The 137,352-nt window shown below is 35.9% G+C and overlaps 2 protein-coding genes across 6 annotated transcripts; one reads left to right on the top strand and one right to left on the bottom strand.

The window, feature by feature from the left end:
• Positions 1 to 13,759: 13,759 nt before the first annotated feature.
• Positions 13,760 to 75,799, bottom strand: LOC134535947 (inhibitor of nuclear factor kappa-B kinase subunit alpha-like). 3 transcript variants are annotated; one of them, XM_063375366.1, is made up of 19 exons: positions 75,712 to 75,799; positions 70,928 to 71,051; positions 66,806 to 67,008; positions 63,468 to 63,626; positions 58,907 to 59,022; positions 57,742 to 57,840; positions 53,245 to 53,352; positions 48,194 to 48,332; positions 46,318 to 46,530; positions 44,819 to 45,030; positions 41,534 to 41,676; positions 37,030 to 37,198; positions 33,638 to 33,787; positions 28,397 to 28,532; positions 27,636 to 27,793; positions 26,725 to 26,848; positions 26,275 to 26,384; positions 25,669 to 25,748; positions 13,760 to 22,260 (listed from the first exon to the last, which is right to left on the bottom strand). In XM_063375366.1, the coding sequence occupies exons 2-19, from the start codon at positions 71,037 to 71,039 to the stop codon at positions 22,244 to 22,246; spliced, it is 2,448 nt and encodes an 815-aa protein (XP_063231436.1). In that variant the 5' UTR covers positions 71,040 to 71,051; positions 75,712 to 75,799; the 3' UTR covers positions 13,760 to 22,243. The 3 variants fall into 3 exon arrangements, with proteins under 3 accessions (XP_063231436.1, XP_063231437.1, XP_063231435.1); XM_063375367.1 differs by lacking the exon at positions 75,712 to 75,799 and adding an exon at positions 75,537 to 75,619; XM_063375365.1 differs by lacking the exon at positions 75,712 to 75,799 and adding an exon at positions 75,209 to 75,525.
• Positions 75,800 to 83,454: 7,655 nt separating this feature from the next.
• On the top strand, positions 83,455 to 134,412 carry LOC134535948 (GTP-binding protein 2). Of its 3 annotated transcripts, none has more exons than XM_063375368.1 (9): positions 83,455 to 83,683; positions 94,654 to 94,823; positions 98,695 to 98,919; positions 106,257 to 106,466; positions 107,700 to 108,023; positions 110,609 to 110,791; positions 111,979 to 112,090; positions 123,743 to 123,930; positions 125,930 to 134,412. In XM_063375368.1, exons 2-9 carry the CDS (start codon positions 94,659 to 94,661, stop codon positions 126,191 to 126,193), a joined length of 1,671 nt encoding a protein of 556 aa, XP_063231438.1. In that variant the 5' UTR covers positions 83,455 to 83,683; positions 94,654 to 94,658; the 3' UTR covers positions 126,194 to 134,412. The 3 variants fall into 3 exon arrangements, with proteins under 3 accessions (XP_063231438.1, XP_063231440.1, XP_063231439.1); XM_063375370.1 differs by lacking the exon at positions 83,455 to 83,683 and adding an exon at positions 87,171 to 87,708; XM_063375369.1 differs by lacking the exon at positions 83,455 to 83,683 and adding an exon at positions 91,402 to 91,898.
• The last annotated feature ends 2,940 nt before the right edge of the window (positions 134,413 to 137,352 follow it).

Genomic DNA, 137,352 nt, shown 5'->3' on the forward strand with positions numbered 1-137,352 from the left:
GCGAATAATGATCACCAACTGCAATGTCGACCGAAACGTCGGTGCATTATTCGCCAATGACGCGGCTACAACCCAGAAGCCAAGCTACTTACTATAAATAACGTTGGTAAGGTATAAATTCATTGAAACGAAATTTTAAATAAATATTCAATATTAATATAAAGACATGAACAAAATTATTTAATTTATAACAGTATTCGAGAGATTTTAATTACCTACTAAAGAAATTCAATAAAAATGCTCAATGTTTATTCTCATTGATTAATTATAATTATTTATTATAAATAACAATATAATTTATAATGCAAAACAATTATACATACGGGGACATAACCTCACTTATTTAAATAAATTTAAGAAATTAAATTCAAGTAAAATCACTAATATTGACAGTAAATAAATGTTATTAATTATATGGAACAGTTTTCAAAATCAATCACAAAAGTATATGATTTAAAAACGCATATGTATGTAGGCTTTTTTTCAGCCTGTCTATTTTTGTTGCATTCTGCGCGCGCAACGTGAACATTTATTCTGATGTTTGTTTTTCATACCGCGCCTAAAGAAAAAATATCCCTTAAATAAAAGTGAAGACGAATTTTTTTTTTAAAGGCGTTTGAGACGTAGCCTTAAGTCACTCTTACGTGCGACGATACGTTCGCCGCTGAGCGCCTCAGTCAAGTTGCAATATACAGGGTTGCCAACAGCGAAGTGAACTATGCCTTTGAATGCGATGCTTTGATTACCTATAGATCGGTTCCGTGTACAACGTTTCATTAAGGCCGGGGCGAAATGTCTTTGAAGTGTCTCGCATTGGTATTCCTGGAACCTCTACGTGTAGGCTTCCGGCTGCAGAAAGACTTCTTGCGTCGATGGCTGTGCTGCATGCGCCTGGCATTTGCTCGTACGTGCGTCAGAAATCTAACACAGGTAGCATCTCTGCCAAACATAGTTGTTCACAGAAGAAGAAGAAGAAATATATAGCCTCGGTAACGAGCAAATTCTTGTTTTCTGGTGTTGCAAATACACTTATAATACGAAACTCACGCGAAATTTAAAGTAAAATTCTTTAAAAACATGCTGAGCGTGATAAATATACGAAAATTGTGTTTTCAACTACATTTCTGGACGCGAATCTCACGTAGTTTCCGCACCCGCCACTAGAATGCGCTGCCGGAGCAGCTACTTCGACTATAGAATCATTCGATTTGCAGAGAGAAATTTTAAACTTTATAATAAAAACTCTTCCGATGAAAGTGAAAAAACACCTGAAAAAAATAATAAACCCCTGCTTTGGACCTAATTTTCAACAAGGATTTTTTTTTTATACTGCCCATTCACTAAACAGTAGTTCAACTGTAACAGTTTACCTTTAGCTTTGTGAACTTTGGCTCTTGCCATCCGCCATGTAGAAGGCAAACACCGTGGTAACACCATTTCCGTTCCATGCGACTTCTGTTCCATTCACGAAATTAGCCCTACCAATTGCCGTATACCGAGAGCTAAGATGTTACACACATTTAAAAAAATTGGTTGTCTGTAAAGTCGGTTTACGGACGATAGTTTAAACGTGACGTCATAACAAAACATTGATGAAATGATTGCATACTTTTATGAATAAAATTGAATAATTTTTATTTTAATAATAAAAGAATAAATACTTGAAATTATACAAGTAATCAGATTTTTAAAATGCAAGAATAATTAACATTTATTGCCGAAATTATTGTTGTAATAAGCAATGAAACCCACATTAATTTTTCACTTCACTTTATAAATAGTCGACGAAACAGTTCACGTGTAGATGACTTGTAATTAATTTTAGAAACTGGCGTTTAGCTATAAAGTTTAAATATAATTATGAACAAGTTTTCATATAAATAAACTGTAATCAAATATCTATCATCAATTATATGAATCACCATAATTTTTTAGTCAATTGTAACATAACCTATTATTACTGCACTCACCTACAGCGTAACGGAACACAGCGCAACGGGACAATGAGCGTAACGGGACACAGCGTAACTGAACAATGTGCGTAACGGGACACTTTTTCGTGCGTGCAGCCGGCGTTCATCGATTTATTAGACGTTGTCACGTCAAAAAAAAGTTGGAGAAAAATGTTGCGAACACGGGAGGTAAGGCCGTGACACGTGCCAGGTATGTACCTAGCCTACCAGCCCCGCACGGCCACTGACGTCATTCACGCATACCTTTGGGGATCACTAGGTAGTGAATAATATTCTTATGTGCCAAACCGTTGAATATTCTCCTATATTAATGAGGATGGTAACCATATTCGTAATAAATTTTCAAACGTAGCGTACTTCAATTAAAAAATTTTATAGAGGCCTCTCGCAAATATTTTGAAACTGTAAAAAGGGACGTATTTTATAAAGTAGACTCAAGCGTTTTCTACGATATCGTCCCTTTTATTTAAAAAAAAAAGTTGGTAAAAGGGGGTTGTCTGTAAAGTCGGTTTACCGACGATAATTTTACGTGATGTCATAAGAAAATATTGATGAAAAATTGAATCTTTTTAATTTTCAAATAATATTTACAGTTTTTGCTAATTTAATTTAAATAATTTGTTTAAATATAATCACGAACAATTAGTTATAGAAATAAACTGAAATCAAAATCCATGTCAATAAATATTGTTAATTTGAAATGACGAAATTGGACAAATAAATCAATTTTTTTAATTTGCTGCTTTTAAAAAGCCCGCCTTAACCTTTATGATATTATAGAAGATTTTCTCGCACTGTGGTTGGCCGGTTCTTGCACGCTCGGCTCAGGCAGAACGTGACAATGAGTCATGCTTTTTCGTGCGTGTAGCCGGCGTTCATCGATTTATAAGACGTTTTCACGTCAAAAAAAAACTATAACAGACAATAGTGATGTAACTATGCCACATGGCCAAAAAAAAATGTATCTTTTATTCAGGGCAATATTAACGTAAATAACATGGCAGTGATATGGAAATTCACATTCGGCAATTTTTTCAGCATCGAGTTTGACAAAAAAAACCAATGCAAATAACAATAATACGCCATTCGCGTTCATCAATCTAATCTGTATTTTGCGATTTTTTTTTTCATACGCGCAAATAAATTAATAGCTTAATGAGAAAATCTTTGAGTAAAAAAAAAAATAATGACGATAATAGATTGTTCTCCTTAGAAGTGAGATGAGGCCGTCACAGATTTACGCGACCGAAAGAAAGGATTTCATCATCGCAATCCCCTTAAAACAAAAACAAAAAATAATTTTCGAATGTTTTGCGTTTCATCCTACCCACTTCCACCCCCCCTTTCATCCTTTATTTTCCCAGCATCCCGTAGTTTGAAGCTTCACCAACTTGGAAGGATTTTTGGCCGCGATTCAATCCGCCCTCCTTGGAGATTTGTGTCACGAGATGACAAATGACAGTGAAGCGGCGTTCCTGTTGGTCTCTCCTCTACTTCCCCCCCCCCTCCCTCCTGCTCATTCGCCTTCCCCTCACCCAGTAAACGCTTTAAACAGGATTTCCCTTCCCACGTGCACTAGGCGCTTAAGGTTGTTTCACGGTGAAAATCTGAGAGCGGCAGAGTTGGAGAAAGAGAGAGAGAGAAATCACTTTTCGCGTATATTTCTAGATTATATTTCTGTACGTTGTAACAAAAAGGGCCAAAGTGCAGTTTTAACCAAATGTCAGCTTAAGGTTTTTCATGTTCTCAAATCTTACTAGCGGTTCACGTATCATTAGGTTTCGAAGTTTTACTTTTCAATCTAGTCACGGTTTCAGACTACATCGTGGTGTTAAATTTATTTAGATTGGTTTATATTTTTCCGGCCGAAATTTTCATTGACGTTGGTCCCCTTGAAATTTCAGGAGAAGTGTGTATTGAAACTGATTTTCTCTGAAATTGTTATGAATGACTTTGGTCATTTTTTTTGTTCCAACTTATAGATATACGAACTCCAAAATCTAAATACGGCAATAGGTAGTCTTTCTTCGAAATCTACTTGAAGTGGGGGAAATGCTATAACATTTCGCAGTATATTTCACCCCTCAACCTACCTTACAACCCTGATAGCATATTAAGCTTACAACATACTTGCCTGCAAGCAGAAACAAGCTGATTCATTCTAAAAAAAAAAGTTTGAATTTATATATACCTGGTGAGAAAATCTCAGGATTTTTTTCAGGACAGTTTCTTACAACAATTTATATCACAGGGAAATGTTGATAAATAATAAGCAAGAATATGTGGCTCCTGGGGCTTTCAAGGTGAAAGGGCAAAATTCACACCTAAATTAAAATTATGCTGAAAGGTTGCAAAAAAAAATCAGCCCTAGTAGCTGGGTGGAAAACCTTTTCATGACAAAGATTCTCCCAAACACTCGGGGCTTAAGCTTGGGCCAGTAAAAATGCAGACTGCTTAGACTGAAAATGGCAATGCAAATAAGTTGCGTATATAAAAGGTTATTTAGGGAGCACACACGCGCAAATAGCAAAATAAGTAAACTGCTTTATCGTAGGTGAATACAAAATCCCAAATGTTGCATATGTTTACCTAATCCATTGAGCATACACATCTGCATATAAAAGCAGGAAAACTGGAAGTTAGCGAAACGGCTGCTCGTAATTATACTTTCATGACTCACAGCACCGTTACAGTTTTATTTCGGGACTTTTACGTTACTTTCTTGACCAGACCTTCAGATTCGTTACTTTTTTCAGAGATTTTCGTTGACACTATAGACCCTCCGGATTAAGGGTACGACAACAAGTTAACCTGGCCAGTCTCATATAAGCTCATTGCCAGCCTGAAGATGCAAGGTTGCTTCATGATCATCGAAGTTGAGCTCGAAAGAAGCTCGAAAAATTGGTTGTCTGTAAAATCGGTTTACGGATGATAGTTTAACGTGACGACGTCATAACAAAACATTGATGAAATGATTGCATACTTTTATGAATAAAATTGAATCATTTTTATTGAATTATCACTATTTTGTATGGATACAAAGAAGGAGTGAAATTAAATCTACAATTTAATTGATAAATTTACTTTTACTTGCACTCATTAATTCGAATGTGTTTATTACTTTAACGAACAGATTATTTTAACAATAACTTTTATACATGTTTGCCATTTAACTTCTTCCAATCTGTGTTATTCTGTTAAGGATAGGACGATGATAGGAAAAGTGGGAAACGAATGGGAGTGTTTCAAGTTTAATGTGCCTCGAAAAAGTCAAATCAGTCAAATCGATGGTTGTTCCAATCGAGTGGAAGAGAGATATATTCAGCGCAAGCGTACAATGAGCGCAACGGGACACAGCGTAACGGTACAATGTGCGTTACGGGACACTTTTTCGTGCGTGCACCCGGCTTTCATCGATTTATTAGACGTTGTCACGTCAAAAAAAAAAGAAGAAAAAAAGAAGAAGCTCGATATGACAAAATTTGCACAGCAGAAATGATTCAAGTAACGTTTCGAGCTTGCCATGAGCCAAAATGCGATGTGGCTAAACATAATCAAACCTTAATGGCGTGCCCGTTAATCGTTCACACGGTCATATTCTTCGACGGGTTTGCATGTGATGGTAACCACTTCTTCTTGTTTATAACAAAAGCGCGGCTCCAATAGAGGTTGTTGCGTGCGATAGACCTGCCCGACCCCGGTTTTATTTTTTTATTTTATTTAGGAAGGTATATTTATGTTTACTTGAATACTTAAATTTGTATGTTTTTAATTTTTCTTCATAAAAAGCTGTAATAAACATTAAAAAGGACATTATTTGAGGCCATAGATATTGAACTATTTCAAGGTCTATCTGCGACTTATTTAACGTCAAGTTTTGCAACAGCATCATTTCTTTGTAATGTCTTTCTGGAGCCATCCTTGTAATAAATAGCTCAGTTTCGTCAAAGTCAAAAGTCAAGCTCTGTGGAGTCTGTACCAATGACAAGTTAGCAGAGAGAGAAAAAAAAAAATAAGACATATCACACCCTACTTAACGAGTGTTCATAAATTTTAGAGGTAGCAGATCATTCAATTTACTATGCAACGAGTATTTATGTGATTTAAAAATACAACTGTTTTAAAATGTAGCATGTTAACAAATTTCCATAATGCACTGTGATACATTATTTCTCATTTTAAAATAAAGTTCCAATTGAAAAGTTTGAACAAGCTCAGTCCAATAATAAACTTCGATAGCGTGACCGGGATTTAGGCCAGGCTTGTAAACTACGCAAGACACGTAGGACGCAAAAACAAAAAAGTTAAATAACGAAGTTTTCATATACCCGTTTGCAAATTACAATATATGAATAGAAAAAAAAAAAGCAACGCAAACAATGGCTAACTTTCGACTTATGGCTATTGCGTTTCCGCATTTTATTTTTTTAAAGTGAAGAGTTCCGCAAACTTTTAAAGATTCACATGTATTGTGTGCAGGAGATAATGATTTTATTTTACCACGCGCATCACGTTTTCGACTCATTAAACTACCGTGCAGTGAAAGCAAATTACGCTTTAAAATAACATCTGTTAAAAACTTCCAAGCGTTAGTTATGACAGGAAGCCCAAATTTTCTGTATAATATTAACAAGAACATGTTGCGTAGTTGGTGGTGTCTTGCGAGTTGCGTGTTCCATGAGCCAGGCACCGTAGTTTTCTTGCGTTTTGTTTACACGTGTTGCGTTTCTCGCCAAGTGTTTCCGAAGGGACGACGTAATTGTATCTCCTCGGAAAGGGTACCTTTCATTCTTTTGGTGGCGGTAGTGAAGCTGGGTAGAAACTTTCCGATTTCTTAAAATGTTTTGGTTTTAATGCAAACATGCACTGGAAAGGTATCACATGATTTCATAGTGTTTTTAATGTAGCTATACTAACCCAACCAACCGTCCACAATATTTTTAAGTTTTTTTTTTTAATATTCCTTATGATCTTAACCTATGAATCGTTAATTACGACATGATTCAAAACTACTTCAAATGAAATGTAAAAAAAATACTTTCCTCATTCTTAAGTTATTAAAGAGCAAAATTTTGAAAGGGTGCCTTTCCAGTTTATTTTCTGCTGTGTAATTGTACAGAAAATCCTGAAAAAATTCCCTTTCCGAGGGGATATACCTATCCAGTGCATATTTGCATTAAAACCGAAACATTTTAAGAAATCGGAAAAAGGGTACCTTTCCAGTTTCTACCCAGCTACACTACCGCCACCAAAAGAATGAAAGGTACCCTTTCCGAGGGGATACAATTCAGCCTCCTCCCTCCCCCCCTCCCTTTACAAAAACGGCCAATCCACTCACGTTCCCGAGACGGCGAACTGGGGCGAGTAATGATGTTCCGTTCGCTCTGCACATGTAATAGGTAGAGACCGGAAAAATTCGCGGGTTCAATGACCTCCAGGATATACTCCACTAACCTCTACACACTCGGGAAAATGCCAACTGTTCATTGGCCGTTGACTTGTGAGTCGTCTCGACTTATATGAGTGAGGGGTCTCTAATTGGCCCTCAGTCCTCCAGATTAACTGTGAACCAATGACAGAAGCAGCACTAAGGTATAATTATTTGAATTTTAGCATAACACGAAATGAACCCGCGAATTTTTCAGGTCTTTAGTAATAGGCCCTGTTGCTCTACTATCCAGTTTGCTCTGCCCGTGGAAGCGCTTCTTTGGATATGCGTGTGTCTCTCTCTCCCGCGCGCAAATGGGCGTGAAAGTAACCTTGGCCCGCGCTCTCTTTCAAGGGGGGGGGGGGGGGGAACATTTTTTTCTTTTCATTTTTTTAAATTCCTTATCTCAACATTGGTCTCCAGTAGTGCATACCCCGTCTGCTGACAGCCTTCCCCCACCTCTCCTTTTTTTTTATATTCCATTTCGGTCTCGAACGCCAGTAGCCTCTCTACCAACAGACCAGAATGTTCCCCTTTGAGCGGTCCCGCGAACGCTAGTCCGTCTGCCCTGCGTCGTTCGCGCTGAACACACTCACTCCGTGCGCCGAGCAGGCAAAATAAAATTAAAAAAATTAAAAAAAAAGACACGTCTCGTGCATATAAGGCACCCAATAAAAAAGAAACTCATCTACCACTTTCATATAAATTAAAAGATGCCGCCGAGATATGTCGGTTGTAACGGCGCGCCCAAATTAATTAACGACGATGACACAGGCCAGTGATTACCCAGAAGTGGTCTAAAAAAACTAAGAATTTTTTTTTCTCGTGATTATTTTTGTTTCAACTGGCAAACCTTGCAATAGGAAACCCTAAAAATAATAATAATAATAAACATTAATGCGACCCGATAGCAGAATTCAGCTCGCAGCAAGCCTGCACTAGCAAGACTGCACGGGTTGTCCAAACACAAATCTGTAGTAATAATTCCCCTCACTTACCCATAGCCAAAATTACAAATTTCCTTGGCGTATTTTCGATGTGTAAACGTCTTAGTTCTTGGCGGGAGTGATTTCGAGAATGGAACGGAAGTCGATTGGAACGCAAATGTGTTAACATTGACATTCGTATGCGACGCGTTCGATACTCATGTTGTTAGGATAGCCCTGAGAAATCAATAGTATCTACCATCTTGTTAAACAGAATTAAGTCAGTTGGGTTTTAAAAAGGGGGGAATTATTTTACCGTCTTTTTCCTCAACATTAAAATTTTTCGCATATTTGTCACACTCGGTATTATTTTTTTTAAAATTCGACGTTAATTTTCGTATCCAAGTTTCGTATTAAAAATTTATTTTCAACATGAAAACGCACGAATTTGCTCGTTACCGAAGTTAGATGTTACACATGACTGGCGAGTACTGAAAGACTAGCTCAATTTTTTTTAAAAATAATTTATCTATTTTGCAATTTTCTGAAAAACAAATAATATCTGTTCTCACATAACCTTGCATTATGCCATTTTATAACGTGAAAGAGTATGCACTAATTCACGATCTAAAAAATAAAACAAAAAAACATAAAAAAGTGTTCACGACCTAGGTGATGGCAGACAGGGGAATGTCATTTTCTCTTCGAATTACTTTCCATGATTTTTCTACGGTTTCAAGAAATTCCCCGACTTTACCTGACCATTTCGACTTCCTTATGGCATTCCAGAATGTGGACACCCTTGCTGCAAGCTTTCATCGAGCTTGAATCAAGCTTACTGGTCTCGCTGCAGGCTTGCCACACGCTTGAGTCGAGCTGGCATGAGCTTACATCAAGCTGGATTTAGATCGCCCAGACAAGTTAACCCGAACAGCCTAATACAAGCTTATAACGAACCTGCGAATGCAAGTCTGTGGCATAGTTATCAACGTTAAGTTTGAAACGTTCCCTTGATGATTCTTACAATGGAGAATATTGATTTAAATAATTATTTTGGACATACGTTGTAATAAATATGAAGTTCTCGGGTTGTTCAATAATCATATTTAATCCTTGCACGTGTTCACGTGCTGACTCTTTAAGCTGGCGAGGCGTTTGCTACGCCTCCATTAGTTTCACTTTTATAATTAATTTGTAGTTTTAACGTCTTTTGTATTATTAACGTCTTTTTAAATTGATTTGGTTTAGATTATATTATATGATATTATAGATAGTTTGGCGCTTGTCTCACACTCGCCCTGAAGTATGGTTAAAACAAAAAAAAAAACATTACGGACTTTTGCGGCTCTGCGTTTGTGTTTCCACGAGCCACCACCGCGCCGCGCGCGGAGCGGTGTGACGTCATGGGGAGGCGTGAACGAGCGGACTACTGCGGCTGGCGAGCGGGCAGACGGGGCTAGCGGCTGGGGGAGTGCACTTCGGCTTGCGGGAGCAAGCATGTTGGGCTGCAGCAAAATGGAAGCCAATATTCCATTCACCAACGCCTCGAGCAGTGCCCAGCCCGGGCCATCATCCACCACGCTGCATGAACTAAAAGTAAGCCTCGACGCACTTGGTATTAACAACCAGACATCGGGTTGAGTTTTCAATGGAACGAAAAGCAGAGCGACTATAGTGATCACAAACTGAGACCTTGATAGCATCAGAAATCGTTAACGCGGCGAACTAAACTCTATTCCTTTTTCCTGTTGGGCTGCGCGAGAAAACTACATTTACTGCAAGTGAGACCTAGACGTTTTTTATGCTGTGGTGCGGGATGTTAGGCACGGATTATAGCGTCACCACTAGAGACCGATTTGATGAAAAGAATTGGGGATGTGCTAAAACACATTTATAGACAACTACGTTATCCATGATTACTTTTAACGGAGTTGTTAGGGAAAATCTAAACTTTCTTAAATGTTTGTAAAATTAAGCGTAATATGTAGTTGTAATGATTGGTTATATTAGATGTCTTTTTTTTTTAATGCAAGATCGCGATCTGCAAATTTGTGTCAGTTGTCCTGTAGTCAATGTACCAAGCCAATACCAAGCCGTAAAATTAAATAGCAAACAGGCAGTGATGCACTTAATTATTTTCCATGCCGTCTTTTCCTGCTTAGGGGCTGTACTTTTCACTGCATTTATCCTATTTACCCAGCTGCGATTTCTGACTTTAAACCCGAGCGCCTCAAGTAAGGCCTCACTGGGTTTACGATTGATTTCCTTAAGAATTATAACTTAACATCGAGCACACGATTAAGTCAAAACTACATTTTCCAGTTTATGATTGACATAGAAGTCGTTAATTCTAACCAATCACAGCACAAAAAACACAGTCGGCCATTGTTCGAAACGGAGAAGCAGGTTTGAAATAGGTTATTGACAAATGGGATATCTATTTTTCGAAATGGATGATGATTACAAATGACAAATATACGAATTCTAACCCAAAATACTGCCTCGCTCGGTCCAATAATAAGACATAAACTTCCGGTTGAAAGGTTCCGGTTTGTTGTGATTGGTCGCTTCCCTTAAGTCTTAACAGAAATGGTTATATTTTATATTTTTCGTTAAGTCTTAAGTCATCATATGGTTCGCACACGACCCGTCAAAATTCACACACGACAATCATAAGTCTTAATTCTTAATTTTCAATCGTAAACCCATCTTTACGATATACCACTGATAACAAAATTCAACATGGCCGACCGGATGGTCGTTTACATGTCGCCAACATAACATCTGACATCTCCCTCACTATATATATGGCTCGACACGAAGTGATAGGTGGTTTTTTTTCCTTCCCAATTGAATGTTAAATTTAAATTTAACGTGTTTTCCTCAAACACGCTGATTAAAAAAAAAAAACCTGGAAGCGTTAAAGAGTAATGACTGTCTTATGTATTTATGTCACGTATGTAATGGCAATACACACGTTATATTTAATCGTTTGTGTGTGTTAGTCGAACGGGTGAGAACCACATGCCTCGCTATTGTCATTCCTGAATCACATTTGTAACCACAACGAGTTTTTGAAGAGGTGGATCCGGCAGACGAAGTTTTCAAAGACGTCCGGATATTATTTTGCGATCCAAGTCTCGTATGTCAGATTTTTTTGTGTGTGTGTGTGGGTAGGTGGGTGAACACTTTTGTTTTCTTCCCGTGCGCAATATCTGTATGCTAATGCGAAAGGAAGACGGAAGAGACAAAAGACGCTCGTAACAAGTTTTCCGAGGCGGACGCAAGTTCGCGTCGCTCTCGTGAGCTGCTCAGAATGGTTTGAAAGAAGGAGGGGGGGGGGGGGACTGACGGACTAGGAGGAACGGTAAACGGGGAAGGGGAGTTGAGCGTTCGAGTGTGAAATCGACGTTAACTTTCTTTGTCGCCAGAGTGCAGGCGGTTACACCCTCCCTTCCAACTCCGCTGTTTTTTTCTGTTTGTTTTTTCACTTACCAACACACAACTCGGAAACACGCTCCGACAATCGAACTCGCCCTCTGCCAAATTTTCTAAATATGACTGAGGTGGTCGCTAAACCATTTTTAATATGGTTCTGTCTCAGGATCCCCCCCCCCTTTTTTTTTCTCCTTTACACCAAATTCTCTCTTTCTATATATCTATATCTATACTAATAATAAAACTGTCAGATGCAAAATGTATGTACCTACATGGGATGAAATGAAGGGGGGGAAAAAAACTATGGGAAATTGCTATTTACATTATTTAGAACTCATATAGTTCTTAAAATTTTTATCAGTTTGTTTGAGCATAAATCAAAAACTACTTTAAGGATTTGGAACATTTTTTTTATTTGAAACTTAAAAACTAGGCTATATTTAATTACATAAAAAAGTGTTATTTTTGGTTTTGATATTTAATTATTTATCTGAAACTAATCAAGATAAAGAAAAAAAATATTCTGTAGGTGCCAATAATTAACATACAAACCCGTCCTACTAAAAAATTTTTAATTTTGCAAAAACTGACATGTTTGTGATTTGGGACCACGACCCCGCCATATTGGCGACTTTGTCTAATTATCGAACATCAATATAGTGTTAACGGAAATATTAAAGATGAGCTAACATAAATTATGCTGCGCACCACACATTTACAAGCTTGAGCGACACAACAAATAAATTTGTCTCCGCTGTCGAAAGTTTTCTTTCATGCTGGTGATGGAGTAGCAGCATCTCAAAGGCTTGCTTTCGCCCTCTGTCCGCCCTCCCATCCACGTGTGGTCCTGAATTCGGCAGTGACACAACCTTTCCTTGTGGCACTCAGACTCGCACATGTGTGGCGTGCAGTACACTAAGATAGGTGAAAGTTCAGTACTCACCAGAGAAGTGTAACATCTAACCTCTATAATGAGCAAATTCATGTGTTCCCATGTTGCAAATACACTTAAAAAACGAAACTCGGACACAAAAAATTAACATAGAATTCTTTATAATAATGCTGAGAGTGATAAATATAAGCAAATTGTGTTTTCAACTATATTTTTCTTGATGCTAATCACATGTAGAATTTGTTGCAGGAGCAGCTACGTCAACTATCCCATCATTTTGTTACCAGACCAAAAATTTAATCTATATAATGTAACGGCTCCAATAAAAGTGAAAAATACTTGGAAAAAAAATACTAAACCCCAGCTTTGGATCTGATTTTCGACAAAGAATTTTATTAAAATACTGCCTTCTTGTTTAAATTCACTAAACAGTTAATACTATAAAGTTTCTTTCTTTTTTTTGTGAACTTTGGTAAGAGCCACCCACCACAGATGGCAGCACCGTGGTGGTTGCACATTTCCGTTTGTTGACTTCCGTCGCACACTCAAGAAATTACTCCCATCAAATACCGAGTACCGGGCGCTAAGGTGTTACGCATCAATAAACTGCTCTATGGTGAGAAAAAATACAGTTTTTTACTGTTTGAAAAAAAAAATCACTGTGAGAACTAAATATTCTGGTCAGCGCAGTAACTGTAAAGGTAAAAAAAAAAAAGCCTGAATTAACTAAATTGGAGCCCATTTACAAGAATTTGCCAAACTGAAGAGTCAAAGAACAACAAATCTAATTACTTCCAGCTCGTGTTTGACGTGACTTCACTTAAATTATAGGGTGTACGAGTGTAACTGTTATAAAATCACAAACTATTTTCAACACCACTACTAATATTGCCATTTTACAAAGTAATGTAAATACATATGTTTTCTCTATTATTGTAACTACAACAAGAAAGCACATACAGGCTACATAGAATAATGTTTAATGGATAAAAGAGGTGGCAAATTTGCTTTACAAAAAAAATTGAGTTTTCGGTCACTATCACTAAAATGTTACTCCAGGAAGTATTGATTTAAATTACCAAACTAATAATGAAAACCATCATTAACATATATTCTTTATTTTGCCAGTAACACTAGATACATACACTGACAAATTAAACACTAAAAAAAATAATAATAACAAACAATACTTTAGAAAACACAGATATAAAACAGCAAAGCTTAGATAAAACAGGATCACCACATTTGAAATACTCTACATGGCAATGACTAGTAAGTCACTTTGGGAAAAAAACCTCTTTTGACATTACAATTATTCAAAATCTTTCATTATCACAATCAAAATTTTCACGCTTAAACCTACCAGAGCCTTATCACTGGGAGGTTAGCAACCGTGCTGTACTATGCTACTAAAGAACACTCCAAAATGAAGAAGGAACAATTTGAAAGTGTGTATGCATATACACAAATGGAACTCAAACTTCAAACAAATGCACATATTTTGAAAATACACGAGATGATGGTGATATGATAATCTTACCCTTGTTGCAATAGTAATTTAAAAACATAAAATCTGACACTGAAAAATGTATTTACATGCATGCAAAGAGTAATGTTATATAGCATTTTATAATATGTTTGAAAATGAAGAGCCCTTCATACCTACACTAACTACTACATATTTTCTTTCCTTCGATTTTGGTGAATACATGAAATACAAACTCAAAATACTGGCCAGTACATACTTCTATTAGATATATATAAAACACCAACAAATCTGCATGTAAAAATGTGCTACATTATTAACGTACCGTCCATCTACACATTATAGACACAGATGGAAGCAACTCATTTGTTTTTATTTAAGGGAAGCATAACCTTAAAATTAAAATAAATTCTATTAATATAAAATTAAAATCATTAAAACACACATATATTGATAGCAAATCCCTTGCTGGAATACATAATGCAAGTTGCATTTACTGCTTAACCTAAATAGTAGCAAACTACCCTTTTTCAAACAAAAAATGTAATGCTAATTATGTTTATTAACACTAAAATTGAAACCAATTTTTTTTTAAATTGTAACCAAAATAACTTAATAAAAAAGGTTAAAGCAAGAGTGGAAGTTAAAACAAAATTATTAAACTTATTGGCAGGAAAATTTATGCATACTTCTAGATGTAACTTATTAATGTATGCCTATGTTTATGTCAATACAGTCTACTTCTGATATATACTTTTTATGAATCTGAACTGCATTTTGGTGATACACAAATTACTTTCAGTTATAGAATATGTTTTGCAGAATTGCAATTATGTTTTTATTTTATTTTTAAGTTAACGAATACTACTAGCATTTGCTTTTCCGAGATAACACTTTAATTGAAACCCCCATAACAGTTAAAATACTACTGTTTCATTACTTAACATTTCTTTTGTATTTGAACAGTAATAACACAGCTAGTAAATGGCATCTCAGTTTTTTGCTAATTTCAACCAACAAGCTCAATGACATATCTGCAAAGTTGGTTTACTATTTCACTAAGAACACTTAATCCTATTTAATAAAATATTATTTAATTAACGAAAAACCTAACTGTTCACACTAGACACTTGTAAACATGACTATTGCACAATCCTAGTAGGTGAATCGAGCAACCTTTACAGAATTTCTTCAGTTTAATGGATCCGTATGTTTAAAAATTTTGTGATGTATTGCAAATATGCCACTTTTTGGGTCATGTCGAGCCAAGTTCAGTATTTCTACCTTCGAGTGGAGTTAATCAGTCCTGAAAAATAGAGTTAAACTCGGTAGTTACATTAATTTTTGAGAATTAATTTATGTCCTGGCATTAATGCTGATGTACTAATACAACATTAGCACCATATTAAATTTGATTTATGTCTCCAATGTGATAGTCATGTTAGAGGAGTATTATCCCAGAGTCACATGATTGTATTTGTTTTGAAGTTTTACTTTGTATTCACTTTATTTAGTGTGATTCAAAATTCTATCTCTATAAAAGTCTAATATTTTCTTCTGATTTGTCAAATTAATATCATGTTTATTTATTAGTTCTAATTATTTTCTTAAAGTTATTGATTACCAATGAAAGTCTCGTTTTAATATTTCTAAAATTATATTTTGCAGTATTTTTTTTATTTAATGGTTTACAAAGCCTGTGCAAAGCTTCGACTAAGCAAATCAATTGAAGCTCTTTTTAATTGGTTACCGACTCAGTGCTCATGAATATGAGGCATGCTGGGAAGTTGGGATCAAAACCACAACAACCCTGGCCGTATGAGCGTGAAGCATCAGTGATCGCAACTACCGAGGAAACTATTGAAATAATATGTAGTCGGCAGTGTTTGCAAAAGGCTACTGTCATCTCAGCTTAACAGTAAATAGTTTATGGTGCTTGATAAAAAATTGTTTATAAAATTTCATTCTTTTATGGAAAAAAAAATTGTAAATAATATTTTCTAAATTTTTTTGTAAGGAATAACCTGGTAAGCATTGTCAATACAGTTTGAACATAAACTCTATATACATGCATTATTTTATTTTTATTATTATTATTATTATTATTATTAAGTACACCAAAAAGTCTTTCAATGTAGCACAATTTTACAGGTATTCGAAACATACATGCAGATGGTTAAAAAAAAACACAATAAAGACCACACAAATCATGACTACAGGGTTTGTTCTTTAAGTAATGCAAGTGGTTTTCTTGTGAAGCGACTGTACTTTGCAGCGTGTTCGATCTACTGGGGGGCTGGATGAGGGGGTCGGGAAGGGGGGGGGGGAGGCGGGATACTTTTACTTCACAACGTGCCCAAGGTCAGTCCGCTCCGAGCAATCATTGTGTCAGTACCGTTGAATTGGTGGAACTTTCCTCAAAGCAAACAACATGTCACGACAGAACAAACGATCGAAAAAAGGTACATAATCGAGTTCTGCACCAAACTCTGTAACGGTTATCAGTGGCGTAGCCAGGATTTGTGTATGGGGGGTGTTAAAAAGCATGCCCCCTCCCCTCCCGGCCGTATTAAAGCGGGGGGGTCCGGCGGTCCACCCCCGGGAAAATTTGGATTTTAAGGTGTAAAATAGTGCTATTTTAGCAGTATTCGGTACTTAAATTTAAATAATGTAATGGTAAAAATTTTATTAATTTTAATATGAAATTTTTTTGAGTGATAAATAAGAAATTAATTAAAGATTTGGTGCCAAGGGGGGGGTTTGAACCCCTAACCCCCCCCCCTAGCTAAGCCCCTGACGGTTATACCAGGGACTCTGCTCTATCATCTTCACAAGTTTCAAGGTGGTTGAAGATGTCTGAGGAAGGACGGGAAGAGTTGACCAACAACCCCTGCCCTTGACGGCATCAAGCAGCCACACCACCGAAAATGTGACTCGTGTGCTTGAATTGTTGAACTCTGACCCGTTGAATGAGTGTTAGGATGATTGCACAGACACGGAACCTTCAAACAGCCACAGTGCACACTCGGGTGCTCCATCACACCACTCTGCGCGTCAGTGAATTCCTGGCGAAGCACAACGCAACAGTGCCCCAGCCCCCTTACATTCCCAACTTGGCTCGAGCAAACTTATTTTTGTTTTCGAGGATTAATAACGCCCTCAAAGGACACAGTTTTGACAGCAATGAGACAATCCAAACTGCCATGACGACCGCTCTGGATAGAGCCATAGAGGCCTGAGAAAATTGCTGGGAAAAATGTGTAGATACAAGAGGGGAGTACTTCAAAAATTTCTAAGCATTTGTAACTATATAGTGAAAATTTTTTTTTACAACACTTGCAATACATTATGAAAACATCCTGTACAGTAAAAACTTTTTTTCACTATAATCCTACAATGCAACAACAAAATAATGTCACAATGTAACATGATTACACAACATTATTTTGTTACTATAATACAATAACAATAAAAATATATAAACAATAACATGTATATACCTAGTAAATCACTCCACTTTCTCTTCTAAATAATTTTAAAATATTAATAAAAGAAAATAAACACAAAACATGGCTATAATTGCCAAAATATAAAGTAAAATTAAAAAAAAAAAGTCTAAAGAGCAGATTCAGCCTGATAAATTGTACAGTTTAATACATGCAAGCCATTTGCTGTTTGAGTAGGAACAATTTTAATTCAAAAATTTCACTATCGTATCTCTTATTCAGTACTAATTCACTCTGAATTCTGAAAGGATCACAATACAGCACTCTAAAATGTTTTTAAAAGTTTTCCAGGAAACTTAATGCAATATTTAAAAGATACAAAAAGTCCGATGAAGAAATCCCAAATAATGTAAAACAATGTAAAAAAACTTTATTACTGTTACTATCAATTAATATTATTTTTAATTGGTTAATAAACAAAAGCATTTGACCAAGGCTTTATTTTTTAATTGTAACATTGTTCACAAGTCCTTTTTGTATGTAGAGAATTTCGTATTAATTTTATCAATAACCTGTCAAAGTTAATGTGTATACAATTAACTTCTCATTTATCAAAGACTTCGAAACAAAAACCATTCATTCATTCATTCTTTCTTTCATTCATCAACAGTTGTTGGTCAGTTTGCTATCTTTTTTTCATTGCTAGTTTTACAGCTACTTAATGATTGTAGCTTTATAATTGGGTACCATTTTAATCATAAAAGGGGCTACGATGGTTAAGGGCCAACTGCTTATCTGTGCAGTACTTCAGAAAAAAACCACGTGATTTAAAAATTGCTTAAAATAAACAAGTGGTATCTGTTTACAAAAAACATTAAAGCATAGGCTGAGAGCGAATGAGTAGTTCTGTTTCCATATTTAGTTTTTAAAAAGTATTTTTAGAAGAATGACAATGGCTAAAATGCATGTTTCAGAATAATTTTTATAGCTGAAAATCCTGGTAGAGATTCCTTGAAAACACTTTTGGGACTCGCATTACACCTTATCTTAATATCTCCGCCATCTAATGTTATTGTTACCAATCAAATCTCAAAGTTGTCCTATGCACAACGACAAAACTGCGTGCCAGTCCACAGCCTTGCTCTTAGATGCAATAACGTGCTAGAAGCACCACGAGCATTGCATTTATCATCCCGCCTCACTAACATAAAGACACCCCTGATTAGACAGGCCAATTAAGAGCTCAGATCATTTTATTTATAGCAACCCGAAATAGTTTCGATTCAGAAGGAAGTAAAACATAAAAAAAAAATATTTTTCGCAGGTGGGTGAACATGGTGCATGCATGATGCCCCGAGTTGATGGGTTTTCTCAGGGTACTCCTGTTTTTTTTTCTAACAATGGATTCAATCGCTGCTGCCGTCATATCTTTTTACTCACTTATCTTCTCTAATGACATCGATGCTGACGATACATAAGCCTCAATTCATTCATTGGATCACTCATACTAAAAAAAATTGGTTTTCTGTAAATTTGGTTTACGGACGATAGTTTAACGTGACGTCATAACAAAACATTGATGAAATGATTGATCCAGAAGAAAATTAAATATCATATTCGGCCTGAGACTGTGCAGTAATAGGTTTTTGCAACCAAACCATTTAGGCATTAAAAATATTATATTCTTTGAGGAAGAAATTTTTTTTTTAATTTTTCAATCTTTGGTATGATAAAATCTACCTCTGCATACTTTTATGAATAAAATCGAATATTTTTTATTGAATCATCACTATTTTGTATGGATACAAAGGAGGAGTGAAATGAAATCTACAATTTAATTGATAAATTTACTTTTATTTGCATTCATTAATTCAAATATATTTATTACTTTTGTAGTGTCACGTGCACCGTATTTATTTTTACAAGTACAAAAATGAAAGAATTGCAGCGGCCGGGATTCGCTCCGTCAACTTTTGGATTGGTAATCAGCGATGCTAACCGCAAGGCCACGAGGCCATATTGGAAACAATTGTTTCAGATGTTATATATATATATTTATATTTAACATTTTGTTTTGTGTTGTGGAAGTTTTAAAAAAGTATGTAGTCCGCCATGTTTATTTCATATAGTGGTAGGCGGGAAATTAATAACCGTACCGATTGTGCTGAAAATCAGTGGACGATCGTTAAATTACATAATATTAATAATTCAAACAATGAAAATATGATTGAAAAGTCAAATCGATGGTTGTTCCAATCGAGTGGAAGAGAGATGCCACGCATGCGTACAATGAGCATAATAGGACACATCCGTAGTGGGACATCCGTAGTGGGACAATGTGTGCTACGGGACACTTTTTCGTGCATGCAGCCGGCGTTCATAGATTTATTAGACGTCACGTCAAAAAACTTAGGTTGTCAAATATTGCATTTACAAAATGTAAAATCTCATCGCAAGGGACACGTAAATATGACGTGTGTACCCAAGTGGTGGAATGAATATGTAGTTTTAACACAATTTTTGCTTTTGGGAGGGTCCAAACGTTTCACAATTTTGCTGCACTGGTTCATACAGAAAATTTAGTCGTACAGAAAATTTCTGACAAAATGTTATATCAGTAAACTATAACTCTCTACAAAACTGAAGGAACTTTTTTTTGTATAATTTTCACAGGGGGCAACTCTATAAGAGATACAATCAAAGACTGCAGCTATCTCGAATTTTTGCGAACGCAGGGTTCGAAACGAGGTTGTCTAATATTTGAGCTCACTTTACATTAGAGGTGTAAAAGTAACGAAAAAAGTGTACCCGTATGTATTCGTTACTATAACAATCAGTACTCGTTACTATTTTATCGTTACTCGTTACTTCTGATACCGCATAACATGCAACGAATCGAGTCGTATTGCGTACGCGTACAATATGACGTCGCGTAAATAATAATAAATAGAATATATACAATTAACAATATTTGATAATTAACAGTTTTTCTTAACCAAGAAACAATTAAATCTCATTAGAGCGGCCTTATTATATTATCTCTTTTAAGATAATAATAAAAACGTCAAAATTCGCTATAATAAAAAACAAAAACATACATATTTCTAATTTGTAAAAAATACTTTCTTACGTTGTTTCTGTTCCAATCTCAAACTTTGTCTACACACACAATACCTTTAATAAACAGTAAAAAAAAACTTGGATGACGAATTTCCAAATTATACTTTACTTAATAAACAAACATCGTTCTTTGTAACGTAAATTCATCGAATATGCGCGCGCATGCGTGAAACATACGAAACATGCGAGTAACGAAATGCAGCCGTGTGTAAAGTTTCGTTACTCGTATATAGACGGCGCACCCGTTACTCAGTAACGAATACATACGATTTGCTACAGTTCTACTTTACATATGAGATCACCTTTAACTTGAAGTTGTCTTATTTTTGAGATCATACTTAGCTCATTTCATTTAGGATATTTAGCACACTTGAATTAATCAGATTCACACTTTTAATACAGTTTAGTTTTATCTGCCTCAATGTACAAATGTCTGCTGTACAAAGATATACTAGTTAGAAAACAAGCAGTACTTCAACATTTGGTTCCCTCCATTTTTTTAATTATCATCATAGCCTCCACGGGTACCTTTGACAGCATCCAAAGAAAACATTAACTTTGAGATTTCCTCATGTTATTAAGAACCGTTAACTTAAAATTCATTGTCACTAACGTGCCTAGTAGATAACGTTAAGAGAGAAAAAAAAATTAAAATCTTGAAAACGCCAATTGTGCACCAAAGGAATTGATGTTTCTACCAATGCACGCATTAGATGGATAATCACGTACAATATATAACTTTTTTTTCAGGCTTCATACTATTTGTTCATAATTATGGTATCTACATTGACATACCATTCAAAGAAAACGAAATCAATACTTCATGTAGGTATGATAAACAATACAAAAAAATAAACTTATAGTTTAAAAAACTAAAAAAAAAACTGTTTTTATAGTTAATTGAACTAAATATTAAAAAATAAAATTTTTATTTAAGTTTTTTGTTCAACAGCCAAATAATGCACCACAACTCTGTATTAAATTGATTAATTAATTCATCCATTCATTAATACATACATACAAGTGAAGCTAACAATAAGCGTTGTAAAAAACACAACCATTACCAAGTAGACACCTTGCATATTTTTTTACCTTTTAAAATACTTGATACATAACTGCAAATTATGGTTCCTAGCACGGACTTACTTGTATTCACAAGATTTAAATCTGATTATAAAACATTTCTATACATACTATTTTTAAAAAAATGGGTGCGTGTACTTATGTACGCGCGTGAGAAGTTATACTTCTTTGGCATCATTAAAAAATAGTTTTTAAGTGTGCCAACATGCACGAATAATAGAGGTTTTATTTCTATTTTGTTGGTAGCTTTCTTTCGAGACTTAATGAGCGGTTTAGCAGGCAGCTTCAACCTGTTAATTTTGTGTTACAGTGATGTGTGCACATCTTAAAATTTCACTCATCATTTTTTCATAATGCGCCTAAATAAGTATAACTTCAAAAAAAATTAAGTCTTTAACACATCCATAAGTCTTCTTTACCAACTTCTTCCATAACAGGCACCAATCATATGCTACTTTGTGTCGGATTCTGCAAAAAAAAATAAAATTTTCAAAACAATAACTATTAAAAATACAACTGAATTGGCTTCTTAATCATTTTTGTTTTAAAATATTTGTGCAACTATGTACTTTTTCATAGTAAACAATATGTTATAAATGCAATAAACTGCAAATTCCTATTAGTTATTGTCAATACTTTCTTTCCTCCAATATTGTCACATTACCTAAATAAATTATTAGATATAGTAGAGCAACATTTTTTTTGCATTTGTAAATTTATAGTTGCTTACTTGCATAGCATGTTTCGGTAGTCACATAAATACATGACTCCCACTCTCAACTAATAAAATTTAAATTGTTCACTTTTCACAATTTTTTTTCTCTTTTTTTTTTTGACCTTTGGGAAGTTTAAAAATGAAACATCACTATTAATTATATGGATTTTTTTTTATTCAAGATCATTCATAGGTAAGACATTGCCACTGTTACTTTTAAAATTTAAGTTTTTTAAAACTGATTTTGATATATACTTAGGAGTAGTTGAATAATTTAGGTAACACAACAATAAAGTTTTGACTAGGTATTACTTACTTAATTATCAATAACTAAAAGAAGTTTATATTTAGTATAATTGCTTTGTCCAAAGTGTACTCAATTTCCCATAATACCAACTATGTATATCAGTGTGGCCAAAAAATATTTAAAATTTCCTGACAATTTTCTTTTTTATTAATTTACTGAAATATATAAAGGAAAGCCAGTATCCAACATCCTCATAACTGGCCTAATTATCTTCACATTCATAGTTCTACTTATATTTAACTTTTTATTTCTGAAATCAAAACTAATATATACACACCACCAAAACACCACCAAAACACCACCAAAACACCACCAACACACCACCAACACACCACCAACACACCACCAACACACCACCAACACACCACCAACACACCACCAACACACCACCAACACACCACCAACACACCACCAACACACCACCAACACACAGAAGTAAGAATAATCAAAACTAATTGCAAAATCTTATATATAAAATTCTCGTGTCAGTGTTAGTTACCATACTCCTCCGAAACGGCTTGATTTCATATACCCCTAGTGATAAGGGTTGTCCACCCCGAACTTTTTTTTTAATATTTGGACAAAAAAAATTTTTTTTTTTTATAATGTGGTACTAAAAATAAATACAACCCTAAATTTTCACTCTTCTATCACCAACCCCTAATTTTTAATAGAATTTTATATTTTTCAACCCCGGTCGAAAGCTGATAAATTAACACTTCATCGACCTTCCCCACCTACAGCGAGCTCATTACTTGGATTAACACATAGACCACATATTAATATGAAATTCCATCCCTAAGGGAGTGAAAAAGTGATAATTTAATTTTATAACAGAAAAAATTATAGGTCATAGACATACAAATAGTGAGTGAGTGTCATTTCTCTATGTCTGCCACACGATCATACACATAGTAAGGTCTGGCAAATTCATATTTTTCTCCTTGGTGAGACCAGCCCGCTTAGTGGAGCTCGCAGCAGCTAGCAAAATAAAGGCGCTCATAACAGTTTTGTTCTTAACTTCGTCAATAGATAGAGTTAGTTGCCTTGAATTTTAAACGCACCATCATTTGATGCGTTTGTCATGTCTTTAATTATATACAGGTAAATAACTATACACTGGCAGAACGTCTGTCGGGATCTGTTAAATGTTTTATTAAAAAGGTACATCAAAAAAACTAATTCATTCCATTTTTCGGCACCCAAGTTTTATTACTCTTTCTGTAATCTTCTTGTTTACACATTTTGCCAACTTAACAAAAACAAACTTTCAATGAATTTTATTGTCTCTAACAGGATCTGAAAGTGATATAAATTATTTTGCACACTTGACATTCAAATTAAGAAGATAATTACTAACTACATACATATGATTTCGAAAAAGATCCCCTTTACCCTGTGTTCAGCCCGGGCAATGCCGGGTACTGCAGCTAGTTATATATATAAAAACAAAAAAGTAAGAATTCTAGTAAAGAATCTTGCATGGAAAAATAAAAAAGATTTATGAGGATATTAAGTCATTGTTTTCTTTAGTCTTTCAAAACACAAACTTCAAAAACATAATATTTATAACACACCTTCTAGCACCTTTTCATACTTCCAGAATCTCTCTCTCCTGCCCCCCCCCCCCCCCCAGGCCCCCGGACCCATTTCTATTATCATAGAGAAAATTCCATGACTGTTCCAGGATTTCAAGTAAATTACCCAACTTTCCCTAACCAATTCCAACTTTCTTAACGTATCCCTAATTTTATAAAATTAAACACATTATAACACATTATAAATACATTTAAAAAAATACAAAAAAATCATATATATATATATGGTAAACTAATTTTCTTGGACCTTTTTATATCACATAATCATTTTGATGTATAATATGTAGGTCTGTGCAAATATTTAAATTTTCAGTTATGATTACGAATAATAAACTATTTGTATTGAATTCAACCTCGAATACTAACACTTCGAAAATAAGAATATTTGTTTGCTTACGAATACTTGACATGGTATACTTCATGAGTTTGGCATATGCCAATGTTTGCTGGTTAGATTATCATTTGTGTGGTATAAATACCCTTTTTTTTATGTTTAATGGGACTTCATAATCAAAAACATGAACAAAATACAACATTTTAAACATGCTAAAAGTATCAAAACTTTTTTTTTTTGCTACTGTCTCGCTAAACAGTAAGTGAATAAATCACGTAAACAATTTAAAACACAGCATATTTTTACATTTCAAACTTGAAAACAAATTATTATTTGTATTCCTAACACTGACATTCCATTGAGATGGGCATTAAAAGATGTAATACAGTAGCAGCTTACTTGCTGTACATATCTATGACTAAACAGACGTTGCGACTCAAAAGTATGTAAAAAAGCATAAATTATTGTTTACGATTTCAGATGAAAATAGCAACAATTTGAATTGGCACACATTGCAATATTGGTATATAATAATAACTGAAAATTTCAGTAACTGGATTTCAAATAATAGGAATTAGTTACTGCAAAAAAAACTCAAGCTGATAAAACAACATTCAGAATTTTTACCTTGTGATAACTGCAGCTAAGAACTGAAGTACTGAAATAAGAACTTAACTTTCCCTTATACACACGTTCTTGCATCGTGAAAATATGATGTTTAATTAATACCATTTCACAGTTTCAGAACAAATTTTTTTTTTACATGCTCTCTATCACTCTTTACATTGTTTGATGATCATAAAAGATAATTAGTTACATTTTATTGATGTGAACCAACACACCAAGTCATAATGATGGCCAGTACCTTCCAACCTCTAACAGTACTTTAGTAGGAAGTTGTATCCTGGAACATCCAACTCACCGTCCAACTGCAGCAAACTGCTTGTTTCGTCCATCAGCACAGTTAAGCTCTTTGACGTTTCCTCCATCAGCTTCATTGTTCTGGAAGAAGCGATAAACATTCGTTTCATGAATGTTCAAACATTTTTCATGGTCTGGTTGAGCTTTACTTGTTATCAGAATGCGTTAAATTAAAACTGGCAAGTGTAAGATAAACAGACCAAAAGCATTACATATTTTATTCGGGCTATAAACCCCATTGCTGATTACCTGCAATTTCGGATTATCTGTGACTTCATACCACTCATAAAGTGCTGATAATTGCGACTATACTTTGCTGTGCTCTAAAGAAACTTCCCAATGTTTTTACTTTGATTTTATAAATTGCCTTTAGCAATCTAGATTTTCTCTATAGTATTTTGTGTCAACATAATTACAGTATGACATTGATCTTTTGAGGCCCTGCCAAACTTTTCAGGCTGATAGTCTATTATTTATTTACATCCCAGTGTTAAATGTAGCAAGTAAAAATAATTTCAGAATGAATAAATGGAGTAATGAATTAATCATTTAACAAATGATTGTATGAATGAAAAAATAATAATTATCGCTCTATGATAGTACTTACTCGTGCCTAAGAGAGATGTTATTTATAACCACAGACTTGTAGTTCACGTCTTGTGGTTGCCATCCCAACAAAAATGTGGCTGAAGTTTCGGGTGCCAACTCAGATGCTACCTGTAATACCAAAAATCATCTAAATGTTTCACAACCAACATATTTTAAAAACATTCTTGATTCCTTCACAATTTATGTACGAAGTATAAAAAGATTTAATTCTGTGGAATTATTAGTAGTTTTTCTTGTTTGTTTCCACCAAAGATTATAAATTATGCTATCCTGATAAGATGATAATTTTTTCTGCTTTTCTTTTTAATTTTGCTGACACCACAAATAATTCCTGATAAGTTAATGCCACCTCACTAACGCAATAATATCAATAAAATGAACATTTTAAATAACTTGTATTCACTTACATGTTTTGTGCATGCAACCACGAATTCCACCAACTTCTTACCAGTAATGGCGTGTCAATCGGCTGAGATTCCGAAGTCTGCGTTATCCCCACTGTCAGCTCGTTCTCAGTCGGCACGGTAGATATGTCGCGTTCCAAACCAGAGGAATGCGACTCTATTGCCAACCTGCTGGACAAACATTCTCTGCTACTTTAACGCATGCCAATAAACTGTACAAAATCTTTTAAAAAGGCCATCTTAAAATGCTTTAGTTCCGGCTCGCATTCGGGACATTGTTTTTGTTTTTTCCGTTAATTTGAACAAAATGTGTTTAAGTTGTATGGCGTGCTTTTGTATACTCTACATACACCTAATTTAATTTGTTTGATCAAAATATCTCGGCAGTAGTGTGAAGCTCCGTGAGCAACGCACACCTGCTGTGTCTGCCACCCGGAAGGTTGGCGCCAACAGTGTCATGAGTGACGTGTCTGCTACGCTGTGCAGGTAAGGCGAGGAGGGGAAAATCTAAAAATAAACCAATCAGAGAGAGAGAGAGAGCAAGTGTGTGTGCACGTGTGTGTGCACATGTGTGTGTGCATGCATGAGGCCATGTCCCTCCCTCTCATCGTTGTAAGGGATGGGTAAAAAAATAAAATACATTAAAAGAAAGGGAAACAAATGCCTGTGGTAGTGTGAGGAGGGGGGGGGGGGAGAGAGAGAGAGGGGAGAAGTGGATCACTTCACACCCTCTCAAAAAAATATGCTGTATTTAAGGCTCGAAACAAACAAACTCCACTTGTATTTATGGAACTGTAGTGAAGACAGATTTATGATGCGATTCTTATTCAAAGGCGACCCTTATAGTGAAAAAGTTAAGATTTTTTTTTGTCCAAAATTATAGGTGCGAACCATGATATGACCCATACGACCCACATGCAGGGGCGACCCTTCTGCGTGCAAATACGGTACTTGCCTTGACAAGTGCTCGGGAGCGGCAGAGTTGGTCTCTTCTGGGTTGCTCGAGCTCGTGGCACTGTCCTTTCGTGGCAAGGCACCGACAGGACCTCGAAGTTCAGACGACCCAGAACCCAGCGGCTGGTGGTTTCCCCTTCTAGAGTCGTTTTGGAACTTCTGCGGGAAAAACGAATTACCGACTCGTTTAAGCACACTGCCAACTTTCATAATAAAAACAAAAATTTTTTGCAAGGAGTTGCAAAGAAAAGCGATCACAATACACGAGCAATCACGTCATCGTAGATTAGAAGTGAATCCTGCAAAAATATTTCTTTAAAAAAATAATAATGGAATTAAATAGTACATACAACTCTGCACCAGTGAAAATTTGACTACAGCATAGCCAGGAACTTTTGCAGGCAGAATCCTTTGTAAAAGGCAATAGTGATTTTTTTTTCCCAATCATTATTTGACAATTTTGAAAGTTTGGAAATCTAAGCAATGAAAATAATCCTAAACTTAGGTATTTATTATACATAAAAATCATAAAATCTTTTAAATATTCATTTAATTTTTCTTATCTCAGTCAAAAAATTCTAGATGTTAACAAATATCTTTGAAAATTAGAGGAAAACATTATTTATGACAATTGTATTGTTATTTTCCACACGTGGTTATAAAAACAAGCATAATGGCAGTAGACCCTCCAAGTGTAGCGAGGGATACTTTTTAAACAACTATGTCACAAACTTGATTACCTATATAAAAATCGTAACTCACCATGAAAGACCAAATGCTTTGTTGCCGCATGAGCTGTGTACTTTTAAATTCTTCCATAAGATCCAAAATATTCTCTTGGGTTAAAGAAAGACAGGAAATCACTTTTTCCATCTCCATCTGCGTGCCGGCGATAGCACTGTGAACGGAAAAAAATCTTAATGATCTTTTTGTCATAGATAAATGGCTATACTCTTGAATTTTTTTCATATTTAAACACAACTTTATGTTCAATATGTAGAGCTTCTGACTGGTGAGCTAAGGATCCCAGGTTCAATTCCTGGCTGAGCTGGAATTTTAATCAAAATTGTAAAATTTTAATGTAGATTGCGGACTTTCGCAGCCATTGTATAATAAACTCTCTTGGTTGTCAAAGTTGAGCTGCGTTAAATGGTTGATTGTAACAATGTTTCAATCTGCATCGCAGTAAGCATTTTCAAATGCCCTGAAGATGCCTGCTGCAATGCAGGGCAAAACATTGGTACAATCTACCACTTCGAAGCGGCTCAACTTCGAAAGCCAAGAGAGTTTATTGATGGAAAATTTCCTACCCAGGTTCAGGGCTGGGTGGTTAATTATACATACCTTAAACTTCAATGGCAATGGGAGACCATTACAGAGTCATCTCGTCTCACCTAATCTGCCCTGGCAGAGGATACCTGCCAACGTCCAGGCTGTTCGCCTAACTATCAACTTTCAAAACATATTTTTGAAGAGAAACTTCTTTAGCCACTAAAATGTAGACTTGCCCAGGCAAGAAATAAAAATGTGAATTGCTTCCGCAAGCGAGAAGCCAAGAGCAAAGGTCCATCAGTTCACACCGCGTCCTAACTTCTGAAAAATCACGGTACAGCCCTGCTGGAGATCAAAAACCAGATGACTTTGGTGGGATGCTTGGGATTCCAAAGAAGCATAAAGTAGCAGTAGCATGGTATTAGATGACAAAGTGACTGTTGTAAAACATGAGATGAGCAGACTGTGGTTCATTCTGCATTACGACTGCTTGAAAGGTGCAGAGGTAAATAATACTGTTTTGGAATTGCACGGTCAGGTGCGGAAATTCTCAAGGCTATTGAATCTCCAAGATTAAAATAAACTTAAAACGTTAAAACAAATCACTCGCATACCAACCGGGTTCTCAATAACAGTCTGCAAGTATTTAAAAATTCTGAATTCAAATTAATATTGTTTCCACTTCTAAATTTCAAATCTAATAATTATTTTATTATATTTTACCAACAGATACTAAAATAGTCTAACAAAGTTTAGATTTATTATTTGTCATTTCATATAAACCTAACCTATAAAGCTAAAATTTCCTATAAATTCTCACTACAGTAAAACCTTTTAGTTGCAACCCCATTTATTGCGACCACCTCTCTATTACAACCCGATTTCAAGGAACCGTGAAAAAATTGCCGAAAATCCTAAGAAAATCGGACAGAAAATAAGTTTCTTGTGGTGAGTAGCGTGTTACTGCGTTTCTCTTGCCGAGTGCCGACTTGTTTTAACTGCCACAGCGATGTTTATTTTGACAGCTCAAGCAATTATCTTTTCCCGTGGGTTGATAGAAAAAGGTCGCTTCTCCCAGCAAAAAAAAAAAAAAAAAAAAAAAAGACTACGCCACTTATTTCCAACGCAGGAAACACACAGGCTGCCCTCTGTCTCCCCCGCATTTATCTTTATTCTAACATTCCACTTCTCGCCTCTCGCGCGAGCAATAACGCAGCGACCACGCATTGGGCCGTTTTATGCTTTGTTTGGTGACAGCAGCTTGATTTTATTCGGTACAGTAGAATCCCGCCAATACGACCCCCCTCTGATGCGTCCATTCCGTTTATACGACTGTTTTTTGAGATACCGTGAAAAATTTGAGCAGAGAAAGTCGAAAATTTGAGTAAAATCAGCTGAAAAACAAGTCTGTTACACTTTGTTGGGCGCTATGTGTTCACGTTTATCTTGGCGAGAGCTGGACTGTCAACGCGGCAGTGTCTAGCCAAGCTCGGCGCGTCCACTATCGCACGAAAAGCCGTCTCAGCTGTCATGTTATCTTACCCGCACGCACGAAAAGCCGCTGTGGTAGCTTCTGCGAGAGCGTAAGAAACTCGTCCGGCCAGCATCCTCCTCCCCTCCCACACCGCGTGTGACAAAAGACAGGTTGTATAGTCCATTCTCAGTAAAATAAATATTTTTATGGGCTTATACGACTGTCCTACGCCGTTAATAAATACTTTATAAGTTTAAGTTATTATGATACAATTTGTTTATTAGTCACACAGCAGTTTTCTGCTGAAAAATCACTAATACCTCGAATTTTATTGAATAGAAAAATTTAGCAGGGCCGTAAATATATTTATTTTACTGCATAGTTACTTTTCCATCTGCATTCCAAGGCAAGGGCGGGAGCGCATCCTTTCGGTCTGTCGCTGTGATTATCTACTCCAAAAACATGTCACAGCATTTCAGGATAGCATTGTTATTATATTGTTCGTTTATAGCCAAATGTTTTCTACCTGATCCACACAAGTTCCTTCGCCACGTTTTGAACGAAAATAACCACCAGCCGGATAGCATTGCCGAACTTGCGTGACGCGAATTCCTTTAGCGAGAGTATTTTATGTATTTGGATATATTTAGGGGTGGGGGGGGGGGGGGGGGAAGTTGGCCCGAATTCTCTATTGCGACCATTCCGTTTATAAGTCCGTTTTTCCGGAAACCGTGAGGGGTCGCATCAGTGGGATTCTACATTCCTTTTCATAGGACCCTTGCTATTAAAATACATTTATATTTAAGTTTGAAAGCTTGTAAATTCCTTGCCAGAGATGACTAAACTCGAACTTGGTGTGAAAAGTGACATATTTTGACATACTTTTTTTTGGGCGTGTTTTAGTGGGGAGGGAGGGGTTCGAAAATATTTACAACTGTCTTACCCCTCCCTCATAATAGCCCAATTTTACGGGAGAAGGGAGGGTGAAAAGAGCATTTTCTCACTGAAGGTTTTTAAAAAGTTGGGGTGTTATAAGGGAGGACACTAGATGGTTTGTGTGTCTGGGAGGGATGAGCTAGCCTTGAAGAATGTTACCGAGAGGAGGGAGGGGTGAGCTTATGCGTCATGAAGCCGCTGCCGCCAGCCAGCCGGGCGAGCTTCGTGTGCGCCCACTCGCGTTGCAGAACCTACCGCTACCATATTTTTAAAGGAAATGTCCCATTATTTTTTTGTTATTCTTACATGAACATTATTGGAAGTATTAAAGCCGACACAAAAATACACTGTGTGTTAAAATTAACAGATTTTAATGATCTTTCATTTCAATTGGTTTTTTTTTTTTTTTTAATTTTTTTCTGATTTTCACATTTTGGTCAAAATGTCCAATTTTTTGATGGTTCCCGAGAATGTATTCGTAAAATCACTGCTTCGTTGAATTCGGGGTTCGTGACATCGGGGTTCTAGTGTATTTAACTACGGCAAGCAGAAAACGTATATGCAAACTAACCAGTAAAAATAAACTGTCTTTTGACATCTTTTCTTTAGAGGTGGACTGTAGGGCGACGGACTTGTCAGGAAGGTTGAAGTGGGTTTAAAGCGAAGCCGTCTAGCATTGTGAGTGATAGCATCCTGCCATTGTATGGCTGGTTTCTTAGCGAGTAGCGGTATTGTGGGGGGAAGGGGGGGGGGGGTTGAAATGAACTGAAAATTTCTGAAAACATCTATTACGACCCCCCCTCTATTACGACCCTATTCCTGGAAACCGTGAGGGGTCATTTCAGAGAAGTTTGACTGTATTCATGTAATGTAAAGCCATAAAGTATTAAATCTTCAACATTTTCTATTTCAAAGTCGCAACACTGCGATCAATAATCAGTACATAGTAACTATTTGAGGTTAACATAATATTACAAATGTATGTCAGCCATCTTAAATAAGAAGTAAAATGCACAAAATCTAAATTTCACGCAAGAGTAAAAAGCATTTATTGAAATTTTGCTTCCATTTTTCTTGGACTCCACTGTAATGTAAATAAAATATTAAAAAATATCACTGTATGTATTTTAAAATTTGATTTGGAAAATATTAGATAATAGAGAATAACTTTACATTTGATTTACAAACTCAATTCAAATAAAATAAAATATTCACAGAAGCCTAGTTCTCATAAATATAAATCAAGCCTGCAGATGGTTAGGAGCAACAACCCTTGCCTCACAAAAAAAAAAAAATCTAAGAAATTACGACCACCAAAGGTCCACTTATAGAGAACTGTTTAATATTTCAGTGACATATGCAAAAGTACTGTGTATCATCACTCAACATCTATCTTTCAAAGTTCAAAGTGATGGTGTACTGTAGTGGTGTACTGTGTATGAGAAAACTCATCCCTGGCAATATGTTTTGTTTTGCTTTTGGTTTTGCATTAAATGAATGCCCCAAAAAGAGCTCTTGAGAATTCCTTACTAGTTCAAAGTCTGGGTGCGTACATTACATGCAGGTTGTCAATCACGTTGCAGAAAAGAACTAAAAGGTCAGCGTGATGGCGTAACTAAAATGTTGCAGGCTACATTCTGGAACTAAGTGCTGCACTTGTACTTAACGCTACGCACGAGATCATACAGTGCATTGCGATACAGCTGAAATAACACTAAAAAGCATTTCAATGCACCATGTAACACCAAAATGCCAGTTAATACACAACAAAGCACCAAAATACTTTAAATTAATCAGTTTATTTAAATAAAACTCAACTCAAAATACAAATATGATATATTTTAATAAATTAAATTCAATAAATGTAACTTATTTAGCATGAAGTTTGTAACATGTATGAACAAATAGAATTGTGGGGGGGAAAAGGGGGGGGGGAATAAAATCTTTCTTTTTTCCAAATGTTATTAGTAACTTATTTTTACATTTCGACATTGGAACATTTTACAAATACATACCTATATGCTGGCTGATTTATGTTTATTTTTCCAAGTAGTTGGGGCATTCATATTACAAACTATTACATTGTAAAACTCTTTATTATATTGTAAATGTGCATATTATATCATTCAAAATGACACTGTTTTTGGTGAAGTATGTAACATTAAACAAGTATGTATCGTATTTTTTTGAAAATTTAACACCGAAATCTCCTATTTAAAAAAAATTAAATTGGCTAAAAATAAAACTATAAAATCTTGTCCCCACTTACGGCGCCATTTCTCGTCTATAGTTTTGGAACAAATGAATAATTAGGTACTCACTCGACGTGAGCAATGAAGTCTTTGTCGTGCAGCATCTTGTGTCTGGACTGCAGTGTGTCGAACACCACTCGCACCATGCTCTTGTCTGCCTGCCTGTCGCTGGGATCCTTGCGTCGCAAGCTGTCGAAGCAATTCTCCGCCTTCTTCAACCTTGGAACAAGTATTGACACTTTGTAGATAAATAACTTGACATTAACACAACTTCAAAATACAGTTACTAACAATAAAATAATAGTGATGGGTCCACATCATCCACTTTTCCTTGAATCCAGATCTTGAAGTCAATTCTTAAAGGATTGCCTTCAATCAGAATCTAGACCACAACACAAAGTAAAGAAAAATTATATGCAAGCAAACACAAAGAAATTTAAATGTTTGAATAAACAGTCAACCCTTTAAACATTTTTTTAATTTAAAAAATATATATGTAGTTACATGTTTACTACATTAAGAGAAAGTACGTATTAAAGAAATGAAAATCCACAGAAAAATATTTGATAATTTTTTAAGATATTATAAACATTAGTTAGGTACTTATCACTACAAAATGTTTTTTACAAAATGATTTATTTTTTAAATGCTTTATGAAAATATTATTTTCAAACACAAATAAATTCTTGATTGAGTTTGTTCTAAAATGAAATAAGTTAGGTAAGTTTATTTGTATACATCCAGTTCAGCATAAAAATTTTTTCCTCAAATACTTTACGTATATTGTGTATATGACTATAACTAAATATCAGTAAGAATGCAGTTAAAATACTATTCTGAGAATGGTGTAATGATATTGAATGCACTGTAAAGATGTAATGAAAATTCCAATTTGTGATGAATCATATAAAAGGTAGAAATTACTCCTTTATAGTAATAATTATTTTCACGAAATCGACCAATTTGTTTAATACAAACATACGTGTGGATATCCATTTCACAACTTTTTCCCTATGTATTATTTATCATTAACACATACTATGAAAATTTTATCCATGGAATAAACAGTTGAATAGCTTATGTACTAATGAAATTAGTTTTTTATGTATAAAATTTATATTAAATAGCAGTATGAGGGTAGAGAAAATTGGTAAATTGCGACAATGACTAACGAGAATTTTGGTTGTTCCGACCACTCTTGGTTACCGACTATTTGACATAATCTCGCTGTTTAATAAACAGACAAATAACTTGAGACCCATGATGATAGGAAAAATGTTCTGGAATATTAAGAAGTATTCTTTGGTCATGATAACCGACATATGTTCATAAGAAGAACTCCGGAAATTAATATTTATCATTGAGCAAGAAACTAAGAAACGTTGTGACACAATCATTATTTATAAGAAGCTACCTGAAAACTATAAAGGCTGGAAAAATTTATAGAAAATTGTTATTGTATATGTGCCAGTTCGCGATTTCTACAACGACCACTAAGACGTGAGTCAACTCTTTTAAAATACTGACGAACTTCAAGAGACGATAGCTGTTGAAGAGAAGTAAGCCATTGATTCTACAACACTGTATCAACAAGTTCCGGAGAATTAGTTCTGAAAGTAATTTGAATAACCAGAACACAATCCTGTAGTGAATTCTAAATTGACGAGATGGAGCTTGCCGGCCGTCGACAGGGCCAGCAGAAGCAGACTACCAATGATGGATGACTTCGTTTTCCTGAGACAGAAGCTGTTTCCGAGTGGTCACCAGCATGACGCCCCACAGACGGAAGTGATGCCATCAAAACCATGGGAGTGCTGCCCAGGACCCAGGTGTATCAGCGCAGTGAATTGGGGTGTCTGTAGTTGCCGAGCACACCAGAGACTTCAAGTAGTAAGTTTTCCCAGACCCCTGACGATGCTTCGAGACCAGAGTCCTATTAATAAGTGAGAATTATTTTTGTTTGTTCTAGGTATGTGCGAATCCTTGATTTTCAGTTCGGTTCGAATCCGATTCGAATCCCTGGAAATATTTGAGATTTGAATCCGATTCCGAATATTAAGCACAGAATAATTCAAAATAACTGATTAATTTAAAAATAATGTGTGTTCTCTTTTTTCTAACTGTAACTACTGGCAATTATTTATTACACTGAGATTGAAATGTTTATAATTTTAAAAACTTAATTAATAATAAACACTTTAAAATACGAAAACCAAAACATATTCGATTCTCCAACTCAATCATAATAAACTACACGCCACAGGGAAATCTCAGTTTTATAAACGTTTCAGAAAACGAAACCATTTTTTCTCCAATAAATAGCCAAGACTTTTTTTCTTGTAGGTATGTAATTTTTTTTAGTTTAAAGTTTGCTATACGACGAAATTCGTAATTATAGTTTATGCTCTCGAAATCTCGAAATTCTTTTAATGTCACTGTGTTAGTTATTTAATTAACATATCTTTCTTTGTTACATCATATTATTAATAATTACATAATAGTAGCCTAATTTTATTTTTCACTGCTAGTATTTTTGAGCCGTATTAAATTAATTTATAACTTTTGTGTATATTCGTAATGCTGTTCGAATCCGTGTATGTACAACGATTCCGGGTTCGGGTAATTGTGGATTCGAACCTTACCTGAAAATATCGGGTACTCGCACATCCCTAGTTTGTTCATTACTAGAGAGGTATAAGCAAATTACACTTCAAACTGACTATTATTTCAATATAAAGCAAGGACCAAATTATGTTTGTCTAAAGTAGAAATTTCGCAACATTTTATATTGAATCCCATCTTTGCTGTAACTAAAATGTTGTCTGATTATGTCTAAATTACGGATGCACCTTAGTTTCTACCAATCTTAGATGTAACATAAACTTAATTTGAACTATTAGAAATACTTGCTAACAGTTCATGTATGTTATCCAGAGGTTTAGCTTTAGCTGAGCCCATGCCGCGGTATAACTTTTATACTGTAGAGAAGTGTTTTTAATTTCCCTTTAATATACTGTATTTGCGAATTAGAATCTTTCATTTGACTTGCTGTGAAACACCTCTGTATCTTGCTTGAGTACAAATGTTCAAACAATTCACCGAAATAAAATCTAAATAATAAGTATACTAAATATATTAGTGATACAAATTTTTCATATTTCACAGACAAAATAGTTTATTTAACACGCACGTTAATTTTTTAGTGGTTGCTGGCCCATTGACGTCACTGATTTATACCAAGGCTCACAAGTTTCGCAGAATATAACGAAACACACAACACATGTTGGTTCGTAATCACCAAATACAGTACGTGTTTCGGTGGAGCGTGAACACCGCAAGTCTCCACGAGTGTTCGTAATCAGCCCGCAGGTCCTCTGGGATGCAAATCCAGTGCCATACCACTGCATCAGCTTGCTCAAAGCCAAGCAGAACGGGGCATGTGTTTCGAAATGACGACTCACAAATTGTCCAGAATGACGCAGGACCGGGCCACGACCGGGATCACTTGAAACCGGTCCGACTTCCTCTCCACGTCCTCGCTCAAGGAAGCCAAGCGGTTCAGCGGCTCCTGAATCTTCTGCCTTTTCTCCTTAACCACAGCCATGGACTTGATCCAGCTCACCGGAGGCCCTAGGGGGGGGGGGGGGGGGGGGAAAGTCACACAAATTATTTCCAGCCAAATGCTTGGAAACTACTGTTGGGTAAAATCCCAATTTTCTCTAATCTGAATCTTGGATCCAAAAAAGTACCTCGAATCTACCTCTCAAATCTGAATCTTGGTCTCAACAGTCGAAAAATTAAAACATTAGACCATAAATAAAAATATTAACAATTGTGTTGAAACATTGAACCAGTTAAATGTTTGTTTCACGAGCCATCCCGAAATGATACATATCACAATTTTAATTAGATAGTTACATATCACAAGTACAAAGTCTTGTGGTATGGTAACAGAATATACAATATTATCCTATATTTGTAGAAAACGTTTTTCCCATGAATCTCAAATCTTTCAAGTCCGAGGATTCTAACAGCTCATCTACTAAAAATTAAATTAAAAAACGTTCCACATGCTTAAAATACTTGCAGAATTTGTTTACTTAAATAGGCAGTGTCTCAAACTTAAGAGGACATTGTAAGAACTCATTACACAAAATTTACCTAAATGCACTGATAGTGATAGATACAGTTTCATTACTCAACTGTATGGATTGTAGTTTATGTTTAGATCCAGTTTCAGTATATAAAAAAAAACCATAGTCGGACTACAGATTTCAGTGTTTTTTTTTGTGGGCGGCATGAGCAAAGAGATAGCTACGTATCTATTGTACTTTCAGAAAGAAAAGAGGAAAAAAATAATGAGGGTTGATATATAAATATACATAGTGAAATTAGAAATACTAGAAGCCACATAAGGCAGCGCCTAAGTTGCTGCAGTTTAGTTGATTCAAAAAAATTTTACAACAACAAAAAAAATTACAGCCATATTTGTTTCCATGGCAGCACTTTACCAGAACTGCTAGTCCTGCTTAAAACATAAAACATAGTGTAAAACTTTTATATATAATTGATTTCAAAAATAAAAATAAAAATAAAAATTCAGCAGGTTTTCTATTTTTTAAGCTACTATTTTTTTCCAAATTTTGACATTACAAATTGCTTTGATTCAGTTCTAATGAAGTTATGAAGATAACATTCTGCTGAATACTCAAAGCTAAAATAAGCTGTACATGTTCCTTAGCTTAAATACATACATCAAGCACATTATTTTAATAACTACTAATGATGGGCCAATGTAATCCTCAAATACTCCCAAATATATCATACATAGTATTCGGGTCATTCCGAAATCAAGGGACAAATTGTAGTTGTTAAATTATTAAAATTAAAAATTCAAGAAAAAGGGGAATTATGGTATTTCTATGATCAGCATTTATTGGTTGTCACAAAAGTACCATAGAATTAAATCAACTCTTTCTATTTAAGTAAAAAATACAAAAAAAAATTATTGTAAGACACGGAGGTGACACAAATTGCCATGGACGTGACAATACACTACATGGATTGACAAAATTTTAAATTGGGGTAATCATATACTCATAAATAATAGTATCCTGTAGTCCTATAGTATTAAGCAAAATAACATAATTTTAAACTGTTGTTTTAAGGCACTCAGTAATAAAAAATGATAATACTAAATCAACTGAAAACAAATCAAATCAATGTAGTAAGTACACTCTGAAGACTAATCCCATCAATATTCCATATCTAACAAAGATTTTTAACACCTGACAAATCATAAAATATGTATGCATCTCTTCTACCCAGTTTTGGCTCAGACAGTATGCCTTTAATGTCTCGAAAATCAACAACAGATATATCGTCATCCACAGGAAAAACAAATGTATTGTTTGTAACCAGTCTTAAAAACTTGACAGTGTATTCCTCTTTTTTTTTGCATTTTCTACAGAAGTTAGTATGCCAATGTAGTTTCGTACACTTTTTTTTCCATTGAAATTCTACAATGACATAACTATGAAGTGTGAGACTGTCCTTAGTAGGCTTAGCTGGTATTGCCTCAATATGAGTGTCACCAACTTCTGAAGTGCATGAATCTGAATCTGTATATATGACGCTGTAACTATCTAATGATGGAGTACCACAGTCTAAATCTCCGTGAGCTTCATTCGTCTGCTTCTTGTTTCTGTGCCGTCGCGTTCTCTCTGTCCAGTTTTTCCTTTGCTGTCTTTTACCTCTCTCACTTGAGTCTGAAATTTTTTTATTTTCCCTTCCTCCTTTCTTTTGTGATACCTTTCTCTTTCTTTTCATTTGAACTCTTTATAAAGTACTGGATTATCCCTAATTTTATTTATTCGTGCCATTTCTGCTTCTTTTTTTTTTTCTTAACCTCTGCTAAATCCTTCTCAGATAACTTTTTCTTCCGTGCAATGTTTTTTTCTGAAAATAATGTAAACATTAGCTTAGGAACTTTTTGTGCAGTATTTCAAAGTAATGTGTTGTATTCTGGACCAAAAAATTAAAAATACGTCATTTTATGTTGCTTAACTTCAATAATCTATGATTATTTGCACATTATGTAGACTACAAACATAGACACAAACTTTGTACCTGCATAAAGTTGCAACTTAACCATTTATTAAACAATTTTTAAATTTTGACACACAATAATAAAATATAAATAAACTAAAATTACAATTATTTACTTTGGTCAGCAAAATTGTATTATTTACATTACGAAAATTCAAAGTTTTATAGCAAAGCATATTTTTTTGGTATCTATTTCATAATATTCACATGCCAGTTAGTCATGTCACAAAGATATTGACTACTTGTTGAACCCTGTTGTAACTATACCTTGAAAGCACACAACTGATACTATTCTCCAAAATAACAATTTTCCTTCAAAGTGACTATCAAAATCAGGAAATTAATTAAGAGAACAGTGATTATAACAACTATGCCTATGCCTGTGTGTACTATAGTAAAGTTTGGAAATGAATACAGATAAAGTAAAATTCAAAGCCTATTATGTCACCTCCATGAATATTGTTTCACCTCCATGCTAGATTAAGAACATGGAGGTGACAGCCATGGAGGTGACATTTTTGAAGTTTTCTTTATATACAACCTAACCTAAAACTTACTCAACCACATTGTCATGGATTTCATTTAATAACATGTTATTCAACCTAACTGTAATGCAAACTTTTTTTTTTTTTTAAGAAAATAACAATATTTATTAAAGCCATGGAGGTGACCACAAATAAAAATACTCCTCAATAATCAAGTGGAATCTCTTAAATAAAACAATACAAACACATATCAGCCTGTCTTTACTGAAACACTATACAAGATGGCTACTCAAGGTTTTTTTTCACATGGCTTCTGATCATCCATACACAATCTAGTTGATTTTTAAGGAACTTCTATTTGTACCATGGAGGTGACATTGAAACAAGGAACAGTAAATGAAGTTAAAATTGCTTAGATAATAGTCTCAGTAAAATTATGACCTTTATAAAGCAGAACTTCTGGTTAATATCATATGCCATTTTATGTTATATACCATAGATTTGTACAGCCAGTTTTAAGTTATTATTCTCATATTCTAGATACTTAGGGGTAGTGACAGGCCATGGAGGTGACATTTCAGCCATAAATGCTTTGTTTAGTTAAAAATTTATTTTTATTTTAACTATTAAGTGAAGTATTCATTTTCATCTAGAGTCCTTTTTACTAAAACAATGAAGTGCAAATTAAAATAATCAGTACAAAATTAGTAAAGCATTGTTTACCTAATTTGTCCCTAGATTTCGGAATGACCCATTCAAACAATTTGATATTCAAGGAAAAATATTTGAAGAAAAATATATTCTTTTCTACAAAAACTATAAAAACAATTTTTTTTTAATCTGTCACCAGCTTCAGGGCTCTAAGAATGTTTCCTGAAACACTAAACATCAATATATTTTTAAACAAAACAAAAAATTGTTTTATATGTTACATCCTAAACATGTAAATACACTACATTTTAAAAATTAAAGTTAATGGGTTGAATTTTTCTTCAAAACTTTAATATCCGTGTTTGTGCTAATACATTCCTGACATTCAAAATTTAAATTCAGATTTGAAGGACTTTTTTAAAAAAAAATTTAAAAAAAATTTAATTTGAGAAAAAGTAATTTTGACCCATAACTGGTAATAATAGACTGTATTAAAATCCCTGTGGCAAATACTAATACATATACACATTTACCTGTTCGCCAAAATAGCCAAAGTCACACGTACTGCCACATATCTTAATGAAAAGGTGAAATGAACATTTTGTTGCAAATCACAATACCGTGGCAATCACTTAAGTCGGGATATGGTGCCCAAATGCAGCACACCAACTGTGTCTGCGGAGAAACAAATGAAGGTGTGCTACGCCTGTCGTGCACTCACCAAAACCGTTCTTCTTGCACTCGTCCACATCGATGTTCAGCAGCTCTTGACACAGCTTCTCTTGAGCTTCCAGCTGCAGCATCAGGCGAAACGTCTCCTCGTACAGCTGGTGCATCTTCTTTTTCAAAGATCCCAACAGCAAACTAAAACATAGAACAATTATATTGAAAAATTAGGAAAATTGGTAAGCAAGCTTTACAATTTATAAAAATTGTAAAGACAAATGTCCTAACCGAACTGCTTTAATACATGAGCATAGCTACTGCCGTAAAAATAATACAGGAAATTTAAATCTTCCAGTCATAAGTGCGATAATGAAATTTCATGCAACACTGAAATGATGAGTACGCAACAAAAACTGTTAATTTAAAACTAGAGGTGGGTGGGATCTCAAAACTCTGGATAAAATATGGGAAAGACAACATTCCTGAACTTCGGGAAAATAATTTTTCCTCTTGGGATAATACCTTGGGAAAACAAATTTTTTAATAGTGAAAACCTCTGGAAAACTGGTTATTTATATAATAAAAACATAATATGCAGCATTTTTGTCATAAATTCACGTCAAATAACAAACAGCTACTTCCCACGTGTATTGACCAGACAAAGCACAAAGATATCACAAAACGCACATAAGCCCTTTCTGTGAAACGTAAATTCAACACTCACTCATAAACTCTGTTAAAAATAAAAACTCAGACTATATATAAAGTACCTACCTAATCAATGTGATCAAAAATATTTGAAATTAAATTTTATTTTTGACAAACTTAAACTTTGTTACCATATTGTTAGTTTACGTTTGAAAATTATCTTCACAAGAGAGCAACAAAAAGAACAGTGTTGCCAAAAGCGTGACTTTCGAAACGATACCAAATACGATTTTAACAAAGAAATCAAAAGACACCATCCTGGTTTCAAATATTTAGGCCATAATTTTTTTGCCAGTTCAGAAACATCAGAGCAGTTTTAAGTTTTTGCAGTTGGTCATCATGTAGGATCAAAAGTAAATTACGTAAAATGAGAATGTGATTCAAAAGTGGACTTGATAAAGGTTTGCGGTAAATTTTATGAAATAAAAACCTGAAGTTTCTAAATTTGGCTTTCCAGGTGGTAGTGGAAAAGATGTCCATTGTTACTTAAGCACCTGTTCAGAAATTCTTCAGGAAATTGCCTGATAAAATGATGCAATACCCTATTTCCCTTCATCCTTAAAACCGAATGTGGTTCAACAACAGGAATGCACCGGCACATAATACAACATCCTAAAGCTAAAAATGAGTTATTCATTCTAAATTAGTGATTCTTTAAGAAAAAAACCAGCAACAGAGGTTGCAAGCAAACCTGTTTTCTCTAGTGTTGACAATCTTGTCAACAACAAAATAACAAGGGAACATGTTGAAAAATTAATATTTCTTCACGAAAATTTGAAGTAGAATAGGGCATAAGATTTCTGTTTTTTTTTTATTATGAATTACTTACTATTTTTCCTTATGTGTCAATATTTTTTTGTGAACTTGAAATTACTTTAACTATTAATGTAGATGGTTTATGAGAGACATATAAATATGCAGATTTATAAAACTCTTAATTTTTTTATTCTATGTATACGAAGTTAAAAGATATAATTTCAATGCTGTTGCTCCCGATCCCAATCCAGAAAATCTAATATCTATCGCGATCAAATCCCATCCCAAAGTAAAATTGCCATTTCCATCCACTTCTATTTGTAACAGTTTTATGGACATTGCTTGTTTTCAATGTATACAATAGAATAGAGAAACCTTAAGTATGAACAAGAAAGATGAACACAAAAACACACAGAAAAATAAGCCAAAATGAGCCACGGTCAAATGTGTGAATGCATAGATATGGCTGATTTTGGGTTGTTTCTCTGTGGGGTTGTGTGATGTTTTGCACTGTTTGTCAAGATAAAATTCAAAATTGCAAATTTAAGAAATAAAAATGAAAACATGAACTCACACAGAACAGATCTAAATCAGCTATGTCAAACAGATAAACCCAACAACGTACCTAACAGGTATTAAGTATGACACCACAACGATACCACAGATGAACACATTCAGACTTAAATATCAGACAGCACAATAATTCCATGAAAGGAATTTAATCATGAAAATAATGATAACAGCACTAACGAACGCAGTGTGCTAACAACGTCACAACAGTTTAAACAACAACAGTAAATGCAAGCACACAACAAAACCTGGACAATGCAGCAAATATACGGACACAACGATGAAGATAAACAGATATTATGGAAAACACAACGATGACAACGAACACAGTAGCTTCCTTATGACAAAACAGTTGCAGCATTTCTGGAACTGGCATCTGTTCCTGTCATCAACCACAAACAGACTGATACATTTCCATAATTTTTTTTTCCTATAGATCAGCTTATTAAAACTTGTTTTGAATACCATTACACTCTATATTGATATTATTCTTTGGTATTCTCATTAAAACTACACTGACTTTAAATAATCTGGCCAAATCGCTAATCCAGCAGAGGCTGAGGTTCCAAACTTCCCCTTATCAAGGACCTTGCAATGTGGTATTATTTTTAACCGAAAATGACTATGTAAACATTATTTGTAATTACTAGACCTGAAAAATTCGCGGATTCATCGACCTCTGGGATAGACTTCACAGTCCTTTAAATAAATACTCGCGGGAATGACACCCGGTTCATCGGCTACTGACGCGCGAGACGTCTCGACTAGGCTGTCCGTGATTCGGCACTTTCTTGGTTCGGTGTTTCCCCGTCTGCTCACAGTTCCCGGGATAAAATGTGGGGCCGATCGCAGAAGCGTGTACGAAGGTATAGTTGTTTTGATGCTAGCCTATCGCGAAATGAATCCGCAAATTTTGCATGTCTCTAGCAGTGACGTAGCCAGGATTGGTGTATGGGGGGGGGGGGTGTTAAGAAACATCCCCCCCCCCCCCCGTATTAAAGCGGGCGGTCCGGGGGTCCTCCCCCGGGAAAATTTGTATTTTAAGGTGTAAAATAGTGTTATTTTAGCAGTTTTCGATACTCAAATTTAAATATTGTAATAGTAAAAATTTTATTAATTTTTAATATGAAATTTGTTTGAGTGATGAATAAGAAATTTAAATAAAGATTTGGAGCTAAGGGGGGGGGGAGGGGGGGTTTGAACCCCTAAACCCCCCCCCCTAGCTACGCCCCTGGTTTCTAGTAATTACGTCTGTAAGATAACGAGCACGTGGTCTGGGAACGGAACGTGCGTCACGCGGACTCACGCCTTGATCTTGCAAGCGGCGCAGTAGAGCCGGAAGAGGTCGCGCTCCTGGCGCACGAAGTACGAGGCGTGCGCCCACGTCCTCCGGCGCTGCTGGGGGTCCAGCTGCTCCTCGGGGTACTCGAGCATGGCGACCACCGAGGCGGGGAACACGGGCTTCACCTCGGGCAGCCGCAGCGTTCCCTTGCGGTACGCGAACACCATCGCCTCGTCCTGCAGACACAGCCGACGCTAACCTACCCGGGCACACACACCCGGTGTGCAGAGCTTCAGGTAAAAAACAACGCGATTTCAAAACCACTAGAGCTATCCGAGTGGGGTCTGCTTACGAAAAGCATTTAAGAGTTCGCCGAGGGCCGAAAAGTACTTTTTCATTTCGGATTAAGTTTTTAAACCGTATATTTTTATAAGCGTTAAAATGGCTAAAAACGCATGTTTTCAAGAGTAATTTTTTTTAGGCGTAAAACAACCGGTACAGATTCTTCAAAGCACTTAAGGGACTTGCATCACACCGTTATCTTCCTTTCTCCGCCACATAGTGTTACGGTCACCGCATAAATTTCACAGTTATCCTGTGTCGACGAGAAGAATGCGCGCCAGTTCAGAGGCTATGCCGTGCTAGAATCACCAGCGAGCGTCGCACTTATTATCCCGCCTCACTAACACACATACACCCCTGATGAGGCGGGCCCCTTAAAACAGGCTACATGCGAAGACAAAAGCTACATGCATATAAAAATTATGTAGGTGCTTTTAAATCTTATACTTCAGTGACTGTTACTGAATACTGGTCCGTATCATTTAAAACATTTATTCACTGCAAATATAAGTAATAGTAATTTTGATGATAAACTTTCAACTGCTGGGCCACGCTGGCTTAGAGACGTCGAATGCAACTTTACAGGTGTATAAGACGTGCCTCCTTTTTCGATTAGCCATTTTTTGAGAACAATTGAGAGTTGCGTTTACTCCACTACAGAGTAGATTGCTATCGGGAAGGGGCATCAAAATCAGCGACCCGAAGTATGCACTCTCTCCTTGAAAGAATTAAACGAAACAAAAATGCAAAATGTGACCAAAGAAACATTTTGCAAAAAAACTGAAAATTAATTTCAAACAATTATACTGCATTCATAATGTCTTTATTAAACTAGATTTTGTAGTATCACCTAAAGTTTTAACAAATTTGAAAAATTTTTAATTGTTTTAGGTACTATAATACATATTTTTTTATTTTTCATGAAAAAAAAACTTAAAATATGTATAGGAATTAAATTTGTAAATATGACTTCCAACTACACAAAGCTTTTCATTACTGAATGTGAACCATCACACACAAATAAACAAAACACACAAAAGTTTTATTGTTTCTAATGATGACTTCACAAGAAAATTTACAAAAAAAGAATTAGTTAAAAAAATAAGGTAATGGCAAGACAAAAGCTGTACAACGTGGAAACACGGATTAAAAAAGGGAACACATAAAAGCTAAACTGTCACCTCATCATCGTAGAATGTTTCTGGGGGAACCCAGCACTGGACTGCTTCGCCGGCTACGTCAACAGGGTCGCCGGACGGGAGAACCAGTTCCTGATCTGCCACTGCTAGTTCCGCATCCCTTTCGATCCACTCCTGAACCGTCCTCACTGGAGTGCTGTCGTCGATCTCGTACGACAGCCAGGAATACGTGGCCACGCAGAAGACTGTCAAAACCTGCCACAAACATAAGAAAGCATTCTTTACCTTCCACCTATTAACCAGTTGGAAAAAATTCTAACTTAAAAATGAAAATATTATGGGGGGATAAAACCAATTAGAACATAAACCAACAAGAAATATTTGAAAAGGTTGTTTGCCACTTCTTTGAATTTAATTAATTTTGACTTAAAGTTAATAAAAAATAATAATACGTGATATGAATGTAATATATCAGATAAGAAAAATTTTTAAATTAGTAAAAAAAAATCCCTTAGGCTTAGGGCACAGCCTACAGGCGTAGGTAGATTCCGATGTACCTTTTTCTTCTGAAAATGTTCTGAAAAATTTATAAACGTCTTTAACATTTCAAGAACTTAATGTAAATGACATCCTTTATGTTCTCCAATATTCCAAAATGAATAAAAAAAATTCTCATGCTCCATGCAACATTGAATAGCTTACAACAAATTTTATATTATGCCTACTAAAGTAGTTATGAATTTTATTGACCAAACACTATTTTTCATCCCTTGCATTAATGTGTGGTCATATAAAATATTTCTTAGGACCAAGGTTTAAGATAACATTAAGATGGTTTAAAATAAATTTGTACAAATTTTATTGTAAGGAAGTTTTAGATTACTTTTATTTTTTTAACCCCTGTTTTTACAGTAATAGTTCATTTCATCAAAAATTGTTTCTGCTAAAGGTTTTAGATAATGATTAGAATGTTTGCAATAAATTATAACAGATCTGATGTTATTCCTAATAAAAAAGTAATGATTGATTTGTCTTTCTGTACAAGGTATGGAATTTTTATTTATTCATTTTATTCCCACCCCGGGTTTTTCCAACCCCTTGCAGTAATGGTTCGTCTTATCAAAAAATTTTCCAAGCCAAAGTTTTTGTTAAGATCTTTGAAGATATACAATTTAATGTTACAGATTTTATGGTTACAGTTTTATAGTTATGGAAGTTATGAATTTTTTAACATAAATCCATGTTTATTTCACCCTTAGCAGGAATGGTTGAATGTATCAAAAACTGTTTCTGACAAAGTTTAGCTAATATTTATAAGGTTTACAAACAATTTTAATGGATTTGATAGTGTCTTACTAAGGGATTAGTTAATTTTTTTTCATCCAACCCTGGATTTTTTGGCCCCTCGCATTTATGGTTGATATCAAAAATATTTATTTAGATAAGTGTTTTTGGTATTACTTCCACGAATTATGACACATTCAAACAAATAAGATGATTTTCATATTACAGGAGTTATAGAGATTTTTCTGTTTTTCAAAAAAACCTTTCCCATTTCTACCCTTTTGGTCAGATTTTGTCCATTAACAAACTCGACAGAGTTTTTCCATTACTATATTATATGTATCATTTTGAAAGTGGTTTGTGCAAAATTACGGCAGTTATCGTGTCTCTTGATTTGACGATGGTTTTGGGGTCTATAGATCATGAAACAAAAAAAAATATGATTTTTCGGAAGTCGCACCAAGGTAACTGCTATAATAAGTAGTCTTTCTCGAAATCTACCTAATTTATAAAATAAATAATATATGCAATTAGGATGAAAAATAATAAGAAGAAAATATTTCCACATAGTACAAACACACACATATATACACACACTTCAAATGAGCACGAAGAGAGAATAACAGAACCAAACCTTCTTCTTTAGTATTTCGTTGATGACGTTGAAAACTATTACTTGAGATTCTTTAGGCTTGCTCAGGTCCCGCCCACGTTTTCTTGGATCCCATTCCAGAAGTAATCGCAACCATTTCTCCACGTAGGATTTCAAAATTCTGAAGATAAGAGAAGCATTTGTCTTTTACTTCATGATTCATGTACACTATTCAGCATATTATTAGTACAGCCACAGGAAAAGTGAGATAAAATATCTCTTGAAAATTGCACAATTTTTGTAAATATTACTTTATTTATATGAAAAAAAGAACTACATTAACGGTATAATGTACATATATACACAAAAAAAATCCATTCCTATTTGTCCAAGCTTTTCGAAATAAGCAAATACTTCAATGGATACGCAGTACTTCAAACTGCAAGTTGGTCAGAACTTAAATAAAGTAATACCCAGTTGATAACATTTTGTGATGACAGGTATCATGTAACAGTATAAACTCAAATAATGACTCAAACTCAAATATTGATCAACAACTCGGGTTGGTCTATCTGACAAGCATTAACTCCTGATGCTACCAACATTGTCATCCTGGCAGCTAATAGTTCCGGATGTGCTGTGGATTGGGAGACTTTCACGAGCCAAGGGTTGCTAAAAACTTGGAATTCTGTAATTTTAAGACTTTCCACATATTTCAAGACATAAAGTGTCAATATTCTCTGACCCTTTGAACTATGTTAGTTATGCACGAATCTATTGCTGTTTTTCAATCCCCTCCTTAAAAGACTCTATTGTCTAAAGGATCCTTAAAAATTAATCTTAAGTTTTTTTATTTTATTTTTAATTTTAAATTAATAGTTTGAGGGTCCAAACAGAAATGCTGATGCAGCCTTTCGTGAAAAGACTAAACACTTGCATCCTTTCATGCATTGTTGTAGCCCAAGAGGAGTTTGCGATGCTATCTTTTGGTAAAAAAAAATTAACGATAGTTTTGTTGCTTAGCCAGCTGCCTACAGCCTTTTATGAGTGTGTGAACAAATTGTGAACTCAAACAAATGACTTCCAAAAAGTTATTTCTAAGTTAATACACCAGGCTGTGTTAGCTTCCAAATAATTTGGATTTCCTCACATGGCTAGTTTCTCACTGAGTGCAGCCTTGAAACTAAAAAATATCCTATGGTTATGTAAGTGTACTGATATAAGTGTACTGATGTATATAGGCAACTAATTTTATGATAAAACCATTGATTTTCCTGCACAAACACACTGGAATGGGCAATGCCAGCATAACTCCATCATCACTTTTCCATATGTTTCCTAAACAGTGGTAGCAAATGTAAAAATCTACTTTCTCCATCCCAAACCTGAAATTATTGCAAATTAATATGCAGTTTTCAATTAATGCATGCTCCTATTGCTTGGTGGTACTGGTTTCCCCCATGCCCTTCATCGTAACTCCTTCCAGAGAGTGATCATAGCTACAGTTTCAGGCTTGGCCCCAGACAACCCGGCTAACAGCAGTGATGCATGCTACCTTCTCACATGTACCTTAAATAACACACATGATTAGGGCCATGTACCGTATTTCTCGCGAAAAGATTCTGAGAGTAGCTGGAAGTTGAAACACTGTAGCATCGTCAGTGTTTCGTGATTGGGCGAGGTTCTTTCAGATACATGTCTACTGTTACAACACCAATCAGAGTAATTCAGTGCAGAAGCAAACACGTCCTGAGTGGCTCTCTCGCAGACAGTCGCCAATCAGAAGGAAGAAACCGCTGTTGCGGTCATAGCTAGTTGCAGTCTAATAGGCGTTCAGATTTTTACACGAAAAATGCCTGCCCCTACACATGATATATTTGACAGGTTAATTACCAATTTCAATAAATATGAGGAATTCCTTAAGGCAACAAATAATAGAATACTCATTAAAAAAGTTTTTTCTTCTGCTCAACATTAAAAATTTTTTATTCCTTATAAATGTTGTTTTTCATTTGACCTCTTATTCTGTCTTGCATTGTTTAATGTCTTAATGAAATTTATTTATTCACTTTTTTTTAATGTATTTTTTATGTATGATAATGTATGTTACTATCTAAGATGTTCTGTTATAGTAGCTGTTTGAAGTCTTGTAATATTATTTTTTATTTGATGTTTGTAGTTTTGCAATACTAGATGTGTAGTACATAGTTTTGTAATTGTAATGTGTAGTCTGTCTGTGTATATTGTCGTCATGTTGCTAACAATTGTTGTGCCTACTACTAAGGTTCTAAACTGTTCGTAGGCATGTCACAAGTGTTAAATAAATAATAAATAAACTATGACATAAGGTCATGAATTCAACCAACAAACATCGGCTGTAGGTTCATATCCCGACAAAATAAGTTGAAACATCTACAAGACTTGTGCTTCCGATGGCAGGTATACTCTCTGGAAGTTGGGAGCTGAACAATATTTTTATTGTAAATAATAGAGAAAGGATTTAAAATAGAACAGTGAGAGTCTGAATTATGTTTAACTGAACGAGATTCTACAACTAATGGAAATTTTGTTTCTACAGCAAAATTATGTCTTTGGGGATAACATCTTAAATTTTCCATACATTTTTGTTTCCCCTACGTAGCTATGTGACATATTCAACAATTTTTATGCCATTACAATTGTTTAGTTGTACAATTGTGTGTTAGGTAGTACCAACAATTATCTTTTGTTAAAGCAGATCACACATTAAGAGGTTTTCAATAACTATAGCAAAGCATCTATTGATAGTATTAATACAGTTGCAGCCAAAAACTTTACAGAGTAAACAATTTTTATCAGCTGGTCACTATAAACCTCAAGCATTCTACTAAGTTTTGAAATTAAATGCTGTACAATAAATTTTTATGGCATAAAAATTGTTTCAACCCAAGATTGCATATTTTGATTTCTATCTCTGTCCCTTAGAAATACTTTCTTAGTTACATTTGCTGCAAAATTTACAAGAAGTAAAACTGGCAATGCTTCCATTAAATTACCTATACACATTTATGGGCAGTGACCTGTTTTAAAGATTGATCGAGTTTTAACAAGTCTGAAAGTACTGTTTTAACATGGACACCAAACAGTCCATAAAACTGTCAAGGGCATGTCTTGTAAGAATAATAATTAATTAATTCGTTAATAAAAAAAAATCCCAAGACCTTTTAAACAGTTAACATAAAATAATTCTTCTAGCTTAGTTGAACAAAGTAGGCATAAGAGTTCATGCAAACAGTTGGTTTGAAAGTTAATCATGCTTGCAGTTCTCAGAAAGTTGTAACTTGAAATTAATTACAACAGCCTGCCCTCTTAGTGTAATTAAAACAAAATATGCTATACATATTCTCTGCAAACTATGGTGATAGCTCTGGTGAACATGATTTTAATCTTTTAGAATGTAATATGATACACATTGCGTTAACACGGAAGTGTTGGTATTACAGAAATGTTGTAACTGTAGTATTGTTTAAGTTCTATATTTGAATGATTGGTTCATGTCTGCAGATAATTTTTTAACTGTCTCCTGTTATTAAAGCTTTCATGCTTCTGTCAGAAATAACCCAACTAATATCACTGAAGTGAGCTATTTACTGTAGATTCATGCTGCATTTTATAACATTGATTTGTTTAATTACTTTGGCAATAACAGAATACTACTTCTACACTTTAAATTATTTTCATCATTTCAAATTCCAACACAAGATATCAAATACTTATAAATATTAGCACTCACCTCTGAATAAAATCCTAGCAGCATGAAACTCAGTAATTAACCAATTAAAATATGTTTCTCAGTTTCACAGAACATGATCCCTCTACACTTAAAAATATTTCATTAAAAATCACCAGGTAAATTAAAAAATATTAAATTAAATAAAAATTATTGTGTTTGTTACCATACAGAAAAAATTAGCTTCACAATAAAATTTTCCATGCAAACATATAATCAAAGTTGAAGACAAAGATTTAATTCTTCGCCGAAAAATGCCGGTAAGTCGAAAGCAAAGATCGCTTAAATATTTTGCTGTACTATAAACAATCCATAGATACAACTATTGAATGCTTGCGTCGGTGATTTGTGGGCACATGCTGCATATTGCACACTAAATAATACAATGTAGGAAACATTTAACACTAATTGCTACTACTTTAAATAAAAAGCAAAAAAAAAAAAGTTATATTCTTTAAATGATTCGTGCAATGTTTTGATTATAATTTTCTTTGGAAACACAAATCTTAAAAAGTAGGCTGTTGATTTCTGTAACACCAAGAAAGAATTGTTGTTGTTCCAATAAACATAAAAAGTTTTAAATTTTGATACAAAGAATCTTGGTGTGTCTCACTCTCAAATTGTATGTAGAGCTTAAATGAATTAAAACTATTTTTTTACAGTTACACACACTTAATAGAATTTTACTCTGCTATACATACATGTGCAACTCTAATTTAACAAACCCTTAATAAGATGACCAAAATAGTTGCTGAGCAAGGATTCCCGTTTGTTAATAGCCCTCTACCACCATCAGAAAAGGAATATGGTTTGAGGTCTGAGAGAGAAGGGAAAATATCTGTCTCACTGGTTAGAAAGAACAAAAATGTACACATCTAAAATAAAGGCTACAGTAACCATATTTTATTATAATTCTGTACAAACTTAATATGTGTAGGGCTGACCAACTGGCCTATTCATGTAATATTTATTGTAAGAAAAATCGAAACACCAATCAAAACATTTAATTAACAAAACCTAAGTGTTTCATGTAAAATTGTGAATATTCCTTTACATATACAATTTTAAAAAAGTAGCATGTAAAATATTTCATAAACAAGCAATTGCAACAAATTTTATGTTAAGTCATGTAGATACATCATGAGAGGGGGAAAAATTAAAATAGAATACAGAAAGGTATTAAATCAAATCAATAAGTGTAAAAAAAAAAGACAGTTATTATTATTTTTTTTAATGTATAGGTTTTGCTGTTTTAATTTTATGCAATAATATTTTGTTAATTACTTTATTTTTCAAATATGATATGTCAAACGGACTAACTCACGAAGAAATGTGGACTTCTGAAAACAGCGTAGGACTGAATATTATCTTCCCAGTCTTCTCTTTGTACACAGTAATGTGAGTGGGAGACTTCTTTCTCACAATGTCCATCCTAAGAACAAAAAACTAAACTACATTAAAAAGGTAAAGTTAAAAAACATCATCTTGTAATAATAGAGTAGGTTTAAAAAAATTTTTTAGAGTAACAAACAAGATGATAAAACAGTGACAGTACATGATTTAGGAACTTAATAATACATTTTTCAAAATAAACTTTGCTTTCTGTACCTATTACAGACAACACTTAGTTTTACATTTTAACATTATAATAACTAAGTAAAAGATATTATGTTATAAACAACCAAAATTCATCAAAAAAATTACAGGTATTGTTTTTATTATAAAAAATTAAAACATACCTAATAACATGATCAAGCAAAATTGCACTTATAGACTGATATTTAATTGTGATTAGGACATTTAAAATAAGTACAAAAAAATTATTTTTAACATTTTAAATGTTTAGAGTAAACAATTAACTACAACTAAAACATGCAATATTCTTGTGTATTGTATCTTAGTTCTGGATAAATTTAAAATGTGAAAAACATTTCTTCTTTTCATCAGATATCTGAAGCAGATGTTTTTATGGTTTTATATTTTGTTATCTTTTATAATTTTATGAATGTTTTACATAAATGAACCGACTCAAATTGTGGCATTTATCACATTTTATGCATCAAAACAAGAAATCGTGTTTTTCGAACTACTAAACCTAATGTAATAGCTTTTTAGCAGAAAAAATGTTTGATAGTTGCTTTAATTTCTTTCTGGTGCTGACACATGCAGAGAGTTTAAAAGTAAAATTTTAACCTTCAGTCACTTATCATTACAATAATATTAACATAAATCAATATGACATTACATTAGCCAAAATTTCTTAAACTGATACATATTCATGTGATGCTTCTCTATAGGTCTTTAGCCATGTCTGTATGGGTATCATACACTGGTTTTATTTACTTAAATATTAAGCCTTGACTAAATATCGGATTGATTCTGAAGAATGTTTTTAACATAATGTGAAAAGTCAGGTGAATTTTGTTGCATTTTGTGATTAGCCTTGCATTTTGGTGTTATGTGGTGTACGGAGTTTTATTACGGTTTCATCGCTATTCACCATGTTATAATATTAAATTACATATTTTCTACAATCAACAAATTAGAAAAAAAAAAAAATAGCAGGTGATAAAATTTGCAGTAAAAAATACATTTTTTAACTTATACACTGATAAAACCATAGTGGAAACTCGATATCATCTCAGTTCCTTAGGATTCCCTAATCCCTAGTACTATTCTTAAGATAGTGTAACGTTGCAAGACCCCAAGGTTAGTAGAGAGAGGTTGTCTCGATCCCATAAGAACAATGTAGACAGCCCGACACATATTTTTTCAGTGACAGTAAAAATTTCAAAATATCAATGATGAATCCATGAATTTTTAAAAATTAATATAATTAATATGTAACTAATAAACAAAATGGTTTATTTGTATTTATTTCTCAGCAAGATTATAATATTTAAAATAATTGCATATCAATTTCTTAGTGTTTAATAAAAGTAGCCATAGCTCATTAAAACGTTTTGGGAATGTTTGCAATATAAATAAACTGAAGTTAGATTTAAAAATAAATTTCTAACATGAATAGAGCAGTTTTTCTTGTAATCGTTTCATCCTCTTTTGCATCATACTCGAACGTTTTCTTCACTTTTACTTCGTCAAAGAACAACAATGCGTTCGAAGTCTAGCAACGAAGAACGTGCTACATTCAAAAGTTCAAACATGTTTTACTAGGATACCTTTTCTCATGTCAAATGAAGATGCCCATCGTTGAAGAGTTGAAAGTCCAGGCAATGGGAAGTTAAGTTTCTGTTTTAAAAATAAATAACATCGCTTACTGAAATAACACAAAATGAAAGCGAAAGCTATTTCCTCATTGGTCCTGTTTACTCTTTTTTTCAATGAAAGTAATAAGTCAATTTGATTTTTTGAAAAAATACTTGAAAGAATATTCCGCATGCGGAACTTTAACGAAGAACTGTTTTTTTGTTTGTTTCTAATATTTACGTTTTATTTTTTGAGTTTTTTCATGACTTCCAAATTTAAAACTGACTTTCTTTCAGCAAGAAACAAATTTTCTTTAAGAATTTGGATTTCCTTCTAAGCATTTCAACCGAGTCATTGTTAGAACAAGACTTTGAATGCTTTAACTGACTACAAGAACATGTTTCTTCCTCACTTACATTTTCATTTGAATCTACAATTAATTTACATAACTTTTTTTTTTGTTTTCCCTGCATTTAACTCGGTCTTCTCGGCGCACACGACTTTCCAATGTTTCTACAGGTGTAATTCCAAGTTTTAATGAAGGTAAAGCATTTGGTTTAAGACATCTTTTAGCGTATGTATTTAACAACTCAGCTTTCAAGTCGGGCTCGTAATCATCATCTGTAAAGTGCTCTGAACATATGTAAGTTGCTTTTGGATTCCACTCACCATCACGTCGACATTTCTGAACCCACACTTTCAACAGATGATCATCGCGTGGGAATCGATGATATTTTATATGATTTGTTTCAGGTAAAGATTTTGTTTTTACCAAACTATTAGTACACACAGCCACTGTACACCGCGTACCTGGCATTTTAATGTTCAAATGCAACTTTTTAACAGCGTTTAGCCTAACAAAACAAATTCACTTTAAATTCGTGTTCTTAACATTTTGCCTGCTAGTTACAATTAGCGAAGCACCTGTGCACTTATGATATAAGCAACACTAACATTTTATAACACACGCACTCTCAATTAAACTCCTCACAACAATAACTCTCCTGCATTACGCTGTAGTTTGACACGTTAGTACGAGCAGATGTGCTTGTAAACAAAGTAGCTGATAGGAGCGCACGGGCTGGCAATCCGAGCCGGAGCTGCAAGCGACGCGATGCGCAGAACGATGCGCAAGCGATCGAGGCAACCTCTCTCTACTAACCTTGGCAAAACCTTGCCCTCCTAGCTAAATAATTTCTTTTAAACTTCTTTTTTGCATATGTAAGCAGTAATAAGTCAATGTTTTTTGAGTAATGTATATGTATGAAACAGTATAATCAGACGTTATGATGTTATTTGAACGTGCTATGTGTTTTAAGAATGTCCCTGGTATTTTAAGAGACGTTTTCAATCATTACTATTTTTTATGTAATTATTCACAAATAAGTCGATGTACTAGATTTTTGCCTGTTTTGGCCTACTTTTTCAGGTTTTTTCTAAATAAGTTTAATTTTATAAAGTAATTTGTATTGTAACTGCTGGTACATAAGTTTCTAGAACGATGGATTTGGTGTGATGGTTAGAAAGAGAGGCATGAGAGGCCTGTATGTGCGAGTGAGAAAGAAACAGTGCTTCCCCGCCAACGGAGATAGAGGCTGGGATTCACCACTGGTCGTGGGAAATGTGTGATAACTGCTGTCTCACGGTGTGGGAGAGAGAAAGAGAATGTAAAGTCCCTGGCTCTATGGAGAGAAAACTGTTTTCAGTGTGTTTTCTGTTTTCCTATTGGCTTGTACGTATCTGTAAGCGTGAATGAAGCGTGCGTGTGATTGGTCGGTGAGGTCATGTGACTTCTCATCCCTGCGTGGAGGAGACGGTGGCAGGATTTCACCAGTCGTCTGCCGATTGCTGCACCAGTAGGTCGCGTTCAGTGGCTTCTCGCCAAAAATGAAGTAATTTGCTGATAGATAATTTAACGTTGGTGGTCAGAGCCAGGCCGAGTATTAAGTTAACCTAATTTTTTTATATTTCATTCGGACATTAATTAGAAATTGTGATCACCTTCATCGGCGGTTGGCTCGGGGCGAAATTCGGTTTCGCTGGGTGCGGCCACGTTTGAGGCCGCACTGACTTTGTGTACTTACAGTAAAACATTACTGAAGGACGCTATTTTTTCGTTAATTCTCATCGCGCAAGCTGCGAGCAATTTTCGTCAGGCAGATGTACGTGTTGAACGACTGAGTGAAGCATTGGAAGTGTTTGGATTCGTCTGTGCATTCTATTTGAAAAATAAAACAACAAAAATTACAATCGGCGTTGAACATCTTTTTATTTTGTATGTAACGAAACGTTACAAAAGTAAATGTTATAGTTTTGTAGACTGAAATATCGCCCGACATATTCCTCAGAAAACCAATTAATACGAAAATGTTTTCAAAAAACTAGTGTCAAACCCTATTTTACAGTTCCTAAACACTTTCCCAAAATCTGTCTGTGCATCTAAGTTGTGTGTATGAACCAGTACGCTATCTGTTTCGTAGATTTAGATGTTCCTGAATATTGGTCGTTATGTTCTTATAAACATTTTTTTATTTAAAGAAAAATATTTTTGGCAAGTGCACACAAAATATTAACATCATGTCAAGACTGAATAAATAAATTAAGCTTTACTAACCAGTTTGGAGGAGCATTAGGGTGTAGGAAAGGCCTCACCCCTGTAATCACTTCATGCGTTATAAGTCCTAAACTCCAGAAATCCACAGAACTGGTATACCTGAAAAAACAAAACACACGTTGCAGTCATGGCTTCTAGGATACAAGTTTCCTAATTATGAAATTAAAAAAAAAATCTAGACTTACTACTACATCTCAATGCATTTGACCCACAAAGCATTTCTCTGTTCAATTTAAACATTTTCACGCTGATATGCACCCAATACTTGAAGCTGGGAACTTTGCAGCTTACCATATTTACGTAAATATAAAGCTATGATTTTTTTACCAAAACTGTGGGAAATAAAAATGGGGTTCACTTTAAACAAGAAAAACTCGTATCTTGCCATTGGGAACAGCTTAGTTGGAAAACTACAGGCTCTGCCTCTTAAATGTGTTGCTTATGCCACTTTAGACCACTGTTAATTAAGGCCTCCTGAACCTCCACTAAATAGAAAAACTACACGCTCTACCTGTAAACTGCATCACATATGTCACTTTAGTCCGGGGCTTCCTGAAACTCTGCGCAGGCGTGACAGATGAGAGATGCAGGATGAACGAGAGGGGACAAATGGAGTTTGTCACTGGGTTCATCTTGCTTCTCTTCACTGTGGCTGCTGGAGAAAGCACCCACTCCTCCTCCTCTTACAACATTCCATACGACCTCTGTATATCACCACGTTCTTTTCTTTCTGAACAGCCACTTCTTTTTTAACTAGCCATAAAACATAAATTTTTGTTCTAACTACGACTTGTTGTTTTAAAAGAGACTTGTCTAAATCATTCTACTGAGACTGACGAAAGTAAACATGGAATAAATTCAATAATTTAAATAATTTTCAAGTGCAATCTACTTGAATTATGTTTTCCAATCCCCAAATTCTTTTCCATAAGCTCATAATCAAAAAATTTTGGGTAGCATTATGTTCAGGAACTATATTTTCAGGTGAATACAAATATTTAATATTAATTTTTTGTTAATTAACAAATGTGTTTTAAGTTTTAATTCATATCAATTTTTGGTAAAGTCCTCTAACAAAAAAAAAACCTGAACCGACACTACACATGTGACTGGAAAATTTTCCATTTCGATTCTTCCAAATCCAACTTGGTGCTGTGAAACTCACTTCTTGTCCGTGAACAGTTCCGGTGCTATGTAGTGCAAGGTACCCACGAAGGAGGTGCACAAACTGCTCTGGTCCAACTCCTTCGCGTAGCCCAGGTCCGTGAGTTTGTACACAACCTGTCGATGGACACGCACACACACACTGAGGTAATTCCCTTGATCAGGTGAAACACAAGTACTATCTCGTACGAACACGACCATTTGAATCTTGTGAATCTAAAGTTTCACACACCAATACACCCGCCCCTCAAAGTAACTCCCTGATTCGTTCCACAAAAACAGAGCGCTAATAAAAAACAGCGCTAATCAAATATGTATGTTTTTTCCCATAGTTTGTTTTCCAACCAGGTAAGCACGCCTGCTGACAAACAATTTAATGACAACATTACTCGTTAAAATCTATTTACAGTACTAATATATTATATAAATGAATATGATATACAAAATAATATAATAAATGCATCTGAAGTATGTAACGCCCCTCGTGCCCAAAAACTATATTATTTTAAATTAATTAAAAACACCTTGGAAACTGCTGGAAAAAATATTAAGAAAATTAAAGTTAAATACCAGAGGGGACACGAGGCAGTGAACAAGACAAAATTTACACTCCCTGCACACTAGTAACTTGGGAGTTGGTGGATCGTTATGCATAAGAAGGAAAATGATAAATAAATACACTATATAAATAATTTAGTCTATAGGTTTTCCTGGTTTATTATTAAGAGGTTTAGTTTTAGCATCATTTTGACATGATAATAAAGATCTTAGCAATAAACAAAGTTACGGGGGGCGCCCCTACATTATTTAAAACAATACATATTACACCTTAACAAACAAATGCTTACATTAACACAATTTCTTGTATAGCACCAAAATTTGATTCTCCCGACAATTACATAAATATGAGTTTCCTTGATTTTACATATTCTTGAAGATTACGTTCTTAAAGCACTGCTCGCTGGTATCTTAATAATGAATTTAGTTTCTTCTAAGCAAGTGGAATATATATATAGCTTATATCACCCAGGTCTTCCCAGGATGACGTCGGACCGAGAGGAAAACTCTTCTAAAGGGGGAAATCAGCTGGAGGTCCCGAAGATCATGCGGGGAGCAATTTCTCTCCCCGGAAACTTTGACCCTGTCTGAAACACATGTCAAACTCAAAACGAATTAGACCTGCGTCCAGACAGTCATACACAGTTGGCGCGAAAGGCCAACAGACGGGAATTTGGGAAAAAAAAGGCTGGATTACTCACCAAACAGGGTGTGGAATCAGGGCTCGCGAGGTGTCGCGCGCCGACATAAGGATGGCGCGTACCGAGAATTCGCGGATGCGCGGAAGAAACTAAAATTTTTAGGAAAGTAAAAAAATAATAAAATTTAACTAAACATGACTTCTTCTAAATACTACATCTGACTGGCTACTGTACCACTGGGATCACATCCCTAAAGCAAGCTGACTACATTCTTGTGCACACGAATTCGCCGTTGCCGCGAAAAGCCTCTTAGCACAGAGGCTGCCGAGAAGACGTGGTCAGTAGCTGAGGTCGGAGAACTAAGTGCCGGCGATGGCGGTCAAAGCTTCTAATTAAATCGGGCGCTCAGCCCTAAGAAAAAAAAGGGGGGAAGGTTCGGCTCAGGGCCGAAAACATGCGGAGGTGCCAGAAGCGGGCGTGACAACAACACGACATGCGCGCTCTCTACCGGCGGTAACAGGAAGCTACAAAGAATCGACTTCTACAGGCCGCGAGAAGAAAGCATAGTGCCTTATGGCACGGCGGCGCTGCTCTCTAGCGGCGTAAATGGGAACTAACTGAGGCGGTGAGCTGACTTGCCACTAGATGTCACGAGGGTGAGCTCTGCACGCTGGCGACCAGGCCCGCGGTTACTTTTTTCGCCGCTAGATGTCGGGGACGTCTCTGTAAGACCAGGGAGAATGTCCTTGAATTAGGCCATCGTCTTGGCTAAGTTCCCATCAGGTCACTGCACCTAGCTTGATTTCTCAGAACTAACGGGGAGGGGGTGGGGGGTCAGAAAACGCCACTCCGCTGGGAACACAGCTCCACTGGAGCCCCATTCATGACAAGACTTGCTATTCTAAGCAAGCCTCTCAGAAGTAGCAGCTTGCAGCCCACAAGCTGCTCTATGCAATTTTGGTCATGAAGAGAAATAAAATTACAAACTCGGGACGTGACTGCAGGCGAGAGAAATTTCAACCCGGGCTGCCCACGTCCACATTAGACAGCAAAATATCAGATTGGCCCCCTGAGAAAGGGGCTTCGGTCCACTGGCACCAAGTTTAAACACGTGGCGTACACCGGCCTAACAAAGAGTAAATCACCCCCTTAACAACCAGATAAATAAAAAAAATATTTCCCAAAAAATTTAAAATTATAGAAAACTTAAAAAAGGTGACGAAATGCCTAATTTCCAGCACAAGTATATCTGAACAACATTTTGAGATAAAACAACCTACAATTAAATTCAAAAAATTCACGGACCACGCTATTTACGTTATAGGGTTTGGGAATACTATTCCTAAGGAGCTCTAACATCATTTCTGAGTTACAAAATAATTTTATTAATATAAGAGAAATATTTTAATTCTAAGATTTTAAACATTTTCTATTATAAGGAAGATTATTTAACCTGTTAACGTAATTCCTGACTCTGTTCACTAGATGTTTGTCTGCCATGATTTTCTACTAAAGCAACCTAGTGGGCATGAGGTAAACTAGCCCTGAACACTCCTGGCTCTTCTCTCCAGAGCTGCTCCTGACATAAGGGATGGGCGGATGGCGTAATATAAATGTTGGCTTAGCACTTGGGCCGTCGTCTGAGATAAATGTGCAATGAAGGAAGTGAACAACTATTAAAGAAAGAGCAAAATATTGTTTGTTGATTCATCATATTGTTAATTCGCTTCACTGTATTTAATGCTACAAAAGTACTGTTGCCATTGTACAAGCAATAAAATAAAAATTCACGTAAAAAAAAAGTGCTACTTCGAATCTATGACCATGTTACTTCCAAGTCATGCCGTAATTTATTAGCATCGGTACTTCAAAACAGCCTTACTTCGAGGGGCAGGTGTACAATACCTACACTCGCTCAACCAAAATTCAAGGTCACCCAAGGGCCTGGTGACAAGTCAACATGTTGATCTATCAACAACCACATTATGCACATTGATGGGTCAATATTAAATCAAAAATTACAGAACTTGACATCTTGATGGTGACAAGTCAATGCCACAGTTGCAATGTCATACCACGATCAACATACAAAGGCAACACAAAGTGTGTCTGCCTGCGAAGAAAAATTTTTTAATTTAAATTGTTGCGTTCTGTCACTAATCTTTAACAATTAATTTAAAAGCATAAACGTAATTTTAAAATATGTACTTTAACAAATTTTTCGCAACATTAATTATAACACGAGGGATGAAATGTATTATTGGCTACCAAAATAAACATTTAAATCATGCCAAATCATGCCAAAACAGTGCTACTGCAGTGTTTACAAATGCTCCTGAAACAATTTCAGGAAATTTTCAGAACTTTTTTTTATGTGAAACATCTTAGCTCTTGGTATACAGCATTTGGTATGAATAATTTCGTAAACGAAGTCGCATGGAACGGACATATGTAACCACAGTGCTGCCATTTGATGGCAGATAGTGCGAACCTAAGTTCACAAAGCCAAAGGCAAACTTTATACTATTAACTGTTTGATGAATTTTAACAAGACTGGCAGTATTTCATTAAAATTCCTAATCAAAAATTAGGTCCAAAGCTGGGGTTTAGTTTTTTATTATTATTATTTTTATCAGAGCCATTTCATTATTTATTTTAATCTTTCACTCCGCAAATAAAATGTTTCAATAATCGACGTAGCTACTACGGCAACAAATTTCAGCAGCGAGTGCAGAAACTACATATGATTCACTTTAAGACATGTAGATGAAAAAAAAAAAAATTCCTTTATTTATAATGCTCTTCATTATTTTAAAGAATATTACGTAAAATTTTGTGTCTGTGAGTTTTGTATTATAAGTGTGCTTGCAGCATAAGAACACGTGAATTTGCTCGTTACCGAGGTTCGATTCTGCACATCTTTGTTGAGTACTGAAAGACTTGAATCACATTTTTTTTTTTTTAACAAAAGGTAAATTTTTGACTCTACTATCATGACCAATATTAAAAAAGAGCAAATGAAATACCAAATTATCAACAATGAACAAGAATATACAGTTTTAAAGTTTAAAATTCGAAAACATTACACAGATAATTTCCATATGCAAGTATAAACTGTGGTGAGGCATAAAAAAAAATTAAGTCAGCTTAAGGCTGGTGGAAATTTAAGTTTTGTAACTTCAGCACCACTGCTGCTTATTTAGGAACTTTTACGTAACTTTCATAACCAGTCCTCCTGGTCCCTTACTTTCTCGTGACTTTTGGGACTTTCATGACCTGTAGGCACCATGTACTGAGTTACCCTTTTTTATAAACATGCAAATAGTTTAGGCATTTAAGAGATATTTCAAAAATAAAGCTCACAATTCCATTTTGTTCCTGCAGAACAATGTTCTCTGGTTTCATGTCCCTGTGGGTGATCTTCTGGCTGTGAAGATACTGCAGGGCACTCGTGACGTCTCCGATGATGGCCCGGACGTCACACTCCGGCAGTCCGCAGCAATTCTCGCTCCGCCTCAGCACCTACGATCAAGGCCCAGGGAGAACTTAATTTTTTCCCGCCCCCTCCCCATTACCTAATGTACAACCTTTGAAACCCGACACTTTAAAAAAAAAATTAATAACTATAAACATTACCATGGCCAAAACAATAAACGTAATTTCTGCATATCGCATAAACACAACATTAAAAAAAAATCTCGAAACTCAAATCCCCTTCCGGCTCATCCTTCGCGACATCCCTGTCTACGACTACAGCACTGCTGGCTGTGGCCTTAGAACAGGGGGAATTGACAATTGACAATATAGGGAAGTTGAACATCATGTTGGTTTTTTTTTTAATTAATTAATTTATTTATTTATTTATTATTCAACCCTCTGATTTCACAATAAATTTTAGTAATGTAAATACTGGTCTCTCAGTATTCAAAAAATATTCTATATTCATAAATAATTTTATTTTATATTCAACATTTAAAATCATATAATTTTGTTAGTTATTCATTATCAATAGATACACCAAATGGGGCTCAAAATATTTTAATGAAAACATATGTAACATATGTATGAAGCTAAGAAAATTTTGTGAGAAATTTTTATTTGTAACAAATAATGTATGGTTAAAAATTTTTAAAAATACTTATGAGATATGTATATATCCAGTTGTATCAACAAAACCATTTTAAAACTTAAAATTTTATATTTTAAGAAAATGCATTGTACAGTTTTTATATTCCTGCATTTTACACTACAATATCTTCTATGGCTTCTGTTTTAGTTTCCTGTATTTTGCATAATTTTTTCTTGGACTCCTGTGAAGTGTGAAAAAAGTTTCATTGTATGTTTAAATTTGATTTAAAAAATAGTCAATTTACAAGAGTAATATTACTTTTGATTTTAAATTTAATTTATTACTTTTGATTTTAAATTAGATTCAAATATAAAACTGTGTTTACAGAAGCCTTACAGTATGAGTAAAAAATTTTTTTAAGTAATGTAAATGTAAATTTAAAAAAATAATAAAAACTAATAGGGCAGTAGCAAAAAACCAAAACAACTGCAATTTATGTATTACAATGGGCGAGGGATGTAACCCCCAAACCCCAAGTTAACAGAGGTCTCTTAACACATGATATGTTGGTTCAGTTATAAGTAGGGACCGGAAAAATTCGCGGGTTCAATGCCCTGTACTGTAGGGCCGCGACGTCTTGGCGGGTCGACTCCCTAGAGCTCAGCGACCTTGTAATCAACACGTCCCGCCATGCCTGCTCCGCTGATAGCAACGGCCTGGAAGTCTTCATGTCGTTCCGAAAACATTAGTCGAGAACAATCTCACGTACGGTGCAACACAGCCCAGATCTTAATGATACAAAGATGCTATAATCTTTACGGTAATTTATTATTTAAAGGTAGTGCATTATTTGCTCGACTGGGCAGATTAGTTAAACATAGTTAAACATATTTAAACATAGCTATACAATACTTTAAAAGTTAAGAACTAAATTTGTAACTGTGGGTTGCTGTAGGAAACACAATTAATTAAGACTTCAGCTAACTCCCTCGTTGATGCTTTCTTTTCCATTTGGTTTGGCTGAAACGTGAAGACGATCGACATGACACTTTCACGCACGTCAATAACCTTACCACTTTTATGCACTCGGGTTGGTATTTTTTCCAGAATAGCAGTCTGAAAGAAACATTTTAGTCATTTCGAGGGGGCCGAAAACCATATTTCTAACAAACCATCCTCGGGTAGCAATATCGGCTACACTTGTAGCTAACAAATATTCTAACAAGCGGTGCAGAAAGTCTGGAAAATTGCCAAATGCAAAACAAACAAACCGCGGGTGAAAATACGGGGAATGCATTCAAAAACTTATAATGTAAGTATTATTATTTAAAGTTATAATTATCTTTTATTGCCTGGTTTGTTTGTTTTTTTATTTGGCGTCTCTCTGTTGTGTTTTCGGATGCGCAAAACTGATCTTTGGCTTATACCTGTGTATCGCGCAGCTCTTTCGGTTGCTTTTGCAAGAGGTACTAGCAGACATTTGTTGGAAGCTTCTTCATTACAACACTGGATTACACTACTTATAATTCCCCTCTACCCACCAGTGGCGGATCCAGGATTTTGGTTTGGGAGGGGCTTGACCCAGCTGAGGCTAGGCTTTATCAAGGCAAACACTAAAACAATAGTGGACCCAGATGCTTTTGGAGGGGGCTTGAGCCCCTTAGCCCCCCCTCTGGATCCGCTACTGCTCCCCACTATGTATTACTTTATTGTATCTTGAATGTCCTGCGTCGGGCTCCATTGTTCAATTCAGACTGAGAGCGTGGCGCCTGATGTTTTTTCTATGAACCGCATAGCGGCTGATGTGCGCGCGCAGCTGCTTCCCCTCTCATTTACTCTTCCCCGCTTCCCCGCAAAACGACACGCCAAGACGTCGCGGCCCTACAGTAGGATGAACTCCATAGTTATACGTACACTCGGTCAAAATGTCATCCACCACATTGGCTGCTGTCTTGTGAGACGTCCCAACGTAGCAGCCTGTGATTCGATAAAGCTCTTTGGTTTGGTGTTTCTAATATTGGCCCAGAGTCATACAGGTGAGTTGCGAGCCAATAGCAGAGGGGAGCACTGAGGTATAAACTATTTGTATTTTAGCCTATCGCGAAATGAATTCGCGAATTTTTCAGGTCTCTAGTTATAAGTTATGTAGGGTTGGAAAAGTAGTAACAAGTACCAGCAGTTAATGAGTATTACACAACTTTAAATCATGGTAGTTTATTTTTAAAAATAAGTTTTCGAGCATATTGAGCCTGTTTTAATTCTATGTAAATTTTTAAGTTCAAATTATCAGGGGCGTAGCCAGGGGGAGGGGGGGTTAGGGGTTCAACCCCCCCCCCCCCCAGCACCAAATCTTTAATTAATTTCTTATTCATCACTCAAACAAATTTCATATTAAAATTAATAAAATTTTTACCATTACAATATTTAAATTTAAGTACCGAAAACTGCTAAAATAGCATTATTTTACACCTTAAAATCCAAATTTTCCCGGGGGAAGACCCCCGGACCCCCCGCTCTAATACGGGGGGGCCATGCTTCTTAACACCCCCCCAATACACAAATTCTGGCTACGCCACTGCAAATGACTGTCCCTGTTTACTCGCGAAAAGCAGCAACGTGACAGAGATGCTACCTGCCGCAGGTCGCCCCGGGAGCAGAACTCCATGCAGAGGACGGGCATGCCCGTCAGGAAGCCCTCCATGTCCTCCGGCACGGGCAACGCCTTCACCACGTTGGGGTGCGACAGCCGCAGCATTATCTGCACCTCCTTGGACCAGCGCTCCTTCTGCAGCTCCGACAGCTGGCGGTCCGAGCTGTACTCCAGCTTCTTGATGGCTGCAACGCGGGCGGCTCAGGTCTCGAGTCCACGACGACACTCGACAACTCAACAACGTGGTTCAAGTCATTTCAACACTGCTAGAACTAGTTGTTTTTTTTATGGTGTAAGAACACACAAGCTCTCGAGTCCACGACGACACTCGACAACTCAACAACATAGTTCAAGTTATTTCAACACTGCTAGAACTAGTTTTTTTTTTTATGGTGTAAGAATACACAAGCTCTCGAGTCCACGACGACACTCGACAACTCAACAACGTGGTTCAAGTCATTTCAACACTGCTAGAACTAGTTTTTTTTTTTATGGTGTAAGAATACACAAGCTCTCGAGTCCACGACGACACTCGACAACTCAACAACGTGGTTCAAGTCATTTCAACACTGCTAGAACTAGTTTTTTTTTTTATGGTGTAAGAACACACAAGCTCTCGAGTCCACGACAACACTCGACAACTCAACAACGTGGTTCAAGTCATTTCAACACTGCTAGAACTAGTTGTTTTTTTATGGTGTAAGAATACACAAGCTCTCGAGTCCACGACGACACTCGACAACTCAACAACGTGGTTCAAGTCATTTCAACACTGCTAGAACTAGTTTTTTTTTTTTATGGTGTAAGAACACACAAGCTCTCGAGTCCACGACGACACTCGACAACTCAACAACGTGGTTCAAGTCATTTCAACACTGCTAGAACTAGTTTTTTTTTTATGGTGTAAGAATACACAAGCTCTCGAGTCCACGACGACACTCGACAACTCAACAACGTGGTACAAGTCATTTCAACACTGCTAGAACTAGTTGTTTTTTTATGGTGTAAGAATACACAAGCTCTCGAGTCCACGACGACACTCGACAACTCAACAACGTGGTTCAAGTCATTTCAACACTGCTAGAACTAGTTTTTTTTTTATGGTGTAAGAATACACAAGCTCTCGAGTCCACGACGACACTCGACAACTCAACAACGTGGTTCAAGTCATTTCAACACTGCTAGAACTAGTTGTTTTTTTATGGTGTAAGAATACACAAGCTCTCGAGTCCACGACGACACTCGACAACTCAACAACGTGGTTCAAGTCATTTCAACACTGCTAGAACTAGTTGTTTTTTTATGGTGTAAGAATACACAAGCTCTCGAGTCCACGACGACACTCGACAACTCAACAACGTGGTACAAGTCATTTCAACACTGCTAGAACTAGTTGTTTTTTTATGGTGTAAGAATACACAAGCTCTCGAGTCCACGACGACACTCGACAACTCAACAACGTGGTACAAGTCATTTCAACACTGCTAGAACTAGTTGTTTTTTTATGGTGTAAGAATACACAAGCTCTCGAGTCCACGACGACACTCGACAACTCAACAACGTGGTACAAGTCATTTCAACACTGCTAGAACTAGTTGTTTTTTTATGGTGTAAGAATACACAAGCTCTCGAGTCCACGACGACACTCGACAACTCAACAACGTGGTACAAGTCATTTCAACACTGCTAGAACTAGTTGTTTTTTTATGGTGTAAGAATACACAAGCTCTCGAGTCCACGACGACACTCGACAACTCAACAACGTGGTTCAAGTCATTTCAACACTGCTAGAACTAGTTTTTTTTTTATGGTGTAAGAATACACAAGCTCTCGAGTCCACGACGACACTCGACAACTCAACAACGTGGTTCAAGTCATTTCAACACTGCTAGAACTAGTTGTTTTTTTATGGTGTAAGAATACACAAGCTCTCGAGTCCACGACAACACTCGACAACTCAACAACGTGGTTCAAGTCATTTCAACACTGCTAGAACTAGTTGTTTTTTTATGGTGTAAGAATACACAAGCTTCGAGTCCACGACGACACTCGACAACTCAACAACGTGGTTCAAGTCATTTCAACACTGCTAGAACTAGTTTTTTTTTTATGGTGTAAGAATACACAAGCTCTCGAGTCCACGACGACACTCGACAACTCAACAACGTGGTTCAAGTCATTTCAACACTGCTAGAACTAGTTGTTTTTTTATGGTGTAAGAATACACAAGCTCTCGAGTCCACGACGACACTCGACAACTCAACAACGTGGTTCAAGTCATTTCAACACTGCTAGAACTAGTTTTTTTTTTATGGTGTAAGAATACACAAGCTCTCGAGTCCACGACGACACTCGACAACTCAACAACGTGGTTCAAGTCATTTCAACACTGCTAGAACTAGTTGTTTTTTTATGGTGTAAGAATACACAAGCTCTCGAGTCCACGACGACACTCGACAACTCAACAACGTGGTTCAAGTCATTTCAACACTGCTAGAACTAGTTTTTTTTTTTATGGTGTAAGAACACACAAGCTCTCGAGTCCACGACGACACTCGACAACTCAACAACGTGGTTCAAGTCATTTCAACACTGCTAGAACTAGTTGCTTTTATTTTTTTTATGGTGTAAGAACACACTTGCTCTCGAGTCTACGACGACACTCGACAACTCAACAACGTGGTACAAGTCATTTCAACACTGCTAGAACTAGTTGCTTTTATTTTTTTTATGGTGTAAGAATACACAAGCTCTCGAGTCCACGACGACACTCGACAACTCAACAACGTGGTTCAAGTCATTTCAACACTGCTAGAACTAGTTGTTTTTTTATGGTGTAAGAATACACAAGCTCTCGAGTCCACGACGACACTCGACAACTCAACAACGTGGTTCAAGTCATTTCAACACTGCTAGAACTAGTTTTTTTTTTATGGTGTAAGAATACACAAGCTCTCGAGTCCACGACGACACTCGACAACTCAACAACGTGGTTCAAGTCATTTCAACACTGCTAGAACTAGTTGTTTTTTTATGGTGTAAGAATACACAAGCTCTCGAGTCCACGACGACACTCGACAACTCAACAACGTGGTTCAAGTCATTTCAACACTGCTAGAACTAGTTTTTTTTTTTATGGTGTAAGAATACACAAGCTCTCGAGTCCACGACGACACTCGACAACTCAACAACGTGGTTCAAGTCATTTCAACACTGCTAGAACTAGTTGCTTTTATTTTTTTTATGGTGTAAGAACACACTTGCTCTCGAGTCTACGACGACACTCGACAACTCAACAACGTGGTACAAGTCATTTCAACACTGCTAGAACTAGTTTTTTTTTTTTTATGGTGTAAGAACACACAAGCTGGAAGACGAAAATTCAGAGAAGTTGTGATGTACGCAAAGTATTACACAAAAGTGAATTTGGAACCTTTTGACACTAAAATCTTTTTTTTTTAAGACGTACAGAAGTGGAAATTTACGATTGTGTCGGATGTTATCACACATACTGTAATTTAATGGTATATGACATGTAGTGGATCGAAAGGATGATACAGATAGAAATAAAGGTGTGCAAAGAAAAGAAAAAAGATTCTACCAGTACATGCATACTCTTCTCTAAATCAGTTTCAGTCCTTGAAAAATTTATAAATTTGAATTTGGTACCAAATCCTACAAAAAAAATAGTCTATAAAATATTATATAAGGATACAGTCGAGCTGCTTTTTAATCTCCTTTCAGAGTTGGAGTGTTTTCAGATGATATAACAATAAATTGTAAATATTTGTTTAAATGACTTTTTTTTTTTTTAACTTTATTTTAACAGATAAGCTTCATACTTTCTGTGTTGCAAACATTCCTACAAAGAAACAAAATATATTTTTTACAATATATTTTTTACCAAACTGAAAAAAATTAGGTCTTAAAAAATATTATATAACTAATAAAAATTAAAATTTATTACTTACAAGGAGTCAAATATTGTTAATAAAATAAATATATAAAGCATAAAGGCTTATAGTTTGTACATGATGCACACATGTAAAAATGGAAACACACAGGATAAATAACTTTTCTTTTGTGTGCTCGTAACATACGTACCGAGTAATTCGCCTGTTTTGCAGTTTTCCCATAGCGAAACCTGACCAAAACCTCCTGCACCTAGAATTCTCTTTCGAACCCAACTGCCCATTTCTTCCGGTTCCTCCATCATTACTCACGCAACCTGCAAATGTGCATACAGTATATTCTCAGACCTCTGAACACCACAAATACAGTTCCAACTAGGGGTGTATGTGTGTTAGTATTGTGATAAGCATGACGCTGAAGCATATAGTGCGGTATCGTTCCAAACACAAGCTCTGATCTAAGCAGTTATGATGATTTGAGTGGTACAAAGAAATGAAGATAAAAGTGTAATGCAGGTCCCTTGAGTGCTTTCAAAACATTGTACCGGATGTTTCATACCTAAAAATTATTCTAAAACACCCATTCTCTAGTCAATCTCACTTTCCAAAGATAAAGTTGAGAAACAAAATCCAGAAACATTACCTACTACAGTCTGTCTCAAATTTCAAAAGCTATTTAATACCTTTAAATTGAATTAGCTGAATATATTTTTTGTTTACATAATAAACAAAATCATACATGAGCAAATGTAATAGGAGATGTACTAGTCACAGGAACAGGCAGATTTTTTAAAGTTATAAAGCTAAAAGAAATGTTTTCAGAGATAATTTTGATTTATGATTTAAGTCTTCAACTTATTTGTGATTACGAACTGAAAAGAGGCACTAAAAGAAACCAAATGCAAGTTAGCGAAAGGCCAATGGAAATTAAAGTTTTGCAACTTCTGGGATCATTACTGTTTATTTCAGGGACTTTTTTTTGTGACTTTCATGACCAGTCCTCCAGTTTCCTTAATTTTTCAATGACTTACGAGACTTTCATGACATGTTACATGGTGTGTACTATTTCACATTAATAAAAATTAAGGAGTTTTAAGGAGCCCTTTGAATAGCTGAAGATATTTAAATCATCATAGTTATCAAAGTTTTACTCATAGTTTACCACAAGTAAAATTATTATTATTACTATCAGAAAAAAAATCATCTGCTTCACTATTAACAAAAGCAGCACAGGCACAAAGAGTATTAGTAATGTGAAACCCTCAACAAAGTACACATGCGAAACACTGCTTCACTGCCAGAGTCCAAAATGAAATACCTAATTCGACTGGAAAACATATTTATTAAGGATCCATGGTGATACTCAAGGTTTTTTTTATGGGTCCTTAAGGAATAAAAATCAAATTAAAATATTCTTAAGGAAATTAAGGAGGCATGTGTAATAATCCCGTACCATTCCGACCCCTAAATATTCTTGTAGCCTATGTTTTTTTTTGTCAACACACACTATTCAGATATCTTGAGCAATTACTGAATCATGTAGGATCTGCTGAAACTCACACCACCACGTGTGTGCCCAGGTAGACGAGGACCTTAAGACCCATGAATTACTGTACCTATTAGAACATAACACCAATGACAGTACAATCTGCAACTTTCAAGGCAATACATTACCAAGTTCTTGGTACTTTTTTTTTTTATTGATTGATTTATACTTGCAATTGGGATTTCACCCAGTCCTACCCTATCTCTCACTTTCCTCCTCTGCTTTTTTAGTTGCCTCCTCAGATCTCTTGCATCTCTCACCCCCAGCATTACTTTCCTTCCTCCAGCCCATTCCACCCCCTCCCTGTGCTCACTAAGAGGGCATGTCTCCTCTTTCCATCCGCATCCATTCCCTCTGGAGTTTCCACCCACGATCTCTCCTTGATCTCTCCGCCTTTTATCCCACCCCTCCTTATGTACCCTTGTTCTCAGCTGTCCCCATCCCCCCTCACACTTTATCACCTTAAGCAGCATGACTTCCCTGAAAAGCTTCCCACCCCAACTTGATCATTTCCGTTGAACTATGCATTTCCCCCTCTTGCCCCACCCTTCTCCTCCATGTATCCATACCCACCACGCCGCTCTATGCTGCACCTTCACCAGCTCCCTTGCCTGTCACGAGACATGGATGCCAGATTTCACTATCCATCTGTCGCTTCCATAAAGTATGGAAACACAAAAAACTGCAAACAAAGAGCTTGAACTTTACAGGGAGGGAGTATTGTAGTTGGGTAAAGATTAGGGGACTTGATGAAAAATGGGCCGCTTTGAAAGACTTACTAGAGCAGATTGTGGAGCGTTTTGTGTCTGGAAGGAGGGTAGGAAAAAGGTGATCCTACCTACTAATGGAGGGAGATAAGGGCCTTAAAGAGAACGTATAGGAGGCTACATGCAAGGGCCAGGAGGAAAGAAGGGGGAGAAATAGAGGCAGAGATCAAGGTGTTGGGTAAGGCGCTGGGGAGGAAAACAAGGGAGGCAAGGGGTGCATACATAAAGACTAAAGGTAGAAAGGGGGGAAAGATAATGGGGCGGACATTTACAGCAATGTGCAAAGGGTAAAGGGAGAGGAAGGAATAGTGGTGCTCAGGGGAAGAGAGGGGCAGGAATGTACAGATGACAGGGAGAAGGCAAATTTGCTGCAGGAGCAGTACCTATTTGTGTTTCTAAGGGGAGAGGTAAAGGAGTATCGGAAAGTCTCAAACACGGTAGAACAGAGAGGTTTAGAGATAATGATGAAAGATGTGTGGGGGGTGTCAGGAGTTTGAAGGGGAGGAAGGCACCTGGGCCAGATGGGATAGGGAACAGTCACCTTGGGGGGTGAGGAGGTATGTAGATATTTAATGGTGATGTTCAAACAATCCCTTGAGAAGGAGAAGTTGCCAAATCAATGGAAAGAAGCGGTGGTGGTACCAATTTACAAGGGAGGTAGGGATAAGGCGAACTACAGACCAGTCAGCCTGACATCATGTGTAGGGAAAGTAATGGAGAGGCTGGTGGGCAGTTATATGGTGGGAGTAATGAATTACCTAGGTTGGGTGGACAATAGACAGCATGGATTCAGGAGAGGGTTCTTGTGTGAAACACAGATGGCGGGGTTGCTAGAAGATCTGGTGGAAGTGAGGACAGGGGGAAGCAGATTGATGCAATTTTCATAGACTTTAAAGAGGCATTCGATAGAGCACCTCACAAGAGTCTAATGGATGAGGTAGAGATTTTGGTGGAGGATGAGAGGGTGGTTAGTTGGGTAGGAGACTTCCTGAGGGATAGAAGGCAGAGGGTGAGGGTGGGTGAGGAAAGGTCTGAAGAGGTGATGTCAGGAGTTCTGCAAGGGAGTGTGTTGGGGCTCCTGTTGTTCATGATAATGATGAATGATATTGGAGAGGGAATAGAGGCCAGGATGAGAGTATTTGCAGATGATTGTATAGTGTATAATGTGGTGGGGGAATGGTTTCATCTGCAAGGTAACTTCAGTAGACTAACAATGGACGGATCAGAATGGGATGTCGCTGAATGTTGAAAAGACAAAGGTGGTTAGGTTCACGAGGAAGAGGAAGGTAACGAGGTAAGTGTATATGTGGAAGGGGCAGGAAATAAGGGAGGCCGAAGAGTATAAGTATCTGGGGGTGACCCTACAAAAAAAACCTGGGATGGGCAAAACAGGTTCAGCGGGTGGTGAGTAAGGGTGGGAGGATCCTGGGGCTGCTTGGGGTAGGGAAGAGGGTAAGAGAAAAGGCATACTCCACATTGGTCAATCCAGTGATGGATATGGGGCTGTGATCTGGGACCCCTACCTAGTGACTGAGGTGCAGCGTAGATCAGTGAGGTGGGTGATGGGTATGTAGAAGGAAAGGGATGGGCAATATGGGGAAATGCTTAGTCCAACTGAGATGATTAAGGAGCTAGGGTGGGAAGCATTAAAAGGTAGGAGAAAGGTGGAAAGGTTAGAGGTATTTATTACCTTATACAGTCGGACTGTGTATCCTAGTTCCCAGCTGGGAGCAGCTGGGGACTAGGATACAGAGGTGGGTGTAAAGGGCGAGGAGATCATGAATGGACGCTCCAGTGACTGGTGGCGAACGGAGAGGGGTAGGATCGCTTTTCTTGGTAGGACAGGAAGGGAGTGGAATGGGCTGGATGAAATGGTAGTGGTGAAAGATGCAAAGGATATGAGGAGAATTCTACAAAGAAGGGGGAGGGGAAGTGAGTGAAAAGGAAGGACTCCTTGCCGCCGGGTGAAATCACAATTACATGTGTAATAGTCAATTCAACAGTTATGTAAAATAATTCTATAAAGATTTTCAGACCCGAGGGTCTGAAACATGGTCAGGATTTCCATTTTTATCATCAATAAAAACAACAAAATAATTAAAGACCACTAGGTGTTCTTCAACCATAAACAATTAATGTTGTATTTAAAACGTGAACAAACATTGTTACCGCCGTGGCCAAATACTCCGCTTTTATTGGTTTCACGGACAAACGTAAACGGAAGAGTCGGGCTGATCCGTAAGGGTCCATATCCACATAAGCGTCTTCATAGACACTCCGTTCCGTGAGATCCGTCGCAATTTACCTATACATTTCAAGTACATAGGTGAAAAATCATTGACTTATTTTAACTTAATCCCTTTTTTTCCGTCGAATTGTTTCTGAGCTAAATAACTCTGCGGGATTTTCTTACATTTTATTACCCAACACAATCATATCATAACTGAAAGATATGTAGTAATTTAATTTTGCAAAACATTTAATCATACCTGCAAATCCTATGGTTAACCTATATATACAGCGTGTACAAAGGAGCAAACAACTTGTTTAAACTAGAAAAAAAAAGTAGAATGCTAGGTTAAATATAATATACATAAAAAGTGTCCAAAAAAAGACACCTAAATTATTTCAAAATATTAATTTGTATACTTATATAGTGCGTACATAATTTTTTCTTCTTTAAAGTTACTATTATGATGATTGTTATCATAAAACTGTTTAAGAAACACAATTTCATGACATAAAATGGATTATTTTCTTTCTGTTTTCCTAAAATCTCTGAATAATTTAAATTTGGGTATTAGGTTTTATTCGTGCTATAGAATTTCGAAATAGCTTTTCTTAATACTGGAAAAACCAAGGCATATCTATTAATTTTCCACGGTTATTTATCCTATATTTGGGTAATAACAAAAATATCGGAGCATTATCAAGTCGGGAGATAAATACTAGTTATTTCAAGACATGAGTGATCTTAGTTTATCTTAATTACAATAAACCTTATTTAATGATTTCATTGTGATTTGTAACATTTAAAATTATTTAAAAAATGCTTAGCTGAAATTAGAACTTTTTTTTTTAATATTCAATATGATTTTGTATAAAAATCTGACGCCAGCCGCCGGTGCTCCCTCTGGGTCACACAGGCCGTTACATACCAACAACACTTACTCAAATTGCAACTGCAACGAACATGCCCGCGCGTGATGTCCACTGTGTGAGTTAGTGCGCCGCGACGAACGGCAAGCCGACCGAAGCGCCCGACCGGGTGTGGCAATGCGTTAGTGTGGAATTAAATAAGTAATTCCTTTTTTCAAAAACAAAATAATAACAATTCAAAGATACTGAAATAATATGAGAATTATGTGCAATAGTAAAATAATCATGAAATATCAAATTTAACAACTAAGTCCAAAACTGGTCGGGGCTGTTTTCCCGCGCTACACGTGACTTGGCGCTCTAGCGCCAGTTGCCTTCCGGTGCTCACCAGGGACGGTCGTTCCGCACCCTTCGCGCACACATTATCACGCCAAAACCAGCATCTAGGCGACATGACGTAAGAGCTTCATAAGTAAGGACTTTTGTATTCGCAATCCCACCGCGTCACTGTGATCAACAATAACTTTCATGTTTTAGCGTTTGCCATCGCCTGGGGTCTCGTGTTCGAGACCGGGTGTGTGTCTTAGCAGATATGTAGCTTTTAGATGTTTCTCCGGGTGAGCGCAAGGGTAGCTGCACTAACCATGAAGTGGGTGTGGGTGTTTCGCCCCTTGCGTGGTCTACTAGGATCGTCGGTGGTACTTACTACAAATAATATACACGGGTTTTATGAGATGTATTTTAATTGCGCAGCGCGCACTGATTGGGCATAGCCTGCACTGTACGAATGTTTGCAATTGCATGGTACGAAGTTACACGATACATTACATAGGAAGTTACACGACACATTACACTGTAAAACTATGTAGGTTGCCTTAAGGCACTGCTTCCTACGTGATACCCTAACGCCAGTGGCGATTGGAGGCGGCCAATCCCGTAAATTACAAGCCGAGTGAAGGCCGGGCTCACCTGTGTGAGCCGTGGTCCGAATTAAATTTAGCTAACAAGTCTGTTACACAGTTGATATCGGCACTCGTGTACCTGACACGTTAAATAAAGTTCTGAGTCCTCGGGAGTCGGCCCGTACCGTGAAGTGACTACACTGTGGATCTAAGTGACAAGTGAGCGAGGCATTAAGCGCCTGGGTTAAGCCCGGCACCGTAAAAGGACGCGGGGGGTAGTTAGGAAAAAGGGTTAGTACCATGAGTTAATAATTACCAGAATGCACAGTTCAGTGAAGACAATAATGTAGCTCCTCATGGGACACTAGGTCCGCCCCGGTTCGCGAGTCGCGCGGTACTGACGTCTGGCCCTGGTGCGAGGGAGGGGGTGAGCACTCTCTCGCGCCAAGGTTCTTAAAGTCCTGTTATTCGAAAAATATGAAACATGAGTAAGTTATGATTGTACACAAATTCTACTAATAACTTGACGCCAACCGCCGGTGCTCCCTCTGGTCCGCAAAGGTCGTTATGCCACAACAACACTTACTCCTAAGTGCGCCGAACATGCCCGAGCGTGATGTCCGCCGAGTGTGTGAAAGTGCGCCGCGACGAACACCAAAGCGACGTCAGCGCATGGCCGGGTGTGGCAATGCGCCTAATTAATTATATAATTATTCTGTCAAATTAAAACAACTAAATTAATAACAATTTAAAAGAGGATTCATGTAAGGGAAATTATGTCCAATTGTCTTATAAGCATATATTGTGTAACATGTCTTTAAGTCCAAAACTGGCCGGGTCGGTTTTCCCGCATTCCACGTGGTTAGGCGCGAGGCCGCAGGGCGGTCTCGCGCTCAGTTACCGTCGGGAGCTCGCAGGGGTCGGTCGCTCCGCGAACGTCGGGCCATCAACTTTCGCACTACATCTACATATCAGCAATAGTGTAAGTTTTTATAAATCCTTTAATCAGCTCGGCGCCGACCCCACCCAGTCGCACGATATTTCGTGCGACTCGTAACTTATTTATTTTTATCCCAACAGGGAATTTCACATATTTTACGTAATTCCATGTCCAGCTTAAAGACAGCGTAATAGTGTTGCGTAGTTTCGGCTTTATAGCCAATTAATTATCATCGAAGACTCTTTGTAACGAGTGTTGAATGCTCACTGACTAACTTTCGCCTTTTAATTTTCACCATCTTCAACGTGTAATTTGTAACGTGTAATCTAACCGAATAACTTTCAATTCCAAAAGAGACTATAACGTGTACGTCTCCAGCTAGTGTATCTACGTTGACGATGTTAGGGCCGTTCCCGTGGTTCGGAGTCGCTGCCCAGCTGCTCCGGTAGAGAGGGTACGTGCCACGTGGCAAGGGAACTACCCTAACTTAGGTGGAATAAAAGAGTTTTTGACGTTAAGGTGTGTTTAATGCACACGTCACACACTGTACATGGGCTGTCACGGCTCCCCTCTGTGACAGTCCATCAGGGCGAGGCCCGGCTCCACGCACCTTGAGCGCGACACGACACTACCAGTGACCTGACTGGCGGTGACACGACAGTGACGCGACTGGCGGTGGCGTGGATGACGGTGACGTGACTGGCAGTGACGCGATTGACGATGACACGAAAGACTGACGTAACTGCCGACGTGAACGACGGTGACGTGACTGACGGTGACGTAACTGACGACACGAACGACTGTGACGTGACTGACGGTGACGTGACTGACGGTGACGTGACTGACGGTGACGTGACTGACAGTAACGCGAATGACGATGACACGAAAGACTATGACGTAACTGCCGACGCGAACGACGGTGACGTGACCTTCGCGACCGCGCTCTCTCATGCCACTCAGGCGACTGACTCTACCCATGCTCCGCGACGTCTCAGCGGCCTCCCCCCTTGCCGCGCGCACATGAATTCCCCCTCTTCCCTTCGTGTGCGAGTGCGTGGAGCCACATGGTCACAGGCGGGGAGACGCGACTCAGTCGCCCGTGAAACACATCTACAGGTACACAACAAGACAAATATATATTTACACCCTCACATAATTACATAAACAAAACCTTTGTTACACTTTTGCGCACGGGCGCCGGCGCACACTCAAGCCTGAAGCAGCAACGGGCAATAATGGCCTCAATGAGCCGGAGGAGCACTTGGGACGACGTCAACGTAATTTTCGAGACATTAATATTTCGCCGCAGGTTAGATTGCAAACAATCCTGAACATCGTGTTAACGTGTCTGCACAAGTTGTTGCGACACAGAAGTTCAGCGACTATCCGCCAAATCCTTCATAGGGACAAGTATCCACTGTATCAGTTTGTAGATATTACTTTGCGACCTATCCTGGTCGCGCGCACCGTTTACGTTCAGAGATACGCGTGTCGCAGCGGTCAGACAACGGACGCAGCCAGTATCAGGACCAATAAGTGTATCGATACTGAATAAAGTGCAGTGTCCTGTTAATCCGTTTACCAGTTATTTACAAGGCGTCCTGGGTGGCCTGAACAGCCCAGGTAGGTTCCGAACCACGACGCGCTCCTGCCTGCATCCACGAGGCCAAACCCCCGTTAAAACCCCTTAGATCTCTTTCCACGCTAATATTTAATTAAAAACTTAAACAGGCAGAGGGAGTGGCGTCAAACTAGTTATAGTCAAATTAGGCGGCAGAAGACCTATAATAATTATGCTAATGAAATTTGTGTAAAATTATGTTTGAAAATCCAAAGTCACGCTGACGCCGTCCCCGCTACCTCTGACTATTTAGACGTGATTTTTGTTCGGTTCGTGATCTCAGGGAAGGTTCGGCCTTGTGGCTAGAGGTAGGGGTCAACGCAGTAGGGCCCCCCGAGCTGTTATGGCCACTCGGGACGCCTGAATAATAACACAAAGCTTCTGAAGATAGTTGGTGAATTTAATACAGCACAGCCCAATACATAGTGCTGCCCGTTCTGGCCGTAACGGTTTGCCCGACGCGGCTAGTCACACGCGCAGCTCACTTCCTCAGTGGCGGCTCACGATTTTTATGCGCGTGAGGGGCGGACTCGTACACGTGATGCGATAGTTACAAAAAATACACTCTGACATGGCACACAATATCTTGACGCACAATACACTACACTATTACCTAGCTCTAAATAAACTGGGCTAGCAGCACGTAGGCCCGTGTCTCCGGCGACTCTACGTGGTGTCTAGGTGTGTCCCAGGGACTGAATCGTTATTAAGTTTGATGGCACGCGTCGCCTGCTGGCTGCCCCCTGCGGGCCAAAACTATGTAGCCGGTAGGCTAGGTTGGGCGTGAAGCGCCGACGTAACTCCACATAAACTCCCCACAGTACTTACGTATGACGTAGAACACTCATCTTGGAGCACTGATTGAATTAAGTTAAGTACCTTATGGTAGATTTAGGCCGACCGCGGAACTGTACGTAAAAGGTTGAAAAGAAATTACACTATTGAAAACTACATGTCGGTGAATGCAAAGGTTGAAGGTTCCGCGTTGCACGCAGGCTGCCGGCCGGGTTGAGCTCTCGAAGGACACTGACGGTGTCGCCGCGCGCGACCCCCCTTCCCCGCCAGCCCTCCCGCGGAAACGTGTGAATTTCGCGGGAAACTGAACCGGCCAGGTTCGGGACAAATCGCACAGTGAAACATGATTTTGCAAAGACTGAATTATTAATTACTGAAAAATAATGTTTAATAAAAACCTGTGGAAAACATAATTAAAATAATTTGTTGTAGTGCGGCGGAAGGATATGCCACACCCGGCCGGATCCTTCCGCCGGCGCAGCACTCGTTGCACGGCGTTCGCCTCGTCGCACGCACTGCACTTTGCTGCGCGCACGAGCGCGTTCGGTGCACACGTTTTTACGAGACGTTGATGAGGCATAGCAGTCTATGCGACAGAGGAGCATTGGCGGTCGGCGTCAACGCTAAAGACTGTTCGTCACTTGTTGACTACTCTAGTGATTGCTTATGCGTAAACATGTGGAGGCCTAATTTAGTAGACATAACACTACACTTGATTAAGGCAGAAGGCCGTAAGGGGGACACTCACGCTCATAGATGAACACGTTCCCGTGGAAGTGACCTGGGCACTCCTGCATCGCACTTTCCCCAGACAGGGTTGGGAAATTATATAAAAATCACTGGTGAGTGGCATCTAATAATTAGGTTGGGGTTCAAGCGGTATGGTGGTTAAGTGCCGTTGCAACAGTTTTACCTTAGAGTTGGGAGGCTTGCCTGAATCAGGTTGGTTTGGCTAGGGGTGCGTTCCGTCAGTGGGGTCAGATGCTGGCAGTGGTGGGGCCTTACTTGAGGCGCTCGGATTTAAAGCCAAAGATCGCAGTCGGGTAAAAAGGGTAAAGGCAGCGGACACTAGACTCCCTAAGCAGGATAGGATGGCATAAAAAATAATTAAATTTATCACTGCCTGGCTGATGTTTAATTTCACGGCATTTACACCATGGCATGGGCTTGTTGCAGTTACTACATACCAATTTACACTAATTGCAGATCGCGATCTTGCATTAAAAAATCCTATAATATAAATTATCATACAGGTACATTTTATGCTTAATTGTGCAAACATTTACATTATTACATTCGCCCTAATAGTTCTGAAAAAATAATCGTGGATGATGTAGTTGTCTTTAACTTGTTTCACACGACAATAATTATCTTCGTCAAATTGGTCCCAAATTGTGACACTATAGTCCGTGCTAATTACCAGCACCACACCATTAAAGAGTTTAAAGTCTCTTATCCAGCAAATCCAGTTTTTTCGCACAGCCCAAAATGAAATGCAAAAAGTTTAGTTTGTGGAGTTAACAATAACTGAAGCTAGTAACGTCGCAGTTCATAATCACTTTAGTCGCTCTGTTTTGTTCCACCAAAAGCTCAACACGATGTCTGGTTGATAATAGAAAAGTGCGTCGAGGCTTACTTTTTTGCATGCAGTGTTGTGAATGACAGCCCGGGCTGGCCACTCCTCACGGCGTTGGTGAATGCGGTACGTCTTTCCATGGCTGCAGCCCAAAAAACTTGCTCCCGCAAGCCGATATGCCCCCGACCAGCCGCTCGCACCCTCTGCCTCGCCAGCCGCAGTCGCGGGCTCGTTCACACCTCTCCGTGACGTCAGACCGCTCCGCGCGCCGCGCGGTGTTCACTCGTGGAAACACAAAACAGCAGAGCCGCTAATGTCCGTTGTGTGTTTAACCATATTTCAGGGCGTGTTTAAGGCAAGACCAAAATATCTATAATATAATACAATATAAACCAAATAAATTTAAAAAAAGACATTAAAATTACAAATTAATTTAAACCAGGAACTAACAGAGGCGTAACAATCGCCTCAGTTGCAGGTCAGGCATAAGGCAGCCTTCGGCCGGACGACGCCAGCATATCAGCACAACCTGTACCCTAACCATATGCCTAGTGAACTATAGGACACAGCCAGTACCTTCTTTTTAGGCAATGGATTTTGATGTCTTATCAGTTGCTGCTCTGTTGCCCAAAATACGTCCATACTCTTTCATTGATTACGTCCATATGACTGAACTTCATCTGGTGCCATTAACTACTTAGTATTTTTGTTTGTTTTTTAATATTCGTATTGTGGGAAGGGGGATACAAATCGTTTTGGTGTGCCAAATGTAACTCTATGATAGCGAAACTAACCTAGAATACATTTTGTACACTATAGTAGTCATAAAAACAAATGTAAATTTAATAATTATTCAGAAAAATTAAACCACACAATTTAATTCTCGCGATAGTGCTACATGGACAGGAACCTGCTTTGGTGTTAACATATTGACACAAAGCGAGCACAAGCTTAGGGTAGAATGCGCACATTATACCCAGTAATGAGTAAGCGATTTGGCACAGAAAAGGCATCGATGGTTACCAAACATTCGCTATAATGCATTGAAATCATTTTCTAGACTCTTGCAGGGAACGGTTTATTAAAACGGTTGCTCTTTCTACCTACCGGGGTTTGGGTTTTGATTCGTTCAGGAATACGGTCTACTAGTTACAGTACGGTGGTATCCTAACAAGGTAATGCTCATTCGCTATCTTACTTGAATGTCTTGGAATTTGGCTTATTTAGTTTACAATTGTTTAAATATTTTTATTTGTTTCTAATGAAGCTAATATTTGTATTGTTATTTTAAAATAAATATTATGATACAAACATAAAAATTTACTACTTTTATTAAATAGCGGACTACATTCCCACTTAAGCACACATGTTGACTGCACAAATGTCTTTTAATTAGAATTTTTAACAGTATGATTTTAAAATTAAAAAAAATCACTGTTATTCAAATATTAATGTATTCATATTTAATGTTAATTACATTAACGGACCAAAATGTTTAATTTTTGTGGAATTTTTTGTATGTGTGAAATTTTTGTGTAGTAAGTTCGGAAAACTACCTGAAGGCAGTAGGAATGGTGATGATCGTGAGTTGTGTAAAGTTTACAATGTGGCGATGCAGGGTAATTCCTGGATTGCGTTTGCGATTGTTGTGTAATGGCGTGTGAGGTGGTTCGTTTTACTCTTGTGGAAACAAAAATTGGAAGGTAATGTTATCTGTTATGTCCTAATGTTTTTATAGTATTTTTCCTTCACTCTGTGATTGGTGAAAAGTTGTGTAGCCTATTTTATTTACAAAATAGGTCTCCCTATTTTTGGATTTTGATGTTACTTCGAAATAATTTACTCCTAAATATTTAAAACTAAATCTAAAACTAAAACTAAAACTAAAAATTAAAAAAAGTCGGGTGATATTTTTTGATTATTAAAAAATGTTGTTTGTAAACATTATTGTTTATTTTAGTCTTTTTGAAACATCTTTTAATTTTGTTTGTACACAGTAGTACACTTATTATTTACAAATGCACATTACGAAGGTAATGCAAATTGTTAAACGAGGGGTTGATTAATAAGTTCACATTAAAAATGTTGTAAATGTTGTACTTAAAACATAAATTTGTATTGGTGTACTTATTCCCTTATAAATTCTCATTTGGTATATGGTTTATTGATTATTATGGAGTAATTGCTAAAAATTTTAAATATTTAATTTTAATTTTATTTTTATTGTTATGAGTCCTGTGTAATGAAAAATGCAATATTGAATCCATTTTGGGTTTTTCAATGACAGTGTTACAAGCAAAAAACATTTAAAATCAATTTTCTCTTTTGTAAGAATCATTCAAAGTTCTCTGATGCTCTTACGCATTTCCATGTGTCAATCACAGTTACTTATTTGATAATAACAATTCTTGCATGTTTCATAAATAACAACATAGATGACACACATAGGTCCATGTATTGTGTGCTATGTAGTTGATTGTTATAAACCATAGAATAATTGAAGATTTTGGGTCTTATCCAAAGAAAATTGCCAAAAAATATTTAGAAAGATATGCTTTTTGGGTGCTGCAGGTTTTAGTTCATTATACCTTCAGCAATCCTTTTGTTTTAATTCTCACCTATTTACAAGTTGTTTCTATTTGTAATTGTTCCCTTGGAAGAGATAGAGGGGTTGCAAGGTTAAGCTAGAAAATACATAGAACCTATGATGCAGGGATGAAGGTGGTTGTTAACACAGAAAAATTAATAATATATAGTTTGTAATGAATGTAGCTGACATAACCTAACCAACTACTTATTAACATATCTTAAATATAGGTAATATATGGATACCTCAGATGGTAATAGGAGGGGTGGTTGTGTTATCTATTTTGAAAGGAGAAAAGCAGAAGGGAAGTTTTATCAAACCTTTATAATGTTAATAATAACACTTATTCTGAAAACTTAATTTGACTTGGTTCTTGTACAATCATGTGAGTTTTACATTACCAGTGTAATGTTAGCGGTTAGTCCATGCTTGCAATGTTCAACACAAAATGTTGTTATTAAAAGTCATGTACATGTCAGTTTGTTTGCCTTACTCCACATACATTCAGCTCATTAGGAAAAGGGGGGGGGGGAATCCCTCCCTTGACAGTTGCTTATCATGGAAGGCAAGATTTTTGACCATGTGTCCATCATAGAGAAGGCTTTTGAATAATCTTGATTTTACATTAGTAACATAATGTTTGAGAGTTGAATGTTTGTATGTTAGTGTTTGTGAAATAGAAAGATAACATGCTTTGCTTCACAATTATTGCTTTATTAATTTAAAAAAAAAAAAAGAATGAATGCTAGTTATTTGAAATGATGTTTTTTACTAGACACATGGATAACATAACACATAAATAATATTATTATTATAAATTGTGATCAGTAAGCCTGGTCATACATAAGTATATAAAGTGCTACATAAGTAAAGCATCCTTAATTGTTTTTAGTTGTTTGTGTTGTTTTTTTGTGTTGAGAGAGAGATTTAAACATACATTAAAAATCAAAAATGTAAAATTGGCATGCAACAAGCTGTTCAGCAGTCCAATGATAGTGTATCTGAAGTTTCAGAGTTTTTCATTAAAAAAAGAATTTTGTAAGTGTGCCTATTTTTTTATTTCAGCAGCCACTAAAATTCCATAAAATCAACCTGAAAGGTCTCTAATTTAAATTCAAGTCCCTAAAAGTCCCTTTTTCAATCTTGGTGAATAATGCACTTTTTTTTTTAGTTTGATAAGACTAAACAACATTCTAATGTCAGAAACTGTATTTTGTTAACCTTCTTTGTTAAGTTTGTTCTTAGGTATACATTGATTAAAGATGTGCAGTCATTTGCAGAAAAAGTATTTACTATAAGGCAAACAATTTTTTTGGAAGCATTGCATCAGACATTAAAATACCAGTAAGTTCATTACAAAGAAATTGAAGCAATTTGATTAGATTGGATTTGACTTGTGATAGGGCTTCCGCCCGGTGGCAAGGAGTCCTCCCCCCCTCTCTTACCTACTAGCCCAATTTCTGAAGCCTCTTCCTCAAGTCCTTTCCTCTTCTCACATCTAATAACTTTCCCTCGATCCTATTCCAGTCCTACCTCCTTCCTCACCCAGAATTTACTTGCCTTCCTCTTTCCGTTCTTCTCCACTCTCTCTGAATCTTCCACCCATGATCCCTCCTCCCTTTGTTCAACCTGTCTCCCAGCATCCCCCAGTCCCCCTCGCCCCTTGACACCCAAAAAAAAATTGTGTAACTATAAGACATATTTTTGAGGTAAGGTTGGCAGAAGAGGGGAAGATGCTAGTATTGTAATATGTTTATTTATTATTTATAATGCAATGCTTCTCCTAGCAGACCAGTACACTGCCAATACCACAACACTAACAGCAGTATACACAATACTACCACGACTGTATTGAGCAACACAGCACCTATGCTACAGCGGAATATATCACCGAGTGGCAGGCTGTATACGCAACCATGGATAACAAGTAACACGCTAGTACCATTGAATATAATATATTTTATATATATTCAATGCTAGTACTACCCAACATGAGCACTACTATTAATTAAATCAAAAATCACCAATACCACAAAATATGAAGAAACATAGAATGACTCACCTTCGCAATGACTTCTCACCGCTCACAACAACCACTTTTCCAAATGACATGCTGACACCTTGTTCCAAATATTCAAAATGCTAGAAATCATATCCTGTTAATGACATGCTACTGGAAAATAATTCTGTTTCAGGTAATGAAATAATACTTTTATAGTTTTTCCATTTTACAGAATGATTTAAAAAAATGTGAGGAAGTACAGACAAAATAAACTCTTGAATTAAGTTACTACATTTTGTATCTTAGCTATTTCAGATGCTTTAGACTATATTTTTGCAAACAGTTAAACTATATCATAGAGGTAGGAAATATTTATTTATTTACTTATTTAAGTATTTATTGAAAATGTGTGTAAAATATAAAATGATTTCAAATCATTTTGTTAGTAAATATTATGTAAGTTAAGCCTTTTGTATAAATTGTAATGAATATAAACATAAAGTTCAATACATTTGCTTCTATTTAAAGTTTTATCATGTCAAAGTTTTGATTATGAGATGTTTATTATCAAAAACTTGAAAAAAAAAGTTCCATAGTTGTTAAAATTGGTTAATCTGTACTAGCCTTTGTTATTTGATTTGTTAGTGGAACAAAGTTATTGAATTTCTGACAAAAGTTTGGGGTCATTAAATTAATAAATTAAGCACTTATTAGTTAAATCCAACCTGTTCAGAATTAATTGTTTATACTGGGGAGAATCTTGTACAGATATAATGGATATTTGAAATACTGTTCTTGAATGGTTGGTACACCCCTATATGCCATTATGTTTTTTAAGTGAAATAGGGTCCCGTCTTTGTTGAAGCTGTCTGTAGTCATATAAAGAAATGCTCGAGCTGTGGGCAGATCACAATTTTGGCTCGTGGTGTTTGTTTGGAAGGGAGGCCATTCAGACTATTTGTAGCAGGTCCCGAAGGTTGGTGTGCCAAGTTCTTCCCTGTTGATGTAGCCTGGTGCCAGAATTAATTCTGTCTTCTTCTGTCGCCCAACAGCTGACTTTTTGTTTTGAAGAACTGTTTTGCTGTGGTTTAAGATGTCCTAAGCACTTTGAGAAAGGAACAGAGTTGAGGTTTTGGTTTGTAAGTTTTTATTCCAAAAATGTTTGTGTGCGTTTCTTATTTGTGCTCCGTTTCAAAATATCCCAGTTTAAATAATGGAGCTTTTTATTTTGTCAATAAGAATTTTGTTTCACTAGTTTACTTTTATTTAAAAAAAAAATTTTAGAAAATTGATTTGTTAAAGCGCTTGTAACATCACAGTGCCCCATAGAAAAGTAATATAATATTGTGGGTAAAATCATTTCTTAGATAAATACCCTACTTACAAAAATTACCTTGGTTTTTTCCAAATTGAAGGGAAAGTATGTGTTTGGCCTTATTAATAGTTACAAATCTGAATATAATTTTGTGGTTAAAAGTCATCTTTTCGATAAATACACTACCTTTAACAACTACCCATGGTTTCTTCCAAACTGAAGTGAAAGTATGTGTTTGGCCTTATTAATAGTTACAAATTTGTGTATCATTTGAAACTGGGAATGAAAATCCATCTGTGACAAATTTAAAACTTACTTTAGCTTGTGCGTACAAGTGTTCTGTGGACACGTTTATTTGATTTAGGTGTTTGACTCCTACATTGTCTGCATTACTTTTTTTGTGAGAAAAATCTGTTTGTTGGATTTATTTCTAGTGGTTTTAAATTGTGAAATATCATGAAATATCAAAGGCAATCCTCCCATCCAGGCGATCATGTTTCCCTGCGGGGATGAACCAGATTTTTCACAAGTTGGGAATGTGACAAATGTTGCCATGTGCGGGTGTAATTTCATTTTAATAAAATTTCTTGGACATACGCCATTGTAGTTTTGCACTGTTTGTCTAGGAAAAGTTCAAGAACACAAATTAAAAAATAAAAATGAAAACATAAACACACAGAGAACAAGTCTAAATCAGCTATATCAAACAGATAAACCCAATGCTTAACCTGAACAGGTATTATAAACAACACATTTGTGCCCCTGTTTGTAGTTAGGATTTGTTACTATTGTCATTAGGCAAAGCAAAATTATCTATGTGCCATTTTTTTTTTAAATATTTTCTTAATCAGTTTTTTACAAGGTTTTTACATTCCAAAGTTTGCGATAGTTAATAGGAAACAAGAAGGAAATTATCAGTTGTCACATTATGGTCTTGTCAGCGTAAGATAAACATTTTTGCCAGCTTAAGATAAGCTTTTTTTTCAGCTTAAGATAAGCTTTTTTTCCAGCTTAAGGATAAGGAAATCCAGAGAACTCATTTTTATTAGAATATATTCAGTTTTAAGATAACAGTTCTTTGCTTTCTAAGATAAAATATAATCATTCAAGAACCTTTGCAGAATTTGTATTGACTCACAAACGAATGCAGTATTTACTTGTCAGTTTTTGTTTGGTTAGGTAATATAATTAAAAAAAATAAAACAAAAATGAAATTTATTTTTGTGGGATAGTAATCAAATTAATTTTTATCTTATTAGTGTTCAACATTTGTTTTGCCTTTTCACAATCAATCATGAACTGAACTTAATTCATATTAAATCACATTATTGATATCCCCTGCTAATAGTACAGTTAGCTGATAGAACATGGTGGCTCAAATTTGTTGAAGACATCCTATCTCATGTCTTCATACTTTAATGCAATACCATCCAATTTAATCTAATATTTTAAAAAGATGCACGTTTTATTGTGGATGGTGTAGGTCAATAATTTAGCAAAGGGACTGGTAGGGTGAAGTATTCGTCAAAAAGGGAGGAAATTCAAAACAGTGTGATGTAAATCTCATTTTATTAATAAATTAAATTAATTTTTTATTTCATTGAATCTTTGATTATAGTAAGCACCATACCTATACATACAAGTCATTTGTAGATAAATTCTCAATTCCCATAGTATATAATTACATAGTAATTATATCATACTTTTTTAGTCCGTACTATATATATTCTGTTAATGTTGAATCATCCATCAATTTGTAACTGATGTATGTATCTTAAGTTTTTTTTTTGAAAAATATACTTACTAAAAGTTTAAAATTATTAAACTTGTTAGAATTTTTTTTTACTGCAAAAATATAAGTTATTTTAGTTTCTCAATGACTCACTTTTATTTTAGTATGCTAACAGAAATTTTTCTGGGTTTTTTTCTTAACAAAACCATTCCAATGATAAGAACTGGAACGGGTCATGATTCTGCTTATTTAGAACATATTTTTATTTTTGAAAAAGTAATGATTCGGTGGAGGATCTGTTTGGATAAATAAGTGTTTTAAGTATAATTAATGGGGATGATTAAGAGATCTAAGTATAAGCTGTTCAATCCTTCATACTTAAATCTAATTCTTTGTTTTGTTGTTTGTACAGTATAAAATATTAAACAGATAAGAACTAAAAACCAGTATTTAGTTATGAAAAGTCAGTTCATTATTCATGAAGGCCAGTGAGTTTTTAAGTGTAAGATTGAGTTACAAATTTATTCAACTTGTTTGAAAATTTAAAAATTTGATTACTTTGGAAAAAAATACAGGATTGAATAATTAATTATTAAATATAAATGTATGTAGTAATATTAATTATATAATATTTCGGACTGTATTTATATTCATAGGTGTTAATAATATTCAGTCATTAGTAAGCTTTTTTACTTATTTGTTACTATTGCTAGCTTGGCTCCAAGAGATACAATAGCTATCTATAATCCATACCAAGAAAGGAGGACTGTGTTTCTATGAGTAACCTGATAGCTAAAGAAGGCATTTTATGGTTTTATTTTCAGCTTAATTAAATTTTTTAAATGGAATATTTTGGTATTATTTTTTTAAAGTTATGTTTAGTATTTTGTTAAAAAAATTATAAATTGACAAGTATTTGTAAATTTCAGATATAAGCATCAGAATATGTTATGTAAAAATGAATAATACCGTATGCATTATCCATCAAGAAACACAATTAACGTTCACATTTTATTTGGTCTGTATATTATATTACTAAATACTAAAAAAAGTCCTTTAATGGATGTTAAATAATAATATTTCTGTGATTTTAGTGAAGTTTTGAATAAATTAGGTTATATTTCATGGCTAAAATTGCATGTCTGTGGTTACTGGTATATGAACATGAATTTTCTTTGTTATATGGTATTTTGATTGACATTTGAATGTTATATCGGTATATAAGTGTGTCCAGAGTGTCCAGAACTGGTGCTGAAAGTCACTCTATATTTTAATTCCCGGCAGCCTTTTGCTTACTTGCAGTTTGTTTTTTTATGCCTGAATTCGGTTAATAGTCACACGTTAAATACAAATAGTTATAGATTGTTCACTATTCACTTTATTATGTGGAAATAAAACATAAAAAAGGTTTTAGCTTTCTAACATTAAAATAGGTATGTTTCTGCAAATAGGAGGTATATTTAGTATTGTATTATTTTCCTTTTATATGTATACTAGCTAATGCCCGGCATGCATTACTATGCCTCTTAATTTTTTTTGTTATTTGTTTGAAGTAGGTATCCATGTACAAATCATATCACCCTCTATATTTATGTCTCTTTATAAACTCACTATATTTCTATATATAATAAATCTTTCTCTATCTCTATATATATCTACATTACACTATCTATATCTCTTTATATCACTCTATATCTCTCTATGTATACATTTTTCTACCTATATCTTAACCTATCTCCTTTCTATATATATATATCTTTATATCCATTGCTCTATCTATATTTATATATCTGTATATCTCCCTCTCTATATCTATATACTTTTCTCTATATCTCTTTCTACATTTATATCTTTTTACCTATCTGTATTTTTATTTATTCTTTTACCTGCCAAAGGTGTACAAACGAAAACTTACCATATATATAAAATATACATATATAAAATATACTAACACACACACACACAGACACACACAGACATACATCCTGAAATTGGTTCACACCCAGTATTTGTAGACATTCTGTTCACCATATATACATATATAGTCCCTGCACAAAGCTTGAGTCAGGAAGCTGATGCAACGGCCAACACAGTTTAGGGAGAGGCTGATGCAATCGCTGGGTTGGTGGGATGTGAACTTGGCAGCCAGTGTTCGATTCCAAACACCATCCTGAGTTCTTGTACCTCTTGGTGGGGCAACTTTGCAGTTCTTTGGGCTAGTTAAGAATATTTACATTCCTACAGTGGTGTTCAGAATCTCTTCTTTTTTTCCACATAACCTGGTAAGTAGTCTTGTTTTAATTTCCTTACCGTAGACTACGTTCACTCGTGTCTTTATTGCTAGAGGCTAAACTGCCATTTGTTACTCAGTCATTGTTAGCGACCATTGGTAAATAGTACATCAAAATTCATAATTTTCTTAAAACTTTGTTTTGGTTTTATAATGTAAGCTGTATTTTGATTTATCTATTTTACATTTGAGATAAATTGTAGGCGTGTAATTGTTTTAACTTAATCCAGCAAAGCTTGTTGTCAGTATTTGTAATAAAATAGTCTATTGTTTCATAGGTCCAATCTTCTGGCTAATTGTAGAGGTTCTGGCTGGTGAGCCAAAATCAGGATTGTTTCCCAGCTGAGTTTGCATTTTTTTCCTACTCTATAAAATATTTTTTTTTTCGGGGCTTCCAGTTCAGATATTGTGTTCTCTTCATCTGGATACAGCATAAGGCAGTGGTGAACCGCTGCAGAATCATCTCACCCTATTTTGTCACAAAAACACCATGGTCTGGGATTCAAACCAACTTACCGGCCGATCAACATAATATCATTGTTGTTATTGATACATAATTGGCATCTATGGATTAAGAATAAGCTTGTTGCTGCATTCTGTAGCCATCCTCAGATTACGTTACAGTGTGCTTGCCCTGCAAGTTGTGTGTATCTATCGTTTCCCTCTTTGGCGTGGTTGCCGAGTCATGCCGTGCAGACCTGCACATTGTCTGCGGAGAGTGTTGCGTAACTGCTACTGTTGTAACGTGCAGGCTCGCCGGGAAGGATGAGAAAGTGCTCCGACGTAACTGGGTCGCTGCTCTCGACCGGCAAGACTTTCTCCCCTGTGTGGTTTGCGTGGGTTTGTGTTGTCTGTGAGCATCTTGTTACTTGAATGGTAGGACCAGTCTTGTTTGTTTACAGTCCACTTTACTGTCCAGCCCTTGTTTATGGTCTGTGATTACCTTTTCCAAAAAAGTGAGCAGTTTCTTTCTTTGGTTTTAGATATTGAATATTTATTTCAGTGGTTGGTTGAAAATATAGTTAAGTTTCAAACGTGAAACTCAAAACTAACAGTAAGAAAGTAGTAGTTAATTTTGGTTTGTATAGATAAATAAATGGCGGGCATTTTTAACATATACCACAAAACTAGCTGAATGAGAAGGTAAGAACATAGTTGAAACAGTATATACAGCTAGTTCAGTTGAAAATAAATTAAAATTGTAGGTGATATGGGGTCACTATTTAAAAATGTCAAAACAATTTAATCTAGAATGCCCCTTGATGATGTACAATATTGTAGCTTATGATTTTCTAAAAAACAAAAAATTGAATATAAATTAAAATATAGTATATATGTGAAGCTCCAAGCTGCATACATGGTTTGACTGTCATTTTTTGGTAAATAATGAAGGCAGAGTTATTTGATTTAAAAAATGTATTAACATATTTGTAAATAATTTTAACATTTTTTGTGTAAATAACCTGTATATACCTGTTCTGGAAAATACAGAACATGAGAACCACAAATTATACAGAGGGATTTAGATGAAGCAATTGTTGAAACTATGTGTAGTTAATCTCATTATAGTTCAGTAACAATTAAAGCAAGACTACTAAATTGAACTCAGAATAGTAGGCTTGATAAACATGTACATCTACAATTCAACAAAAATGTGGATGAAGACAGTTAAAGCAAATTCTAGGACTTTTTAAAATGTAAAATAAAATAATGGGGTAAAGAAATTTATCAGGTTTAAAAAATCACAAAAAAAGACACTGTATATTTTGATCAAATTTTATTGGCATGTCAATACTGATTTTTTTTTAAAAGGACCTTGTATTATGATTTACTATAAATTACGCATGATATTCCTGGGAAATTATGATTGGAGCGTTAAATTAAAGATAATGTATGAACTATAAAATGTACTCAAATGTTTGTTTGTTTTTGTTGTGCTTTTTTGTGTTTTTGTTTTGCTTAGTTAGAACCTTAGAACCTTATGCATGATTTGAATTTGGGATTTCCCTTATATATAGATATGTTAAAAATATTCTTTTAAAGCCACCCAAATCAATATAGTCAATATGTACACTGTACTTAGTATTTTTTTTTACAAATGATTGTAATTGTAACAATTCCTGAAATATGATGCAATGTATGTCTTCTGAAACGTCAGATCAGGCAGTTGGCTGCCTGCTAGCAGCTAGTCGATCTACAGCATACTTTAGCGGATGAATAAAGGTGGTGCTAGGAGATGACTTGAGCTGGTAAAACACAACTAATTCTTAACAAAGAAGTATAATTTAGGGTGTAAAAAAACCAATCCTCTAGAAGTAGCACACACAAACATTTTGGAGCCACAACATCAGAGGAACAGATTTATGTATACTGTAATATTGGATATTTTCTCGGATGTTGCTGTATATATACATATATATATATTTTTTTATTGTCTGTAATGTTTTTCATCTAGGTAATATATCTAATTTTTGGCTATTTTGTTTGGTAAGGAAGAAAAAAACATACACAGCCATACATTATGTTGTATTCCAAATGTAGTGTATAAGCCTAGATTTATATTGTTTGTATTGTTTAATTGTTTTTACGCTGTCCTGCAAGATCTAGTGTATGTGTTTGTCTTTTGCGAGGTCTGTACATACGTTACGCCTACCGTAAAAAAAAAAGTTTTCGAAACTGTTGGTAGGCATGGAATGAGTAAAAGAACGTCTTTTGAAACGATTGTCGTCGTGTCTGTTGGTTCCAAGGCTCGATGGATTTCCTGGCACTGTTCGACCCGACCACGTCGGACGAGTACGTCGAGCAGAACGATGAGTTTGCGGACCACCTCCCTCCGGAGCCGCAGCTCGGGAACGTGGAGTACAAGCTGAAGTTGATAAGCCCTTCCAAGCAGCGCTTTGAGCACTTGGTGACTCAGGTGCGTGTCATCGTGTATTGCACTAAAATACACTTTCTTAGCGACCAGTTGAATCAATTTACCGTCGGCAACTGCGGTCAGAGAGCTTCGGCGGGGAAGCTGAAAAGAGAAAGAGGGGGGGGGGGAGACAAACTCACAGGGAAAGGAGGAGAGAGGAGAGAGGGGTGGGAAGGCTGTGACGTAGCGACATACGAGGCCGCGGGCCGCTTCAACATGCACACCAACAGTTACAAAACTTTAATGGCAATGCATATAAACACGGAAAAAAATACACATAAACACAAGTAAAAAAAGAAACAAAAGGCAGGTAACAATAATCATGGACATAAACAAAGATCAACATACAAGACAAAATACAGTATAAAACAGCTGGAAGACATACTGTGCAAATGATCAATTATTAATTACTAAATAAATTATAAGTTTATTCAAATGCAGATTTTTTTTTTCTTCAAATTGAAAAAAGTAATTAATCTAAAGATAAATGAAGAATTTAATTATTTGAAAAGTGCCAAAATGGTTTGAACAGTTTTCAATTCATTACAATTTTTTATTGTTTGATATTGGGAAATTACCTTTTCTAAAAAGCTGAGCGAGACTACACATTAGGAGATATTCAAAGACGACAATATAGTGTTTACTAACATAATAAATACATCATTAAATACATTTTCTTGGACATAGGCCATTCAGTTTGGCACTGTTTGTCATGGGAAATATTCTTAAATGTAAAATAAGAAATCAAAATGAAAACATAAACCCACAGAGAACAAGACTAAATCAGCTGATGTCAAACAGATAAACCCAACTATGAACCTAAACAGGTATTATGGACAACACGAAGAAGACAGCACAGACAAACACAATCAAACTTAAGAGGCCACTCCAGTGTTTCAGGGGCACTACGCAACCCGCGTTAACCTCATAAGATTCAATGTTATTTTCATTTTGCTTATAACTAATTAACTAATATAGATTTTGAAATGATGCTTGCTTGATATGTAAGACAACGATGCTCTTATCAAAGCCCCTTTCTTCAAAAACGTGCATAAATTATGGTTTTATACTAATCTTTACTAATATGCATAAGTGTATTGTCTAGGTTTGAACCATAATTTGACGCTTGCCCGCCCTTCCTATATTAAATATCACGTTACTTTACGTGATAATTAAACCCAAAAACGAGTTTTTATAAGTTCAGAAGCAATTCAGGGAAAAATGTATTTCGGCAGTAGGCCTACTCACGTAATATGCGGCGACGAATCTGTGCGACGTCGTAGGTTATAAACAAAGCAACGAACAATAGAATAATTCATTAAAGCAACCAACCATCTTTGCCCTTTATTTTTTATGTCGCTTTAACCACACATATTAACGTACTTCAGAATATAATAGTAAATATGGACGAGTTATGTAAACAAATGTATATTTTTCTCTTGCCACAGCTAAACATGTACATTGTGACGCCATCTTGTGACCGGCGAACTACCAACTGTATTTATATTTTATAAAAGTATAAATTTAACTAATTAAGTTGTGAAAGCAAGTTTAAATACTTTTTAATACATAGGATTGAATATTAATGTAGGTACATATAATTATTTATGCCACGTTTATCTTTTCATTTTAATTATTAATATCTAGTTTATACTTCCACCACCAGGGCAGGGAAATTTCAGCGAGATTCATGCGCGCGCATCTCATCCCTTCCAAAGAGGAGTTAGTTCGCCCCTCCCTTCTTTTTTTTCGTTCCCGCGCATTTCTCCCTATATAAAGGCGAGGTCATCCACCTGAAGCCAGTTGATCGGCTCGACGGCCAGTGAGGCTGGATTCCGCCCACTGGCCATAGGACGATCATAGGGGGAGCAGCAGAACGACTGGCTATCCATTTTCTGCTGCTCGCACCCCTCCTTCGCGAGTTAGGCCATCCGAGGACCTATCTCGGCCTAGGGAATTTGTCTCCCTTCCCCCCCCCCCCTTTCTGGACGATAGGGTGTACCGTGTATCAATCCAGTGTATGTAGTGAAAGCTGACGCAGGTGACAAATTGAACTGTTTGGACAATTCAGGTCAATAAAAGTTCCTTGTAAAATCCGACATTTTCAATGAAAAGCTTAGCCCCTATCCCTCACCCCATTAGCTATTCGCCTTCACCAGCCAACTGCGAATCCTGCTGCAAGACCAGCAGCTTGGACCTTCTCCACCCGATACCTGGCTCTCACCCAAGAGAGACATCGATGAGAGAACGAGAGAAGAGGAGACAGGACCACCACAAATTTATGCACGTTTTTGAAGAAAGGGGCTTTGATAAGAGCATCGTTGTCTTACATATCAAGCAAGCATCATTTCAAAATCTATATTAGTTAATTAGTTATTGTCTATTGAATAGAATAAATCAGTTAAAGAACGTATGATTATAACAGTTGTATTCATTCCAGAATATGAATTCAATCCAAATGCTAATGACTTCACAAACTCTTTGTAGCAACAAGTCACTTTAATGCTTTAACATAGCCAATTTTTGAAAAGTAATTAACACAACTTTGTTATGGCCTAAAAACTGTCAAAACCAAATTTTTATTATTTTAAAAAATTAGTTTGAATGGTTTTAAATGTCATGTTGTTGGCAACATTGTTCATAGCCGTTAGGTTGGAGTTCATCCAACTCCTTGTTATTTTATGGAGTTCATTTACTAATCATGACCAAAAGATATGACCATGATGTTTACGTTCGATAAAAGATAAAACCTAAGTTTGTATTATTTCAGAATTAATGAACAGGCGTTGAATTTATGTTTTAAAGATAAGGGTTGTGTGTATTAAAGTATTTTGGATAGAACATTGAGCTTCTGAATTGTGTTTAATTGAATGAGCTTCTACAACCACAGTAGATGTCGCTGTAGCAAAATCTTTTCAATGAAATAATTGTGTTACTACCCCCTGTAATTTCAATGAAATAATTTTGCTAGAGGAACAAATATTGACGTTAAATAATCTGGCAAAATTGTTAATCAGGCTCAGCCATAGTGCTGAAGGTACCAGATCAAATCACCTTTAATATACTAGACTATAACAATGTAAATAAAATGTGATGAATATTTTATTTATGATTTTGACAGTCATACTCAGTAACTTAAATAATGAATTAAAAATAGAAATTATAGAAAAACCTCTACAAATCCAAAATGGCACGAGGTTCATTTTGTAATTTTTATTATGCAAGGGCAATCTTGTAAATTCATGACAATAACTGTTTAATTATTTACTAAGTAAGTGTTGTCTGATAGCGGTTGAAAAGTACACAAGTGTGAGTAATAATAATAGTAATAATAATGATCTCTTGCATGACTTTTACAGCTCCCAGATGACATTTATTTAATATCAGGTGACAAAATATGTGACTATTCAAAAAAATGAAGAAAAAAAAATCTCAGATTAAAGTAATGTCATGAAATATAAAGTATCCTATATGGTCTATGAGCAAGAGCCTGAAGAGTGTTAATAAATTAGCTACCATATGGGTAAGCCATTTATTAATGTGCACTAGCGGGTAGCCAAGGTTTAGTGTGTTGTGTACACAAAGAACGAACACAAATGTTGCAGGTGCATTTTCTTGTGCCGGGCAAAATACGGAACACACGAAAACAAAAGCATGGCTGGACAGAACAACAGACTGGTAGACCAACTCGCCTGTATTAAGTCGCGGCGCGACACGCGGTAGACATTCCCGACGCCACGCTTTGCTTTGTGTGAAACTGACGCAGGCATCCGTTTGCCGGGTAATGCCGCCAGCAGCGAAAGTCTTACCAAACCATCTTCGAACACAGATAAGACAGGAGATTCGAACTGAACAGAGTTTGATTGGTGTGCAGATGAAATGGCGGCTACGGGAAGGCCAGGGAGAGGCCATATACGCGATTGGGGTGGAAGACAACGGGGTCCTGGCGGGCCTGTCGGACTACGAGATGACGGCGAGCATGCAGACGCTCCAGCAGATGGCTTTCAAGCTGGGCGCCACGATAACCGTGCTGCGCGAGAGGGTCGTGAACGGCGAGAACGGGAACGGAAGGAAAGTGGCTGAAGTTCTGGTCAGAAAGGTACGTGCTCCATTTCTTCTCTAATAAATTTAAAGTTTAATTAATTTATACAATTGTTACCAGTAGTGAAAAATTGTTCGTAAGGGTTAGCCCAGTAAGATTCAGTTTTATTTAGTACTAATTTCTACACCTTAAATTTAAGAAGGAAACCACAGTCCAATCCCTGTCCACAACAGTTTGCCTTACACTGATCAGTCAAACATTATCACTGCCCACTGGTGCCTGGGTCGCCAGTGGCTCGCTCTTCTGTCAGTCTGTCCACACACCGCAGTCCTTGACCACTGCCTCACACCACTCACCCACTGTTTTAGGTATTGTGTATAAAGGTTATATTGTAAATTTATTACATTGAAAGCAATGTACATAACAAAAGCGATCTTTTGTCATACACTTTTACAGTAAATGATGTGTTGATCTTTATTACTAAAACTATGTAATTTATCGAATGTTTTCAACAAGGACCTCTGTATAAATAATTTCGTGATATCGGTTTTGTTTTTCTTATTTTAACATATTTTTGGCTTCCCAACACATGCCCCCCCCCTCCCCCCCTTCAAAGAACTACACTACTTTGACCTATTACAACACACATAGTAGTTTTGCTGATCAGTGTGATACTGTTAATATTCTTGTTTAATCATCACTAGGGACCCCAGAAAATGGTAAATAAAACTGGCTCATTTCTGTGTAAAAAAATGACAAAAGCGGTGCAAAAAATCGGTGTAAAAAAACAGTGTGAAAATAAGCAATCGGTAGAGACCCCAAAAATGGTGAAAAAATTATGCTATTGGCGGTGTAAAATAACTAGTGATGGGCCGAGACTCGAAAATTCGAGTCGAGTCGAGCGAGTAGCATCAGCTCGGCTCGGCTCGGCATTCGAGTTTATTTTACTCGACGGGGCGAAACTCGAAAGGAAATTGGGTAAAACTCGATGATAAAATATAATAAAATTGAATTACAATTCTTAATATCTCCTTACGTGACTTCGGCCGACACTAAAAATATGTACGTAAGACCAAAACACGTACTTACAAACAATGACGACAATCGGCCATATTATTTATATTTTAGTTTTACATATTGCCAAGTTAACAGGTTTGACCACATAGCAAAGAAGACGAACACATTTTTAATAAACAAAACACGAATTAAATTTTATAATCATAATATCGGCAAAAATATTACTTTTTTTTTAGTAAATCCGTGCTACAATCGGCGCAACGTTACAATAATAAATTAACGGTAGCGTTATATTTGTGTTACAGAGCGCATGTTTGCGACTGATACGCCACCAATCACGAAATGGCAGTTAAAAAAAAAACTTTGCTCCACTAATTTTAGGAAGTGTAGGTTGGCGAACATGATTTTTTTTTTCCGTGTTTGTTTACACTATTACGTTCGGCGAGATTGCATTTTGTATAATTGTTTGCTATCCAAGTGAAGTGGCAAGTTAAAATTAATTATGAAGTATAAAGTATTTTATAAAGTGTAACTATTCAATACAAATACAAAAGCATGGATTGGTTGGAAGTGCCAGCTTGCGATTGGCCGGCAACGTAACGGCGTTAGTGTTGTAGCAATAATCTTTAAATGTATTATATTTGTTATGGGAACGTTTATTGTAATGTTGCGTTAATTGTAGCACGGCCTTACACTTCCCATAAGTAAAAGTTTTCAAAAATGTTCTAATGATTGTGTGAAACGTAACCTAACCTTCGCGCCAACAAGCCTAAATTATATTCATTTTTTTATTGACTCGTGAATGCTGCAGGCCGCAGCTAACTCGTTCGGTCCAAAATAAGGTAAATATGTAGTTGAGCGGTATTAGCGAAAAAAAATGTTAAAAACTGAAAATACTTTAATTATATGCTCTTTAAATTCCTCTTTTCATTAAAGCCGGCAGATATAAGAAATTCCAAATACTTTATGAGATATCGAATTTTTTAATTTTCATAGTTGGGCGATATTTGTTAAATAAAATTTAAAAATTCCGAAAATACTTTAATTATATGCTCTTTAAATTCCTCTTTTCATTAAAGCCGGCAGATATAAGAAATTCCAAATACTTTAGGAGATATCAAATCAAGTTAATTTTCATAGTTGGGCAATATTTGTTAAATAAAATTTAAAAATTCAGAAAATACTTTTTTCTATGCTCTATACCTCAATTATTGAATTGTATTATATCAGTTAAGAATTTATTCTAAATGAATTATTTGTATTAATACTTGTATTTTAAATATATTTGATTACTTGGGCCAGTCTAAGGACTCTTAGCAGTAAAGTGCAAATATTCAAGCTCGACTTAAGTGTCAAAGATTCAAATAATAATTCAGACTCGAATCGACTCGACTTGAATTTACGATCTACAAACTCGACTCGAACTAATTATTGTATAATTCGACTCGACTCGACTCGACTTAAAAATTTGCAGGTTCGTACATCTCTAAAAATAACTTCATAGCGGATAGGCACTACAAAGTAGCAGACTCTGCCTTACATCGGCCCACTTTGTCTGTTGTTTCATCACACAAGAATACAATCTGTTAGTCTTCTACAGCATGCCTTACTGCTTCCTTATTTGCCTTGCCAATTTTTGGGACATAAGTTTCTCCAAGAGTGTTGGCTGATAGCAAATCACCTGCACCTAAAATGTATACATAACTTACAATATACTTATAAATAGGTAGCATTTATAAGGTTATCGCTGAAAATATTAAGGGGCTAATTTACTCAAAACAATTCTAAGCCAAACCTAACCTGACCTTTTCGAGATTACTGCTGGATTACAGAGTCAAACCATCAATCAATCAGTCAAAAATATCTTGTGGTGTGCTCACCATTTCACAATGCAATCCATCCTATTTATGTGTTTGTTAATCTGCAGTACTTGCATATTTATTTGAAGTAAAGGTATGTTGAGCCTAAAGGTAAGTTAATCGATAATATTGTAGGCCTACATATGCTTATGAACTTTTATTAGAGGGGGAAAACATTTCTAAATAAATAAGGCTAACCTTCTTCAACATGGGTGTTAAACCATTCCCTCATAGCTGGATGATCAGCTTTTTCCAAAGGTATGTTAACTTACAGCATCATATTAACAAAATCAGAAACAAATTCTTGTTTTCTGCACTTTCAAGCTTGTTTGCTTTATTCACGCTGTCGCCTATCGAGATTTGTTTAGACACGGTAGAATTTGCTTGACAAAATAATTGTCTTTTCTGTTTTGTTTTGTGTGTGTCATTTGCCACATGCTTTTTGCATGTGTCTTTGTGTGTCCAATCAACCCGCACGTTGCAGAACTTGCACATCATATTTTGTCCCGCTGATCAAAAATATAAAATCCATCAGATTTCATCTCTCTTTCGCGTCAAAGTTTTCGGCATCTTAGTCATAAATTCAATTGTATCACAAAACTTACAAAATGTGGACGGTATTTGTAAACACTCATAGATATGTGCACGCAAAAATGACTGCCATCTTGGCTCCATGCGATTAAATTAGGTTAGGAAAATCGACACCAGTGCGCCTTGCGGCAGAAACGACCATTATTCAACACGAAAACTGTGGACAGTCAATTTTGTTATGTTGGTAGTGCGCACATATTGATTGTTGACATTTGTTACATTTTGTTTTCATTTGCGTTGGCAATATTTACTGCTTGTAAACAGAGTAATAAAAATACGTGGATTTCAGTAACTTGTCAAGACGAAGATAATATCAGGGCATTTCACACCTATGTTTATGATGGCGTAAATAAATAGAACTTGCGACATAAGGGCATTATTTTGTGCGTAAAAGCGTGAATTTCGAGCGAAAATGCGTGAATTTCGCGCGAAAATTCGTGAATTTCGTGACTATGTTGAAATCAAAGGATAGTCGCAAAATTCGTTTAAAGTATCAAATTTTCGCGTTATTTCGTGAATTTCGCGCTTCACCATTTTTCGGGGTCTCTAATCATCGCTCTCAAGTCTAAGATAGTCAAGTTATGTGAGAGTAATATTAGCAGTCACATATAAAAAAAAATTGTTTTACAGTACAGCAGATACAGTGTGCAGCCATAGAGGAACGAACGTATTACAACTAGAGCTGGGCGAGATCCCGATTTTTTGGGAAATTTTGGGAATGAATTTTTCCCGAAATTATTCGGGAAAGTAATATTTCCGAAAATGTATATTGATAATTTTTCTGATAAAATCACTGCGTAACCTATCTTTAGGTGTCTTCGTAACGGAACATAAGTTTTCTGTGATTACAGTAGAACCTCATTTTTACGTACCTGAGATATACGAATTTGCGTAATTAACGTATTTTTTTTACTGGCACCGTCATTTTCCCTATAGTTTTAATGCATGATTTTCCCGTTTAATGCAAAGCATTTCCCGCAATTAATGTTGCATTAGTGCTCCATTTTATAGCTAACCGTGACACAAGTTTAGACGGAACAATAAAAGTAAAGCGAATTGTGTAAACTGTATTTAGTTTACTTTACTACGTGCGTTTGTGGCCACGGCAATTTCTCAGCTTCGTTTGCCATTGTAAACATTTTTTTTGTGCCACTTGCCAAGGTGTACCATACGGCCATGAGTAAAACGTTTGGTGATGTGAACGTTCAAAGTCTTGTAAATATGGCGTCTTCGTGCATGTTCGGTTTAGTTCGTTTTAACGAATAAGAAATATTGCGGAAAGACGTTGGCGACACTGATGTATATTACATCGAAATGTATTCGAACGTTCATAAATTTGGTGTTTAGGACAAACGACGGTGAAAGCAAAGATAGGCGTTGAGAGAAACTGTGGTGAAATGTTATTTCTAAATATTTACATATCGTAAAGTTTGTCACCGATGGTGTTCCACACACAAAGCCGAGTGCCAGATTCAGGTTCCTTTCTCTACAGAACAAGATATTCAATGTATTTTACTCCGGTTTTAAACGCATTGTGATATTATCTGTGTTGGCGAGTATTTTAGTGTGAAGTTGTTTACATAAGGTGTGTGTGTTTACGTACGTGAATTTCATCATGGAAAGTCGCCACACCAAATTAAAAACTCCAATCTGGTCTTTTTACCAAAAAATGCCAGATAATGTGTCTGCACAGTGTAAACAATGCAAAAAGGTTTTTAAAACCAATTTTGGTAGCACATCTGGGTTGCTTCGACATCTGATGCAACATCCAAATTTGAAAAAAGAACTTGAACAGATAGAAGCATCACGGAAAGGCGGAAATATTGGGGAAAAAACTTTAGAACCAACAAAGAAGCAACTTCGCTTAGACGAAGCTTACAAATGGCCTTCAACACATGAAAGGGCCATTTCACTGACGAACTGTATTGGGGAATGGATAGCTGATGCTATGTTGCCATACAGTACAGTGGAAAATCATAAATTTCAAAAAGTCCTTAAAATAGCTCAACCACTTTATTCAGTGCCATCTCGTAACACTTTTTCAAGAAGAGTAATACCTGAACTGTACAACAAAACAAAGGCAAAAATGTCTGAACATATTGCCAATGCAATAAGTTTATCCAAAATTGCTTCTTTATCATTCACTTGTGATTTGTGGACATCTGCTAGCAACGAAGCATTCATGTCGCTGACATGTCATTTTATTGAAGATTTCGACATGAAGAAGTACTGTTTAGGGTGTTACAGCTTTCCTGGTGGACACACTGGTGAAGCAATTAATGAGAAACTAGTAGAGTGCTTCAATGAATGGGACTTAGAAAATGCAGGGGACAAAGTGGACATGTACATTGTGAGTGATAATGGACGAAACCTTAAGTTGAGACTTTCACTATGCAAACTTAAGCTTACGCAGCTGCAGTGCTTTGCACATACACTGTAGCTTGTATTGCAAGATGCTGTTAAAGTAACATGTGAGATCAAAGAGGTACTGAAAAAGTCACGTTCGACTGTTGGACGATACAAACACAGTGCGCGAGCAACTGAACAGTTGCATCGAATTCAAGAAGAACTAGATCTGCCGGTACTAAACTTGATTCAAGACTGTCAGACAAGATGGAATTGAGAGTTTTTAATGCTGAAGAGATTGTTTGACAACAAGATACCTCTTTCTCGTCACTTACCAACACTGAACATGGACAATCTGCAGTTGAGTGAATGGAACCTTATTGACTCTTACATTAATATATTGCAACCATTGTATGATGCTACAACCCAACTTTGTGGTGAACGTTCACCATCAGCATCAATGGTCATTCCGGTCATTTTTTCTCTAAAAAATTGTCTGAAGGCCTACATCAACACCAATGCAAAACAGGGATGGGAGTTTGCAAATGAGGTACTTCTGGCTCTCCAAGCACGATTTCCATGCTACGATCGAAAAGAGCCATACTATACTGCAATGTTAGTAGACCCGAGGTTTAAGGCTGTTGTAATTCCAACGGAAGAAAAACTTTTGGCACGTAACCACCTGGATAAAAAAGTAAAAGAAATCACACAGGCAACAGCACAACCAGGTATTGTTTTATTTATCTGTAGGCCTAGTTATTTTATTTATACAAAAGCCACTATAGCATTGTGTAAGAATGTGGTGTTTCTTTTTCTTTCAGTAACAACTGCAGGTACCAGTGAGTTGGCACAGAGTTCTACTTCTCTCTGGAGTGTTTTTGACGAACTTGCTGAGAGCGAATCAAGTAACCAGATCATGTCATCAGAAACTGATTGCTATTTCAGTATGCCTGTTGTACAAAGAAGTGATGATCCCCTAAAGTGGTGGAGAGAAAAAGGAAAAGATGCGTTCCCTAACGTGTGTAAAGTTGCAATGCAGTATTTAGGCATCCCTGCAACAGAAACAGCAAGTGAACGTGTGTTTTCTTCTGCTGGGAACATTGTATCCCACAAGCGTATGTCCCTTTCCTCAGAACATACAGAGGAACTGGTGTTCATACACGAAAATGGAGGCATTTCATAGTATTGTTTATTTTTCAAAATTTTTATTTTAATACTATGGCTTTTAAAAGTTAAAATGATATGGTTTTGATAGCCCATTTTTGAAATAAATAAATTTGCTTGGATACATATTGCACTTTTAAATAATTCCCGTTCCCGTCCCGTTTCCCGAGGGAAATCATAGCTTCCCGCCCGAATTTTTCCCGAACCAAAATTACCTATCCCGTACAGCCCTAATTACAACTTGTTCTAAAAACCGTAGTACTGGATGTTATTTTTTTTTTTGTATTTCCGGTTGAAACTGTTTTGACGTTCGATAATCTTGCCGTGGTACGAGCCAGATTAATGTAATGAAACATCACCATCTTAGTTGGAGAGGGGAGCAGGCTGCCAACTGCACGAGCTGGTGCTCGGTCGCAGGTTCCCGACGACCAGCACAGCATCGAGGTGCGGGTGGCGGTGATGGGGGGCGTCGACGCGGGCAAGTCCACCCTGCTCGGGGTGCTGACCCAGGGCCAGCTGGACAACGGCCGGGGTCGCGCCCGCCTCAACATGTTCCGGCACCTTCACGAGGTGCAGTCGGGCCGCACCTCCTCCATCTCCCACGAGATCCTGGGCTTCGACAGCCAGGTGAGCGGGGCAACAGAACCTCGCTAGACCCCCGCCTGGCCGGCCGCACGTACGGCGTGAGAACTCAGGAAAAAAAAAAGTAGTGCGTGGAGTCCCTCCGCGCGGAAGAAGTGAAACTTCGTAATGTGGAAATGAAAATAGGAAAGGGGGTAGAAAAATGATTTTTTTAGTGAAATCATAAATTGTTTCATTTAAGACAAAACTTTATTAACATTGCTTACGATGCATAGCAAGAATATACCACGCGCGTGTGCTCGGGATCTACCGACTCACTCTCTTTCTCTCTCCTACTACTTTCTACCTTTTGTGTATCTCTCTTTCTCTCTCTCCCCTCTTGCGTTGGAACATTGTCGACGCTGCTCGTTGCTAACGCTCGCGCATCCGTTAAGAGTGCCACGCATTCGCTCTCGCTCTGTCTCTTTCTATTCCCCCCTTTCTCCAGGAGCGTTGGACGTTTAACGCAACCTTGTTGGACGTCGCATTAGAAGTTTCACTTCAAAAATATCCACACAATTTTGAAAACTGTTCAAGATATCCAAGTGGGTTTCTGTTTACGATAAGCATTTCAGAATATGCTTAAGTCGGATAGCAGTTATGTTTCCGTATTTCGTTTTTAAACTGTATTTTTAAAAGAGTGAAAATTGTCAAAATGTGTGTTTTGATAGTAATTTTTTTAGGCATGAAAACCATTTACAGAGTCTTGAGAGCACTCAAGGGACTGCATTACAACTAATCATATCCTCAAATACCAATCACTCTTTAGTTTTGGTAAGGTTTGATATTCAGTGAAAAATATTTCAGGAAGAGAAATTCAGAAATTCAAGCAGTATCATCTTTGTAGTTGACAAGGACTTCATTATTTATCCCTACAGAAACTGTCAAATAAATGTTGTGTCAAACACCAGCTACAATGGTCTGGGAGTATTTATGTTTAGCTCTTTAGGTAATATTTTAAGCAAAATGAAATTTTTTGATCCTAAACATTTGGAAGTGTTTTTTTTTTTAATTTAAAAATTAAAATTTAAAATTGAATGTTAATTTTGTGTGCTTTTTCTCATGAAATATTTAATTCCTGATTCTTGATGTCAAGATTTGAGGTTCTCTTTGTGTTTCAAGGTATTTGGAATTTGACTCGTCACTAATATATGACATTTATTATTTACATTACGTACAGATGCTTCACAGCAAATCAGTAGTTTGTAAACCCTTGTGTGTGTGTGCGCGCGTGTGCAGGGCCAGGTGGTGAACTACAGCTCGCTGGTGACGGCCGAGGAGATCTGCGAGAGCTCCACCAAGCTGGTGACCTTCATCGATCTGGCGGGCCACCGCAAGTACCTGCGCACCACGGTGCTGGGCCTGACGGGCTACTCCCCGCACCACGTGGTGCTGGTGGCGAGCAGCAGCGCGGGCGTGGTGGGGACGACGCGCGAGCACCTGGCGCTGGCGCTGGCCCTGGACGTGCCCTTCTCCGTCGTCGTCAGCAAGACGGACCTGGCGCCGCCGGCCGCCACCTTGGCCGCGCTGGACGCCGTGCTCAAGTCTGTGGGCTGCCGCAAGGTGAGTCGACCCAGCCGCGGATTAGCCGTGAAATACGTGTGAAACCTTGAATTAGCAGTGAATTTTTATTTTTTGGGTGGTGGGATATCCATGAAAAACCTTAAATTAGCGGTAAATTTTTATTTTTGATGGTGGGATATCCATGAGAAACCTTAAATTAGCAGTAAATTTTTATTTTTGGTGGTATGAGAAACCTTAAATTAGCGGTAAATTTTTGTTTTTGGTGGTGGGATATCCATGATAAACCTTAAATTAACAGTGAATTTTTATTTTTTGGGTGGTGGGATATCCATGAGAAACCTTAAATTAGCGGTAAATTTTTATTTTTGATGGTGGGATATCCATTAGAAACCTTAAATTAGCGGTAAATTTTTATTTTTGATGGTGGTATATCCATGAGAAACCTTAAATTAGCAGTAAATTTTTATTTTTGGTGGTATGATAAACCTTAAATTAGCGGTAAATTTTTGTTTTTGGTGGTGGGATATCCATGATAAACCTTAAATTAACAGTGAATTTTTATTTTTTGGGTGGTGGAATATCCATGAGAAACCTTAAATTAGCGGTAAATTTTTATTTTTGATGGTGGGATATCCATTAGAAACCTTAAATTAGCGGTAAATTTTTATTTTTGGTGGTGGGATATCCATGAGAAACCTTAAATTTGCAGTGAATTTTTATTTTTTGGGTAGTGGGATATCCATTAGAAACCTTAAATAGCGGTAAATTTTTTTTTTGGGTGGGGGGAAATCCATGAGAAACCTTAAATTAGCGGTAAATTTTTATTTTTGGTGGTGGGATATCCATGAAACCTTAAATTAGCGGAAAATTTTTATTTTTGGTGGTGGGATATCCACGAGAAACCTTAAATTAGCAGTGAATTTTTATTTTTTGGGTGGTGGGATATCCATTAGAAACCTTAAATAGTGGTGAATTTTTATTTTTGGTGGTGGGATATCCATGAGAAACCTTAAATTAGCGGAAAATTTTTATTTTTGGTGGTATGAGAAACCTTTAATTAGCGGTAAATATTTGTTTTTAGTGGTGGGATATCCATGAGAAACCTTAAATTAGCAGTGAATTTTTATTTTTTGGGTGGTGGGATATCCATGAGAAACCTTAAATTAGCGGTAAATTTTTATTTTTGGTGGTGGGATATCCATGTGAAACCTTGAATTAGCGGTGAATTTTTATTTTTGGTGATGGGATATCCATGAGAAACCTTAAATTAGCGGTAAATTTTTATTTTTGGGTGGCGGGAAATCCATGAGAAGAAACATGGATTTTCGAAAGCAATTGGAGTTGAAAAGAGCTTGGTTGGAAAAACTTCTCGTCACGACGGCAAACTGCGTCACCTGCACCATTTCTGAGCACTGTGCACAGCTTTGTTGAAATGGTTCTCTATGTATAAAATTTTAATCTAGGAACTTTATTTATAGTGCTCCACCAACAAAAATACCGGTGAGAATTTTGGTTGTTTGTGTCAGTAATTGTATTTGTCGTATGTCAACCCTGGTAGTTGTTGTAATTTTGGTTGTGATAGTTTGCTGTATTATTTATACCAATGCTTTCATTTCTTATAATGTTGCTGTTGATTGCTACACTCATAGTTTAAAAAAAAAGTACAAGAAATACTAACTTATGTTCAGGAAGAACATTTTTATCACAGAAGTAATATAATGTTACGTGAATACCTTTTGTTGCATTTTATATTAAATGTATTGTTCTAGGGTTAGGCATGTTGATTCTTCAGTGCTTAGATACCACCTATTCTACCTGGAATCAGATCTGCCTATTCTCAGGCTGTAAGGAGTAATCGTACCATATAAGAAATTTAATCATATTTAGAATGGTAGGTCGTAAGAACTGTCAATAGTTTGGATATAAAATAGATTCACATATAGCCCGTGATACTTGGCACAATTGCCGTAGTTTCTGGTTAGTAAGCTTACAATGTTCATGCACCTCGCCTTGCACTGTAAATTATTTGAAGGTTAGATCACAACCTATATTTATCCTTAACACTGTACTAACCAAAGTTAGATTTCTGTACTTGCGGGGAAAATATTGTAATCTCATTTCAATGCAATAACTTTAATTCATAAATGCAACATGAACGTAACTTTTCTCCTCACTTGTAAACATAATTTCTTTCACTTCCAATGTCGACTTGCAATTGTGACACCATTTTAAGGTAAATAATTCAAATTTGACTGGCCAACCGTGTTAGTTTTAGTTTTTCGAATACAAAGCTAATTTCTAATCATGTTTTTGATACTTTTACCTAAATATTTCCCACTTAAATAAAAATTAAAAATAATTTTTATGCACATATAAAGTCAGCTAACCAGGCAAATGTTAGGATGACTCAGTAGACTAAGGGCACCTAATGTCAAGGTAAGACCCAAGTTAGTAAACGCATGTTGTTTATGCTGTTAAAAAAGGACATTTAGAAAAAATAAATTTCCTTCTGTGCATGAGCCAATTCAAGCATAACCAGGATAGAGTTTATTTAGTGGAACGGCTTTAATGGATGGAATTGGTATTTCGGGATAATAGTTGTGGTATGCGGTACTGCGGGTTAGGTTCCTCTGCTGGTGACCAACGAGGACGATGTCATCACTGCCGGCTCGAACCAGCTGTCTGAGAACATTGTGCCGATATTCTGCGTGTCGAGCGTGAGCGGGGAGGGCCTGGATCTCCTGACCAAGTTCCTGCACGTCCTGCCTCCGGGGGTCAACCTGAAGGAGCGAGAGCGCATGGAGCAGGTGTGTGCCTGAATCCTGGAGCAATACCCTCCTCAAGTCAGCCCCAACTAACTCGGATATCCAGGTAACCCGCACCGATTTAGTAAAAAAAAAAAAAATTGAATCCAGGGCTGTTCCGATACCTCCTTTTCCGATGACAAGTCCCGGTACCCCAATACCACCACTGGTACTGCAATCAACACATACTATTACAGTAAAACCTCGGTATAGCTAACTTGAAGGGACTGATTTCTGGGGGTGTTTGTTGTAGTGAGGTTTCTTTATAATTTGGTGAATCCAAAACTAACAAGTGATGTGTACTACAAAAATAAGTAGCTGTATAGTTAATAGAGAAGAATTCGGGATGCTAAGGGAATCAAAGTCAGTTAAGTAAAATCGAAACAAAAACTTCAGAGGTTAATCAAATGGAGAAATACTTTACTTTGCCTCGAGCCACGACTGTGCAAGCCCTCCTAAATCTTTTGGCGAGGTAGACTTTTTTGCCTCCCTGATCAACAGCAGACAGAATTTTCAGTTTCAGTTTCATTTTCGTCTGAAAATGAAAAATACGTCACCAAAAGTTAAGTCTCATCATGAACTATCGCACATAGTTTTTCCAACCATAATCTAAGTTGTAAGTAAACAAAATTAATCCATAAAAACTAACCTCCAAAAAACATGTTAAAATGTATTTTACCACAATGTGGAATTAACATATCCACAGCATCTAGATTGCATGTCAGCATTCATACACGTACATTGTATTAAACAAAAATTGGCATAAAATCTGCAATCCATATGCGGGTAAATACGGTACTATTTTTTTAACATTGTTTGAAATTATGTTACTGCTTACTGGGGTCAGTTCTATAACTTACAGGTATTGCTTTCAAAGAAAATTTCTCAGAAGTGCCTACTTAGTTAAATTTATTTTATGAAAAATAAAAACTAATATTGTACTTGATGTTTGAATACATAACGTTTAAATTGTTCATGAAGTTTTCAAAGTTAAGGCTAAGTTTATATGTAATATTTAGCCATAATTGGGTTAAGAGACTTTCAGTGTTCAAAAATATGAAAATTGTAACTTGTTGATTTGCTGGCAATTGAACCTTGATTGGTTTAGAATATATTGTAATAAATTTTAATAAATTGTGGCAAATTAGTGAGGTTTTTTATTTGATTATGTGGTCTTGAATTGTTCGCAGGAACTCTGTGAATTCCAAGTAGATGAGACATTCAGGGTACATGAGATCGGTACGGTGGTTGGTGGATTGCTGACGAAAGGTGTTGTCACCGAAGGCTCAAATTTGGTTATTGGTGAGTAGTTTTTCCTTTGTGTATTTTGTTGTGGTATAACGAAGGTGAAAGTAGGCCGTTTTACATCACCTTGAAAGTTAAAAGTCAGGAAGGAGACCACAGTAGAGGCTGTAGTACTTACTGCCTGCAGAACTTTCTCTTTTGTTTGGTCTGGAATGTGTCTGTAGTTGATGGGTTAGTGAAAAAGGTATGGAGCCTTCATTACTTTATTAGGCCTGTGTAATTATTTTATTTTCAGTTACAGTACAACCCTGTTATAACATTCTCCAAGGGACCAACTTGAAACAATGTTATAAGCAGGAAATCATAAAATTACATCTTCACTTTGTATAAATTACGCGTGGATTGATTAAATTAAAGAGTATAGGTAAAACAACACAAAGTACAGGAGTAATACTCTAAGTACAGCAATAGAGTGAACAATTGGTTAATTTTATTTATAGATAATACCTAATAATATGCTAAAGAAAAAAATGTTTTGTATCATACAGTTCAGAGTCGAAACAGAAATATTCAACTCTTTTGCAATCGCAACACGCGTTTTGTTGGGGTTCCTGTTCACTTGGTTAATAAACTGAATTTTTTCAGCTACAGAATATGATTTTCGCTTATATTTATCGGCCATCATAGCCGTACAATAACCTGAATAAAATTTCAATACGGCGTATTTTAATTAAATACGACAGTGACTACAATAAGTAAGTGGAAAAAAAAATTACGGTAAAGGTTAACCACAAACAAAAGCCGTGAATATATCCATAGAACATTTAACCATCTCAAGGTGCTAAAAATTTGAAACAAAAACCAGCACCATAGAATACAGTAGCACTGTTTCCGACCATGTACCAGTGCACAAAATGTGCATCATAAGTATAACGGAACAAGTCATAGGCTAACAAGCGCAAACAGGACGCCATATTGATAGTCGATCCGGTGCAAGTTGTGGAGTGCGTGTGTACCACGTCTTTGGTGAACTACACAAATGTAAACATCTGATGTTTGTATATGCGTGCTGTATTTTCTAGCTATGGTTTCGCTCTAAATTATGTTTTTGAAGGAAGGGATACTGAAAATTGTGGCAGTTATCAAAGCAAATTTGAACGTTAAAGGCGGGAATGTAGAAATTTTAATATTTTTACAGGCGGGAAATTAAAGCATTGTGATAAATGAAGAAATGACGGGACCATGAAATTATGGTGTTATAGGCGGGAAAATGTTACAAACAGGAATGTTATAACCGGGTTGTACTGTAGTGTACGAATGTCAAAAATGATTTAATAGAGTAAAGCCCTGTTAAGAAAATTCTCAAGTTATTTAGAAATTTAGACTTATTAAAAGGAAACAATTATTTGTTTATTATCATCTACTAAATTTTTTAAACTTATGTGAGACGTTTTCTTGAGTGGTATTCTCTTCAGAGGGTGTTACTACGCAACTGCAGTATAATTATCCAACTAATTAGAATCCATGAAATACTGTGTAAAGCTGTCAAGTCCAGTTGGATTTGCCTGTGCGAATATCAGTTTTTTAGGTCGAATTGATAATGGATACCAAATTATTCGCGTATACGGATATTGAATTTGAATAGTAAGAATGATAGAATCCCACTAAAAAAATTTTTTCCTCATCATGTACCTTTTTCTGAAAAATTAAACAAATACCTAATATAAAGTGAAAGTTTGGTTAGGTTAAGGAGCTGTAATAATTATATGGAAAATGTTAGGAAACTATTTAAATTATGAAATAAAATATTGTTTTTAATTATGCAGCTGACCTGACCGTACCGTACCTTACCTTACCTTACCTTACCTTACCTTACCTTACCTAACCTAACCTAACCTAACCTAACCTAACCTAACCTAACCTAACCTAACCTAACCTAACCTAACCTAACTTAACCTTACCTAGTAAAAAAAGCGTGGGGTGCATGGTGTCAATATGTAGTTGTAAATATTTTATTAACAGATATCTTAAAAAGCACCCCACGCTTTGTTTTTTTTTAACAATGAAATACATTTTTTTCTTATTTACACTATTATTAATTCAAATTAAAAACTTTATTAACATTTATTTTCAATATTTTAGTTGGATTCTCTATAAAATAATGTTTGTTTTTTTAGTTTTTTAAACTATTATTTATTTATATGTATGTTCATCAATTTCTCCGTCAATTGTGGATCGATTTTCAAAATAATTTTTTGAAATGAAAACTTCTATAGGAATGTTTGGAAAGGGAGTATATTTTTTAAGTCGTCATTCCAGTACGCGTCTTCAGTCCTGTGCTGTGCATATGTGTATCGAATGTGTGTATACAGTGTTTAAATTGTGTTTTTGTTCAATTTTTATTTTAAATCTACTATTACTGTGCAGTAAAAAGTGAGTATAAAATATATTAATATTCTAATATATATATGTAGTTTGAATAACGAAGAAAACTTGAGTCTTTGTAGCAATGTAAACTAAAATTTAAGAACATCATAATTTAATTTTTTAATACCTACAATTACAATGCAATGCTTATTTTATAGTAATTTAGGAGTTATAAGTTGTATTTATATTTAATACTGGGCTTGCGCAGCCCATGTGTCTTGATGATAAATAAACCATATGAAAATAAATATAATTGTTGCTCAGAGTGCCGTTATATGTCAAAACCCTATAAATGTAAACACTTTTGATTGGGGTCGTCCATTAATCACGTGATTTTTTTTTTTTTTCAAATTTTTAACCCCCCCTCCCCCCTAGTGATTTGTGGTGAGGTTTAAGACAAACACCCCCCCCCCCCCCCCCAATAATAAATCACGTGTATTTTTTGGTGCAAAATATTTTTAAAAATTTCGGAATATTATCTTTAAATATAGGTATAATCTAATTTAATTCTGGAAAATTAAGCACAGTGATAAAAATGTCCAGACACACATTTAGGTTGCAGGTTTATTCTCACTGGCATAAAAATAATAAAGGAAAGGCTTATATGTGATTTACGCATGTATTCGGCGCCAAAATCACAGTCTTACCATTGAATATGTATATGGATAGAAGTCGCTTCCTAATGGAGAAATACTTTCGTGTTTTTGGAGCGCTATTCAAGTAGTTGGCCTAACAGCCACGAGATGGCAGGGCTTGCGGGAGTGCGAGGCAGTGGCGCGCGCTGCGGCGAGTAGGACAACTACAACACTTTATCGCTATCCTTTTCTTTCCAAAATGCTTATCCTTCATGTTTGTGTGTGTATGTGTGACGGCAAGTGTAGGGAACCGCAGGATATCGGGTCTCTTCCAGCTTATCGCTCATTTCCCCCCCTCCAACATCGCGCGCTGCTGACGTCACGTGGAGGATTCAGACCTTGCTTGCCGCTTGCTAAGCCGCCGTACACACTGGAAAAGTGAACTCGTCATTGTGAAGAAAGTAATTAACCAAACTGCACGAAATTTTTAGTTTATATTTCTTAATATACATAGCCGCCAATGGTTCAGTTGTTACGACCTTAAAAACTTTAATACGGCAGTAAAAAAATAATACATGAAAAAGTGTTTTTAAGGTCTATGAAAAGTTTTAGTTTCTACAATTTTTGTTATCAAATTATTATGTATTCCTGATTACTCTAACTATGTAATGCAAGAAAACAAAATGTGCATCAAGGATCAAATATCAAATCGAAGTTTACTAAATATTTGATAAACATAAATATTTCCTTTTAATTGCCTTGTATGTTTTCAGGTTCCATTCGCTCTCGCACATGCACAATGAAAAATACCTTCAAAATTGTATTAGTCCCAGTATTTCATACGATGATTCCACCAACGGAACAACATGCACAAGTCCAATATCACTAGAAGCTATCAATAATCTGGAAGTTTGCAGTAATTCAAAATACTTGGATACTCTTCAATATAGCTCTTGATATTCGTAGATATTCTTTTAAAGTTTCGTATTAGGACTCAAAAGAATAATTATATAAACCAATGTAAAATGAGAGTCCTTTTCAGTCTGGTTCATGTAATTTTTTTTTGCCAGCTAAATTGTTCTTAATAAACTTTTAGGTTTTTTTACGTCGGACTGCGCTTGTTTTAAACATAAAATATTTAATTACAAAAAATATTTAGTCTAGAGAGCAAAATATTAAAATTTCCACAGATATGCTATGGACAAGCATAGAGTAATGGTGTAATTTACCATTAAATTATAAATGGTTTTATTAAAACAAATATACTAATTAAATTGTCTATACAAACAAATTAAGTACAATTTCATTACAATTTCTTAGGAACTTTGCTAAAAAAGCATATTTCGTGAGTTTTTGTAACGCGATACCATCGTGCAAGTGCGAGCGCGCGCGAAACTCGAAAACATACGAGACTATTCTGAGCAAACGTCTATATCCATCAACAATTAGTAAACGTCTTTTTGATATTTGATACTTAATGCACGTTTCGCATACTTTTATTACATTTCTAGTGTAATCTGGAAAGAAATATCGTTCCATAACGAACTTTGTACCAAATCACCTGCCAAACCTTAAAATCACTGTGTGACGCATTATTTTTTTCTGCCGTATTATATTGTATGAGTAGAGCCAAGATTATATGGTTTTATGCGAAATCGCGAATTTTCACGCGAAATTCATCCCAAACCGCGAAAAATGCGAAATGTTTTCTAACCACAAATAAACACCTCAATATTGATTTAAATCGTTAACTACCGACTATTGGTTGATTGACAAAAATTCCGTATCTGTTTGTAGAAGAAATGGTCGTCATCCAACTTCAGTGTGGTGGTTATTTAATGCGTTAATTATTCATCTTAAAAAATTACAAGATATCACAAAAATTGACGATTTCACGAACAAAAAAAAGATCGTTATCGGAGTTAGGTTAGGGTTTTTAAACGCATCTAGCCACTAGAGATCACGCAATATTTACAACTGACGATCGTAAACTAAAATTAACAAGTTAACAAACACAACAACGTGAAAAATCTCAGCGCCTTGTTTGCTGTATCCTTTGAAAAATACACGTGAACAAAAACTGCATTTATTAAATAAATGCGTATGAAAATAAAATAAAAGCGAACATTGATATTTAATGATCACTTGATATTTTATGAAATTTAACTGTAACGCAATTTTGTGTGCTTGTTGAATAAGCAGTTTACCGTGAAGCCTTCATTTTCATTTCACACTTCACAGGCGAGAGAGCCAAAATCGTAACATAATCAAAGTTTTCCGATCGCTAATGAAAAAGTACCATATTGCAAGGATTTATTTATTTTACGGTCATTAAATATTTTAAATAACGCTTACCTACCCAACCCTCCCGGAAAATAAATAAAAATATTTATTTCACTGACCTGACATAACCTAACCTTTTACTTCGGGTTGAGAATATGGCTCTCTCGCCTGTAAAAAGTAGTCTTCCCGCGGTTTATTTTTTCGCTACAACTTCAGTAAATACTAGTTTTTGGTACCTCCGGGCTTTGTTTACAAATTACGTGCATAAATGAAAGCTAAATTTCTTAATCATGCCGAAAAATAAAGCTACTGCGGCATCACGTGCTGACGAGTTTAAGAATGAGGGATTATATGTCAGTGACGGAAAAATACTTTTCTGTAAATATTGTAATTGCCGTTTGGAGCATGAACGTAAGGACACGGTAAACAAGCACATAATTAGCGACAAACATGTAAAAGGTAAACGATCCCCATGCACTTTGAAACGACAGCTGTCTATCCCAGAAGCAGGAGTGGCGCAAATATGCGCAAAAAAACAAAAGGAAGATTTTGTTCTCGAAACTGTTGAAGCCTTTGTAGCTGCAGGTATTCCTCTTGAGAAACTTGACAACAGCAAGCTGACTGCATGGATGCAGAAGCATGTAAGTGGTGCTGGTGATCTTCCAACAGCGGATTGGATGAGGAAAAAGTACATTCCCCTACTTAGAGAGAAAAAAGAAGTGGAAATCAAGCAGCAGATCTTGGGGCAAGATGTGGTCATACTCGCAGATGAAACCACTGACAAGAGTAATAATTGTGTTTTCAACATCTTGTTTAAAATTCTGAAACCAGGTGCTGAGCAAGATTTATCTTAGGGGCTTCTTGTGTCCTTGATGCAGCAAATGCTGTTTGTTGTTCTCGGGCAGTGATTAATGTATGCTCCAAATATGAAGTCAAGGAAGAAAACATAATTGCGTATGTTACAGATAGTGCCAGGTACATGACAAAATCTGCTGGCACCCTTGAAGGTGTATTTGGTGACCACATGTACCACATACAATGTTGGGCCCATAAAGTAAACATTGTTGGGCAGATCTGGCAAAACAACTTGGAAGAACTGAACCTCTTCGTTTGTAAGGTAAAGATGGCCTTTCTTAACACCAGAAAGAGGAGGCATGCATACCTTCAATTTCTTCTCCAGAAACATGGAGAAAACAAGGCTCTGGTCAAGTTATTCCCCATGCCAGTTGTTACACGTCGGAACACATGGTTTGAATCTGTATCATACCTCGCACTCCATCTGCACGACATTGTGGAATTCTTTGAGCAGCTTAGCGAAGATAACTCTGGTGTTAAATATATCAAGGGACTCCAGAAGGAAGAGTTACAATGTCTTGAGGCCACGCTTACATTTGTGGCTCAAAACTGTAACACATTTGTAGAGCTAATTAATTTTCTTGAAGGAACAAAGTATCCTACTGCTCATCAGTTGTGCACAAAATTGAGTAAACTGCAAACTACTCTTGATGTCTTGGCTAAGGGAATATTTCCTGAAAATGTTGAAGACATTTTGGCTGAAATGAAAACTGTCAACTCTGCAGCCCTTAAAGAGCAGTTCAAGAACACAGCTAAACTCAGTCTTATAAAACTGATTGATCTGGTGAACACTGATCCATCTCGTCAACTATTTCTGGGAATCAGCGCTCTAATGAATCCTCAAAATGTAGGAAACATTCGTGTGGAGGAAAAAGAATTCCAGAAACATATTGGGAACCTACCTTTCCTTTGCAAGGTGCAGAAGACCTTTGTAGCGACAGGCTACATCACACTCCAAAACCTGGTTTCCCAAGAGCAGATGAAACCGCATGTGAACTACATAGACATGGTGGACATACTATGTAAAATGAAATCGGATTATCCTGAATTTGCAGCTGCTGCTTTAAAGTTAATATGGATACCTGCAACGAATGTGGACTCAGAAAGATCTTTTTCTAAGTATTCTGTAGTTGTAAGTGACAGAAGAAGATCTCTAAAACCAGAGAATGCTGAACTGCTGACAATGGTGGCTTTTTCCTGAGCTTAATTATATTGCATTTATAGAACAAAAGTTTAACTGTAGTTTCTATTTTAGTTAATTTAGACTCTCTCCTGAACTCAGGAACAGTACTTACCTGCATAAGAATACTGAATATTTTAGTTGTTAATTTTTTATGTACTCTCAACATAGTATTGTTTAATGTGCATATTTTAAGTCTCTAACCACAAATTATTGAAGCATTTGATCAAGGCAGCTCTGCTAGGTGTGTACATGTTATTACATGTGTTTTAATTTTTTATGACGATAAAGACGAAATCCACAATTCTTAATGACGAAAAGTCCTTTTTCATAACACCATAAAATCTTGGCTCTATGTATGAGGCATTAAAAACTTACTTAATATAGGCTTTGTACATTAAGGAATAAAACCTAAAAAAAATAATGAATTTGTTTGGAAGTTTACTTCTTCACAATGACGAGTTTATTTTATCGCGGCATACTGCTGCCTTGGCCGGGCAATACCAGCCCTATCTCAATCCTCCAAGTTACGTTCGACGCCTTCAGCCAATGATTGCCAATGAATACCTTGGGCAGTTGGCATATAGCTCCGCTCCGCTTCTCAGACAGCAGGCAGTAGCTTAGTAACCTGGTCGGCTGGGGATGAGATTTGCCAACCAGCCTGCTTACCAAGAACCTGGACTCTCGACACATTGATAGAATCTTTTCTTAATTAGTCCATCAAGTATCACACCAATTCATTATTTTAAATTCACACCACGTATTGCAGTTGATGCCCGGTGAAAGTAAATGTCAATTTTCATAAAGGCAATTTAATTTTTTTTTGTAATATAAACTTCTCTGATTCAGCTTAAACGCAGCTTACCTTATGATGTTATCTATTTTTATTATTATTAATTTAAAAAACTTTACATCACATCTCGACAACTGATGCATAATTGTAATATAAACAGTAACGGTTATTCAATAATTGTAACTGTGCAACCACTTAAGGTTAGTTTACGATTGAGCAATGAAAATTTAAAACTTGTACTTGACCCTGTAGGTACACGGACAATTATTTTAACAGTTTATTATTGACGTAGGTCTAGCCAATAATAACCAATGTAAACAAAAGCAGACTGAAGTCATATTAACTGTCTTTTTAAATAAATTTTCGTAGCAAAGGATTGTACGTGGTATCACCCTATTATTACTTAAATAGACAATATAACACGTAAGATTTCAATGCATCATTTAGGAAATATAATAAATGCCAGTCTTTTTTTATTATGTTACCGATGTGTTTTCAGTTTATCGAAATTCAATATAGGCCTAATTTTAATGTGACCTTTTTATAATCATGAATATTACTATTCAAATACCATACACCAATATTTAAAATCACTGGCCCGATAATATCACATAACCTAAACATGAAATTTACTGGCAATAGGTAGATGCTTAGTTGAAATTAGAACTATTATGGCTATTCGAAAATAAGATCTGCACTACTACTGAAGTACCGGTACGCTAATAAAAAAGGGGAGATATTGAATTTTTTTGTAATTCTGATAGTAACCTAGAGGCGACTCATATTCAAATTGCATAGTTGGGATATCAGCAAAAGAAGTGCTCAGTTAAAAAATTACAAGACATCTGAATATATAGGTAATTACTCACACGATACAGTGATACATAAGCATGATTTATAGATTTTTCAATTAGCGCCTAAGGCGCCTTACAAATCTAGTGTTGGTGTCAAGAACCAATCATATCAAACATTTGACTGTAAGCCAAATGCGCAATGCTTCCTCCTTGGTATCTGGAGACGCAAAAGTATTTATTATTTTTATTCATATAAGAATGTACAGTTAAATTCCATTACAACAATTTTATATACCTACTATCAGAACCGTCTTGCATTGTCGGGGGGAAGATGCTGACTTGAAATGCAGAACACAGTCATTATTGATGATTTTATTTGATTTTAGCTCTCAAATAAATAATTTACCACACAAAAATAATATGCAAAGTAATTACCTTGACATACACCACGAAACTCCATGTTCATGTCATCAGTCACTAGTTGTCAAAGCTATTTTTACATCTTCTGGTAGAATTAAATTTTCGTCTTCATCAGGCTCGCAATTGGCTGAAGAAGGTGGGATCCACAGTCTGACGGACATGTGCTGCAAATTTATTCTAAATTGCTGGACAGATGGATTTGAACCATGACCACATCTCTGGCGAATAACAGAAAATAGGTTTTCAAGTGGATCCTGTTGTAGCCTTGACGTCAAGAGGAAATGTATGCCCTCTTCTTTCAGATCTTCCCACAACAATAGAACACTAGTTATTGTTAATTGAAAGTTGTTAAATGTTGGAGGTGATTTTTTTCTTGTTTGCAATTTACCAGCCTGCAATCCACTTCAGCGACATGATTATTATTAATTTTTTTGGCTACGGATTAGACTCTGAAAGTGGTTTTCTTTGGGGATTTGGCTCAGTTGTTTATTTACTGTTTAAATTTTCGAACAAATTATTCATCTTGCAGACAAACTCCGCTGTAACTATTGTTTCTTTAACATTTGTACATTCAGCCGTTACTTAATGTGCCATTAATGCTGCGTAAACCAAATGTCTGAACACCTGTGCAGCTAATTTTACACTTAATTTGTCGAAAGCATTAGGATGTTGTCTTTGAAAGATTTGTGCAATGGGAGTGCATGACTTGATGTAGGCTAATGGACATACGCCATTGCTATGCTCATGTATGTCTGTAGAAGAAAACTACATAAGACACAAATGACAAAAACACAAATTAAGCAAAAAAATTGCTGCTGTCAGGATATAAAGACCACACAATATTCCACAACAGGAATATGGTCAACAAACAAAGAAAAACATAGAAAATGGACTAACAAAAACGAAAAAAAAAACCACAAATGATGACAGCACAAAAATACTGAACCCAAATAATTCAGCACAACAGTTGAGACGAGACAGAAACACAGCAAAACTAAAATACGAAACAAACAAATAGTTTTCCAAAAACAGAAAAGAACGAAAAAAAAAATACACAAATGATGACAGCACAAAAAAATTGAACCTAAAAAAATTCAGCACAACAGTCAAAACGAGACAAAGACACGACAAAACAAAAAACTAAACAAACACAATAGTTTTCTAAAACAGAAACAAGCGACGTTTCGGGAACTGGAATCTGCTACACTTTCTGGGTCAAAGTCAAAGTTGCTGGAAGGAAATATTACCAACACAGAAAATTATTACACAATATGTAAATATGTGTTTCTATGAAGAAACAAATCATGCAGCAATTTGAGGTACTGATTTTACAAAGAACTGCATTAAATGACAACTATAGCAACTATAGACATGCATCGCAGGGTAGGAAAACACCCCTTCAACAAACGTTGCATGCCGCAATCAAGCAATTTTTCATGCAATCAAGATAGTCGAACAACACAGTAAAGAGTTAAAATCTCATTGAACCGTATCGTCCGTATCTACATTTAATGAGTCCATGGTGAGTGATGTAATGGGCAGGAATTTTTAAAACTAATGTTGGCAGTATAAGTAAATTCCTGCTAGGTTGCAAAAAATACAAATTTGCAATTTATTTTCTTAATTTTTTTTTTATAATTTTATGTGAACTGATGCCAATGCCATTCATTGATTTAATATTTTGGTTTTTATTGGGCAAAATACATAAGTCTGTTTTCAAATATGAAGTGTAGCTTAAACTGCACTCTTACTAAAACATCACACAAATGATGAAATCATTTGCTATAGTAAAGTGATTAAGAACTTTTGATCAATGCCAGAACATTTTATTGATTTACAAGTGTATTGAAAATTTTCGAGTTTTTCTGCAAACAGTGCCTTGTTCTAGAATTATGGTGTTTGTTTTTTGAGAGACTGTTTGAATTGATGTACTATTAGGAATTTACATCTTTTAAACAGGAAGGTCATGAGAGGTGATAACACACAGACTACGGATAGTAGTAAAGGAATTGTTTTGTTGTATGTTCCTTGTAATTTTTGTATTCTAAATCATTGTAAATAAATTCGCTTTGTTTGGGTTTTTTTTTTTACTCTATTTTTCCCCCTGGTGTTTATGTCCTTGTACAGTGTGTTTTTTGCTTGTGTATTTTTCCTGTTCTTGATTATGCTTTTCATTTGGCAAGAAGGAACTTTATAGTTTGGTATTGCTAGTTTGTAGGTGCCACGCACGGTTTGTGTATATTATTTTTATATGTTATTGTCGTTCTTATTCTTGTTAGTATTAATATTGTATGTTTTCCTTGGCCACGGCCTCTGTAATCTGTCCTCATTTAATAAAGTATTTTTGAAAAATAAAAACCATGGCACGCCTACCCTGCGCAGGTCCCTTGGACGACGGGCAGTTCCTGCCGGTGGAGGTGCAGTCCATCCACCGCAACAAGGCGCCGTGCCGGGTGGTGCGCGCGGGCCAGAGCGCGTCGCTGGCCCTGAGCCGTGCCGTGCCGGGGCTTCGTGCCGGCATGGTGCTGCTGAGCGCCGAGGCCCAGCCCGCCGGCTGCTTCTTCTTCCAGGTGCGCCGAGCTCCGGGAGACTGCCTCGAGACGTCCGGGCGGGGTCCGTTAAAACCCTTTGTTTCATAGTGGTATTTCTATGATACCACTTTATAGATATGTTACTATTTGCAATGTTCCAGTGTTATTGCCGAAATACCGCGCGTGAGTAAGCCTTGTGCTGCTATCTGGTGATCCTAGCAAGAACAAGCGACGTTGGCTGCTCTAATTTTTTCCTTAAAAAGTTACACAATAAGATTCTAATTTATTTTTAATATATTTCTGTGTGCCTCAAAGGGTTTTAAAGAAAAGCATTTAAGAATATACTGAGAGTAGAGGAGTAGTTCTATTTTTGTTTGTTTGTTTTTTTGTTGTTCTGAACCGTAATTTTAAGAGGGTGAAAATGACTATGAAGCGTGTTTTCAGGAAAAATTTTTTGAATGAATGAAGTGCTCGGTGAAGTTTCTTGAAAGATCTCAAGGGACCTGCAGTGCAATTTTTTATCTTCATTTCTCCGCAATGTAACGCCATAGTTACTGCTCAAATCTCATAGTGGTCCTGTGCGTGACGAGAAGATTGTGCGCCAGTTAAGAGCCTTGCGCTTAGAGGAGACACTGCACTGCAAGCAGATACACCCCAGACTAGGCCCCTTAAATCCATATATTAGTCTTTTGTGGGCAGGATCACTAATGACTTCTTGGTTACTGGCCTCTGTCTGGTCGAAGCAAGCCGGCGGCCCTGCACGGCCAATGGCATCGCGCGCCGTGTCATGTGCCGTCCACTGAGGTAGGGCATGCCACACGTGCCTGACCGGATTACAAGGGTACCCTTCGTCAAGTCCCCAAGAATCGTCCTTGCTCAGCGCTCTTATCTATTGCCTTTGAATATATATACTGTATAGAAGTCGCCAGCCCAGGTTAAAATTTCTAATACGCCACCATCTCTAGGGCATCCACTTTTGGTGGTCCCTAGCGGACAAGTGTCAAACTCTTCAAACACCCCTTCCCCCTCCTGTTGAACGACCTTGAGCTGCAGTGAATGATAGATAGGGGGTGCAGGGAATGACAGCGGGCGACAGTGCTGCGCTCTAACGTGTAAATAACAACTAAGACGATACAGGGCATTACGGCAGCGCACTGCAGCGGTGAAGTTCCCAAGCTGCTCATCATACGCTTCTGAAAAACGTAGAGTAAATCCTATCCACTCGCGACTTCTATACAGTATATATATTCAAAGCTATCGCTGAGTGGCCTTGGGAATTCCGCTGGCCGCCACGTGGAGTGGCGTGAATGGGCACCGCCTTTCTCGAATGTTTCGGGCATCGGGTCGGCCCAGGAAGACGCGTCATGTCACAACCACTCTCGTCGGTTCGAGAAGGGTGCCCCGTTTACTTAAGCAGTGACGCTGACCTCCGCGGGAGTCCCGCGACGAGTTCCGTGACAGTTCCGCGAGTCCCAATGGCGGGTTTCGCGACAGTTCCGGGCGAGTTCCGAGAGTGAAGGGAAGTGCGACATTGGCAAGGAGGGTGAGCGAGACCCCCTTGAGAGTTGTGCGACGTGGAGCGACGAGATCGAGAGAGTGCGACCGAGTGGCAAGTGTAATTTTTGAGCTAATACAGTATGCCATTCGAGTAAAATTTGTTTCACGTAGACTTTAATACACGGATAAAATGAGTTTTGAGTTATGAAAAAAAATGTTTTTTTGATCTAACTAATTGTAGACGTAAAAGTAATTTAGCTTATTTTGAATAATTTTAATTGTAGTCGCAGATTAATTGTTACTTATTAAAAAAAATATGCATGTATTATGTTGCAGAAAACCAGTCCTAATTTCTCACTAAATCTACTTATCTTCAGACGTGTTACTTTTTTTTTCCATTCATTTTTATTTAATGAGTTCCACTTGATAAACAATCAAAAATATTATTTGATTTGAAATGTTGAATATTTTACGAATACTTGCAGACTTCTCTGCCTTTGAACCCTGTGAAACACACAGTTAATGTTTCCTGTCATTTCAGGCGACGGTGTGCGTGCTGTTCCACGCGACGGCCATCTTCCCCGGCTTCCAGACGACGGTGCACATCGGCAACATCCGGCAGACGGCCGTGATCGAGGGCATCATGGCGGCCGGCGGGATCCACACCAACGACCGGGCGTCCGCCCTGTTCCGCTTCGTGCGCCACCCCGAGTGCGTGCGCGTGGGCATGCGGCTGCTGTTCCGCGAGGGGCGCACCAAGGGCATAGGGAAGGTGACGCAGGTCTTCCCCGTGCAGTCGCCGTAAGCTCGGCCTCGTTCCGCCGTGCCCGAGGGCCGCCGTTTGTGAACAGTGCGGGAAGTAGCAATTGGATCTCTCTTCTCTCTGCGTCGCGAAGCGCATTGGCGTTGTTCTGCTTGAGCCGGCACAAAGTTCACATGTTACACGTGCAGAAAAACCTTTCTGGTTTTTTTTAGTTAATTAATATTTTTTTTAACTGGCTTGATAAGAGTACATATTTTAACACGCATGGCTTCAGTCTTAATTCAATTGACGTCACGAAAATGGGGAATTGTGTAAATTATATAATGGCTGTGTGCTGTGCTTGGTAGGTAGGTTTTTATTGCGACTTAGCATTTCTGTCTAGGCGGGGGGGATAAAAAAAAAGTGTGATGATTTTTTTTTTTTTTTAACTTAAATTCGTGGAGATCTAGCCATGAAACAGGGTTATTGTGAACTTTAGGTCTCTCGTGAAAATATTTTAACCTCGAGTATACATTTTTATTCTCTGGATTATTTCTGTTGTGTGTGTTTCTGTTTAACCATTACCTTTTAAGTATTGCAGTAAAGTGTTGTCATAAGGTAATGTAATAAGTGATGACAGTTGATGGTTTGCTGAATATTTATATTGCGTGGTACGATAATTAGCAAATTTTAGTGATAAGCCATATTGTTGCTGCTGAATTTATTCTCAGTTAAAAAAAAAATAATTATCAATTTTAGTATCTTAAGTACAAGTTCTGCGTTCTATTCAGTGTCAAATTATAGTGCCAGTTCTTAGCATGAAAATAAGAAAGTTTATTTTTTCAAACGGGAATTCAATTTTTTTAAATGTGTGTGTGTGTTTACCATTCAGTGTGTTTTAAATAGGTATTAAATAGGTATGTAATAAGGTATTAGGTAATTATCTGAATGTATTTTATTGTATTTTTAGTGTTGAGTTCTATCATTTTGTTGCACAGATTAGGTTGTGATTTTTCAATTATTTAGAACATTGTCTACTGTATCTCTTTCTTGCTTTTCTCTAGTGTTGCATTCCAAGTTCTCTACCTTACTGTACTGTACCTCGTACCTGTACTGTGCTAGTATTAAATGTGCACAATTTGCATTCATGCTGCTTTTTCATACCCATTTAATGATGTGTAATAATTTTTCCATGTTTAAATGTCACATTTTCATTGTTAAAACTTTTTTAAATTAATTAATTTATATTTTATATTTCAAAAAAAGCGGAAAATATCTATTTGGATTAGTCATATAAATATTGCCGATGTTAACAGTATACTCTTTATTCTTTAAAGCAGCCAAACTTTGGCCATATATGGCGTATCAAGTCTCAGAGCAGCTCATTATACTATAATAAGAAATCACAACTTAATTTGAAATCAAATAGGATAACATATTCTAGCAAAATTTTAATGTGTAAAATATACTTTTCATTTGCCATAGCAGAGACCTGAAATTTTACTGTTGTGAGCCAAAATGGAATAAAATCAGGAGAAAAGCAAGACGGAGTTTGTTGCTGATGCTAAAATAGACCATATGAAATGCAAACTAGACCACTGGACATTAAATTAAAATTTTTTTTAAATTGCACTTCACTGGCTATCATTGTCTTAGTGATTTGGGTTTTATGACATTTGTTAGTTGCAGAATATGTGAAGCTTTAATATTAGTGTGCATATAGTTTTTTTTTTTTATGTAAGTATATAAGGATCTGAAGAACTTATAACACTATATTGATTCACATCTTTACAATCGAACATTTTCATCAACATAATATTAAAATTTCTGACAGCTTTTGACACTCGTAAATTCACTATGTTATTGTTGATTGATAAACGTAACTTAGAAACCGGACATTTTTCTGTTACAGTTGATAAGCTTTGTACGTTCGTTAGGAGCGCGAGATGTCGTGGAGTTATACATCCATATTTCAAGGAATCCCAAAGTTCATTTTATGCCAGTATTGCCACACAGAGCACCTGTGCCATTGAACCATTGCACATAAAGTTTATTTACTATTTATATGTGCTTTAGAAAGGAAGAGTTTAATAAAAAAATATAAAAGAAGAATACTAAAGGTGAAGCTTAACACAGTGGAGCCTTATTACAAAGTACCTCATTTTAAAGAACATATTTTCATATCCCTAGGTTTTAGTAACAGTCCAGTACAAATTACTTTCATTAAGTACCAGATCTGTGGGGTTTTTCAGGTGTGTTGTATTGAAATTTCATTGTGTTTCTGTTGATTCTACAGAGGTAAATGTAGTACATATTTACACCAAAAGTACAAACTATACAGGTAAGAGATAACCACTAATTGGCCTGCGTTATGAAATAATAATTTATCATTGGTTTTTCATATTTTTATTTAAATTATCCTTCAGGTGAAGATTATATATTTTTTTGTTTACTCATTTTTTTTTTTTACGTATTATTGCATTACAGTTTTGAAATTGGATTTAGCCTTTACTGTAAAATGAAATGATGTAGAAAATTTTTTTTAATACTTCTAGATTTCGAGGTTTCCTGCATTGTATCCTACTTTTATGTGGTCATGAGTTAATGTTCATGCAAGTTTCCCTTTCCTTTATAAACGTAAATACATTAAGATTTGCTCTTAACTTGCAAAGTAATTTTAATGAAAGCATTATTATCATCTGATATTTTTAAGTATTAAATAAATGTATATAATTGTAATGGATTTGGATTTCAAAACAGTTTAAAATTGGCAACTGCCAACTTAGATTTTTACCTCTCAGATTTGTTTATTTCAAATTTGTACATTCAGAGGTAAAACTAACCAACTCTTTACAATAATTCCTTCCACACAGGCATATGCAGGAAAAGAATTTTTCCCAACTGTTTTTTCATGTAGGCCTATGGAGTAGGTTACACCTTATTAACAACTTTACAATATTTTAAGCATGGGTCATTTCCACTGCTACGCCAATTCAGTATCTTTGTATTACTAGAGTAAGATTTTACGGTGTTTTAAAAATATTTAATATTTTTAGTACACGAGAAAGTTAAAAAAATATGAAAATTTAAATTACTGTTAAACTAGAGCTAAGATATGATTTTTAATCTTGACAAATTTTGTTATCATTTTTATTTTTAAAGTAACATACAATAAGATATTAAATTACTCAAACGCCAAAATAAAAAATGATGCTACTGGAACTAAACTTAACATAACTTTGTAAGCGGTGGGAAAAAAGTATTTAATTGATTATGTGGTTTTAATTTTGTTTTCTGGTGCCACCATATTTTCACATTTAATTTTTACTTTTTTTTTCACTCTTATTATTTCAATACTATTAATATGATTCAAACATCAACATCCAATGTTTAGTTTAAAGCAGAAAATCATTATACATTTCCTTGTGATGTTTCTTAATAACCTTTAGGCATACTATCTGTAGGGCATCAGCTATAGACTGGTTTTGTAAACTTTACTTTGAAGAAACCATACATGGAACTAAAAATTTTTTTTTTGTTACTTAATTCATGATATTTTAGGTTTTTAAATAAAATCCTATTTAAAAGATTTATGAAATGATTTTTCTATTTTTTAATAGGCAAAATGAGATAATTGAGGTGAATTTAGCTGCATTAGTTACATTGTGTATTAACTTACATTTTGGTGTTTGGATATGTATTGACGTTAATTAGCTGTTATTTCGGTTTTATCATATCACTATTCGCCTCATAATCTTGCCTCTACGTATAACTATTATGTGAAAATTACGTACATCGTATCTTAATCCTTTACGAGCTCAAAGCCTGCGACTGCTAACAGCTGTAGTAGTTAACCGTAGTATAAAAGGGTTGATATGCACGGAACCTTAAATAAATTTGCATTGAGCTTTAACCTTGAAAGTAATTATAAAAAATTTAAGTTTTTGAATTAAAAATAATTTAATTATTACATTTCTATAATATAGATGCATTGAAAGTGAAACTAGTACATGATTACATTACAAAATAAGATTTGTGAGCATTAGAAAAATTATTAATTAACATAGTCTCAGATATGTTTATTTCTGTTGTAGAAACCAGATATTTATAGATTGTAATTGAAATGATATTTCAACTCCACCATTTAAGTAATGAATAAATCTATCTTGTAAATTATTACATTTTTTTTAAATTTGACTTGCATTGTATATGATATTTTATCTATTTCAATTGGTAAGTTTGTCCTCGTTTAAATTTTCCTAAATTTTTTTCTGTTATTTTTCTGGTCCATTAAAAATTGTAGTAAAAGGGGCTTGCTTTACTGTACCTATTTGAAAAACTAATTTGAAAACTATGATAGGTACAGTAAGTCCTCGGTTTACGTCGGGGTTACGTTCCTGAAAACCGCGACGTAAATAGAAACTACGCAAAATGAGCCATGTTTCATGCCACCGGCCGGCCACGACCCAAGGTCGGCCGGAAGCGCTGGCATACAGACGTGACAACGGGCAATTTTATCAGCAAATGACAACAGACAGCGTGGGAAACAAGTCCAACTAGTACTTCTCAGCTTTATAGAATGGTTATTTAACCAGCTGCTTTATTACCTTTATTGATTGAAATATAAAAACAGATATATAGTACATACTGTACGTAAGAGCAGGAAGCGTCCCTCATGATGCATGATAAGATAAGGCGGTGAACGTGTAGCTTACGCTACATAGCATAAATTAACTACCGAAGGAAACAAAGAATTATAAACGAATTATATACGGTGTTTTGGTTAAAATAAAGATTTACGGTCATTGTAAACGACGTTATTGTGAATCGGCGACAACTTAAATTGAAACATGAGTACTCAAACATTAGCGACGTTAATCCGAAACGACGTAAATCGGTACGACGTAAATAGAGGACTTACTGTATTTGGATTTTCGTCAACAAATACATAAATATAGGTGGTTTTATTTATGTGCACACAATTATTTGCTTACTATCATATGACCATATATAAATTTTATCAGCCAGTATGTTCATAAAAACCATTTTACTACCATAGCTTAATAGAACCACATTAGTAAATTAGCAAAATAAATAGTCACTTTAACTAATACATATTTTGTTGTATCTAAATATTTAAGTTTTAAATTTACTGTATAAATATACTTACACTAGTTGCGATGTACATAATTAGTGTAATATTAGACAAGTTTAAGTGCAGGTGAATGCTATATTTTGTAAATTATGTTGTTGACTGGTCATTAAAACAGTGGATGTGAATTTTTTTAAATCAACTAGGTTTTAATGTTTTAAAGTATTACATATTTATAGATTTCTGGACATCAAGTTTTATCAGAATTTGTTGTGCTTTAAGTAAGTTTTTGACTGCTGCAATAATTTGTCGTGATAGTTTGGAGAAGTTAAATATAGGCTTGTCCAGAATGAAAGTAACCATTTGGTCATTGAAAAAAATTAACTAGTGAAAAAAAAGTTTTATTGAAAGTTTAGTTTACTACATATCTACATCATATCTTCACAAACTCGCCATTCAGTTCCAAGCACTTTTCGCAACGCTCTACCAGTTTATTTAACTCCTCTGCATAGATTATCGCCACCTGGAAATTAAACCGGTTGATAATTGTAATTTTGTACATTTTGATGTAATTGTTGACTCACGTTTCATTAAATCAACCAAAAGGAAGCCCATTTCGTCTAAAAAAAAATGGTAAACATCATTTTTTGACTCGGGTACGGAGATTGCTTAAACTTTTTTTGTAGATGTTTACTAAGTGCCTGTACTTAGACTAGATACATTGCGTATTCCATGTCCATGATGCGTATGGCCAAGGTGTCTGTTCCTTTCCCAGGCGGCGAACTTCTGTGCAGAGAGTTTAAAGAACTGGTGCAGCTTTATGAAAAGTGCTTGGAACTGAGTGGTGTCTATGTGAAAATGTGAAGTAGATATGTAATAACTTAAAACTGTCAATGAAACCTTTTTTTTTCACTGGTTTATTATTTTTTTTTTTTGCTGACGAAACGGTACTTACTTTCCCTACATGCCTCGTAAGTATCTATTTTGATATATTTTGAAGGCTAAAGTGCTCTATTATATATACAACAGAATGTAACATGCATAAATGTGTTGACAAATCATGCATGTACTGGTCTGTTCTGTGAAGATGGACATAACACTTGCAGGTGAATGTTTAGCATTTTTTTTTTTTGCATTGCTTGGATCACATTTGCCATTTGTTTAATGGTATTATATTTTTTGTCATCTTCTTATTTATGTATTTTGCTCTTGCCAAATATTCTTGCTTGCCTTCATCCTGATATAAGGATATTCTGCAAACACTTATGTTTATGCATAGTGGTTTTAATTGGTATGGTAATAAAACTTTTACACAACCACACAACTTGAACTTCAAAATTTCGACAAGTTTTGATTTGTCTTTGATCTTTGTGAATGCTGTATATACATCTGTAGTTAAAAAATGTGTAAATATTAACAAGAAATTAGCTATTATTGTTCTCAGAACTCCCATCTCAGATTACAACTGGAAGGAAACTGAAAAAAGTTGTCTACATTTGAATGTAAAACAAAGTTTGGTTACGAAATGTTGGCAACATTAAGATTCTTTGCAAATCTATGTGTTTATGAAAATTTCTTTTTGATTTATATTTTTGATGTACGTACTGTAAACACTTCAGAATATTTCAAGCATAATAAGTTGAAATAATTTAGCTATTGACCTATTAATATACATTTTTACCCTTTTAATAAGTTTTTCCCGTATATAAGTTTAAATTTCTAACTACAGTAGACTCCCAACTATCCGGGTGCGGGTTATCTGGTTTGTGGGTTAAACGTGCCATATTTCACTTCCGTAAACCATAAACCAATTAAAGTTTTTAATTTACTTTTAGTAATTTTTTACTTCATTTATTTTAATTTTTGTGTATTATTAATCTGACAGCATTTTATGCTGCGATTCAAGACGAAAAAACGCCGCCACACATAGTGCATACATAGTTGGTGAGTGTTAGTACGCATTATGAACTTGTGTTCCACATGCCCTTATGAACTGCGCTCAGGTTGACGCCGGCACATCGCGACTGTTCTGTGACTCATGCAAGCGATAACCATCCTGGGTAGTTTTAAGGCAGCAGTCTCATGGTGCGGGATTTTTTTGGGTGTCATAATCTTTAGATAATAAATAATAATAAACACAAACAAGTGGTACTTGACATTCAACAAATATAAAAAATTACTGACCAGCTAGACGTAAAATACGACTATGGTTTAGTGATACATATTGCAGCTTTTTCTGTAAATTACGTTTAACACTTTAGTACTTATTGCTTACAACTTTAAACAGTGTTTGTCTCGGTAGTCGTGATAAAATATTTTTGACCACACAGTTTTTTTTTGAACATGGCTTTAACCATGTTTTTCGGTTATCCATGGACCACTTGCCAGTCATTGTCCCGGATAATCGGGAGTCCACTGTACATTGAGAAACTTCCTGACAGGGATTTACTTTACTAACAACTTGGTTTGCCTGTTTTAACCCCACCATTGAACAAAGAATATGGGTAGGGACTCATTAGTGCAATTCAGTGTGTACTAGGTTATTTATAAAAAAAATGTTAAATTTATAGCAATAATTTTTCACGTGCAAATTGTACGGTTTGGATCAAGGAATCATATTTTTATATACGTCCTGTTTGGAATGAGTATAGCTCATATTCTTGTGTGAAATTTATGTGTTGGCAATTCAACATTATATATTTTGAATGTTTTGTGGTTGTGTTAAAAGATTTTGATTTGTGATTTAGGTGTAAAATATTTTAGTGCTATTTCATTTCACTGATGCCTGTTTTAAGGCATAGCTATGAAAGTTTGTATTGTGTGGTATGTTTTCACCTCCATGAGGTTTTAGTCTGGTTTGCTGTGTTAGTGTGCATACTGTCACATTGTCACAAAAAGCATTGAGATAGTGTGATAGTAGTGATAGATAATTCATATTATAAATTTTATCCTAGTCTCATAGGTTTATATTCTTACCAAACATTCCTATGTATTTTAGGTACAATCGATGCACCCATAATATTTTATTATTAATCAGTACAGTGGAATTTAATTTCCACTCGTGCATTAAAACAAAATTCACTCCTGCATACTGTTGAGTAAACATGTACAAATGTGTGTGTGTGTATGTGTGTGTGTGTGTTTATATATATATATATATATATATATATATATATATATATATATATATATATATATATATATTATTACTAACTAAATCAAAAACTTTTAACAGTGTTAGTGAAATAAGTGAATAAAGTGCAAACATTTTAAGTTGTAGCAAGTAAAGAAAATATATTTTTAGTGCTGATGTGTAGTGTTTGCATTATTTATTGATTTTTTATTTGTAAAATGAGCTAAAACACACTTAAACATGTAATTTGCAAGATTAAAATAAGAGGTAACTAAACATTTTGTTACAGATTAGATTGTCTAAACATTTAGATGTTAAAATGATTGTTTGTTGTTGCACATTTGACAGTTTGATTCAAAAGATTACATTAAACAAAATAAATAACCCGTGGTTTCATTTTTCTTTTTGGTACCTTACCCAATTTGCTTAGTTTGGTTCATTTAGAATCAGTAAAATTTATTTTCGAACTTTGAAATATTTTTTCTGATAATTTACATTCAAATAAAGAATAGTAAACAATGATTTTTTGATCTTGGAATGTGACTTTGCCATCAGTAATTTCTGGGGGTGTGCAAAAACCATTTTTTCTATTTGAATCCAAGTCAAAGATGAAACCCTAAATCTTAACAGACAATTAATGAAATATTGTGCTAAATTAAAAAAAGTTTCATATTAGTGCTTCATCAACATGTACTGCATACCACACATTAAGTGAAAACAGTGTGGAAAACATTTAGTCAGTTAACATGTTGCCACTTTCTCAATCACCATTCTGGTTAATTCATTTTATTTCCCTGTAAATTGATCACAATAGCACTCTTGAATTTTTTTATAATTAGTCTAAAACCTTCTCCACAGATATTTACTAAATATTATTTAACAGCTGTAAAAGGTAATGCAAATGTACATATTTATGATCACTTGTGTGACCTTTTACAGCTCGAAAATAACGTTTAGTATTCTGGTGAGACAATTTGTGACCCAAAATTTACAGAAAAATCAGTTAACAGGAATGAAAAAAAAAAATTAATAAGCCTCTAGAACCATTTGACATTGGTACAACCCTATTAAAAAATTCTTTTTTTATGAAAACCTAGCACTTTATTGAATAATAAAATATTTAGGATAAATTTTTATATCATATGAAATAAGTACGTATTTTATTATTTCTTTTCAATTATGATGGCAATGTACTGGTCAATAATTTTGGTGTTTTTTTTTTGTTTAATATTTTTTTGAAGCAGGATTATAATTATCATTAAAAAGTATATTGTAATTTGTTTGTGAGATAAATTAGCTATTAGATAATACACATTTTTATTTTCAAACACCAAGAATTTTAACCAATATTTTATTATGAATAGGCTCAGCTATGATTTGCATGGTAAAATAATACAAACATGAATGAAAATAAATACGTAGGTTTTTTGACTTAAAAAAAGAAAATGTGTGAGGTATTTTCAAATAGTTTTTAATTTTATAAACCAAACATTTCACTACAATACATAATGATTCATGATATATAAAATTGTTATTATGTCACTATCATTTTGATTAAGGAACACACACAAAACTCTTCTACATAGTTGAAAATAAACTAAACGTTTGACTATATTCTATTTATGGTTTGTAAAATCTTCTACATGCCATTAACCACAGAATATTATTTGTCATCAGAGAGAATAATATTCAGATTATTATACGAACGACTTGTTCAATATTAGTGTAGTGAAAGACTGTGAGGTGAGTTCGTGCCTGGCACACAGGCACAAAACAACAGTAACACACAAATTATTTGAAAACTACTTCGTAAGATTGTTTTCAGTCAAATGATGAATTATACACGAGCCATAAAAATACTACAATCATATCTATTATTTGAAGATTACGAACATTTGGTTTACACTTGCGAAAATTGTAAATACATTGTGTAATGTGTCAACGTTCGGACATTATTCAGTGCTAGTAGATTTAAGAGCCCCACACACTGCACAGTACATTGAAGCCGTGGCAGTAGCGCTACTAATGGGGCAGCGATACACTCCCGTCGTACACACACCAAGGCGAACGAGAACAATAAAAGGCGGCTTCTACAGAGCTCATGGTTGTGATGCGAGGCAGTATGCATGGTAAATTGTGCGTGCCATGTTCGTACCGCAGCGCCGCTGTGGATAGTTTTGCAATACTGCACGAAAGAAGTGACAGTAGGCACCACTCTGGTATGTACGCCCTCGTATAACACTGGTGTCATGTAACTTGTTTGTTGTTTCAAATTGGACAGCTTTCATAACATTGTATACCAATGATCATACACAGTGGTTCTCAAACTTTGAGAAGTCGGGGTGCGTTCAAAATCCTCCAAATCATTGTAGGCATATTACATACAAATTTCTGAGAAATATGTTATTAAAGTTAAGTTAAAAATTACAGAAAAAATAATACAGTAAAAAATGAAATATACCTCAAGTTTATTCAAGCTTGTTTACAAACAGAGAAGACTGAGTACAGCGCCGTACTGAACTAAATCACTGTTTACGTAAAACCGTAGTTATTCAAATAACACATAATGATGATGTGTTAACAAAAGTAGTGGTATATTCATAATGAAATGGTGTAAGAGAGTAACTAAATTTATTTATCAACTAATATTATAAACCTGAAAGTTTGTATTTTTGTCACTCAATAGCGCTATAACCGCTGAACGAGATGGCATACGACTAGCTCATTACCTGGATTAACACACAGACCACATATTACTACGAAATTTCATCTCTAATGGAGTGAAAAAGGGGTAAATTCATTTTCATAACAGAAAATCATAGGTTATAGACATAGTGAGTGTGTTTCATTTTTCTATGTCTGCCACACGATCATACATATATATGTAGTAAGGTCTGGCAACTTCCTATCCTCCTTGGTGAGACCCATCCGCTTAGTGGAGCTTTGGTGGCTAGCGAACTACCGGTACTAATAACAGTTTAGTTCTGAACTTCTGTA

This window comes from Bacillus rossius, chromosome 10 (genome assembly GCF_032445375.1).
Source record: "Bacillus rossius redtenbacheri isolate Brsri chromosome 10, Brsri_v3, whole genome shotgun sequence".
Classification (NCBI taxonomy): Eukaryota; Metazoa; Arthropoda; class Insecta; order Phasmatodea; family Bacillidae; genus Bacillus; species Bacillus rossius.

Coding starts and splice junctions, on each gene's coding strand:
- LOC134535947 (XM_063375366.1), bottom strand. CDS start 71,039: ATGATGGAGGAACCGGAAGAAATGGGCAGTTGGGTTCGAAAGAGAATT. Junction 59,023..63,467: donor TGCAGGAACAAAATGGAATT/GTGAGCTTTATT, acceptor GTCCATCGACAG/GTTGTGTACAAACTCACGGA. Junction 33,788..37,029: donor TGCGTCATTCTGGACAATTT/GTGAGTCGTCAT, acceptor ACTTGTTCCAAG/GTTGAAGAAGGCGGAGAATT.
- LOC134535948 (XM_063375368.1), top strand. CDS start 94,659: ATGGATTTCCTGGCACTGTTCGACCCGACCACGTCGGACGAGTACGTC. Junction 108,024..110,608: donor AGTCTGTGGGCTGCCGCAAG/GTGAGTCGACCC, acceptor ACTGCGGGTTAG/GTTCCTCTGCTGGTGACCAA. Junction 123,931..125,929: donor CCGGCTGCTTCTTCTTCCAG/GTGCGCCGAGCT, acceptor CTGTCATTTCAG/GCGACGGTGTGCGTGCTGTT.